The 121,896-nt window shown below is 37.1% G+C and overlaps 1 protein-coding gene across 2 annotated transcripts; it reads right to left on the reverse strand.

Moving 5' to 3' along the window:
* Positions 1-32,623: 32,623 nt before the first annotated feature.
* On the reverse strand, positions 32,624-118,656 carry PTH2R (parathyroid hormone 2 receptor). Of its 2 annotated transcripts, XM_059168991.1 has the most exons (13): positions 118,481-118,656; positions 90,825-90,927; positions 84,063-84,173; positions 83,828-83,949; positions 74,930-75,027; positions 71,542-71,731; positions 70,208-70,361; positions 63,079-63,139; positions 49,133-49,199; positions 43,031-43,125; positions 36,599-36,737; positions 34,592-34,633; positions 32,624-33,192 (listed from the first exon to the last, which is right to left on the reverse strand). In XM_059168991.1, the coding sequence occupies exons 1-13, from the start codon at positions 118,553-118,555 to the stop codon at positions 32,797-32,799; spliced, it is 1,653 nt and encodes a 550-aa protein (XP_059024974.1). In that variant the 5' UTR covers positions 118,556-118,656; the 3' UTR covers positions 32,624-32,796. The 2 variants fall into 2 exon arrangements, with proteins under 2 accessions (XP_059024974.1, XP_059024975.1); XM_059168992.1 differs by lacking the exons at positions 34,592-34,633; positions 36,599-36,737; positions 43,031-43,125; ... (1 more) ...; positions 90,825-90,927; positions 118,481-118,656 and having other exon boundaries at positions 83,828-83,905.
* Between the last annotated feature and the right edge of the window lie 3,240 nt (positions 118,657-121,896).

Here is a 121,896-nt window from a genome sequence, read left to right on the forward strand (position 1 = left end):
TAAATTCCAGAAACATAAAAACTACCAAAACTGAAACATGAAGAAATAGAAAATTTGAACAGATCCATAACCAGCAAAAAATTAAATCAGTAATCAAAAATCTCCCCCCAAAACAAAAGTACAGGGCCAGATGTTTTCCTAAGCAAATTCCACCAAACATTTAAAGAAAAGTAAATATCTATTCTTAAACTGTGTGGAAAGTCTTCAGGGAACAAAAGCCACATGGAGCAAACCAGAGTAAATTACTTAGCCTGCCCCCTGGAAAGGACAGAGTAATCCTGCCCAGGGCAAAGACACTTGAGAATCAAAGCAACACATCCCTCCCTACAGAAGATCAGAAAGAACATTCAGCCAAGACCAGGTTTACCAATCAATGAGAACTGCAAAACTCCAGCGGTAGGTAATACAGCACATAGAATTCATGGCTTTTTTCCCCCCGTGATTCTTCAGTCCTTCAATTTTAATGTTTTAAATTTTTCTCTTTCCTTTTTCAACCAATTTATTTTATCAACTCTTTTAAATCTTTTATATTTTCATTTTTACATTTATATTCTATCTCCTCATTGTATTTAATTTTATTTACATGTATATATATACATATGTATACATATATACATGTATATATACATACACATATATACATACATATGCATATATATGCATATATTTGTGTATATGTATATATGTATACATATACAACAACTGGGCAATATACATATACACAAATATATATTTGTGTATATATTTTTGTATATATTTGTGTACATATGTATATACATATACACAAATATACATATTTATGTATACATATACACAAATACATATATACATATACACAAATATTATGCATATATATGCATAGATACATATATACTTTTGTGTGTGTGTGTAAATAAACAAAAACTTACATATATATGTAAGTTTTTCTCTCCTTACAATTTTGGGATGTATTTTCTCCTAACAGACCAATGTATACCCAAAATCTACTGTATGGCTTTGAATACCTGTATAATCATATTCTCTTTTTCCTTTTTCTTCTCCGTTTTTCTGTTTTGTTGTTGTTTTTGTTGTTGTTTCTTTGTTTTGTTAAAGTCTTTTTAATTTTCATCTTTACAGTTACATGCTTTCCTTTCAATGTATTTAATTTTATATTTGTATATATAAGTTTTTCTTTCTTTACAATTTTGAGGTGTAGTTCCTTCTCATCAACCAAAACACACACAAGATACAGTGTATTACTCTGTTCTGGTCACCTGTCTGTGTATACCCCTTCCTTTTTTGTTGTTTTCTCTTTTGATTTTTTCTTATCTTTTAATTTTTACTTTTGCAGTTACATTCTATTCTATCATTGTATTTAATTTTATTTTATTTTTGTACATATGTAAGTTTTCTTTCTTTACAATATTGGGATCTAGTTTTCTAACAAACAGACCAAAATACACACAGGATCTGGTGTACTGCTCTTTTCTGTTCACTTATCTGATTACAGTCTCTCTTCTTTTCTTTTCTTTTCTTTTCTTTTATTTTCTTTTCTGTTCCATTCTTTTCTTTTCTTTTCTTTAACTGCTTTTTATTTTTCCTTTCCTCCCTACACCCATATCAGGTTTCTTCTGATTTGTTTAGTGTATATTTCCCTGGGGTCATTTTTGCTATTTTAATATTTTGTTCTCTCATTCATCTATTCTTCTTGGAATAGAATGACAAGATGGAAAAATTCAGCTCAAAAAAGAGAAGAAACATTACTGATTGCCAGAGACCTAATAAGTATGGACATAGGTAAGATGTTGGAACTAGAGTTCAGAACAAAGATCATAAAGATACCAGCTAAGCTTGAAAAAAGCATAGAAGACCCTAGCGAATCCCATTATGGAGAAATAAAGGGACCAAAATCTATCCAAGTCAAAATTTAAAAATCCTATTAATGAGATGCAATAAAAAATGGAGACCCTAACTGATAGGATAAGTGAGGCAGAAGAGAGAATTCATGATAAAGAAGACAAAATGATGGAGAATAAAGAAGCTGAGAAAAAGAGAGTTAAACAACTACTGGATCACGAGGGAGAATGCAAGTGAAAAGTGATACCATAAAGCAAACAATATTAGAATAATTGGGATCCCAGAAGAAGAAGAAAGAGAAAATAGGGTAGAAGGTATACTGAAGCAGATTATAGTGGAGAACTTCCCTAACCTGGGAGAAAACAGGCATCCAAGTCCAGGAGGCACAGAGAACCCACCTCAAAATCAATAAAAATAGGACAACACCTTGACATATAATAGTGAAACTTGTAAATCTCAGAAACAGGGAAAATCCTGAAAGCAACTCAGGACAAGAGGTCTATAACTACAAGGGTAGAAACATTAGATTGGCAGAAGACCTATCCACAGAGATCTGGCAAGCCAGAAATGACTGGAATGATATATTCAGGGTGCTAAATGAGAAAAAGATGCAGCCAACAATGCTTTATCCAGCTAGGATGTCATTCAAAATGGAAGGAGAGATAAAAAAGCTTCCAGGACAAACAGAAACTTAAAGAAATTGTGACCATCAAACCAGTCCTACAAGAAATATTAAAAGGGATCCTTTAAGCAAAGAGAAACCCCAAAAGTAAAATATACCAGGAAGGAACAAAGACAGACAATATACAGAAACAGTCACTTTGCAGGCAATACAATGGCACTAATTTTTATCTTTCAATAGTTACTCTGAATGTAGATGGGCTAACTGCCCCCAATCAAAAGACATAGGGTATCAGATTAGATTTTTTAAAAAGGCAAGACCCACCAATATGCAGTCTGCAAGAGACTCATTATAGACCCAAAGCCACCTCCAGTTTGAAAATGAAGGGGTGGGAAAAAAATTATAATGTTAATGAACATCAAAAGAATCTGGGATGGTAATTCTTATATCAGACAAATCAGATTTCAAACCAACGCCTGTAATAAGATATGAGGAAGGACACTGTATCATAATTAAAAGTTCTATCCAACAAGATGATCTAACAATTGTAAATATTTATGCCCTTAACATAGGAGCAGCCAATTATATAAGCCAACTAATAACAAAATTAAAGAAATTCATTGATAATAATGGAATAATAGTAGGGGATTTTAACACCCCATTCACTGCAATAGACAGATCATCAAAGCAGAAGATCAGCAAGGAAAAAGGGGCTTTGGATGTAAACTGGACCAGATGGACTTCATGGTATATTCAGAACATTCCATCCTAAGGCAACAGAATATGCATTCTTCCTGAATGCACGTGAAACATTCTCCAGAATAGATCACATACTGGGTCACAAGTCAGATCTCAACAAGTACCAAAATATTGGGATCATTCCATGCATATTCTCAGACCATGATGCTTTGAAATTGGAACTCTGTCACAAGAGAAAATTTGTAAAGAATTCAAATACCTGGAGGCTAAGAGCATCTTACTAAAGAATGAATGGGTCAACCATGAAATTAAAGAAGAATTTGAAAAATTCATGGAAACAAATGAAATGAAAACACAACTGTTCAAAACCTTTGTGATGCAGCAAAGTTGGTCCTAAGAAAAAGGATATAGCAATACAAGGCTTTCTCAAGAAACAAAGTCTTTTTTCTTAAGATTTTATTTATTTTTTTGATAGATAGAGACCATAAGTAGGCAGAGAGGCAGGGAGAGAGAGAGAGAGGTGGAAGCAGGCTCCCCACTGAACAGAAGGCCTGATGCGGAGCTCAATCCCAAAACCCCAAGATCATAAAAGAGAATGAAATCTTGCCATTTGCAATGACATGGATAGAAATAGAGTGTATTATGCTAATCAAAGGAAGTCAATCAGAAAAAAAAATAGCATATGATTTCATTCATATGTTGAATTTAAGAAACAAAACAGATGAACCTACAGGAAATTAAAAGAAAGAGAGAGAGAGGGAAGCAAACCATAAGGGACTCTTAACTATAGGGAACAAACTGAGGGTTTGGGTGGGAGGGAGGTGTGGGAGAGAAGGACTAAGTGGAGAATGGGTATTAGGGAGGTCATTTGTGATAAGCACTGGGTGTTATGTGTAGGTGATGAATCCCTAAATTCTATCTGAAACCAATATTAAAACATTAGCTAATTAGAATTTAAATAAAAATTTGACATGATAAATAAATAAATAAGAAATAAGTGACACTGAGACACTGAGGGGATAAATAATATAAAAGTTCACTACCTGTGCCCATAACTCTCCTACGAACTTCATTCCAAAGCATACAAATACAGACACAAACACATGCACACACGTGCACACACACGTGCGTGCATGCACACACACACACACACACACACACAAAACCCACATTAAAAATAAGAAAGAGGGAAATTGGTGTATGCCTATTTCCTTTGTATCTGAGTTTAGCTCTTCCTTATTTAGAGTCATAGCTTTTTCGCATTACTGTAATGATTATGCGTGCTTTTTATATTACTAATGAATAAATACATAGACTTTGAATATGAAGTAACACTAGATTTAGAGAATAAAGTAATGCTCCCTGACATTTCCTCAAGCTTCTTAATCACCCAGGTTCCTGATATTGAAATCACCATTCACTTTTAGTATGTGAGGTACCTAGTATAATACAAATTCTACATCCTCTGGAGATGAATATTTATCAATGTCCATCCTCAAATTTTAAATACACCAGTACAAAATTCAATTCTTCACTTTAATATAGCTCAAGACACCTTCCAACTCAGTATTAATCAATCACTGTGACAGTATATTTGAAGGAAAAAAAAAAAAACTGTGTCTTATCTTGCCTATTACCCCGAAGTAAAAGTTATAAAGAGATTAGTAGACAAACCATGTTATATTTCCTTGAATTGCAATTCCATGCCTCACTATATCCAATCCTCTCAGACTACTTTTCCTTTAGATGTTTTAAAGAGATATTTTGTTAGTTACATCGTTATTTTTGCTACTTTCTTTTGGGTGGGGGAGGGAATTGTGCTTTTAAAAAGGTTACCATGGTTACACAAGGGTCAGGAGCCAGCTTGTTGTTGTTTTTCTTCATTTGCTATAAACCGAAGAGCAATTGGAAGTTACAAATGCATGGATCTTTACATCTTATAATTTTCAGGCAATGGATGTTTCTCTAAAAAATGCATGTAAGTGCTTGCTGCTTATCTAACTATTCCTACGCTACTATGCCTACCTTAAGTCCTACTTCTTTCAGAAAGTGTCCTCCCTCTTTGGAATTTTTTTGGTCCATTATCTCTCAAAATGTGAACCACTGATCAGTCTTCTTATGAAGCACTTGGAATGATTGCTAAGGAGGCCAATTCCTAGATTTCATGCTAGGCCTTATCAATCAAACTCTCTGCTGTGGAGCATAGTAATCTAAATATTGAATAAATCCAGAAAATGTGCACAGCAAGGTTTAAAAATGTTTTTATCATTTTATACTTTATGAGGCAAAATTCTACATATGAAATAAATGTCATAATGTATTGTTTTTTGCGTTATGCAGTAAAATATGTTTTTTAAGAAATCTTATATATACAATTTTAGGTTGGTCTGCCATGTTGGTGTCTTTAACCACAGCCCATCGGCACCCTGCCTCCTTAAGCATGGCAATCCACACAGGCTTGCTTCCTGCTCTGGTTTCAGCCCCACACCGCAATTTTAACAAATATATACACCTGTATATACCTTGTCATGAACTAAAACATTTCCATTTCTCCAGAAAAATTCTCTCATATTTATTTCCTGTCAACCTCCCCTCCCCAGAGCCCTGCTTTGGTTCTGGATTTTTACAACATATTTTATGTGGCTTATCTTAATGCATATGCCACCTGAGTCTCTTACTGATGCATGACATAAAGGCCACTCACAGTTTCCAAGCATATGGCTCTAGCTTTTCCCCGGCTGGAGGAAAAACTGTTTCCACTCAAAATAAAAATTTAATTAAGGACTGAACCATTTTTAGCAGCTGTGATGGATTTGGATACAAATTGAGTAAGACCATACTGCTCTTCAAAAATTCAACCACACCTGCTTCCTTAAACATTTCCAGATGAAAATAACATGGATTATTAATTAATACATGGTTGTAACTTACAGTTAAATTATGTCCTGTGAGAGCTCCAACACTCTCATCAAAAGGTGTTAATAATATATGCCTCAAAGACTAATATTACAATATTCTATGCCTAATCATACAGATGTTGATATAACCCCATATTCATTATAATTAACTCTTAGCATAGCAGAATTTACATTGTTTTCAAGTAGATGTAGAATATTAGCAAAAATAAGCTAGATAATGTTTCATAAAAATAAGTCAATAAATTCAAAATGATGGAAGTAATCCCACACATGAAATTAAATTAGAAATACATAACAAATATATTTGAAAAGTCTTATAAATATTTGTAAATTAAATAGCAAGGTATTGATCAAACAAGGAACTACAAAAAAAAAGGAACTACAGAGAAATTAGAGAATATTTTTGTCCTTTTTTTTATCATGAAAATTATATTCTTCAATTCCCATCACCCATTTCAGCCATACCCCTGCCCACCTTCCCTCTGGTAACCATCATTTTATTCTCTATAGTTAAAAGCCTTTTTCTTGATATCTCTCTCTCTCTCAATATCTCTCTCTCTTTATCTTTATCTTCTTTATCCTTTCATCTGTCAATGGACATTTGGGCTGCTTACATAGTTTGGCTATGGTTGATAATGCTGCTATAAACATCCAGGTGCATGTGCCTCCTTGAATCTGTACTTTTGTATCCTTTGGGTAAATACCTGCTAGTGCTATTTCTGGATCATAAAGTAGCTGCATTCTTAGATTTTTGAAAGCCTCTGTACTGTTTTCCAGAAAGGCTGCACCAGTTTGCATTCCTACCAATAGTAGAAGGTTCCCCTTTCTCTGTATCCTTGCCAACACTTGTTTCATGTGTGTGTGTGTGTGTGTGTGTGTGTGTGTGTGTGTTTTAGCCATTCTGACAGGTGTGAGAGGATACCTCCTCATAGTTTTGATTTGCATTTTCTAATGATCAGTGTTGAATATCTTTTCATGTGTCTGTTGGACATCTGCAGGAGACTTCTCTGGAGAAATGTCTATTCATGTCTTCTGCCCTTTTCCTAATTGGGTTATTTGTTTTGTGGGTGTTGAGTTTGATAAATTCTTTATAGAATTTTGGATACTGACTCTTTATCAGATATGTCATTTGCAAATATCTTCTCCCACTCTGTGGGTTGCCTTTAGATTTGTTGATTGCTTCCTTTGTTGTACAGAAGTTTTTATTTTGATGAAGTCTCAATAGTTTATTTTTTCTCTTGTTTCCCTTTTCTCAGGAGACACATCTAGAAAAATGTTGCTACAACCAATGTCAGAGAAATTACTATCTGTGCTCTCTTCAAGATTTTTATGGTTTCAGGTTTCCCATTAAAGTCTTTAATCCATTTGGAGCTTATTTTTGTGTAAGGTGTAAGATGGTTTACTTCTGTTCTTTTGCATGTATCTGTCCAGTTTAGAAAATATTTTTAAAAGAGTAAACTCATTCTAAAAGGTCAGCAACACCTCAATAACAAACCAGACAAAGATGTGGGAAAAGAACACTGCAAAACAATATCTCTCATGAATGTAGATGCAATAAAATTCAACAAAAATATCAGCAAATTGATCCAACAATATATACAATATATATGTAAGACAACCAAGTAGAATTAATCTCAGATATTCACAGCTATCTCAACACTGGAAAATTGATTAATGTACTCTGTCACACCTATGGGCTAAAGACAAGAAAAAATCATGATAAATGCAGATAAAGCATTTACAAAAATCCAACACTCATTTTTGATTAAAAAAAATCAATAAATGCAGATAAAGCATTTACAAAAATCCAACACTCATTTATGATTAAAAAAAAAGAAAACTTTCATTAAACTAGGACTATAAGGGAGCTTCCTCCACCTGTAATAAAAAAACTCACAGATAACATATTTAATGGTTAGAAATTAGAAACTTTCCCACTAAGATGAGGAAAAAGACAAGGATATTCACCCTCATCACTCTATGTGAATCTCATATTGAAGATCCTAGTTAATGCTATAGGACAACTGATTGGGACAGAGAACATAAAACTGCCTTTGTTCACAGATAAATTGGTTATCTATTTAAAAATCTGAATTAGCAAAAAAAAAAAAAATAACACTCCTTGAACTAATAAGCATTTATAGCAAGGTTGTAGAATATAAAGTTAATATACAAAAGTCACTTTCCCATATCCAGCAACAAACAAGTGAAATTTGAAATTGAAATCACATTGTTATTTGCCGTAGCACCCCCAAAAATGATTTTTTTGGTATAACTCTAACAAAATATGTATGCAGTATAAATAAAGAAAAGTATGAAACTATAAAAGAAATCAAACTAAATAAATGGAGAAATGTTCTATGTTCATGGATAGAAAGACTCAATAATGTCAAGATGTCAGTTCTTCCCAACTTGATCTTCAAATTCTTCACAATCTGAATCAAAATTCCAGCAAGTTATTTTTAGATATTGCCAAATTGATTCTAAAGTTTACATGAAGAAGCAAAAGACCCAGAATAGCGAACACAATACTGAAGGAGAAGAAAAAAGTTGGATGACTGATGTTACTACCGACTTGAAGACTTACAATAAAGTGACAGTAATCATAAGATAATATGATACTGATGAAAGAATAGATGAATGGACCAAAGGAACAGAATAGAGATCCCACAAATAGACTCACTTACTATAGTCAACTGATCTTAGACAAAGGAGAAAAGGCAATACTGTGGAACAGAGATAGTCTTTTCAAAAAGTGGTGCTGGAATAACTTGATATTCACATGCAAGAAATGAATCTAAACATGGTTTAAATGTAAAATGCAAAACAATAAAACTTCTGAAAGACAACAAAGGCAAAAATTTACATGACCTTGGTTTTGACAATAAGTTTTTAGATACAACAGCAAAGGCAAAATCCATGAAAGAAATAATTAATAAGCTAGACTTGACTAAAATTAGAAATTTCTGTCTATAAAAGATACTGTCAAGAGAACCAGAAGACAAGCCATAGGCAAGGAGTAAATATTTGCAAAAGACATATTCAGCTCGGGTCATGGTCTCAGGGTCCTGGGACCGAGCCCTGCTTCAGTCTCTCTGCTCAGGAGAGAGCCTGCTTCCCTTCCTCTCTCTCTCTCTGCCTGCCTCTCTGCCTACTTGTGATCTCTGTCTGTCAAATAAATAAATAAAATCTTAAAAAAAAAAGAAAGGAAATGTTATCCAAAATACACAGTGAATTCTTAAAACTCAAGAAAACAATCCAACATCAAAACTGAATCAAAAACTGTTAAGGTTTTTGTCTGTTAAGGACCCTTCACCAAAGAAGACATCCAGATAGCATATAAGTATATCAAAAATGCTCCTTATCGTGTGTCATCAGAGACATGAAAATTGAAACAATGAGAAAAAATAAAATAAAACAACAATAAAATAACACTATACATCTTTTAGAATGACCAAAATCCAGAACAGGGACAATACCAAATGCTGGTGAGTATACTAGTAGGAAGGCAAAACAGTTCAGCCACTTTGAAAAACAATTTGGTGATTTCTTACAAAACTAAACATCCTCTTGCCATAGAATGCAACAATAGGGCTCCTTGGTATTTGCCCAAAGGAGTTGAACACTTAAATCTACACAAAACCTACACACAGACGTTTATAGCAGTTTTATCCATAATTGTCAAATATTGAAAGCAACCAAAATGTCCTTCAGTAGGTAAATGGATAAATAAACCACTGTATCCAGACAATGAAATATTATTCAGTGCTAAAAAGTAATGAGTTAGCAAACCATGAAAAGACATGGAAGACTTTAAATATATATTAATAGGAAAAAAGAAGTCAATATGAAAAGGCTACATATTATATGATTCCAATGATAGGACATTCTGGAAATGGCAAAATATGGAGACAATGAAAAGATCAGTGATTGCCAGAATCTGGGCAGTGGAGGGCGGTATGCATTAGCAGAGGATATTTAAGGTAGTGAAATTACTTTGTATCATACTGTGAGGGTAGAAACATTTCATTATACATGCCCAAAGCCATAAAATATATAAAACACAAAGAATGAACCCTACTGTAAACTATGAATTTTAGGTAGTAATGTTATGTCAGTATATGTTCATCAGTTGTAACAAATGTACCACTCTGGTGGGGGATGTTGATAATGAGGGAGGCTATGCATGTGTAGGGGCAGGGGAGATATAGGATGTCTCTGTATCTTCCTCTCAATTTTACTGTGAACATAAAATTACTCTAGAAGTTAATTTTTTTAAAAAAGACATAAAAATAAAACACAAAAAATATATGTGGTGCTATTAAGCAGTGCCTAAAAAGAAACTATGACCTTAATTGCTTATTTAGAAAAGGAGAAAGTTCTAAAATGAGCAAGTTTCTATTTTATGAAGCTATAAAATTAAGAGCAAATTAATCCCAAAATAGAAAGAAGAAAATAGGAGCAGAATTCAATGAAATAAAAATGGTGAAAAATAGAGAAAAATCAAGGAAATTAAAAAGTGTTTCTTTGAAAAGCTTGAAATTTTTTACAAACATCTAGCTGAACTAGGAAATAAAGGGAGAAATGCAAACAAGCAGTACAAGGAATGAATAGAGGGGGGACAAACTGCATAACTACAGACCTTGAGTATAATTAAGGAAATATTATTAATAAAGTTGTGCCAAACAAATTTGACATCTTAGATAAAGTAATAAACACCTTAATAGACACAAATGGTCAAATTGAATCAAAGTAGAAAAGCCAGATCAAGGAGCAAGATGACAGAGAAGTAGGAGACCTAGGTATCATCAGGTTCCAGGAGTTTGGCTAGATAGTTATTAAACCATTCTGAAGACCTACAAACTCAACAGGAGATCAAAAAGAAGAAGAGCAGCAATTCTAGGAACAGAAAAGCAACCACTTTCTGGAAGGTAGGATGTGCAGAGAAGTGAATCTGAAGTGATATACAGGAAGAGAGACCACAGGGGGAGGAGCCAGCTCCTCCTCCTGTGGTAAAATAGCAGAGTACAAAATCGGAACTTTAAGAAGTCTACCCCACTGAGGGACATTGCTTCAGAGTCCAAGCAGTGGGTGGAGCTCTCATGGAAGCAGTGTGACCTCAGGACCCACAGAGTCACAAAAAAAAACCAGGGGTGCCTGACTATGTCAAAGCTCCCAGGTATCAGAGTGTGGAAGCTGGCTACAGAGACGGAGCTGAGCAATGGGCTCTCATCTCACGGTTATCTTAAATTATGATCCAAGGCAGAATCAGACCACTGCTTTTTGGGCAGGGACTCCACATGTGGCAAATCCAGGGAGACTACCCCCTTCCTCCTCTGGGAGGAGTGGCACAAGAGCACACTTCAGGAATCTGTTGGATTTGAAGACTCCAAATGGGCCATGCACCAGAAATAGAAATGCTCAGTCACAGGCTGGGTGAGCTCGGAGTGTAGCACGAAACCAGGGAGATGGAAGGGATTGACTGCTTTTCTCTGAGGCCACACTGAGGGGTGGACCCCAAACACTTGGCTTCCCCAGGCATGAGACTAGAAGGCTGCCATTTTCACTCCTGTCCTCCAAAGCTGTATGGAAAACATTCAGGGAAAAAACACTACTCAGAGTGAACCCAAGCAGATTGCTTAGCCTGTCCTCTGGCAAGGGCAGAGCAATTCTGCCTCAGGAAAAGACATTTCAGACTCGGTGCAAAAGGCCCCTCCACCAGAATATCAACAAGAACATCCAGCCAAGACCAAGTTCACTACTCAATGAGAATTGTGGAACCCCAGAGCTAGGGGAAAGCATCACATAGAATTCATGGCTTTTTTCCCATGATTCTTTAATCTTTCAAAGTTAAATTTTTTCAATTTTATTTCTTTCTTATTCGATTTTTAAAAATTTTCCTCCTTCCTATTTAACATTTTTAACTATTTTATCTTATCAATACCTTTTTAAAAACCTTTTACTTTTCACTGTTATAGTCATATTCTATCCATTTGTTCTATTTAACCTTAGTTATTGTATACATACAGGTTTTTCTTTATTTAAAATTGTGAGATACAGTTTCTTCTAATAGATCAAAATATACCCTCAATCTAGCACATGGCTTAGTTCTAGTTTCCAGCCTGATCACATTCTTTCCTCTTTTTCTTTCTTTTTTTTTAAATCAACTTCTTATCTTATAAATTCTTTTTTTTAGAATCTTTTTAAATTTTCATCTTTGCAGTCATATTCCATCCCTTCATTGTGTTTATCCTTATTTTGTGTATATATACATAAGTTTTTCTTTCTGTAAAGGTTTGGGAGGTACTATCTTCTAAGAGACCAGAATAAAGCCAAAATCAAGTGGGTGGCTCTGTTCTATTTACCAGTCTAATATAGTTTATTACTTTTCTTAATTCAATTTATTTTTTATTTTCAGCATAACAGTAGTCATTATTTTTGTACCACATCCAGTGCTCCATGCAATCCGTGCCCTCTATAATACCCACCACCTGGTACCCCAACCTCCCACCCCCCGCCCCTTCAAAACCCTCAGATTGTTTTTCAGAGTCCATAGTCTCTCATGGTTCACCGGTTCACCTCCCCTTCCAATTCCCCCAACTCCCTTCTCCTCTCTAACTCCCCATGTCCTCCATGCTATTTGTTATGCAAAGTGAAACCATATGATAATTGACTCTCTCTGCTTGACTGATTTCACTCAGCATAATCTCTTCCAATCCCATCCATGTTGCTACAAAATTTGGGTATTCATCCTTTCTGATGGAGGCATAATACTCCATAGTGTATATGGACCACATCTTCCTTATCCATTCATCCGTTCAAGGGCATCTTGGTTCTTTCCACAGTTTGGCGGCTGTGGCAATTGCTGCTATAAACATTGGGGTACAGATGGCCCTTCTTTTCACTACATCTGTATCTTTGGGGTAAATACCCAGGAGTGCAATGGCAGGGTCATAGGGAAGTTCTATCTCACCACTCTTATTCAACATGGTATTAGAAGTCCTAGCAACAGCAATCAGACAACAAAGAGAAATAAAAGGTATCCAAATTGGTAATGAAGAAGTCAAACTCCCTCTTTGCAGATGACATGATTCTTTATATGGAAAACCCAAAAGACTCCACCTCTAAACTACTAGAACTCATACAACAATTCAGCAACATGGCAGGATACAAAGTCAACGTACAGAAATCAGTGGCTTTCTTATACACTAATAATGAAAATACAGAAAGGGAAATTAGAGAATCAATTCCATTTACTATACCACCAAGAACCATAAGATACCTGGGAATAAACCTAACTAAAGAGGTAAAGGATCTGTACTCGAAGAACTACAGAACACTCATGAAAGAAATCGAAGAAGACACAAAAAGATGGAAGACCATTCCATGCTCTTGGATCGGAAGAATAAACATTGTTAAAATGTCTATACTACCTAGCACAATCTATACTTTTAATGCTATTCTGATCAAAATCCCACCGGTATTCTTCAAAGACCTGGAGCAAATAATCCAAAAATTTGTATGGAATCAGAAGAGACCCCGAATCACTAAGGAAATGTTGAAAAACAAAAATAAAACTGGGGGCATCACGTTATCTGATTTCAAACTTTACTACAAAGCTGTGATCACCAAGACAGCATGGTACTGGCATAAAAACAGACACCATATACCAGTGGAACAGAGTAGAGAGCCCAGATATGGACCCTCAACTCTATGGTCAAATAATCTTCAACAAAACAGGAAAAAATCTACAGTGGAATAAAGACAGTCTCTTCAATAAATGGTGCTGGGAAAACTGGGCAGCTATATGTAGAAGAATGAAACTCGACCATTCTCTTACACCGTACACAAAGATAAACTCAAAATGGATAAAAGACCTCAATGTGAGACAGGAATCCATCAGAATCCTAGAGGGGAACATAGGCAGTAATCTCTTCACTATCAGCCACAGCAACTTCTTTCAAGATATGTCTCCAAAGGCAAAGGAAACAAAAGCAAAAATGAACTTTTGGGACTTCACCAAAATCAAAAGCTTCTGCACAGCCAAGGAAACAGTCAACAAAACAAAGAGGCGACCCACAGAATGGGAGAAGATATTTGCAAATGACAGTACAGACAAAACGTTGATATTCAGGATCTATAATGAACTCCTCAAACTCAACACACACAAAACAGACAATCATATCAAAAAATGGGCAGAAGATATGGACAGACACTTCTCCAATAAACACATACAAATGGCTATGAGACACATGAAAAAATGTTCATCATCACTAGCCATCAGAGAGATTCAAATTAAAACTACATTGAGATATCACCTTACACCAGTTAGAATGGCCAAAATTAGCAAGACAGGAAACAACATGTGCTCAGAGGATGTGGAGAAAGGGGAACCCTCTTCCACTGTTGGTGGGAATGCAAGTTGGTGCAGCCTCTTTGGAGAACAGTGTGGATATTCCTCAAGAAATTAAAAATATAGTCTATTACTTTTTTATTTTTTATTTTTCCCCTTTTATTCTCGCCCCAGTTTCGGGTCACTTCTGATTTGGATAGTATATATTTTTCTGGGGTCTTTACCACCTTTTTAGTATTTTGTTCTCTTATTCATCTATTCTTATCTGGATAAAATGACAAGGCAGAAAAACTCACCACAAAAAAAAAAAAAAAAGAAGAAGAAGAAAAAGAAGAAGAAGAGGTGATAACTGACAGCTAGGGACCAAATCACTATGGACATTAGAAATATGTCAGAACTAGAGCTCAGAATGACAATAATCAAGGTTCTAGCTAGGCTTGAAAAAAGCATTGAAGATATTAGGGAATCACTAAAGGAGAAATAAAATACCTTTCTGGAGAAATAAAAGAACAAATATCTAACCAAGTTGAAATTTTTAAAAGCTACTAATGAGGCTCAATAAAAAAAAATGGAGGTTCTTACTGCTAGGATAGAAGAAGAGAATTACTGATATAGAAAACCAAATGACAGGGAATAAAGAAGCTGAGCAAAAGAGAGACAAACAGGGGCGCCTGGGTGGCTCAGTGGTTTAAGCCGCTGCCTTCAGCTCAGGTCATGATCTCAGGGTCCTGGGATCAAGTCCCGCATCGGGCTCTCTGCTCAGTAGGGAGCCTGCTTCCTCCTCTCTCTCTCTGCCTGCATCTTTGCCTATTTGCGATCTCTCTCTGTCAAATAAATAAATAAAATCTTTTAAAAAAAAAAAGAGAGAGAGAGACAAACAACTACTGGACCATGAGGGGAGAATTCGAGAGATAAGTTATACCATAAGACAAAACAATATTAGAATAATTGAGACTCAGGAGAAGAAAGAGAGAGGGGGGCAGAAGTTATATTGGAATGAGTTATATTAGAGAATTTCCCTAATATGGCAAAGGGAACAAGCATCAAAATCCAGGAGGCACAGAGAAACCCCCTCAAAATAAATAAAAAGAGGTCCACACCCCATCATCTAATAGTAAAAATTGCAAGTCTCAGTGACAAAGAGAAGATCCTGAAAGCAGCTCAGGACAAGAAGTCTGTAACTTACAATATTAGATTGGCAACAGACTTATCTACAGAGACCTTGAAGTCCAGAAAAACTGGCATGATACATTCATAAATGAGAAAAATATGCAGCCAAGAATACTATATCCAGCTAGGCTGTCATTGAAAGTAGAAGGAGAGATAAAAAGCTTCTAGGACAAACAAAAGCTAAAAGAATTTGAAAACACCAAAACAGCTCTACAGGAAATATTGAAAAGGGGTCCTCTAAGCGAAGAGAGAAACTAAAAGTAATAGAACAGAAAGGAACAGAGACAATATACAGTAACAGTCACCTTACAGGCAATATAATGGCACTAAATTCATATCTTTCAATAGATACCCTGAATGTAAATGAGCTAAATGCCTCAAAAGACACAAAGTATCAGAATGGATTATAAAAAAAAAAAAAGACCAATCGATATGCTGTCTATAAGAAACTTATTTTAGACCTGAAGTCACCTCCAAATTTAAAGTGAGGGGGTGGATGGGGCGCGTGGGTGGCTCAGTGGGTTAAGCCGCTGCCTTCAGCTCAGGTCAGGATCTCAGGGTCCTGGGATCGAGTCCCGCATCGGGCTCTCTGCTCAGCAGGGAGCCTGCTTCCTCCTCTCTCTCTGCCTGACTCTCCATCTACTTGTGATTTCTCTCTGTCAAATAAATTAATAAAATCTTTAAAAAAAAAATAAATAAATAAAGTGAGGGGGTGGAAAACAATTTACCATGCTAATGGACATCAAAAGAAAGCTGGGGTGGCAATCCTTATATCAGATAAATTCGATTTTAAGCCAAAGACTATACTAAGAGATGAGGAAGGACATTATACCATACTCAAAGGGTCTGTCCCACAAGAAGATCTAACAATTTTAAATATCTTTGCCCCTAACATGGGAGCAGCCAACTATATAAACCAATTAATAACAAAATCAAAGAAACACATCAACAATAATACAATAATAGTAGAGATTCTAACACCCCCTTCTCTGAAATAGGCATATCATCTAAGCAAAAAATCAACAAGGAAATAAAGGCTTTAAATGACACATTAGACCAGATGGACATTGCATATATATTCAGAACATTCCATCCCAAAGCAACAAAATACACACTCTTCTCTAGGGCACATGGAACATTCTCCAGAACAGATCACATCCTGAGTCACAAATCAGGTCTCAATCAGGACTAGTAGAATGAGATCATTCCCTGCATATTTTCAGACCACAATGCATTGAAACTAGAACTCAATCACAAGAGGAAAATTGGAAAAACTTAAATACATGGAGGCTGAAGAGCATCCTACTAAAGAATGAATGGGTCAACCAGGAAATTAAAGATAAATTGAAAAAATTCATGGAAGCAAATGATAATGAAAACACAACTGTTCAAAATCTTTGGGACACAGCAAAGGCAGTCCTGAGAGGAAAGTATATAGCAATACAAGCCTTTCTCAAGAAACAAGAAAGGTCTCAAGTATACAACCTAACCCTTCACCTAAAGGAGCTGGAGAAAAACAGCAAAGAAAGCCTAAACCCAGCAGTAGAAGAGACATAATGAGGATTAGAGTAGAAATCAATGAAATAGAAACTTAAAGAACAGTAGAACAGAACAACGAAACTAGGAGCTGGTTCTTTGAAAGAATTAATAAGATTGATAAACCCCTAGCCAGAATCAAAAAGAAAAGAGAAAGGACTCAAATTAATAAAATCATGAATAAAATAGGAGAGATAACAATCAACAGCAAAGTAATACAAACAATTATAAGAACATATTAAGAGCAACTGTATGCAGCAAATTTGACAATCTGGAACAAATGGATGCATTCCTAGAGACATATAAACTACCAAAACTGAACCAGGAAGAAATAGAAAACCTGAACAGACCCATAACTAGTAAGGAGATTGAAACAGTCATCAAAAATCTCCCAATAAACAAGAGCCCAGGGCCAGACAGCTTCCCAGGGTAATTCTACCAAACATTTGAAGAAGAATTAATAACTATTCTCCTGAAACTGTTCCAAAAAATAGAAATGGAAGGGAAACTTCCAAACTCATTTAATGAGGCCAACATTACCTTAATCCCAAAACCAAAGACCCCACCAAAAAGAGAATTACAGACCAATATCCTTGATGAACACAGATGCAAATTCTCACCAAAATACTAGCCAATAGGATCTAACAGTGCTTTAAAAGGATTATTCACCATGATCAAGTGGGACTTATTCCTGGGATGGAAGGTTGGTGCAACATCTGCAAATCAATAATTACATTAATAAAAGAAAGAACAAGAACCATATTGATACTCTCAATAGATGCTGAAAAAACATTTGATAAAGTACAGCATCCTGTCTTGATCAAAACTCTTCACAGTGTAGGGACAGAGGGTACATACCTCAATATCATTAAAACCATCAGTGAAAAACCCACAGCAAGTATCATTCTCAATGGGGAAAAACTGAGAGCTTTTCCCCTAAGGTCTGGAACACAGCAGGGATGTCCACTATCACCACTGTTATTCAACTTAGTACTAGAAGTCCTAGCCTCAGCAGTCAGACAATGAAAAGAAATAAATTGCATCCGAATTAGCAAGGAAGAAGTCAAGGTCTCACTCTTTGCAGATGATATGATACTTTAAGTGGAAAACCCAAAAGACACCACTCTAAAAATACTAGAGCTCATACAGGAATTCAGTAAAGTGTCAGGATATAAAATCAATACTCAGAAATCAGTTACATTTCTATACACCAACAACAAGACAGAAGAAAGAGAAATTAAAGAATCAATCCCATTTACAATTGCACCCAAAGCCATAAGATACCTAGGAATAAATCTAACCAAAGAGGCTAAGAATCTGTACTCAGAAAACTATAAAGTACTCATGAAAGAAATTGAGGAAGACACAAAGAAATGGAAAAACATTCCATGCCCATGGATTGGAAGAACAAATATTGTGAAAACATCTATGTTACCTAAAGCAATCTACACATTTAATGCAATCCCTATCAAAATACTGCCCATTTTTTTTCAAAGAAACAGAACAAATAATCCTAAAATGTATATGGAAAAGAAAATACCCCAAATAGCCAGAGGAATTTTGAAGAAGGAAGCCAAAGTTGGTGGCATCACAATTCTAGACATCAAGCTCTATTACAAAGCTGTCATCAAGGCAGTATGGTAGTGGCACAAAAACAGACACATAGATCAGTGGAACAGAATAGAGAGCCCAGAGATAGGCCCTCAACTCTAAGGCCAACTAACCTTTGACAAAGCAGGAAAGAATGTCCAATGGAAAAAAGAAAGTCTCTTCAACAAACGGTGTTGGGAAAATTGGACAGCTACTTGCAGAAGAATGAAACTGGACCATTTCCTTACACCGCACACAAAAATTGACTCAAAATGGATGAAAGACCTCAATGTGAAACAGGAATCCATCAAAATCCTTGAGGACAACACAGGCAGAAACCTCTTTGACCTCAGTCCCAGCAACTTCTTCCCAAAGGGAAGGAAAAGCAAGGGCAAAAATGAACTATTGGAACTTTATCAAGATCAAAAGCTTTTGCACAGCAAAGGAAACAGGCAACTGACAGAATGGGAGAAGATATTTTCAAATGACCTATCAGATAAAGAGCTAGTATGCAAAATCTAGAAAGAACTTATCAAACTCAACACCCAAAGAACAAACAATCCAATCAAGAAAAGGGCAAAAGACATGAACAGACATTTCTACAAAGAAGACATCCAGATGGTCAAGAGACACATGAAAAAGTGCTCCACATCACTCAGCATCAGGGAAATACAAATCAAAACCACAATGAGATACCACCAATCAGAATGACTAAAATTAACAAGTCAGAAAACAACAGATGTTGGCGAGGATGCAGAGAAAGGGGAATCCTCCTGCACTGTTGGTGAGAATGTGAGCTGGAGGGGTCACTCTGGAAAACAGCATGGAGTTTCCTCAAAAAGTTGAAAATAGAGCTACCCTACAACCCAGCAATCACACTACTGGGTATTTACCCTAAAGACACAAAAGTAGTGATCCAAAGGGGCACATGCACCCAAATGTTTTTAGCAGCAATGTCCACAATAGCCAAACTATGGAAAGAACCTAGATGTCCATCAACAGATGAGTGGATAAAGAAGATTTGATATACATATGTATGTGTATATATATATACATACATATTTATATATATAATGAGTGTATTATATACAATGAATATATGTATACATATACAATGAAATACTATGCAAAGTTCAAAAAAAAAAAAAGAAATCTTGCCATTTGCAAAGACATGGATGGAACTAAAGGGTATTATGCTAAGGCGAAATAAGTCAATCAGAGAAAGACAATTATCATATGATCTCTCTGATATGAGGAATTTGAGAGGCAGGTTGAGGGGTCATGGGGGGCAGGGAGGGAAAAAATGAAACAAGATGGGGTTGGGAGTGAGACAAACCATAAAAATCTCTTAATCTGGGGAAACAAATTGAAGTTTGCTGGGGGGTAGAGCGGGAGGGATAGGGTGGCTAGGTTATGGACACTGCGGAGGGTATGTGTAATGGTGAGTGCTGTGAATTGTGTAAGACTGATGATTCACAGATCTGTACCCCTGAAGTAAATAATACATTATATGTTAATTTTAAAAAAGTAAAAATAAAAATAAAGTAGAAAAGCCAAATTTCCCTATATCAAACTTTAAAATAATTGAATTCATAATTTAAAACATTTCCAGAAAGAGAAGTCCACATGCAGAGACTTTATTAGTAAATTCTACCAGACATTTAAGGAAAAAATAATGCCAAGCCTACACAAATTATTTCCAAAAATTGGAGAAAGAAGAAAGATTTCTTAACTAATTTAGCAAAACCAATATTGACCTGATTCCAAAACTAGACAAAAATAGTACAATAAAATAAAATAGGACAATAGTCCTCAAATTAATCTAGTTGCAAATATCCTTAAGAGCAAACTATAAAAATAATAATATATCATGACCAAAAACGTTTTTTCTCAGGAATGAAATATTGGTTTAACATTAGGTAATCTATTAACATAATTGAGTGCATTGAAAAATAATGTTATACATCTCATTTGAAATATTAAAAAAATTGACAAAATTTAATACTCTTTCATAATAAAAAGTCTCAGCAACCTAGAAGGAAACTTCCTCATCCTGACAAAGGACATCTATGAAAAACCTATAGTTTACACCATGCTCAATGATTAAAGAATGATCACTTTCCTTTTAAGATGAGGAACAATGCAGGGATGCCAGCTCTCACCACACTTATTCAACATTGCTCTTGAAGTCCTCACTACTACAATTAAGGGAGTAAAGGAAATAAAAGGAAAAAAATATTAAAAAGAATGAAGTAAAACTATCAGGATTCACAGCTCAAACGCTTGTGTAGAGACAATCCTTAAGAGTGTATAAAACAGCTAAACTCTTAAACATATATAATAATGTTGCAGGATACTAAGTTAATATTCAAACTGAGAATAAAATCCCTTTCTACAAGAAGTCTACCAATTTCCATTTGGAAATTTAAATTTTTTAATAGCCATTTACAATTACATTAAAGTATGAATGCTTAAGGATTAATTTAACAACATATATGTAAGAAACATATATACAAAACTATAAAAGATTAATGAGTAAAATCAAAGGTGATATAAATTTTTAAAAAGTTGATGTAAATAAATGTAGGCATATAACACATTGGTGAGTCAGAAGACAACCCTGTTAAGGTGTTAGTGCTACTCAAATTCATGTATACATTTAATCTCGGTCAAAATTTAAGCAGGCCTTTTTACATTAATTGAAAGCTGATCCTGAAATTTATATAACAGTGTAAAGGAATTAAAATAGCTGAAACAATTTTGGAAAAGAATAAAATTGGAGGATTAATATTCCCTGGTTTTCAGACTTATTATAAAGCTCAGAGTAAAACTTATTATTGTCAAAAGAGTAGACAGATTATAGATTGATTGAACAGAATACAGAGTACAGAAATAGACCCATACTTAAATGGTCAATTGATTTTATTTTATAAGAGTAAGCTCCATAACCAACATGGGGTTCAAATTCATGACCCTGAAATCATGAGTCTCGTGTTCTACCGACTGAGCCAGCCAGGCACCCCTAGTCAATTGATTTTAGACAATTGTGACAATGCAACTTCAATCAGGAATAGGATTTTGTTTTTCAGTAAATGGTGCTGTAACAGCTACATGTTTACATGGAGAAGAAAATAAACCCTGGATGTTTCCTCATCTCATACACAAATATGCACTTAGAATGGATCATAATTATCACACACCCTAACACATCTAGAAGAAAGAATAGGGAGAAAATCCCAGTGACCTTGCAGTAGGCAAAAAATTCTTAAGGCCACAAACCCCATTAAATCATTAAAAATATATATTTGACAAATTGCATTTCATCAAAATTGAAAACATCTACTCTTCTAAAGATATCATTTAAGAAATGCAAAGGCAAGCACTGACAGAGAAAATATTCACAAAACCACAAATCTTTTATCTAGTAATGAGTTGTATACAGAATATATTAAGAACTCTTACAACTTGACAATTCAAAGACAAATAGCCTAATAAAAATGAGAAATAATATATGAACAGTTACTTCATAAAAGAAGATGTATGAATGGCCAATAAATATGAGAAAACATGGTCAGCATCACTCATCTTCATGAAAATGTTAATGAAAACTCCAGTGAGATAGTACTCTGTTTCCATTACAATGGCCCAAGTTAGAGTCTTTCATATATGCCTAGTGTGAGTATAAAATAATACAACAAAATTTGGAACACAGTTGAAGTTTCTTATAAATTTAAACATACACTTCACATACAACTAGAATTCCATTCCTAGGTACTTACCTAAGAGAAATAATACATGATCACACAAAGACTTATTTACATATGTAAATATCAGTTTCATTGGTAGTAGCTAAGAACTGGGATGTCTATCATGTCCATCAACAGATGAACTAATAAAAACAATGTATTACACATCCTTGTGATGGAATAGTACTCAGCAAGCTACTTCCACAACATGGATGAATGTCCAAAGCATTGTGCTGAATGAAAGAAATCAGCATGGTTTGTGATTACATGTATGTAAAACACCAGAAAGGCAAATCTAGTCTGTGGTGACTAAAAGATTAATGGTTGTCTGGTCCCATGAGGGACAGGGTATTGAGTGGGAATGGCCACAAATTAAACCAGGTGATGAAAACATTCCTGAGTGTGGTGGTAGTACACAAGCATACGCTTTTGTCAAAACTCATTCTGCAGCATACCTAAAACATACATTTCATTCTAGATTAACACAACAAAGTCCTTTTTAAGGAAATAGAGTCACTAGGAAACAATGTGAGAAATGTGAATTCACATTTTGAAAAAGTCTGCTTTTGTTTACAGTCAGATGCAGACAGATGCTTTTACATAAAATGTTACAGGGCACATGGCTGACTCAGTTGGTGAAACTTATGACTCCTGATCTTGGGATTTTGAGTTTGAGCCCCACATTGGATGGAGAGATTACTTAAAAATAAAATATTTTACAAAAATAAAAATAAAATGTTGTTACCATCACAAGAGTATCATGTGGTGATAGTAACAATTTGGTCAGAAGGAAAAATAGGTTGTGGCAGTTCACTGGTAGTGCAGGAGGGGGTCAAGCTGACAGCCCAGCTTCCCCCACCACCAAGTCAAGACACAAGCAGAATCAGATGATACTAGCCACTCGGTCCTCTTACCTGGATTACTGTTGATAGGTCTTCCTAGGAAATGGCATATCTGTGTTTATCTTCATGTTTTCTATCTTAGGACACAGTTTTGATGCTTCCACAAACTCAACATCTATCAAACTTTAGCTTGTGTTTCACAGTTTACATAGTTGAATTTATAGGCTCTATTTCATGCTCAATTGCCTTTTGGAAAGTTACATATTATTTCTTTTGAACATCACAATTTTTCATTATAATGTTCATGATGTGCCATTCATTTTCTCATGCTTTCTACTAGAAACAAGAATAAAGGAGGTAGCATTTAGATAACAGGCCTGTTCATTAAATACATCATTTACATGAATATAACATTCCCAGTTATATAGCTGTATGCATACTACTTCCTTAAGACTTTTTTTTAAGAAACCTAAGGAAAGTTACATAATAAACAAGGGCAAGTAAGTTGAACTTAATTAAATTCACATTCATTTTGTGAATGTGAAACTAACTGAGTCGTTCTGTCTGTTAAGCATCTGCCTTTAGCTTAGGTCATGATCGCAGGGTCCTGAAACCAGGCCCCACATCAGGCTCCTTGCTCAGCAGGGAGTCTGCATCTCCCTCTCCTTTTCCCTCTCCTCCTGCTCCCCCTGCTTGTGCTCTCTTTCTCTTTCTCTCTCTGTTAAATAAATAAAATCTTTTTTTAAATAAATGAATGAATGAATGAATGAATGAATGAATTTCTATTCCTTTTTCCACTTGGGCAATGGCTAGCTTGGCGTGACAGACTTGTCTCGGCATTCTGAATGATGACATGAAATGAGATGCGGTATGTCAGAGACTTCAGACCTTTCTAATGTTTGGAGCTGCCTCATGATTCTTCATCAGTTTGCCTTCAAATGTTATTTTCAAAATTACAAAATTATGCTGATTGAATGGCCCATGTCAATTAATCTTGCTTCAGTGTTTTATGTAAAGTAACAACTGATTAATATTTACCAGTGGAAGTAATCCTGTTTGCCTTTACCATTGCTTTTCTAATATTCTCTCTGATATTAATATATAAAGCATCTTCTAGTGGACTTCTGAAAAGGTAAACCTACTTTTTCTGAGTCTCTTCAATATGTCAGATTTATGTGTGAATGCAAATTTCTCTAGTTATTTTTCATAATCTATCAGTATGCCTTTAAGTTTCCTTAAAAAATTTCTAGAATATCTTATAAACATATAATCTTCATGAGTACCATTAGAATAGTTTTAGATTCTTTACAGAATTCCTGGATTGATTGTTACAAACTTAAGGCAACCTTTTAAAAAGATATACATGTAAAACATTACATGGAGGGCGCCTGGGTGGCTCAGTGGATTAAGCTGCTGCCTTCGGCTCAGGTCATGATCTCAGGGTTCTGGGATCGAGTTCCGCATCGGGCTCTCTGCTCAGCGGGGAGCCTGCTTCCCTCCCTCTCTCTCTCTCTGTCTACTTGTGATTTCTCTCTGTCAAATAAATAAATCTTTTAAAAAAAATTACATGGGTAAGCACGCATCACTAAGACCACCAGCAACAAATGATATGCCATATTTGATGCTCTTTGTACTATCTGATAGCACATAAATCTTCACATTAGAAAACTGCTTATGAGCCAGAGAGTGGGGATCTCAACTGCAAGGGAAGAGGTTTAGGTCTGAGAAGGTCACACAGAAGAGGTAATGGGATGTGGAGCAGGCACTACAGTGCTTGGTAAAGCCAGTGATGGATATGAGGAGACAGACCTCAAGTTTCAAATACTGAGCTGTTACTACAGAACAGAAAAGTGCATGAGATTCTAAGGCTCTGGGTGAAAAGAACTTTCAAACACTGTGAAGTCCTCTGAAACAGGAATTCTGAGTTACTCATCCCTTTATTTTTTGTATCTCCCACAGAACTTGGTACATAAAAGTCATGAGTATTAGTCAAATGCATGACTTATGAATGAAGTGGAAGTCCATCTGAGTTAAAAATAGGGGGTACTATTTATTCATGAGAGAGAGGTACACCAGGCTCAGCCCTCCAGTCACATCTCTCTTGCTCATTATCTTCAAATAATACTTTTTCATCATATCTTTAGAACACTCAGAGCTCTTCCTTGCTGAAGAATTTTGCCCTTGCTATGTGCCATCTCCCTCGAACATATTTCCATAGCTGGCTTTTTTGTCTCAACTCGGAAGCTACATCCTCAGATAAAGGCCTTCTATGACCTACTGTATCTTAAGCATCTCCCCCAACATTACTCTCTATCACATCACCCTATTCCTGTTCTTCTTAACAGCTAATTCAATCTGGAATTATCTTATCTGTGCAAGACTTCATTTATTTACAGACTATGCTATCTTTTCCCAAAGAATACAATTTTCTTGAGAATAAAGATCCTGTCTATCTGTTCACTGCTTCACTCCCAGGTCTTCGGACACAACCTAGCACATGATAAATATTTGCTGAATGAATAAAATAAGCTTCTAAATAAAATGTGACTTTTTATATCAACATAACTCTGAGTTGAAAATGGCAGAAAAACCTCAACTTGAGGCAAAAAATAAATAAAATAAGGCATTGATTGGTTTCATCATTTAAGCGATCCCATACAAGGTAGAGGAATTGCTACCTAAAACAATGTCATCAGATGTACACATCAGCTTTATTTGCCTCTTCAGGGTTGGCTTTGTTTTTTCGTTGTCAAATTCTGCTTCAGGCACACATCTTAACAATCAGTCCAGGGAAGGAGAGAGCTTCTTTTTCCTGGGACCCCAGCATATTTCTGCCTGGTTATACCCTCATCACCAACCCAATAACTAGCCAGAGGAAAGAAATAAATTGCTTGATTGCAGCCTAACGGGTCCTACCTAAGACTTATAAGTGAGGTCAATCCCACCCAAATCACAAGACTGAGAATGAAGGAGGGGTGATTTCCTAAAGGAAACTTGGCATCTCATTACTAGAAAGAAAGAGAGCAGATGCTGGGCATCAAACACAAGATGCCTTCTACAGTATCATTCTTCTAATCCCTTAATTGGAATTAGTCACAGCTTGATTCAAACTTATCCCTTTTGTTTGGATGTTATTTAGTTTTACACAGTTCTGCTATTTCTGATCAGAATAAGGAAGACAGAAAGGAGTACAGAGGCTATGTTACTCAGTATTCCTTTGGTTGTTCATGAATATTTCTATAGCTTCTAATAGCTGGTTGCTACTCTGCCTGAATGCCCCATGGCTCTTTTCTTTGAGCTAGAAGCTGATAGATAATACTTGGGGGAAAATAAGTAAATTAAAATCTTAAAAAATTTTAAAAATACTTAGGGAAGTCTTGGTGGTATAGCCAGCAAAACTCTGGAAAATGCTTGCTCAGCAGGCAGGGAGGTAAACTTTTGCAGTTGGGAGGTGCTGGGGGGAGACAGAGAGTAATGTCTCCGCATTAGACTTCTGCTTCCATCCTCTGGCTACCTTGACTTACAGCGCTCTTGAATTCAGCACACCCAACTCTGGGATTGCAATACAACTCCAGGAGTTCAGCTGCTTTCCAACTCTCTTCAATGTAACAGAAATTCAACTAGAATAAAGATAGCATTCAAAAGACCAGGGCAGGGGGTTGGGGTTGGGAGAGAGAGAGACAGATCTCTGTTAACATGCTCTGGGGAAGTCAAGGTGAGAAGACTTCGGAAATGTCTTTGGTCAGCAAGAATCTGCTCTATGCCCTAGAGATGTGAAAAAAAGTTACACAAACTCATAGCTTCATATATTAAATGTGTTTTCCTACTCAGCCATTTAAATCTTGAATCAAAAGAACCCATAAGCTCCCAAAATGAAATGTGGTGTTGGAAAAGACTAGGGATCTAAGTAGGAGCTGACTCTTATTTTTTAAGTGCTAACACATTAAACTAACAGTCAGTGAGTGAAAAGGACATTTACCTTTTTCTTGGCTTCTGCACCATTTATAGATACTTCCACTGAGCAGTTTTTATAATAGTGAATAAGTGAAAACCCACATAAAATTTATCTTTAAATGCCATAAAGATGAGTAATCTAAAGTGTTCAAAGTCATCTTTGCAACAATACGTGGGCAAATTTTCCATGGTCTCATGAGGCAGCTTAAGAAGGAGTTAGATCACTATATCTCTAGCTATAGATTCCATCTAGAATTAAAAGAAGAGTTGAGAAGAAAATAATTTAAAAGTTATTTTTTCCTTTTGTTTAGATTTTATTTATTTATTTGACAGAGAGACACAGCAAGACAGGAAACACAGCAGGGGGAGTGGGAGAGGCAGAAGCAGGCTTCCAGCTAAACAGGGAGTCAGTCCAATGCGGGACTCGATCCTAGGACCCTGGAATCATGACCTACTACTTTTAAGGATTTGGGGACTATGCAGGACCTACCCAGATAATCCACTGATTTTAAATTCAACTGATTAGCAATACTTAATTCCCTGTACAACCTAATTCCTCTTTGCCAGGTAACCCCACATAGTCACAGGTTCTGGGAATTAGTAGGCAAATATCTTTGGGGGAGGAAGGGTGGGCATTATTCTGCCTACGATAATCTGTAAGAAAGATCACCTGAATCACATACTATTACTCTCTGGCTGTAAATAATATGCTGCAACTCACACATACCTTATTCATTCTCTTCCAACAATTCAAAAACAGTGAAGTTCTTTCAGCAACTTTAGCTAAAGTGTTTCTAATTGGTTTAACAAGAGCAGAAAGAGACAATGTTCTGACAATACGAGTTATGTGACCAAGATCATTCCTGTTTATACCAGACAGTGGAATTCTATTTTCTCTGATATCAGGGTTTCTTTGGCTATAGGAAAAATAAAGTATCAAAATTCATACCCATGTCAACAAACCCTATATGGCTGTCTTCACACACCCCGTAACCTACCATACAATTCTGTCCTTTTTGCATCTAGAACTTGCTGTATCTCCAAAGAGAAAAATATCTGTTGTGTTAGCAATAAGTCAGAGTGATGACTTGGAAAGTGAAGCATAGTGTGGTTGAGATCTGAAAGCACAGAAGCTATGGGATGAATTTTTTTCTTAATAAACTCATCTGAACAGAATATTTGTGATTTCAAGCCTAAATATCACTACACATAAAAATAGTGGGTTGCAAAAAAAAAAATGAAAAATAAAAAATAAATTCTTGATTGCTTAACTTTATTAGAAAAATTAAAATTATATAGAATGTCACTCCACAAGAACATTTTATAAAACTATTGTTAAAGTTTTATATAAGTGCATTGTCTAGATCAAGAGATGTAAATTAAAGGGGCCTGGAGCCAAAGCAGGTAACAGAAATTAAGTGGATGAGGCCAATGGGCACTGGGTTTACTCGCACCTTTGTCGTCCCATCTGAAAAGGTCAGCCATCGTTCAGCTCTAACAGCTGATTTTTGGTTCATAAGATTGTCTGACATTTTTTAAATTGAGAAAAAATATAATTTTTATGTGGAAAACATTCATATTTTCAAGGCTGGCAACTTAACAATATGCTGCAATCTCTTGATAGAGCAATAAAACCCAGCCATGGACCAAATTTAGCTAATCACCCAGTAGTTTGCACTTCTGAATCTAGATCAGCCAATCCTTAATAACTACCTGATATTTTACTTGATAAAATTAAGAGTAGTATAACTTATTATTTAACTGGATGCAACCGTCAAAACCTGGAAGAAAAATTGCGTACACAGATGAGGTAAAAAACCTAAGCATGCACCTAAGGGGTTCTTTGTTCCTTACTGGGAATCAATTAATGCCTTATGTTTCGTTATGGCCCTAGGGCATAGTGTAGTATCTGTCAAATGACAGGTTTTAAGTAAATATTTGTTTAATTAATGAATAACTGAACTTTTGGAGCACCTAAGTTGCTCGGTGGGTTAAGCCTCTGCCTTCAGCTCAGGTCATGATCTCAGGGTCCTGGGATCGAGCCCCACATTGGGCTCTTTGCTCAGCAGGGACCCTACTTCCCCCCTCTCTCTGCCTGTCTCTCTGCCTACTCATGATCTCTCTCTGTGTCAAATAAATAAATAAAATATTTTTTTAAAAAATAAATAACTGAACTTTTAAATTTTGATTACTCTAAAGATTATACTCATACTTGTTAACATAAAGAATTAGTAACCTAACCTTAAAATATGAGGTTGGCTTAGAAAGCAAGAACACTTGGGGTGCCTGGGTGTCTCAGTCAGTTGGTCATTGGCCTCTTGATTTCAACTCAGATTATGATCTTGGGGTCATGAGATTAAGCCCCATGTTGTGTTCTATGATCAGCATGGAGCCTGCTTAGGATTTCCTCTCTCCCTCTCCCTCTGCCCTTTCCCCCACCTTACGTGTGTGCACATACACATGCATGATCTCTCCAGAAAAAAGAAATAAAAGTAAGAACCCTTAATATTTTCCATATTATCAAAAGATATATATTCTAACAGTTGTTGTATTGTACTGACCAATAAGGTCTTATTTTTTTTTCCAGTGTTCCAAGATTCATTGTTTATGCACCACACCCAGTGCTCCATGCAATACGTGCCCTCCTTAATACCCACCATCAGGCTCACCTAACCCCTCACCCCTATCCCCTCCAAAACCCTCAGTTTGTTTCTCAGAGTCCACAGTCTCTCATGGTTTGTCTCCCCCTCCAATTTCCCCCAATTCACTTTTCCTTTCCTTCTCCTAATGTCCTTCATGTTATTCCTTATGCTTCACAAGTGAAATCATATGACAATTGACTATCTCTGCTTGACTTATTTCACTCAGCATAATCTCTTCTAGTCCCATCCATGTTGATACAAAAGTTGGTATTCATTCTTTCTGATGGAAGCATAATATTCCATTGTATATATGGACCATATCTTCTTTATCCATTTGTCTGTTGAGGACATCTTGGCTCTTTCCACCATTTAGCAATTGTGGCCATTGCTGCTATGAACTTTGGGGTACATATGACCCTTCTTTTCACTACATCTGTATCTTTGGGGTAAATCCCCAGAAGTGCAATTGCAGGGTCATAGGGTAGCTCTATTTTTAATTTCTTAAGGAATCTCCACACTGTTTTCCAAAGTGGCTTCACCAACTTGCATACCCACCAACAGTGTAAGAGGGTTCCCCTTTCTCCACATCCTCTCCAACACTTGTTGTTTACTGTCTTGTTAATTTTGACCATTCTAACTGGTGTAAGGTGGTATCTCAATGTGGTTTTAATTTGAACCTCCCTGATGGCTAGTGATGATGAACATTTTTTCATGTGTCTATTATCCATTTATATGTCTTTGGAGAAGTGTCTGTTCATGTATTCTGCCCATTTTTTTTTTTTGACGTGATTATCTGTTTTTTGAGTGTTGAGTTTGGGGAGTTCTTTATAGAACCTGGATATCAACACTTTGTCTGTAGTGTAAGGTCTTTTATAACATAATGGAGAAAAGCCAGATTTTAACTCGAAACTGTAATGTAACAACAACCCAAATCAAGTATTTGTATGAAAATTTTATGTTACAAAGTGCTTTCCATATGTGACTTCTCTTATCACCAGAACATTTCTCTAAAGTAAACAGATATTATCTTCATTTTAAAGATAGAAAACTTGAACTACAAAGGAAGCTAAGTGATTTTATAAAGACTTGCAGAAAATTAGCTATAGAACTGAACTTAATCTTTCCACCCATGCTCTTTCTTTCCTGGTAAGGAGACAGCCTGCAGTGTGACAATAAAGCATAGAATCAAATTAATTAAATTTGTACAATGGCACCTTCCTAAACAGGATGGGAAGGAAATTACTTCTGTGTGGCACAGAGAAGGAAGGCAAGAATGAGCATGGAAGGAAAGTATAATATTTTTCAAGATGGTGTGTAGACATCAGGGTACCTTATTCATCACGACACCGGTTGCATGTTGGTTAAATCATTCAGCACAATGAGATTGATCAGCTTGACCTGTGTTGTTTCACTTAGAAACAGATTGCTCTGTAATATATTCATTTCATATATATATATATATATGTATATGTATATATATATATATATATATATATATATATATATATATATATATCTGTCTACCCCACTAGAGTGGAAACATCATGAAGGTCATAGTTAAAGAAATAATAAAAGTTCTTAAGCACTCTCTATGAGAAAAAACTAATTGAATATGTTCATTGGTTAATGAGAAATATATATATTGGTGATAGTGAAGCTAGTGGTTAAGAACACAGGACTTGAAGTCAGTAGATCTGTGTCACAAACCATGTTCCATCAAGGTCTAGCTGTGCAACTTTGGGCAAGTTACTCCACTTCTAGGAGTCACAACGCCATCTGTAAAGACAGTGACAGTGATAAAACTGAACCATAAGTCTGTAGTGAAAATTAAAGAAGTTAATGTTTGTAAGAAACCAGCAGGATGGTGGGTGTCTGATACGCACTCAATAAATGTTTCACTGCTACAACATACTGAAGGTTCAAATTCAGGAAAGTGCTACAGGTACATGCTGATCCCTGCAGTTTTAAAGAAGGAGCATTCGGTTGGTTCTCAAAAACAAAGTTAGATGCTGAGAGAAAATCTTTTAAAGTGACCCAAAATGTATTTTTAGAACAAACTTTTAATGTTAACATAATGGAGCAAAGCCAGATCCCACATGCCATTTGGAATATAATAATAGAACAAAGAAGAAAAAGGCACAGTGTGCCTATCACTACAAATTGATTACAAACAGAATCGGTTTGCAGACACAAGCTCACTGACAGAGAAAACCGGGTGGCATGTCAAGGTTTTCAGGAGCGAAGACCTGAGATTTGGCTGGTCACAGAGGAGACATTCAAAGGAAGGAATAGGTGCAATACTATCTTGATAATTTTCCTTGTTTCTAGAAATAAATATATTTCACCAATTTATTATCTTATCAAAGTCCAGCCTCCTTTTTATTTCCAGTGTGTACTTGTGCTTAGCTCTTTCATCGTTCAAGGTATGTCTTCAGATGCTAATTGCTCCTATGCACAAGCAATAGGAATGAAATTGTAGAAGTACATTAAAATGAGGAAAAGAGAATGTTGATTTCTTAAAAGGGAAAGGCCACAGATGGAATGATCTCTATCATACTTAAGTGATATTTTTATGAGAGAAAACTAGAGCCACGCAAGTGAAATGGTTTTCTACCCAAAAGTAGCAGGAAAAAATGAACAATCACAGAGCACGTACCACACCAACAATTTAGAAGAGGATTTAATGCCAAAATAAGGTAATACACTACTCCACTGACACCTCTCCTTCTGGGTCTTCACTATTTTTAGAATCCAATCCATGCAACCTGAAAACTTCGGGGAAGCCACACTTTGAACCCTGGATTTTCAGTTCTGCGGCTCAGGCAGAGCAAGGCCAACCAAACCAACACAACCAGAAGAATCGGCTCTTGGAAGCGGCAGGTGTTGACTCAGAGAACGTCCTCGGTTTCTCCTCTGCTTCCTTCTGGCTCTGGGTTCGATTCCAGCGGCCGGGGGGGCGCCGCCATCGGAATCTCCTCGCGCAGCCCCGCGTTCGCCTCCGGGGTCTCCTCAGGGATCAGGTGTGGCGGGCAGTCCTGCTCCGAGCTGCTCCAGACGTAGCCGGGTAACGTCACGTGGCAGTCGGGCTGGCGGCCGGCTGTCCGCGGGGGTTTGCCGGAGAGGAGCACCAGGCGAGCGCTGGCTGCCCCCTGCGACTGGCTGCTGGTGCTGTGGGTCAACGTGGTGAGCACCGAGCCGTACCTGTGGCCGCCGCAGGGGGGCGTCCTTTTCCAGTCGATGGAGAGGCTCCACCGGCTCCACAACTTCTTCACCTCAGACTGAACCTAGGTCGCAGGAAACACGGTGCGTCAGAAACCGTCAGGGAGACCCGGAGCCCTGGCACTTGACGTGGACGTTTGCCCGTCAGCGACGGTCACCACTGAGTTTCCACCCTGGGTGCCAGCGACTTGACGTACATAGTGTCTCTCGACTTTGAAAAACCTCGGAGATAGGTACGCGACCAGAGAGGAGCAAGCGCCGGCTTTGAGGAAGGTGAAGGGACTTAACCCAAGATCAGTATTTTAATAGAATTTCAAATGCAGCCCATAGAAGCGTCTGACTTGGGGAGCCTGCGTGGCTCGGGCAGGTAAGCGTCAGACTCTTGATTTCATTTCAGGTCATGATCTCAGGGTCCTGGGATAGAGCCCCCTGGCCTGGGCGCTCAGCGGGGGTCTGTTCAGGGATTCTCTCCTTCTCCCGCTGCCCCTACTCCACCCTACTTGATACTGGTCTCTCTCTCAAATTAATAAGAAAGAAAGAAAGAAAAGAAAAGAAAAGAAAAGAAAGAGAAGGGAAGGGAAGGGAAGGGAAGGGAAGGGAAGGGAAGGGAAGGGAAGGGAAAAGAAAAGAAGAAAAAAAGAAACAGAAAGACAAACATCTGACTTGTGGGAGAGGGAAAAGAGGCTTATGGGTTGGAAGAGAAGGAGAGAGACATCGTGCCAGCTGTGGCTGAAGAATGGCATGGAATTTACTCAACCTGAAATGTAATACTATCCCTTTTGCATAAGCATCCTGAAGGAGGAAAATATGGGGAAGAAACTTATACCATGAAAAGCAAGCACGCAAATGCATTGCTAATGGGGTGGGGTGCTTGCTTCCAACCTGTGGTTGAAGATTCTATTCTACTGCTATTGCCATTTACCAAAAAGGAGCTTATCTGGAAGTTCTGTGGAAAACAGTAGAAATCGGGTTAGCTGGTGTCACCTGAAAAAACAGTAGGGCTCCTTCTCCCCAGCCAACCCCTAAATGAACTAAAAGCGTCCGGTAACCATTGTATAGTTATAAATATATCAAAATATTCTTTCTTGTCTCAAGGAAACTTTTTTTGTTATTTCCTATTGAACTTGAAATTAAATATCAGTTTAAGTATTGACTGGAATACAAAATTCACTGTCCTTCCAAGTATCAGTTTACACTCTAACAAGTTGGTATTTTGCTATCAGTTTCCAACTGAATTGACATTGAAAAGTGCTAGAAGAGAAAGACTCTAGCTTATTTACATTAATTCTTACTTTCCTCAAAATCATTTATGATTGAAATATCTCCTTTCTCCCTATTCATTTTTTCCTGTAGCTCCTGGGAATCCTAAAGAGATTAGGTCACACTGTGATAGCCATTTCCAAGCTTACTTGGAGCTAGAGCTGTGGGATATGGGACGGGGGTGGGGGGGTCCTTCAAACCTACCTCTCCATTGCAGTAGCAGTAGATGATAGACACAAAGAATCCCTGGGGAACAGAAGAGAAGGTTAGCATGCTGACAACTCATGATGTCCACAGCACTCAGGCACCTTGGATCACAATACATACATTGAAAAACTGGGTTGTGTTTTGCTTCCTTCAGAAAATTTTATTAATCTTTAAGTTTACATTATATTTGTCTGAGATCCTTCCTTGGTGTCAGCTGAACCAAACAAAGTAACGGGATAAAACACTCTAAGACACACAAATAACTGATTTCTTGTTGGAGGCCAACAAGGTCCTAGTTTGGTCCTCGACTTGTGTCTCTTTTAAAGTCCAGATGCCTTGACAAGGGGTTAAGGATGGGAAAGTTAAGTAACACTGAGAAAGGGTCTGTGCTATGTGACGTGCGCTCGCCTATGTGACTTCCCACACACTCCCCCTACAGAAGGGAACAATGTGGTCAGGGTCATGAATTCCTAGTTGGTCCTTGTTGTTCCTGTGCTTCCCATAACCCACTCCCTGGTTGATTGTCTTGCATCAATAGTAGCTAATGGCATTAGCCGTGACTACGTGACTACCTGGCATCACGAGGTTTGCTTGTAGTTAATGTAAACTTGTTATAGAAACCTGCGGTCATCTGACTAGATACTGATGTATTACTCCTTCCATTGTGGTCTGCCTTATAAATGCTTGTAAGATGTGGAATAAAATCGGCCCTGTTGGACATCATCCTCAGTGCTCCTCCTGCCCCCATCTCTTTGTCTCTTAATTTCTTTTCACCATCCTCTTACCCTCACGGTCCTGGTCGATTTGTCGCGCCGGCCGCAACAACTTCTATTATATGAGCTTTATTTATGTTGTCACTCAAGGATTACAAAATATCCCCTGGTTGGTAAGAGATATTTATACACTGCGAATGCTGGAAACTACAGACATAGGCTATTATATGGTAAAAAGACAAAGAAACTTTTTGTTTCTCATTCAAAAATATTTATTGAGCTTCTACAGGGCAAACTGCTCAGCATGCCAGGAATAAATGAGTCAATCAAGACAGAGAAGGTCCCTGTTCCCTTAGAGCTACATTCTAAAAGGAAATATGGATGATGGATAAAATATAAACGACTAGCCACACTAGAAAAGTGTAAAATAATAAGAGCTATGCAGGCCAAACAAGTGGCGTGAAAGAGAATGGAAATGAATGGGGAACTAAATGAAGACCCGAGTTGAAGAGATGGCATTTAAGCTGGTTTGAGTGACAAGAAGAAGGCTTGTGAATATCAGCAGGGAGCACCTTCCAGACAGAGCAAACAGTAACTCTGAGCCCCTGAGACAGGAATGAGCTCAAGGAACAGAAAGTGTGGAAGTGCTAGTGGGGCTCAAACTTAGCCGGTGACTGGGAACATGACGGCACGCAACGTCACAGTTGGACAGGATCCCTGTCACAGAGGGCTGTGCATGGCAACAAATGGCATTTGGATCTTATTCTGAGTGCAGTGGGAATCTCTGGGTACTTCTGGTAGATAACGGACATGATCAAATTTACTTTTAAGATCCTTCAGACCCTTGTATGGAGACTAGATTAAAGGCAGCCATGGGAGGCAGCGAGTAGCCAGGAGGAGAAGAACGGTGTCCACAGAAAGCCATGTGAGAGATGATGGCAATCATATTTTCAAATGAGATAAAAGGGAAAGAAGCTACTTTTTAATTTTCTCTCCCTCTTCCCTGTCTGCTTTTTCATTGTCTTTCATTTACTTTCTATATACACATGCTACTCTGTACACATTACATAGTCTACAACAATACGATTTCTTGTTCACTGCCCAGGCGTGTTTGTGAGATGCAGCTCCTGCTCTGGTCAGAAGTTAAAAGCACAGACTCCAGAGAATAATGCCTTTTCATGGCCCTGTGGGGACAAGTCCCTGAAAGCCCAACAGAGGGGCAGAGAACAAAGTTGCAAAGGGGGAATAAAAGCAAAATGCAAGAACCACATTACTAGCTGGCACCCTCTACCTGAAAGGAGTTGAAGAAGAGCTCACAGTGCATCCGGACCTCCCAGCCCAGCCCCGTGAAGGAGTGGGGCAGGCACAGGAACACGATGTAGTGCACTCCAAAGACCAGCACAAGGACCAGGGTTGATTTGGCGAGTTTCCTGAAAGAGAATACCAAGCCCTTATATTCATCAACTTCCAGTGCCCGTCAATAGAGACAGCTTGCTGGGGAAAAAGCAAAGCTTACTAGAGCTAAGGGGGGCTGCATTTTTTCCATCTCTTTCGACCCCATGGCTTCTGCTCACCTTTATTCCCCTCCCTCCTCCTCCTGCCCTTTTATACTAAATCAAGTCACTTATTCTCATGTCCCAAGATTATTATCCCTTCAATCTTTCTAATCCCATTTCCACTCCTCTGGCATAGGATGCTAGTTTCATAAAGCCATGAAAAGCCCTTTTTCTCTGCCCTAAGTTTATTTTAACATCTATGTTTGGGACTTAAAACAAGTATTACCTCCATCCTTGTTAACTGTCTTTACCTTCATAGAGTACATTTCTTCATTTTAAAATTAACTACCCCCTAAATTCTTCTTACATTTGGATCTGCATTAATCATTTTGTATTTTCTTATAAGCTGCATGTAGTCAGTAGTTCCTACTTTTCTAAATATCCTCTGTCAAATATCCTACAAAATATCTACAGTTCTAGGTTTTGGACTCTTTTTTTTTTTTTTTTTTTTGCATGCTAAGCAATTTGACTTTATTTCCCATAACTACCTCTTCACATACATTTTCTTGTGTAACTGGAGGAACCCCAGGTTTCCAAGATGTTGGTTGATTCTAAAATGGCCCCCAATGATCCCTATCTGGTATTTACATTCTTGTTAGTCCTGTCTCCTTGAGTGTGGGCAAAGACCAGGAACTTGCTTCTAACTGATCAATTTCAGCCAAAATGATGAGCTGTCACTTCTGTGATTACATTTCATAAGAGTATAACTTTCATTTTGCTAGTAAAAATGAAAGTTTATTTTGCTAGTAAAAAAAAAAAAAGAGAGAGAGTTTACTAGCAAACTCTCTCCTTTGTTTGGTTCAAGGAAGCAAGTAACCATGTTGTGAGCTACTCTGCTGAATGGGAGAGATGGCAAGGAGAGGTGGCATCGGCCAACAGCCCACAAGAAACTGAATCCTGTCAAAATATACTTGGCTATGGATTCTTGGAAGTAGATTCTTCCCAGTCTTGGGATAAGACTGCAGTCCTGACAGCCGTCCTGACTGCCATATCAGCTGAGTCTTGTAAGAGATTCTGAAGCAGGAGACCCAGCCAAAGCATGTCCAGACTCCTGATCTAAAGAAACAGTCAAATAGCAAGTGTGTTGGTAAGCCACAGATATTTGCAGCAATCCATTTGCACAGCACACAACTGATACACCCAAGCACATCATGTGTTTCTGTTGTACTTTTTATCCAAGAAATAGCCAAATCTGGTCGATTCTTTATTTCTCAAATATTCCCTTCTTTACAAATCATTGATACCTCAGTAATCTCAAACAACTGCAACCTTCTCCCTCTCTCACTAGTCTTACCTCCAGCTACTTTTCTTCCTTCTTTCCTACCTCGCTGCCCTCCTTCCTTCCTTATGTACTTATAAACTTACTTAGTTCTCTTCTTGGAAATAACCAGTATGAGTGAAGCCAAACAGAACTGGATTCAGGTTCCAGATTTGCCATTAACTTCTTGAGTGACTGTAATTCAGCTTTCTTTTCTCTAAAATGAGGGAACAGGGCCCAGAAGTTTATAAGAGCTCCACAGTCTAATGCTTTCATAGGGAGGAACATCTTCCAGACACATCCATTTTCCTACTATAACCATCTTTCTAGGTCCTGCAGGAGCTGGGTATCCCACAGAATCATACTAAAATGCCTAAATTGGGCATTTGGAGTTGCACACCTGCCCCATCCCATTCTCCTCTGCCTCTTGTATCTCTCACTAGTGCCCAGGCCTTCTGCTCTTCTTGGCTCAGAGCTATCCGCTCTGCCTCACACCCAGTTTCCCTGGTGGTCTAGGGGCTTTCTCCTATGGTGCTCTAGTCCCACACTTCCTACCTTGACTCACCAATAGTCTACTTAATTTGAAAATTCTACCTAAAGTCTGTTTCATTCAAGGCAGCATCCCTGATAAGACAATGGATTTCTCTGACCTAACTCCTTCTCTCAACTTTCGGAGGCTCCTCCTAAACCCGCCTAGTGACTATCCTCTTCACATCACTGCCTATATGAGCAAGACACTGTGAGTATCTTTATGATGCTGTAATTCACTCTAATCAGATAAAGGGGAACATACTTGCAGAATTTTAGAAGTCTTGGTTAACATCAATCTGAAAAAACAAAAACAAACAAAAACCACCCTACACTTCTTCCTTTAAGATGAATGGATAAATCCCCCTGAAGACTATTCTCAAAATCAAGCTAACTTTAATTGCTACTATTGTGTGTGCCTAGGAGCCAAAAACTAGGCTAAAACAAAAAGAAAAACAACAACAACAACAAAAAGAAAGAAAGAAAGAAAAGAAAAGGGAGGGGACAGCGGGAGGGAAGAAGCAAGGGAGAAAGAAGTAAAACACATTGTGAAAAAATCACAAATGAAAAGTTTACGGAGAGTTTGGTTCAATGCAGAGTAAGAAAAAGCTGTCAGACTAAAATTTATTGGGAATCCTGCTAGCTCAGCCATCTGGGTTTTCTCTCTCCCTTTATCTGTAACTAGGCTCTTTTATAAAAACTCTGTAGAGATAAAAGTGAACTTGTAGAAAACCAAAATTGAATTCATTTTCTATTGCTATGAAACAAATCACCACAAATTTAGTGGCTTAAACCAATATCTATTTTGTCTCTCTCGGTTTCTAAGAGGTCCCCCAGATCTTAACCACAGACCTTCACAACATGTCAGATTACTTCTTCAAAGCCTGCAAGACAATCTCTCTCCAGGCTGCCAGTCACAGGAGTGACTACCCCATCACCTTTCCAATATAATGTAACCTAATCAAGGGAGAGATTATCCCATCATAGGTCTTGCTCAAGAAGGTGTGTGAAGGATGAGGATTATATAGGGCATATACACCAGAGGTAGTAATCTTCTGGGGGGCGTGGGTTCATCTTAGAAATCTGCCCTCCACAACAGTGCAAATAAGTTCTGTCCATAGAAATGCAATTTGTGTTCAATGCAATGCCACTAATTACAGCCCTGTGGGAGTTAATAATAATAATAATAAATTTATTATTTGCATCCATTTGTAAATTCATTTTAACATTCATAATTCTCTGTTAAACATGTGTAATGCCTTACCATTTCCCCCATTAATGAATAAAATAAAATCTTTGAGGTGTGTTCATTTATGATTACATCCTCTTTTAAAATTTATCCTTCAATGACAGTGAACAAGTTGGAAGCAGAGGCATGTGCCTGGCCAATGTATACATGGGTCATCTATCTGTCTGTTCATTTATAAAGATGGATTTTTCCACGGACATCAAATCAGGCAGCCATCCTAGGCACTGATTTGCTTGGTGTCCATTTGGCCATTCATGCACATTATACATCTTTGCAGCCTGGCTCTCTGAAAAGGTACAGCTGTCTAATGAAATGATCAGCGGTGCACCAGCTGAAGTAGCCTTCTGGCTTGCTGGAGACATGGTTGTGGCTCTGCAGCCAAGAGCAAAGCCATGGGAGGAATATAAAGGAATCAAACAGTGTGTAGGACTCAGCATCCTACTTAGAAAACAGATACCCAATTCTTGCACTTTCTCTCTCTCCAGGTGAAAAGTGCTGGAAATTTTCTACTATTCTATTAAGAGTCAACTTAGCTTTTTTTTTAAAAAAAAAAAAAAAACAGTACTTACCCTAAGCCTCTTTCAATCCCTCTTGAGCTTAATTAATCTTTCCCTTTTTTCTATACACATAACACTTTGGAAGTGCATTTCTACTAGCACTGTCCTCATTTTAATTAAATCAATATCTATCTCTCTCTCTCTCAAATTTTTTTCACAGGCAGAAACCATGTCTTCTTAACTTTGAATCTCTTGCATGGCACAAGAGCGGTACTCGGTCAATGAAGCCGTTGGCTATCACGCTCCTGTCATTTCCTGTACTGGTTGCCTTCTTTTATTCTGCCAACCATGTGAGAGAGCCATTATTCTCCTATGTCCAGATAAGGATAGAGGCTCAGAAAAGGAAAGTATTCACCCGAAGTTAGACAATGAGTAGAGGATTCAACCTTAAAATCTGTCCTCTTCACTATCATATTGCATAATAAACAATGATTGCATTTATTCCAAAAATAATAAATACGATTTTTGTCTAATGTTGAATAGAAAGTCAAATTTGCCAAAATATTCAAGTGTTCTTTTCCACTGAATTTTGCATTTTTCATATCTCATGTTCTTCCAGTCCTGGCAATCTTCTCTTAAGGGGATTGAGTTGTAATATAAAAAAGAATGAAATGCATTAGCCCTATTGTTAAATCTGATAGATTATTTAATTTTCTACACAATTTGAAAAATCCTTCTTGTTTTAAAATAACTAATTTGAACTACAGATACGTAGAATGTCACTTTTGAGGGAAACTGGGTAAAAGATATATGTTATATATTACATACATATATATATTATTTTTACAACTCTGTATTACTTGTATGTTTTATTTTACCTCTGTATTACTTTTATAACTGCATATAATTCTGCAGTTATCTCAAAATAAACAGTTTCTTAAAAGCTGACTGTATTATTTCATTTCAGTATTTTTGTTAAGATTTTATTTATTTGAGAGAAAGAGAGCAAGAGACAGAAGGAACAGTGGGAGATCTAAAACTCAGAAACTAAATACTGAATTCTCAAATCACTGCCAAGTAAGTAACCACATGTTTCTCTCGAAAAAGAAATATGAAGTCATTCCTCACCATCTTATCTGTAACTTTGAAGATTATTAAGAATTTAAATATGTTTCAGCTACTTTAAAAAAATGTATTTGGCAGGAAAATACTTTCCTTAACTACTCTTAGCCTAGACCCTGTTCAAATAAATGGCTCCAAAATTTAAAAATTTCCAGGCCCCAATTATTTAAAATTTATCCTGAATTTATCCTGAATTCTAAATAGTAAATTATTTTAATCTTTGATAAATGTTTCTCTTCCGTTATTTTGAGAAATAATCTCCTATGAGTGAACTCAAAGTATTGTCTATTCTATTTTTTACAATAATTCACCCTTTGTTCTCTCCAGAGTTTCTCAAATCTCTTGGGAAACTTTTAACTGAAAGTACAAGTTCACATCATTCAGAACTAGAGAAATAGGAGCTTTTATTCAGGGCTAGAAAAATAAACAACTTTCAGAAACCTTTGTACTGTTCCACTTTACGGAAAAGAATGGAAAGCTATTTACGTTTTCCATTGTTCTATCATCCCTTGGCCTTTGTCTTCATCAATGGGATGTGACATGAGACATGCTAGGAGTATAGCAAAGGGCCATCACTGGAAACTCTCAGGCACAATTTATAACGCTACCGCTAACAGCACATTACAAACGGCTGAAGTCTACAGCTGCTGGTTTGTTCATACTCTACAGCCTATTCCAGACTCCAGTCCACACCCAGCATCTTCTCTTCCTGACAGTGAATGTTACCTAAACAGTAGAGGGAAATGACTCAACAAAGGGCTTTGAGAACATTTGTGACACAGGACCAAAATGCTGACTATGGTTTCTTCCTTTCTGTGTCTCAGATAGCATTTCCTAACAAACCAAGACAAAAAGAAATAGATATTTATGAAGATCAATTCCACCAGAAGATCAAATTTACCAGACTACTGGATGTGTATATCTAGTTGGGTAGAGGCTGCTGTTATTCAGAACTCCCAAAATGATCATTGGAAAAAGTTGACACACCCTTAAGATGGTTCAATAATGATTATAAACACTCAATTTTCCCCTTTCTTCTTGAAAGACTGAAAAACAGACCTCACTCAATCAGTACATTTGAAAGTTCTTAAAATTACATTCAGTAGAGGCCACTCTGATGGACCGATTGGGATCAATACAGCAAACCCAATTTCTTGATATTTTCAGTTATGATATATTATTTTAAGAACACAGATAAAATTGCCTACAAAGATCATCAACAAGAGATTTTCTAGGAAGTTACACAGTTTATGGGAAAATTCCAATATGCTAAGAACAGATTAAAAATTTATATTAATTAATACTTAAAACTTAAACACATTAGGAAGGTTTTAGGTTATTTAAATTTTCCTAAAATACATATACTCTCCTGATAAATTGCACAATTAAACCAAATGAAAATTAATATGCATAAATTTATCTCTCAGAGACATTTCAGATCAATCAATATCTGTTCTTTACTCTAAATGGAAACACAAATATTTCTTCTGGTGCGTACCTGTCCTGCAATTACCTGTATTGTTTTCTTGTGTCATGCCCAATTGCATTGGTCTCCCAGATTTTGGTAGCCAGAACTCTAACAGTATTCAGAAACAGAATAAAATTGAGCTGAAAGAGAAGGTAATATTGAAAATCATTATTAAGGGAGTCTTCAAGATTATAAAAATCTTCAAGATTATAAAAATTTACATAAATTAAACTTCTTTGTATTCAAAAACTGAAAATTACCTATTCCACAAATGTGAATGAGGGACCCTGAGATAAGATATCAGACAGTTAGTGATTCATGAGTTGCCCTCCTGAAAACATAGAGATAAAAAGTCTCAATAGCACTGAATGGAAATACCAGACGACGATCTGCCAGAATGAATAGGGAACTTCCAAACCAAAGTTAGGATAAAGTCCTGTGGCAGCCTGGCAGGATAAAGGATAACAGTTATTATGTAAATATAACTAACTGACCTTTTTGAAGTTAATTTCCCAGCTTCTGTGTCTATTTTAGGGAGAGGAATAGTAGAGTTGTTTGGGGGATGGTGTCCCTCTTGGAACATGAGAAGTATAGGGTGTTGCCTTAAAAGATCAGTTAATAAAATATACCCATGTACACACACACTGATAGCTCCTACACCAGTTGGGTAAAATTCCGAATAATTACTCTGAATAATTTAGGGAAGTAGAGAATAAAGGTGAATTAGGAACTAAGTTAGGAACTAAGTTATCAACTACTTATTTACTATTCTAAGTGTATGAGGTGAATTGACTCTTAGTCATCACAACAGTTCCATGAGATAGGCACCTCATTGTCCCCATTTTGTGGGTAAAGAACCTGAGTAACAGCTTCCACAAATTATCCCTGATCACACAGCCAGCAAGCAGCAGTGCCCTGAAGCCTGTGCGACCTGGAAAATGGAGAGTGGGGACTCCACCATAACACCATGCTGCCCATAGAACAGAGTTGAGTTATAGCAGATTGAGATGAAGACAGAAATTTCTTAAAGAGCAGGATGGATTAAGAAAAGATTGTAAAGACTCTAAAATAAATCAAGTTTTAAAATCAATATCAGAAACAGCAAACAGTAGATCTAACAAAGCAGAAGAACACATTGAGCCATGTAGAAGACCACTGAAGACTCTTCCCAAATGGGGGGATAAAGAACAAAGACCCATATGACAAGGGAAGAGATGTTTACACGTATGACATGGAATTAAGAGTCATCGTGCAGATTTATTTCTCTCTCTGTAGAAAAGATTATGATAAATTGAAGGAATCAATAAAAATATGAGAGGAAAATTCCTTTGCTAAAGGAAGATCTGAGTCTATAAATGACCTTACACACTGGGCAAATGGAATGAAAAAAACAAGACCAAGTGGAAACTTCTGGTGAGATTGTTAAATTTCATTTTAAAAGGTGTAGAAATAATGCTAGAGAAAATTATTTAGAGAGTCCTTGTATCTCTCATGTGCACTTCCTCTAAAATTTTGCTTAAAGGTCTACTTCAGGCAAAGTACAGATAAAACAAAGATATAGGAAACTGAGAAGGTGAAGAAAGTGACCCCTCCCTAAGCATGAAAACTAGTCACACATTGAATAAATTTTATGCAAATATGGTTTTTAAATAATGCACACATAAACATGAGATTCTTTCTCAATTAAAAATTTAAAGATGCAATCAAAGTGAACCACAAATGAATCAAAACAAAGAACTCAAAATTTAAGTTTTGAAACCTCTGGCCCTTCAGGCTATCTCAGAGACTTTGTTCCTGGAGTCTCCTTTGCATGGATCATTCTTCTACTCCCTCTGCTCTCCTTTCCTTACTAGGTTAGCTCACTCAGGTTTCAGGCTGAATGTCAGCTTTTCTCAGAAGCTGTTCCAGCCCTACCACAGCACTTGTCATATTTAAATCTTCACCTCACCGACTCTGCTTAACCTTCATGAGAATTGGTGTCTTTTTTTTCTCAGTCAGATTTTATTCCCAGATACACAAATGCCAATTAATAGAATTACTTCTATTCTAATATTCAAAGCCAGAATTCAGTGAGGGATCCAACTTCTATTTTAAAGTTTTGGTGGAATGCCTAGGAAGCGCAGTTGGTAACTGTCCAGCTCTTAGTTTTGGTTGAGGTCATGATCTCAGGGTCGTGAGAAAGAGCCCTGTATTGGGCTCCATGCTCAGCAGGGAATCTGCTTGAGATTCTCTCTGTTGCTCTCCCTCTGCCCTTCCCTCCTACACTCATGCTTGTTTGTGTGCTCTCTCTCTGTCAAATAAATAAATCTTCAAAAAATAAAATTAAATAAATAAAATTATTGACAAATAATTTTTGATAGCATATATGGAGCATATTTATTTATATAAAACCATGCTACATATAATGCAAGTGTGAAAAGCAAATATTTTATCCAGACTTGATATATAAAATACTATAAACATTACCTTAAAAATGGAAAAAAATTTTTTCCCATGGAGCGCAAGTGAAAACAACATGGTGAAAAAATGTAGTTATAGGGGCACCTGGGTGGCTCAGTGGGTTAAGCCGCTGCCTTCGGCTCAGGTCATGATCTCAGGGTCCTGGGATCGAGCCCCACATCGGGCTCTCTGCTCAGCAGGGAGCCTGCTTCCCTTCCTCTCTCTCTGCCTGCCTCTCTGCCTACTTGTGATCTCTCGCTGTCAAATGGATAAATAAAATCTTTAAAAAAAAAATGTAGTTATAATCTTGTTTTGTCACACTAGCTATGTGACCTTTATCTGAGTAGGCTTTAGTTTCCTTCTCTAGAAATGAAAAGCTTCCATGAAATGGACTCAAAGGTTCTGTAATCATACCTAACCTTGCTTTGGGCTCTTATTTAACCTCTTTCCTCTTACCAGTTCTCCAGGGCATCTACTTTGTATGCCAGCTTTATTTCTCCAACAAGTATTTATTGAGTGATCACTAAGGGTCAGGAAGCTTGCTAGGTACTAGAAATACAGGCATTTAGGAAAATATGGTCCTATGGCTTAGTGTACAAGATGGACTTTCAACTCTCAGAAGTTTTATACATTGTGATGATCTAGAGAACAACCTCACCTTGCTCTTTGGGTTATAACAGGTGACCTAATTTAGACTGGAGGCATCAAGAAGGCCACAATGAACTGTTGCATTTAAAGGGAGGGATAGTAGGAAGCACATTGCAGGATTCTAAGAATGCAGCACAGAACATGGAGGAGACAGAGGTGGACAGGTTCAAGGAACTGAAAGGAAAAAATGTGGATGAGGCATGACACGTAAAGGGTGCAAACACAAGTGACAGGGTCTTCCCTAGTCTACTGGGGATGTTGGCTTTTTCTGTAAGTGCAGGGAGCTCATTGGGTAGGGACACTGACCCTGAAGTTAGAATCCCACTCTACCATTCACTAACTGTGTGATTGGGAAGTTTCTCTACTTAAAAGATCAGATAAATCTATGTAAATAAAGCACTAAGAACAGTGGCCACTGCATGGCACTATGCAGTGTCTGTTGTTATTATTTGCATCATTCTTTCTAGCTTCAGGACACTGAACAGCTGAGAGGAAGGGACACCTCACTCAAAACACTAGGATGGAGTTCAGGGCACATCTCTTCCCTTACAGACTGGTTCTACAATAAAATGAGGGAATCTTAAAAGGGAACAGTGATAATTGAATTATAATACTAAAACAAAAAGGTAATTCAGTGAACAGAAAGGTGCTCTTGAATCTTTGATTTTTTAAAAAGATTTTAGTTATTTCTTTATTTCAGAAAGAGAGGGTGCATACATCGGGGGAGAGGGAGAGGGAGAGAGAGAAGGAGAGTATCTCAAGCAGGGCTCAATCTCACAACCCTGAGATCGTGACTATGATTTTTAAGATTAAATGGATATTGTGATACTGGAAAAATACTAAAGAATTCTTGCTTTGAAGGTGTCATCATTTAATCAAGATGGTTAAAATGGATTTCATCTAAGTTTTCTTTAAAATGCATATGCAGGGTGCCTGGGTGGTTGGGCGACTGCCTTCAGCTCAGGTCATGATCCTGGAGTCCCAGAATCGAGTCCCGCATCAGGCTCCCTGCTTGGTGGGATGACTGCTTCTCCATCTGATCTGCCCTCTTCTCATGCTCTCTCTCGCTATCATCCTCTCTCTCAAATAAATAAATAAATAAAATCTTTAAAAAAATAAAATAAAATGCAGATGCATTGAGCATACCATCATTTCTAGCTCCCTTTCCCCAATGGGAATTTTCTAGAACCTCTATAATCACCTAATTTTATTGTTTCTCTTTGCAATGTAGAAATCCCAGCAAATAAACTTCTCATGCATGTTGACAATGTGAGTAAGTAAGATCTGCAAACAAAAACCAAAGCTTTGGTTAAAAATCAAGTGTTTCAATGGAGGATGTCTCATGATGTATTTTTGTCCACTGTTCTTTGCTTCGATTCTTAATTTGGTAAGGATTTCTTGGAGTTTTAATATATCTTTTCTTTTTGTCAAATGAAAACTCATACTTAATGTTCTTAAATTTGCCCACGTTTTCATATAATATTTAATTATCTCGTTTCACAATTCCCATACAAGGCACTGAGGACACAAAAAAGTAATAAGGCCTAAGTTATCTCCTTAAAAAGAGGATGGTAAGCGATGGACGAACAAACACAGTGGAGGAGGAACTAGGAAGAAAGAAGATGAAAGACTAGCAAGCACAGATGAGGACAGAATATCCGTGGATGAAAGGGACATAAGAGCAGTAAAGGCGAGACACTACTTTATAAAGTTAATTTGTATCTTTAAGTTCACTAATGTTCCCTAGGGATGCAGTTTATCAGTAGATGATTGGATGGGATAGCTCATCACTAGACTAAGATAGCAGTACTTCATTAAAATTAAATGATAACAGTTTATAAATTTAAGTCATTCATTCATTTATCCACAGTCTGTTCCCAGCTTCTCCTAGGACATTGAAATGGGATCTAATTTGCTAAAGGGATGTTTTAGCAAGGATACAAACTGGCTTCTCTAAAAGTCTTCTATATTTTCTTTCTCCCTATAAACATTTACTCAATGGCTTTTTGAAATGATGAGTCCTTTTCAAGCTTCTCTCTTTCTATATCTGCATTTTTCCTATGAGATAAATAAGCTTTTCTCTGATTCTGGATAGATCCTACAAAACCTCAGTCCCATTAATAGTTGTCCCTCTGCTATCAAACATGGCAATATAATGATAAACCTGGTGATGCATTATGTTACAGGAAACAAAATGAGAAATGTGAGAAATTGGAGATCAAAGACAAAAAAAATTTAGTTAAAAATTAGGCTGCTGCATTACTTTCAAGTTAATATGGGAACATAAGTCCTCTTTTTAAGATGTTTATAATCTTGAATTAATACAAGTATAATTTCTTCATCAAACCATGGAGAAGCTAATGAGATAAAATCTTCAAGGGAAATTAAGAATAAACATTTTGGGGACTTGTATTAGACACAAAGAAGTACAAATTTGTTTTCTTTTACAACACACATGTAATAATATATAGGTGAAATACAACAGACAGAAAAGGTCCATGCAATATGCATTGTTTTCTCCAGTCTTTTCCTCATGACCTATCCGACAGGGTTTTGTGGGCTATGTTTCCATACAGAATCATCTTAACTCCTTGGGGATAGCGTGCCAAGGAAGAGCTTTAGTCAATGCTTTATAATGAATCATACTATCATTTTTCTCTCTCTCAGTAATTCCTCCATTCTCTGGTTATTTGCCTCCTTCTTCTGACCTACTACCAAGTGATCAGAACGTTAAAGTGGAGCTCTAATATTATGTATGCAAAGGGGGAAAAGTTTTAGACCTTCCAGCTCCTTGAACATGTAAATGTTCACAGATATTTTGAATCCCCAGAATTGAATCTATGTGCTAGCTGATTAAAGGGAGGGTGTGTGCTTTATGTATGGATCTCAGTGTCACCTGTGAATATTAGTATGATCCCCAGTCCAGACTCTCCCAACAGCTATTGCTGTAAGGCAAGTCTCCTAAACCTTTGTAGAACAAAGTAAGGTCTTGGTTTTAGCAGCAGTTTAATTATACATCCTTTTTTCTTTCTTTCCACAACATAAGCTTTTAACACTTACCCCAATAGCTGCTAAGATTGGGGCTTGGTAAATCCACTTGATGTTTCCAGCACTAAGTTCCCAGCATCTGAGACATGAAAAAGAACTTTCATGAATAAATTGGCAAACCAAATAGGCAGTGAGAATTAAGTAGCATTTAAGTTTTACTGAACATTCCAGTCCCAAGCTTTTGATTAAAAAGTAAGTAGACAAAAAGAAATCTCGTAAAAACCCAAACCAGTAAAAAATGTGTACTAAATGTGTTACTAAAACCAGTAAAAAAAAATGTATAATAGGACCTAGTTTCTATACTATTAGCTATAGAAGATTATAAATATTCTTTTCAGAGCCACAAAAAGTTATTGTTTTTTAAATATGATGCACTGGTCCCTGAATTTATCTGGATATCTATTAGACCATTCTGAACACCCACTAAATCAGTCTGTGATGTAAGAAGATATATCTGAATCTCTACAAACAATATCTCAGGGAGTTGGTCTTGAGGTATGAAGCAGGGAGCGGTGATTCAGTGGGCAGCTATTGGAAGATAAATGGAAGGGGGAGAGAGCATCTGGAATCCTGTACCTCTGGAACACAAAAGCCTCCCTCGCTGGGGACCAGGCACAGACTTGCAGACTGGTAGGTAGCAGACTGGTAGGTAGGTAGCAGGAAAAGGACTTTAGGGAAGCCCCCCAGACTGAAACCTGGAGGTGCCGGGGGGTGGGGGTCCTGCGGAGGGGCACATGGGAACTGGAGGCAACTGGCAGTTTTAAAAGCACAAAGGGCAGAGATGTGCCTGGACCTGGAAGCAAGGGCTGGGAGTGCTGCTGTGGGATGTACAACCCAGGATGTGGGTTTTGGCAGCACAGACAGAAGTGGGGAAGGTGTGGTCTGGAGAGCTCACCAAACAGACAGATTTCTCTGTTGAGACAAAGGTTTGGATACAGTCACTTCTGCTCTGACTCTTGGTGGGGATGCAGAAAGCTGCCAGAGAAAGTTGCCAGAGAACAAAATCCCCCCAAAAGCAGTTTTCACTGAGCCCATTCCCTCCCAAAGGGGGTAGGGCAACTCCACCCAAATCGGGTTGCCTGAGTAAGAGCATGGCAGTCCCCTCCCCCAGAAGACATTCTCAAAGAACAAGAGACTGACAACCCTAAGGTCCCTATAAAACAGGTGTATCCTGCTTGGGTTGTGGTCAATAATTTGGACTCTGTACATTCCCTCAATGACCCCTCAACAGAATGCCTAAGAGGAGGAACTCCCAATATAGGAAAAACTCAGAGACCGTGATCTCTGCCGCAGAACTAATGGATATGGATTTAAGCAAGATGTCAGAAATAGACTTCAGGGTAACAGTTATGCAGATAATAGCTAGGATGGAGAAAACAATTAATGACAACATAGATTCTCTAAGGGCAGACATGAGAGCTGATCTGGCAGGACTCAAAAATGTTATCAATGAGACCCAATCCAATCTAGACACTCTAACAGCTAGGGCAAGCTAAGCAGAAAAACGAATTAGTGATCTAGAAGACAAACTGATAGAAAAGAAGGAACAGGCTTGTTTAAGCCTGGAACAAATAGCTTAAAATCCATGAAACAGAATAAGAGAAATAAATGATGCCATAAAATATTCCAATGTCAGAATTATTGGGATCCCTGAGGGGCTGGCGAGAGAGGACCAGAAGTTATATTTGAGCAAACTGTAGCCAAGAACATCCTTAATCTGGGGAATGATACAAGAATTTGTGTCCTAGAGGCAGAGAGGACTTCTCCCAAGATCAAGGAAAACAGACCAATGCCCCATTATGTAACAGTAAAACGTGCAAATCTTAGAACGAAGGAAACCACCTCAAGGGCAGTTAGAAGGAAGATATTCATTACATACAGAGGGACGAACATGAGAATAATGTCAGACCTGTCCACAGAGACCTGGCAAGCTAAAAAGGGCTGGAAAGACATAGTCAGAGTAGTAAATGAGAAGGACATGCAGCCAAGAATTCTTTATCCAGCAAGGCTATCATTAAGAATGGATGGAGAGATAAGGAGCTTCCAGGACTGACAGAAACTGAAAGAATATGTGACCACTAAGCTGGCCCTGCAAGAAATATTAAGGGTGGGGGGTCTATAAAAGGAGAAATACTCCAAGAATGACATAGAACTGAAATATACAGAGACAATTCATAGATACAAGGACTTCACAGGCAACATGATGACAATAAAATCATATCTGCCAATAATCACTCTCAATGTGAACAGCCTAAGTGCTCCCATAAAATGGCACAGGATTGCAGATTGGATAAAAAGACAGGACCCATCCATATGCTGTCCACAAGAGACTCATTTTGAACCTAAAGACACATCCAGACTGAAAGCGAAGGGATGGAGAGCCATGTCTCATGCCAATGGACCTCAAAAGAAAGCTGGGGTAGCAATTCTCATTAGAATTTAAACCAAAGATTGTAGTTAGAGATACAGAAGGACACTATATCATTAAAGGGTCTATCCAACAAGAAGATCTAATAATTGTACATATCTATGCCCCCAACATAGGAGCAGCCAACTACATAAGCCAACTATTAACCAAAATAAAGAGACATATTGATAATAATACGTTAATAGTAGGAGACCTGAACACTCCAATTTCAGCAATAGACAGATGATCTAAGCAGAAAATCAACAAAGAAACGAGAGCTTTGAAGGACATGCTGGACCAGATGGACCTCAGACATATATACAGAACCTTCCACCCTAAAACAACAGAATACACATTCCTCTCAAGCATACATATAACTTTCTCCAGGACAGACCACATACTAGATCACAAATCAGGTCTCAACTGATACCAAAAGATTGAGACTATTCCCTGCATATTCTCAGCCCATAATAACTTGAAACTGGAATTCAATCTCAAGAAAAAGTTTGGAAGAAATTCAAATACTTGGAAGTTACAGACCATCCTGCTCAAGAATGTTTGGGTCAACCAGGAAGTCAAAGAAGAACTTAAACAATTCCTGGAAACCAGTGAGAATGAAAACACATTGGTCCAAGACCTATAGGATATGGCAAAGGCGGTCCTAAGGAGGAAATACATAGCCATCCAAGCCTCCCTCAAAAAAAAAAAAAAAAAGAGTCACTTATGGTTTGTCTCCCTCCATAAGTGACTCTTAATCTCACAAAACAAACTGAGGGTTGCTGGGGGGAGGGGCTTTGGGAGAAGGGGGTGGGATTATGGACATTGGGGAGGGTATGTGCTTTGGTGAGTGCTGTGAAGTGTGTAAACCTGGTGATTCACAGACCTGTACCCCTGGGGATAAAAATATATGTTTATAAAAAATAAAAAATTTAAAAAAAATTTAAAAAATAAAATAAAATAGAAAAAAATAGAAAAGTCCTGAATACACAAACTATCAACCACAAATTAAGCCTAACGCATGCATAAGAAAGAAAATAATTAAGATTAGAGCAGAGATCAATGAATTAGAAATCAAAAATACAGTAGAACAAATCAATGAAACTAGAAGCTGATCCTTTGGAAGAATTAATAAGATTGATAAACCACTGGCCAAACTTATCCAAAAGAAAAGAGAAAGGACCCAAATTAGTAAAATTATGAATGAAAGGGGAGAGATCATGACTAATACCAAGGAAATAGAAACAAACATTAAAAATTATTACTAATAGCTACATGGCAATAAATTAAGCAATCTGGAGGAAATGAATGCATTCCTGGAAAGCTATAAACTACCAAGACTGAAATAGGAAGAAATTGACAACCTGAATAGACCAATAACCAGTAATGAGATTGAAGCAATGATCAAAACCTCCCAAAATACAAGATTCTACAACCTGATGGAGTCCCTGGGGAATTCTACCAAGCAATCAAAGAAGAAATAATTCCTAATACCCAGAAATTGTTTCAAAATATAGAAACAGGAGGAAAACTACCAGATTTATTCCATGAGGTCAGCATTACCTTGATTCCCAAACCAGCAAAGACCCCCTCAAAAGGAAGAATTTCAGACCAATATCCCTGATGAATATGGATGCCAAAATTCTCAACAAAATCCTAGCTAATAGGAACCAATAATACATTAAAAGGATTAGCCACCACAACCAGGTAGGATTTATCCTTTGGATGCAAGGGTGGTTCATTATTCACAAATCAATCAATGTGATGGAACATATTAATAAAAGAAGAGAGAAGAACCACATGGTTCTCTCAGCTGATGCAGAAAAAGCATTTGACAAAATACAACATCCATTCCTGATTAAAACTCTTCAAAGTATAGGGATAGAGGGAACATTCCTCAACTTCATAAAATCTATCTACGAAAAACCCACAGCAAATATCATTTCCAATGAGGAGAAACATACAGCCTTTCCATTGAGATCAGGAACACAACAGGGATGCCCACTCTCGCCACTATTGTTCAACATAGTACTAGAAGTCCTAGCAACAGCAATCAGAAAACAAAAAGAAATAAGAGGCATTCAAATTGACAAAGAAGAAATCAAACTCTCTCTCTTCACAGATGACATGACACGTAATGTGGAAAACTGAAAAGACTCCACCCCAAAAGTACTAAAACTCATACAGCAATTCAGTAATGTGGTAGGATATAAAACCAATGCACAGAAATCAGATGCTTTTCTATACACTAACAATATAACTGTAGAAAGAGAAATTAAAGAATCAATTCCATTTACAATAGCACCAAAACTCACAAGATACCTTGGAATAAACCTAACAAAAAAGGTAAGGATCTATACTCTAGGAACTACAGAACACTAATGAAAGAAATCAAAGAAGACACAAAAAGATGGAAAAACACTCCATGCTCATGGAATGGAAGAATAAATAATGTTAAAATGTCTATCCTGTCCAGAGCAATCTACATTTTCAATGCCATCTCAATCAAAATACCAATAACATTTTTCAAATTGCTGGAACAAACAATCCTAAAATTTGTATGGAACTAGTAAAGACCCCAAATGGTCAAGAAAAAGAAAAACAAAGGTGGGGGCATCGCATTGTCTGACTTCAAGCTATATTACAGAGCTATGATCACCAAGACAGCATGGTACTGGCACAAAAACAAATACATAGACCAATGGAACAGACTGGAGAGCCCAGGTATGGACCCTCAACTCTATGGTCAAATAATCTCCAAAAGAAGAAGGAAAAAATATACAATGGAAAAAAGATAGTCTCTTCAGTAAATGGTGCTGGGAAAATTAGACAGCCATATACAGAAGAATGAAACTGGACCATTCTCTTACACCATACACAAAGATAAACTCAAAATGGATGAAAGACCTGAATGGGAAAGGAATCCATCAAAATCCTAGAGAAGAATGTAGGCAGTAACCTCTTCGACATTGGCCACAGCAACTTCTTTCAAGACATGTCTCCAAAGGCAAGGGAAACAAAAGCAAAAATGAACTTTTGGGACTTCATCAAGACAAAAGTCTTCTGCACAGCAAAGGAAACAGTCAACAAAACAAAGAGGCAACCCACAGAACAGGAGAAGATATTTGCAAAAGACACTACAGACAAGAGGCTGGTATCCAAGGTCTGGAAAGAATTCTCATACTCACCCAAAAAACTAATAATCAAGTCAAAAAATGGGCAGAAGACATGTAGAGATAGTATTCAAAAGAAGACACATGAAAAAAGTTTCATTATCATTAGCCATCAGGTAAATTCATATCAAAATCACATTGAGATACCACCTTATACCAGTTAGAATAGCAAAAATTGACAAATCAAAAAATGACAAATGTTAGAGAGGTTGTGGAGAAAGGGAAACCCTCTTATACTGTTGGTGGGAATGAAAGTTGGTACATCCACTTTGGAAAACAGTGTGGAGGTTCCTCAAAAAATTAAAAATAGAGCTACCTATGACCCAGCAATTGCACTACTGGATATTTACCCCAAAGACACAGATGTAGTGAAAAGAAGACCCATATGCATCCCAATGTTCATAGCAATGTTCACAATAGCCAAACTGTGGAAAGATCTGAGATCCCCTTCAATAGACAAATAGATAAAGAAGATGTGGTTCATAATACAATGGAATATTACTCAGACATCAGGATGGATGAATATCCAACTTTTACATCAATATAGATGGGACTGGAGGAGATTATTCTAGGTGAAATAAGTCCCAGAGAAAGTCAGTTATCATATGGTTTCACTTATTTGTGGAATGTAAGGAACAGCATGGAAGACGTTAGGAGAAGGAAGGGAAAAATGAGGCAGGGAAATCGGAGCGGGGGAAGCAAACCATGAGAGACCCTAAGAAACAAATTGAAGGGAGGAGAGTGGAGGGATGGGTTAGCTAGTGGTGGGTATTAAGGAGGGCACATATTGCATGGAGCACTGGGTGTTATATGCAAACAATCATGGAACACTACATCAAAAATGAATGATGGTGACTAACATAATAAAAATAAATAAATACATAAATACATAAATGTGGTGCACATGGAGGCACCTGAGTGCCTCAGTTGGTTGAAAGTCCAACTCTTGGTTTGGGCTCAGGTCATGATCTTGGGGTTGTGGGATAGATCCCCATGTCAGGCTCCATGACCAGTAAAGAGTCTTCTTCCCCGCTTCCTCTCCCTCCGCCCTTCCCTCCCCATTCTCTCTCTCTCTCTCTGAAATAATCTTAAATAAATAAGTAAGTAAATAAATGGGGTGCACCTGATACTTCATTTTTCTTATCACAGGGAAGATAAAGTCCTCTTACTTCCAGAAGCTCCACCAATTTTATGCTATACTTCCACATGCTATAGAATACTGACAATAATGCAAATCATTCTTACCATCAAAATGCAATAAAAAGCTGACAGTAATGCAAATGATTCTTGTTGGTAGAAATGCAACAGAAAACTAGATGCAAATGATTTTTGTGCTTAGAAATGAAAACTAGTTGTGTTCAATGAAATGTGACTGATCGTTGCCTTATAAATGCCTTATGAATTGTTGCAAGTATTTATAAATTTATTTCAGGGTTCATTTTGCTAAACACATGCATGTGATTTCTTTATTTCTTCTCTGAACAAGTTATAACATCTGGTTCCTTCAATAATTAGGGAGTTTAAAAAAAAATCTTTGACAAGTGCTCATTTTATATCTGCATAAAATCCATGATTTTATCTTTAACTTTAAAAGTTCATTTTTAGCATTACTTAATAAAAACACTATGTAATTTACCTATTTGTTATGTTTATCTTCTGCTTCACTCCCACCCCAGCTAGAATTTAGTTTCCGCATGAACAAGGATCATTGTTCTTATTTTCTGATGTATTTTAAGTGCCTAAAATAATACGAAGCATATAGATAATCAAAAATATTTGTTAGATTGAACTGAATTCAAGGTAAGTTTGACTCAATCTCACTCAACCTGGTTTATTATGTCGTTTTTACACTGAAATAAATGCAACAGTACTGAGAAAAATTAGTTCCACTTGAAACTGTAATGTAGCTTTAAACTTTGAAGATACATAATACTTTGAAGATATATAAATAAAATCCTCCATTTCTTTCTCCTTAGACAAAATCTAGCATTGATTGTGGGGATAATAAATGAAATTTTATAAAGAAACTTTAGGGATATAATTGTAATTTTTTAATTCTAGATGATAAACTTATCAAGAAGTTACTTTTAAATTAATGAATAAATTCTGGATAACAGAAAGCTATTTCAATTATTCCTTGAAGGTAAAACACTTTCAGGACATAGATAATGACTACGTGTTTTTACATTTTAATATTTTCATATAGAATATTTAATATTCTCATTTCAAAAATCAAACTGTATAAAAAGACAGCCATGGAGACATCTCAGTCCTTCCCATGTTCCTATCTTCCTCGGCCCTGTGTCTCTTTGTATAGGTGATGTTACGTAACATCTTTTATTACTTTATTTTACATGCTTCTAGTGTTTTCTTATGGATATACAGATAAAAATATTATCATCTTATTTTCCCCTACCCTACAAAAAAATGCAATGTATACTCCATTCAGCAACTGGCTCTTTCCTTTTCATAGTATATTTTTTATTTCTTTCCATATCAGTACCAAGACAGCTCAGTAGGACAGCATTCCATTGGAAGGATGTCTCACAGTGGAATCAACTAGACCTCAAAACCAAAATGTAATTCAGGTCCCACCACATTGAAATCTGCAAAGTCAATGGACTTGAAGTTGGCATAACATGGAAATATCAAAGACAGGGAAATTTTGCATTTGCATGTTATTAAACATTTCCTAGCATTCTTTGCACGCATCTATGCTTCACATTATTCAACCAGACAAGGATAAAAGAGTGTTCCTGAGTAGTGCAGCACGTCTATCACATTATCCTAAAAATATTCTCTACTATATAGAAAGTGGCATATCTGAAAATAAATAAATTGAAAAAATTTTTAAAAAAAAAGAAAAAAAGAAAGTGGCATATATGATTGTATTAATATAAGTTGAATACCGATTCAATTCTAGCTATGAGACTCCTAGATTCTGTAAACTTTCTTTTTGCTTTGGCATTTGGTAATATCTTCACAATCCTCTTTCTTTCCCTCAGTAACATTTCATCATTGTGTCTCCTAAAACATTACGACTCAATTGCACAATTCCAGGTTGGCGAAATACTTATATTTGGAAATAGGCCAAAACCAGCTACCTCTAAAAACAGAAAAAACTTGACTTTAATAGTTTTCAATGTCCAAGCTTCAAATTTGCCCTTTGATATGAAAGGCAACTGAGATTTCAGAATTTTTTTTTAAAGGAAAACACTATCAATCCTTGTTTTTCATTAACTCTTTCCTATCCCAGCTCACACTGTGTTTGTTAACCCAGCTCAGAAACTACCCTCTATTCAGACTTTGTAGATGTAATTTTAACGCTCTAGAAAATGCAGAAATGAATGTCAGTAAAAATGCAGTTCTGAAAGGTAAGGATGAGGCACCCAGTTCTGCCTAGAAAGTAGAAACTCTCTAAAGCCAAGATTGGGAATAGGAAATGCATGTTCTGCAGGAGGAATCCAGTGAAATGAACACTGCATTGTGTCCATAACTCACATTCTGAGAAGAGGAAGTACAGAAGCTCTGAGACCCATGCAGATTTCCTAGAAATGATAGAGGTTATCTTGTCTTGGTCCTTTGCATTACAGGACCCGCCTTTCCTGCCATCATTCCATTTCCTTTGCATGAGCAGGGAAAAGGTAATGAGGTATCATATAGGGTGTTTCACTTTGGCAAGTAAAAGGAGAAACAAAAATACTCACTTTATAAGCTCATTTGTCCAATCAAAACTTTTCAACTTTCTTACCCTACCTAAGTCAAATAACTTTTGATAGAATTTCAGAACTGTAAGACTTCAATGTCACCTAGAATGTCTTCAAAACTGGATCTGATTTGCTTACCTCTAAATGGCCAGGATGCAGAGAAAATCAGAGTTCTAGCTTTGAAAGTCCAGATCAGAAAAAGAAGGATCTCAAGTGTAAGAGATAGGAGCAGAGACCCCACCTGTCCTTTGGAGATGCTCCAAGCTCGAACTTTGTGACAGAGGACTATATGTAGGTCAGATTACTTGCAAGAAAGCCCTCAAAAACTCTCTATCTAGAGAGAAGATGAATTCTAAGAAAAATCAAATTAAGGCAATTTTGAAATCATGCTATGTATATGATAATACAGTTTTATTTTATATGCAAAATAAATATAAAATGACCCCTTAACCCAATTATCCTGCTCAGATCAGGGCACTATAGAATTCAAGATTTTATTCTGAGTTGGTATGAATAAATGTTTTGCACAGAGGAGTCAACATGATCTAACACCTTTAATTTTTTTACATTAACTCAACTGTTTTAAAGAAATATTCAATATCAGTTGCATTTTTTAAATATTATGTAGCTCAAAAATAAACTTTTTTCCTTAAAAAATAATAATTTTTCCTTGAAAATACATGACTATTAATGGTTTATTATTTAGTTCATAATTTTCAAGAAATAATACAACATAACTAAGAAAACTAATTATCTAATTCAATATAAAGTGCGTTTGTGAATATACTTGCTTGCATTCTGTGCTCAAGGCTTGGAATATCTGTTGAATGGATGAATGAGTCAAAACTGCTACAGGCTGTGAAAATGCAACCTGATATCTCTGGGTCTCATTTTATTCATCTGGCAAATGAGGGATTAAACCAAAAAATGCCTTAGGATTTACTTTCTCTAAAACGTCAAATGTAAGTTTTATGGTTCCACATCTCAGGTAAAAGTATTTAGCATTATCTAGTACCTCTTTACTGACACAACCCACCCCCCAAGAAATCAAATATCAGACACTCTAAGTTTTCTTTGACATTTCCAGTATCATTGTACACATATAGCAATGATGATACTGTTGATAATATTAACCCTCAACTATTAACCTAATGTTTGTATAGAAGCTGGAGTTTACAAAGTCTTTTCATCAATGGGCTTTCATTGGATTTTCAAATCTACCCCCAGCAGACTCAATCTTACTCACAGCCACGAATATTCCCATTTTACAAATGGGAAGGCCTTGACTGAGAGAAACTGCCACAATTAACGAATGGACGAGAAAACACATTTCCTAGTGACTCACAACTTGCATGAGTCAAACTTTATCTTTGCTCAATAGACACTTAGCAAATGGAGGAAAGTGGCAAAATAGATCCGTAAGAACTAATCGGCAAGTTTTGGACAGTTCTCTATTGTAAAACAGAGAATTTTACTCCAGCCCATTTGTAACTCATAATTTTTTAATCTGACAGTTATAGATGAACATCAAGAGAAATAAGATAGTATGTAAGAAAGAGATTAATTATAGAATCTACATACAAAATGCTAAGGAATTTGATGAAGATTTTACATGGGGAAATAGCACCTTTGAAACACACTGAAGTGGTAGAGTACTTGTAGCTATGGCTTTCCCTTCTGAACACCATGAAAGGTGGATATAATTTTATCATGTGAATGAGAAAAACATGTGCCAGTAGACAATGCTGTATGCTTACATGCAGTACAAATACACAAGCTTGAACTCATACCTAAGTAAAAACTGTGAACTACTGAAAAGTCCAAGACAGGTGATGGACTATTTCTTATCAAGAGAGTAGGAAGAACTACAAGGGGTAGAAGGACAAAGAGTAGATAAAATGAAGGTAAGAAAAACTGTCCAGTGTACAATGGGCGTTGTCCACCATGCACTCCTCATTATCAGGGGTGTTTGAGCAACTGAAGGGTGAACAGCTGTCAGTGATACTGTAAAAGGAATCCCTCTTCAACACTCCTCCTCCACAGAAAATAAATACCAGTGATCTTAATAGAAACCTCTAGTCTTCCCATAGTAGTTATTGAGTGCCTCTGGAGCCTAACTGTCTAGAAAATTCCTTCTCTACTATTTGTGGCTATGCAATACGAGGTACAGTTTTTCTGGCCTCAGTCTCATAGGGTTGGTAGGAAGTGCAAATAAGTTAATATTTGCAGAACCCTTTAAAGTGTGTGGAATGTGGGTATCATTCAAAAATGTTAGCTTCATCTTTATTATGACTTTTCTCCAATTTTCCCTCAGTGTCCTGGCAATGATCTTTATACAATGCAAATTTGTTGTCATGATCACTGAAAAAAAAAAAAATGCCGAAAATCCTAGTATGACCTATGAAGGTCTGGAAGATCTGGCCCCCATCTCTTCTCCAGCTTCATTTATAAGCTCTAATTTTAGCAGAATCAAGGCTCCATGGACTTGATAGGATAAATATCATCAGTTAAGATTAATGAAAAAATAAGTCCTGCTTTCTAATGGAATAACAATAAACAAAAAACATTATTTTTTATCAAACATTATGCATAGGTATAAATTAATGAAATAATTAAAGGAATAATACTTGTTAATAAGTATTTAGTATTTATTATTCCAACCCCTATAGTATTTTATGTACAATATCTCATTCAATTTACAACACTCTTGTGAAGTGAATATTCATTTTATCTGTATTTGATCAATGAAAAAACCAAGGCTCAGAGAGGTCAGGTAGGGTATCTGTTGTCAGAGAACCAAGAAGTAGCAGAAAAGGCCAGTGAGTTACTTGCACCTGAACCCTTTCTCATCATGTTCCCGTTTAGTGCCTACTAGCTGCCAAGCTCTGTGCTGTGTTTTGTCTATTTTAATGTAATTCATACATTATTATCTCTGCTTTAAACTAAGAAATGGGCATACAAAAAGATCATGTGTGTTTCCCGTGGTCTTAAAACTAATAGCTGGACCAAGATTTGAACTCAGGTCTGCCTTAGTCTAAAAAAGCATCTTTAACTATCATCCAGCATCACTACCCTATACTTTAAAATGCTGCTTTAGGGGTGCCCGGGTGGCTCAGCTGGAAAAGTGTCTGCCTTGGGCTCAGATTGTGATGCCAGGGTCCTGGGATTGTCATGTTGGGCTCCCTGCTCAGCGGTGAGCCTGCTTCTCCCTTTCCTCCTCGCTTGTGCCCTCTCTCACTGTCTCTGTTTCTCTCTATCCCAAATAAATAAATAAATAAAATCTTTAAAAATAAAATGCTTCTTTAAATGAACCCCAGTCTACTTGAAAACCTATTAAATCACGAGGCTGGATTCCAGTTCTAACGTGCATTTGTTTTCTTTTTTGAAAACATTTAATTGTGCTATAGAAGACCAAAAAAAAAAAAAAAAAAAAAAAAAATGGGATGGATAAAACCCATAGTTTGCATCAAATTCAACTAAATAGGTAATAAGTGGACCCCATGCATGTTAAACGTAAGTACAACTAGACACTAAATATTCATGATACACCTGGGGCACCTGGGTGGCCCAATCAGTTAAGCCTCTGATTCTTGGGACACCTGGGTGGCTCAGTTGGTTAAGCAGCTGCCTTCGGCTCAGGTCATGATCCCAGCGTCCTGGGATCGAGTCCCACATCGGGCTCCTTGCTCCGCAGGGAGCCTGCTTCTCCCTCTGCCTCTGCCTTCCACTCTGTCTGCCTGTGCTCGCTCTCCCTCTCTCTCTCTCTGACAAATAAATAAATAAAATCTTTAAAAAAAAAAAAAAGCCTCTGATTCTTGGTTTCAGCTCATGTCACAACCTCAAGGCAGTGAGATCAAGCCCAGCATTGGGCTCCATGCTAACTACAGTCAGCTTAAGATTCTCTCCCCTTCTCTCTCTGCCTCTCCCCCCAACTGCATCTCTATCTTTCTAAAATAAATAAATAAAATCTTAATAAATAAATAAACACTCATGATACACCAAATATATGAGGCACAAAATATTCCCTGATACACAGGAAGTGCTCAATATTCTTAACATCTTAATTCAGCCACTGATTGGTGAAACCCATCCCACATACCCTTTGCCCAAGACACACAAATAAAACCCAAATTTGTTTAGCAGGCTAACTAGCAAGCTACAGCTACAACCAGGCATAGTTGCTTCTCAAAATATGAAAAAGCAAATGTGTATCCTTGGCCCAAGGCACCTTCTGTCTGTGGGTCTCCTTGCTGCAATCTCATCTCTGGGCTTCATACCCACACCATGAAGTGGGGAAGGCTGATGTAGAACAGATCTGAAAATTGCCCATCCTGGGACCCAGGTGGTGTGGTCCTTCCACATGCTTACATCATATCCTGTGATAACTTAACCATCCCCTTCCCCTGCTTCTCACAATATATTTTTAAATGCTATTATACACCGAAGAGGTCAAGCATCCTAAGCTGGTCTGTGAGTCCTTCTGTCCCATGACCTCTGGGATTGGCTAGCTTACTGGTAATGTATCAAAGGCTACAATCACATCAAGGTATTTCCTACGTGACATCCCTGGGAGGACGTGTGATCAACAACAGCAGCCAAGTGTCAGTTCCAGGCAGGAAAACTGAGTCTTGAGAAAATCGGAGGTGCTCTCTTTACCTCTCGTTTTTCACTCACCTTGCATCAGCCAGAGTTGCTCGTGCCACAGCCCAGGCCACAGCAAATGCTGCTGGGAACCCTGCAATCAAAAAAGGATTCAGAGACCATATTTAAGATGAAGGAAATTTTTTAATCTCATACTCAACACAAATAAGAATATACTATTACAAGTTGAAAGAGAGGGGCGCCTGGGTGGCTCAATGGGTTAAGCCTCTGCCTTCTGCTCAGATCATGTACTCAGGGTCCTGGGTTCAAGCTCCACATCAGGCTATCTGCTCAGCAGGGAGCCTGCTTCCCCATCTCTCTCTACCTGTCTCTCTGCCTACTTGTGATCTCTCTCTCTCTCTGTCAAATAAGTAAATAAAATCTTTAAAAATAATTAACTAAAAATTTAGAAAGTTGAGAGAGAAAAACAGATATGAAAAATGTTGATATATCAACAAGAAATTCCACTTAATTATCATCTTGCCCATTCAAAAAAATGAGCAGGTACATTGCTGTCATTTGTTCCTAAAAGTCTAAAGATTGAAGGTTGACCCAATTTTCTCTTGAGGGATATATCCCTCAAGCTATACTGGGAGGGGACAAAAGTTACTGGGGCCAGAAGCAGGCAGCAGTTTGAGCACTGGACTTGACTCTTGCCACCCTGACAGCTACAGGCTTTCAAGGAGGAGTGAAGAAACATGACAGACTTCATGAGAAGCAGCAGGGAAGCTGTCGTTTTAAAAAATTAGAACTTAGCCATTCTAAAAGTGCAAGCCATTGAGAAGTTACAAAATTGAGAAGTTTTGATCAGTTTAGCCTCTTCTTTTTGAGGGGTTCATATTGGCTGAAGACAAACATTTGCATGCATTTAGACTAAGGGGTGCCCGCTATATGGTTCTGGTGATTTCAGTGTGAGATATGTATTCCTCATAAATGTTAAATACCTTGTGAGCCTGTAACATCAGATCTATTACACTGACTTTCCACAAGCCTGAAAAGGCCACCTATGGTAAAGGCTGACTGTTCAGTTCATGTTATCGTTGATAAGACTCTGACAGCACACACACAAAAAAAATCAAAAAATCATAGCTTCTGTGGAACACAACAAAATAGGACTAAAGGATTTAATGGGCAACTTCTCATTCTGTGGAATTTATGAAAGTGGTTAAAAGAAAGGAAAGAGAGAGCATCATGGAAACATTGCAAAAGTTAAGAAGCACCTTAAAAGAGAGAGAAAATTTTTAATCTAACTTAGAACATTTTTTACTAAACACCATATTAAATTTTCCTTTTAAAAACACACTTTCAATTTTTCAAATAATCTTTTTTTAGCAAAAAGTAAAAAAGAATAGATTCAGATGTAGGAAAATGCTATTAAAAGTGAAAATAAGATGATACCCTGCAATAGAAAATTTTTTGGCCTCCTCAGTGATCATCTAATTGAATTTAACCTCAGCCTGCCTGTGTGGCTATTAGATTTTATGATTCCATGTTCAAATTTTATTTGTTTGCTAGAACATCTGAATTTCAAACACCATTTGAAAAATGTTCAAATTCCATGAGAATTGGAAATTGTTTTTGTCAAAATAGATCTACTTAGGGATGCCGGGGTATGTCCAGTTGGTTAAGTGTCTGCCTTCAGCTCAGGTCATGGTCCTAGAGTCCTAGAATTGAGTCTCACATCAGGATTCATTGCTCAATGGGGAGCCTGTTTCTCCCCTGGCTGCTGCTCCCTGCTTGTGCTCATTCTCTCTCTTTCTCTCTATGACAAGTAAATAAATAAAATATTTTAAAAAATAGATATACCCAATTCTATTTATTCCTTAAGTTCAGTTCACATATTTTATCTATCTTTCTATCCATCTCTGTATCTATCCACCTACCTATCTGTCCATCCTTCCATCTATCCCATAACCATTTATTAAGTGCCTATGTATGTGTCAAGGATTGCTCTACTTTCAGAAGATAAAACAATAAACCAGCAATATCCCTATTTTTCTGAAGCATATGCTGGAAGGAGATGCAAAACTAATAACATAACTTTGGTTATCAATCAGCATTATGAAGAAAAAGCAAGAATGATGTTGTATAATGCAGTAGAGTTCCTTCCGATATAGTGGTTCAAAAAGTCCTGATGCATCTCCCTTTACTCTTCTGCTGCTTCGACTATCTTTAGTCTTGATCAGAATTTTCACATTTTCTCATTTATAGGTCTTTATCTTTTGCTTCCTTTACAATCTCCCAATCAAGCAATTTCCTGCGTGGTGTTCTATACACATTGATCAATAGTCCTTGAGTTGGAATTCTGTTTTAGATGATAATCATAACAAATACCTTATATCAGATACCATGTCTTAATGAAATTACTTTTCTCATCATCTTGGAAGACTTCCACTCACAAAACTAGCACAGAGGCAACCATGGATAAAAAAGAACTGAAACCACTCTGGGATTTAAAGATTTTTTTTTAAGATTTTATTTATTCATTTGACAGAGACACACAGCAAAAGAGGAAATACAAGCAGGGGGAGTGGAAGAGGGAGAAGCAGGCTTCCCACTAAGCAGGGAGCCCCATGTGGGGCTCAATCCCAGGACCCTGGGATCATGATCTGAACCAAAGGCAGACACTTATTGACTGAGCCACCCAGGTATCCCTTAAGGATTTTTGATCACCAATATTAGTATCATATTATTAAATAATTGAGAACACATAAATATTTGAAGTTTAGATGTTATTTTTAATTTAAATATTAATTTGAGTAAATTTAATATAAATTTGAATGTTACTCAATAAATGCATTTACCTTGAGAACTCAGTTATCTTCATAAAATGTCAGTATAAATAAGTGACTCTGAGAGGGATGCAATCTTTAGACTAAAAATAAACAGATGTGGGTTCTAGTGTGGTTCCATTACTACTCTTCTTTAAAATGAAATTTTGGACTAACTAATAGTAGCTAAAATGTGTTAGCAATTAAACCCTTCCTTCACATAAAAACTTAGCAGCAGCCAACTGCATAAAACAGAAATGCTCTGAAGTCAAAAATTATAAATGGGATCTTCTCACCTTGGTTTATGTAGTTTCGTCTTGTTTTGGATATTTCAGAAGCTTCAAAGAACCATACCTTAGCCTTACCCTCTTCCTGTGGTCCTACTGTAGTATTGTAAAATCATAAAGTGTAAAGTTAGACCTAAAAAGTAGACACCCATCATAACATAGGATGCCTAGCTTTGCTAAACACATACAGGATCTTACCAACCAGAAACCTTGATTCCCCTAGGAATCCATCTGTATTGACTGCTCAGACACGAAACTCTAGGTTATGCTTCCAGTTCCCTCACTACTCATCATAGAATGCTGGAGTCAATACCCATCACCTATGTTTCATCCTTTAAGGAACCCAGAAGTAACTCTATATGATTTTGGCAGTATTGTTCTCAACTCTCTAAGCTAATACTGAAGGAGTATATCTCTCTTTCAGGAAAATTGCAAAGTCTTTGAAAGTCTTTCATTGCTACAAACAAGAGGGTCTATTTATGAAACTTTAGAAGAGCTACCTCCTCCTGAGATGGAATTGCTACAGGAAACAAAAGGAAATTTAAATATGTACCTAATTTATAATCCAAAATAAATGCTCTAGAAGAATAGAGTAAGGCATTGTGGGAAAGGACCAGTCTAAAACAGAAGAGCTACAATAAAAAAGAAAATGTTTACTGAATTAAATATGGCCAGTGGGCAGAAACTATGAAAGACCAAATTGATGGAGATGAAGTGAAATCTTGAAACCAGGTGAACTCAGTGAGATAAATCTACATAACTGCTAAAAATACAAATCTAAATGTGACTATAATTTGTTTTATTTTAAAGAGGTAATAATTTATATAATCTTAAATGGTTAGGAATAAAACCCCAAAACACATCTAAAAAGTTTGGGGAAAAATGATAAGCAGAGAGATTCAAATTCTGTATCTTTCATAAAAGTAGGGCTAAAATATCGATCTTTTATTGACTCTAATTGTTATTGACTCGAATTTTATTGACTGTAATTGACTCTAATTGTTTATTGACTCTACCTTCAGTAAAACTAGTAATGGCATTAAAAATCATAAGGGAAGAGAGAAATAGCTTTCCTAAGTTTTTAAATTTGCTTGAAGCCAATGGAAGATTTTTAATTGTATAAGGGTATTATATTGACTATCCTAAATAATTTTTTGAAGAACAGATCTTATAAATCAAATATTTTGAATATAATATGGATGATCAGAATAGGCAAACACAAAACAAAATAACCTACTGGGTCAGACTGCATGCTTATTGTGTGCAGAGACTTCAACACATATCTCTGTGTTTCAATTACATTACTGCCAACTGGATAATCAAAAAATAGTTGCTGAATTGAGATCACCTGATACAGAGATAATGAAACTGGACATGTAGCATCTCCTGATTATCTTCAGAGACTACAGCATATGAAAATATTCTATAGGAAAACTTGGCAACAGAGACATGACTACACAGTATAATCAGGGTAGGTGATCTTATATGATAATACATACATTCTGGCATCTTATCTGAGAGCTGAAAATTAAGAATGGTTGTTAATATAGAGGCAAATTACCACATTAAGGATAAAGAAATAAGACTGATACCTTTCAAATATTAAATTAAATATATGGAAAAAATAATGCATGCTTGGAACCAAGCAATCAAGTGCCTTATTTATGAGAAGTGAGGCAAGAAGAGGGAAAAGTAACATGGTTGATTGAAAGAAAAACAGAGTCATCATTAGAATTGGTCTTTACTCCTCCATACATTTGTTTTGTGATGAAGATGCGTAAAAAGTTATTTTAAACATTTGCCTTCAATTTACTAATGCTCAGATATGCCATCTTCTCCTCTTTAGATTGTAATTTCCTTCCATCCAATTTATTCTTAAGAATCAGCAAAATCAATGTAAATATTATAGCTTCACATCACTATAATGGGAATAATAAAGCTCTATTTATTTAGCTGAAGAGAGTTTAACGTTATCATGATTGGGTCCAATGAGTAACAAAGGAATCCAAGCAAGGTCTCTTCTCTAGGATCATGACCTGAGCCAAAGGCAAAGGCTTAACCCACTAAGCCACCCAGGCACCTCCCACCCCCATCCTATAAGTCTTATTTAGCATATGAAAATCCTTTTGGAAACTTCCTTTGTCTTTACTTCCCCCACCTCCAAAGTATAGAATCAATTGCACTTCACAATCACAAAACAGTTCTTTCTGCCCATTGGTCCTCTTCTGGAGTTTTCATAAAAGCATCCTTTTGCACCTAATAATGTCTCAAGAATTCTTTCTTGACCATTCACTCGGGAACTTCACTTCAAATCACATCAATAGAGACCAAGTAAGAGTTCCGGGGGAGTTGGCTATCAAATCAGTAAGGACATAGAGGAAAAAAAGGAATTTATTATGTATGACCAGTGGTGAAGAAATCTCCAAAGTACCTAAAAAGTAAAATATCCTTTTCATTTTTATTTTTTTTTTAGCAACTGCTAGTCAAAGGGAAAGCTTTAAAAAAGACAACCCGCCTTCAGAAATAAAGTTTTATTCACAATAATCATTTCATAATAAATGAAATGTCATAGGAAATAGACCCTTTGTTTTCTTAAAAATAGACTTGCTAGTTATTCATTAACTAGCAGGAAATTCAATATTCCCTACTTCACATTTTCAAATGTTAAAAAAAAATATTAAAGCCAAACAAGCAAGGAAATCTTACTTTGGAGGAGAAAAAAAAGTCCTTCAAATTTAATCTTGAGCTGCTCAGTTAATTCTTTTACTATGCTGAGCACCTTATAATGTGGGTATTAAAATAACAATAGAGATCTGCAATTGTCCATCATGAGGCTTCTTAATTGTAACTACATGTGAGTTTCAATTTCTTTTAAATTTGAACAAGCAACATCCTTTTCCCCATGTCCTGTTGAGTTAGTGCCTAGTCCAGTGTAGTGCTGAGAAGGCATTTTTGGAATGTGAGATAAATATCCTCTTTTTTTTAAAGTACTTTTGCAGAAAGTAATTTGCATTGTTTCCTTCCAAAAGACATGATAAGTCTGCATAATTAGTTGGTAATTTGTATCTTTAAATGCAGTCAAGATGATCTTATAAATTCCTTTATGGAATTTCATATAATCTAAAAATGCAAATCAACATTCATTACTATAGCTTAGAAATTTAAATATCAAAACATTTAAGATGAAATTATTGCCAAATCAGGACATTGACATAAGAAATGAGCATAGCAGTTCTAAATGTGTATGGTGAACAATGTGTTCTTTTATATTTCCACCCAAGAATTCTCTCAAGAATCTGACCTAAGAACACTAACCATAAGTTAAAGATGGTAAGTTTGTTACTATTGGGAGAATTTGAGACTTGATCTTAATAATCTTGCCCAATGAACAGTGGAAGAGAAAGAAGATATAAAGGTAAGATGGAGAGATTTCAGGAAAATGGCTGAAAGTATGTTAAGGATACATGATACAGGAAAATGCTGAGTATTCAGAACAAAGTCAAGAAAGAATTCTTGAGTTGTGTTTGGTACAAAAGGTGGTTTTACTAAAGCAAGGGGACAGGACCGTGGGCAGAAAGAGTGGCACTTGGGTTGTGATGGGCATGTGACTGTATACTTTCAAGTTGGGAGGGGGTTAATGCCATCATAAGTCCCTAAGGAATTTTGGAAACAAGGTTTCCAGGACCCTGTGGGAGCTAGCTATTGTTAAGAAAAGGTCGCTTTTTACCATATAGTAAAAGCTCAGTTCTGTGACACTTCAGATGTGTGTCAGTGGGCCATATGCTAGGAGGATGATTGCTAACATGTACCTGATGGGTAGAGATAAAGGAAGTTTCCAAAGGAATTTTTATATGTTAAAGAAGACTTACTGGATCTTGGAGGTCAGCATAATGTTAAGCTAAGATTGCCTTTTGCCCTTAGCAAAGTGTCAACATTGAGGCACCTGAGATCCTAGAGGAATGTCACTCTTCTTTCCAGTGCTTGTCAATGGGCTGTACGTAGTAAGGACATTTAATTTTTTCTTTTCTTTTTGTCTCTCACATCAGTAGGTTTAAGATAAATCAATAATACAGTTTAAAGAGAAAAGGGATATAAATACCTTACCCCAGCCTATCAAGATGAAGCCCCACAGGTATTTGGTGTCCGAAAAGAATGCCACAAAGATTAGACTATGCAGGTAGAGACCTTCCACCAAGATCCAATAGTAATTTGTAGCCAAGAAGTAAATGAACATAATAACAGCAATCTTGCACCCAATCTGTTACAAGTAAACCAGAATTGCATCATATTAGAACTCAATTATACTACATAAAACATCAGACCATGAAAAAGTAGTTCTGTATTTCTTTTTTATGATCTGTTTCCTGTATGTAGGCAAGCCAAGACTGTTGAATGAGACCAGAACAAAGTTATTTTAAGACAGCATCTCTAAAACTATCAACTCAATTCTATTTTTAAAATAAGTTTTCCTTTAGAAGTTATCAAAAAATCACTTTTCCTTGATTTTTTCCTGTTTATGAAAATAATACTTGATCGCCAGAGAAAATTAGGAAAGTACAGAAAAGCATAAAGAAGAAATACTAACCATTATTCTACCATAACTATTTTATTCTCATCTTTTTTCTGCCCCAAAAGTCCATGGCTAAAATAATAAGCATTTACTACATCTTATGAACCCATGCATTGGCTAGGTGACTCTGTTGATCTAGGCCAGCCTCTGCTAATCTTGAGCGCTCACTCCCAGAGCTCTACCCCTCACTGCCACACTATCACTCCCACTTCTATTCTATTGGATAAAACAAGTCACAAAAACCAGCCCAGAATCAGAATCAGCAGGGACTACAAAGTTACAGGGCAAAAGCCAAAGCCACAGAAAGGGCATTAATTCAAACCATCAAAACATATAATCTATTACACTTAATTCCCAGATATGTGCGTCAGTGATTTAATTAACTGAATTATTCAGTGATTCTATTTACTAAGTTACACCAGGACATTTCAGAGCAGAATCAAGTACCCCGGAATCTTATATTAGAACAAGCGTGAATCTACAATAAAGTAAATGTCATGGGCTTTTAAACAACACACTTCTGGTTTTGCAAGTGGGCTTTTTACTTCTGAACAAGGCAAGCCATGACAGCTAGTTATGAGCCATACATCAAATGCACTCCGGTCATATGATTTTTGAAGTTTCCATTCCAGAATGTTCTTACAGAAAGAGCTCAAGACTTTTAATAGTCTAGGATGATGAGTAATTAAGTGTAAAGCTTAAGGATAGAATTGAGGTAGTAAATATCATTATATAAATTAGTCATCTAGCTTGGTTAATTCAGAGATTGCATAAGCCAAAACAAGTTAATATTTAGTGGACTGTAAAATTTCACTTGTCCATAATGTTACAGGAATCAATCATGAGAGAAAGTGGTGAAAACACTTACATATTGTGACTTGTCCACAGAAGGCATTTCTATGGAACTTTGTAGGTCATCCTGCATCAACAGGGACTGCAGCTCCTTGACTCCTATGTGAGCATGGACCACTTTATCCTTGACAAAGATGCTTACAGCTCTCAGCATGAAAGACACAAACAAGTGCATGTGGATATAGTTCCTTGTGCAATGTAATCGTCTATGGAAAGAAAATATTCAGTACTTAGATTTGGGTGAAATTAGACATAGGGAAAGAAAATACATACAAGTCCATACTCAATACAAAACAAGTCCATACTCTCCTCCAAAAAAGAAGAAAATATGGTAAGCCTGAACAAAGACAGAAACCCATTACTATCTACTTCCAGTTGAAACAACTGGGATCAAGAACTAAAATGTAACTTTTTGAGAAATAATTTCAAATTTAACTTGATCTACTACGATGTTTATCTTGATTTTGCAGAGTTAACTATTATGCTATATTATACTAAAGCATTATACTAAAATATATATTACAGTAATAAATGACTAATGGAGAATCATTTTGAAAAGGGATAAACATTATTAAAAACGGAGCTTTCAGGGATGCCTGGGTAAGTCAGTCAGTTAAGTGTCTACCTACTGCTCAGGTCATGATCCCAGGGTCCTAGATGGAGTCCCACATTGGACTCCCTGCCCAGTGGGGAGTCTGCCCTCTCCCCCTGCTTATGCACTCTCAATCTCTCTCTCTCCCTCACTCTCTCTCAAATAAATAAATAAAATCTTTTTTAAAAAATGGAGCTTTCACATTTTCAACACATATGCTACAAGAAAAACTAAAATATTTTGATAACATTACACAACTTTATGTCCTAGTAATGTTAAAGAGTAAACAAGCTTACTTTAACACAAAAGCTTTAACAAAAAGTTTTGCGTTTATAAAAGAATCTTAGACACAAGTTAAGTCATAACATACACAGAAGAAGATATAGCATTACTAATTTCCTGTACAAAAATTTAACTCCAGAAGAGATCTTTTCTTCAGTTTAATGGGAAAATACACTAAGAAAAGGTTGCAGAATCTAGCCCAGCTCTACCATTGCTTGACTGCAAGACAATACAACTTTCCTGTACAAAGATCACTCTATTACTACTCTTCCAGAAAGGACAAAGTGCACAAGTATAAGAAAGTAAGAAAAAAATTTTAATCCAATAATACATCTTTACATTTCATAATATAGTAGGGATAAGCCAACTGAGAATGAGCTAAATTTAGACATTTCAGAAATATTTTGTTTGTATGTTAGGGACACGCATGCATGTCCATTGTACTCAGACAGTCCTCCTCATTGGTCAATTCCTTCTGGGGAGTGTGTTCACAAATGAGCAGGATTTGACCAGATAGGTTATCAGGTATCTGTGGAAATTATTGACCACGAATAGTGCCATCACAGTATACAAGTGGGTATTGACTTTTAGAAGACTCAACACTCTCTACTATTCTAATAAAAAAGCATTTTGTTGTGTAAAACAGAAGAGTATCTGAAATTTTTGTGTAATGTTATGCTGTACAGTTTAGTAATTACATAAAAGTATTATATAGAAAGAATTTGTTAAATAGAGTGATAAATTACTATGTAAATTGAAGAATTACTACGTAGTGATTTGTATCCTCCTGAAATTTTATGTAAAAATTTTTTTCTCATAAATATTCATCTATTATTCTGAACAACCAGAGCTACATTTAGTATAATGGAATGAACTCTGGATCGGAATTAGAAGATGAGGTTCTGTTTCCAGCTGTACTACCTATGACCTTGTGACCTTGGACACTGAACTTTAGGTTCTTAGGTCTGTAAAATGAGATAATACTGCCAAGCCAATTTCATGAAACTGTTTTGAGGAACCCCAACATAATCCACAAATCTGTGTTTCCCTTCTACTTTAAAAACTTCATTAGCTCCCTATTCTCTACCCTTACAAGATAAAATTCAAAGCCTTTGACAAAGACCTGCAAAACACAGTGCTGCAAAATCTAGTTTCTTCCTAGTCATCCCTCTATGGCCACTCCACCCTATGCTCCAAATGTTGCATTCTCATGGGATTCTTCAATGTTCCCAGAGTCTACCCTGCTCCTTTCTGCCTCTGAGTTTTGCACATTCTGTTCCCATCATCTGGAATATACTAAATTCCTTCTCATCATTGAAATATCAGTTCACATGTCAATGTGTTCTAGGAAGTCTCCCTCTCTTACCTAGTCAGTTTTAGCCTCTTTGGTCATCTAGCCTCATTCTTTTTCCCTGAAGTTTAACCCTGAAGTCTTAAAATGTTCTTGCCTTAATTACTATAGCTCAAGACCTTCCATTTCTATCCAATCCTCAATCCACTGCCCCTGGTCAGGCCACCATCTTCCTTTCCTGAGTTACTCTAACAGCCTCTTCCAAATGGGCTTCCTATCATGCTTCCCACCAACTTACACTCCACCTCACAAGTGACCTTTCATGTCTTGCTTCTGCTTAAACTCCTTCAGTGGTTCTTCATCACTCTTAGGGTAAAGTTCAGATTTCTTCATATAACCCACAATCTCACTGCCCATCTCTCATATGCACCAAAACTCTGAATTCTCAAATATTCCATGCTTTGATCTAAACTTGGGTTTGGAATTCTGTCCCCTGGTATTCTCTTTGAGATATATCTTATTTATAGTCATGCATCTTTTGAAATTTCACTTCATCCCCTTACTCTGCCTTCCCAATTACCATACACCACCTGAATCATACCATTTCTCACACTATATACTAATTGTTTTCTTAGTTATGTGTATCACAAACCAGGTGCAAGCATCATGAGTATACATTTCCCATACATGTTATGTACTGCTTTATCTCCATATTGGTGCTCAAAATTTTGTCCTGATTTATACCAAATTGAATTGGGCAAAAGTTTCAGTGGATAAAAAATAAACCATAACAGAAGCAATAAATATGACTTCTTTAGGTATAATATCAGATCATTTGGGGGATTATTTAAAATGAATTTCTGTCCAATGGCACCAAACTCATTTGGGAAAAATGAAGTCTTTGCAATATGAATGAAAATTTTTGCAGCTCATTCTGCTCTACCCAGTAACACTTTGCAGACAAACAGACTGTAGTGCAGATCTATAGGCTTAATGGTTTCATAGTGCTTTGATGTTTTTAAAGATTTTTCTTTTAGCTTTTAAACACCAACAATAAAAACCCTGAATTTCCTCATGAAAAATAAATTTTCAAAGCCAAATAATATTATAACACTAGGCTGAATTCAAAAACTTGTGCTGGGAAAAGTATCTGGGCCAAAAATTGTGAGACCTCACATCTTCTATGCATAGGACACAGAACCTGTCCCTTCATGGAGAAAGGGATTAGGAATCACTCACCTGAAGTAGCCAATGATGACAATAGCCACAGCCAAGGAACTGAAGGAGACAGAATATCCAATTGTGTACATGACATAGAGGCGTTCAAAGAATTCTTGCTGAAGGGGAACATATTTAATTAGAAAAATAACTTTAAACAAGTAGATGTGAATAAACTTAAAAATCATGCTTCTTCCCGTTTAGACAGGCAGTGTGTTAGCACATTTATATAACATAGATTGTTAATCTAGCCTTTCTTTCATTTCCTATGTTCAAGTGAGAGATTTTTTTGTTTTTTTGTTTGTTTGTTTTTCTAATATTTTATTTATTTATTTGAGAGAATGAGAGAGAGAGAGGGCATGAGCAGAGGAAGGGCACGGGAAGTAGCAGGCTCCCCACCGAGCAGGGAGCCCCCAACACAGGGCTCCACTCCAGGACCCTGAGATCATAACCTTGAGTTGAAGGCAGAGGCTTAACCAAATGAGTCAACTAGGCACCGCTCAAATGAGAGTTAAAGATGTAATAATAATAACATGTGGCATTTCTTGCTTTAGTGAGGTCAAATCAAATGTTGCAATATTTACTTAGTGAATTTTTGTGCTGTCCATTTTAGTTATTTGGAATTATATATCTAAAATGATAGCTGAAGTGAACAAAACATGTGTTATAGGGCTATTCTAAGAGGAAACTAGTAAAAAAAACTTTCATTTTTGGAATATTATTTCTAGTTTTCCTTAAGCTTTTTACTGAGCTGTAATTTACATGAAATAAAATGTACAGATGTTAAGTTAGCACTTTGATGGGCTTTGATAAGCCACGTCTGCAGCCAAAAAACTATCCACCATTCACTTCCAGGTAACTACTGTTCCAATTTCTGTCAACACAAATTGGCATCAACCGTTCATGTACTCTGTGTACTTTTTGACTATTCTTAGCCTTCTTAGAATTAGAGAACATATACATAGTATATACTCTTTCTGTCAATATACTGCGCAATAGTTCTGTATCTCAAATGTAACGCCAGTCACAAAAGTTTACATATGTGATAAAATGACAGAACTATAACACACAAATGGCACCATGTCAGATTTCTCCCTCCGATATTTTAGTATAATTATGTTAGGATGTAACCATTGGAGAATATCAGGTGAAGGATAAATGGGACTTTTTTTTACTATCTTTTCCAGTTCTTGTGAATTTATAATTATTTTTAAAAATTACAAAGGAATGGACCATTGATTCATGCAACAATATTGGTGAATGTCAAAAATAGATGACGTCTTAAAATTGTACTGCCTTAATTACTATACCTCAAGATGTCCCATTTTTATCCAGTCCTCAAGCTATTGCCCTTGGCCAGGCCACCATCTTCCTGTCCTGAGTTACTCTAACAGCCTCTTCCAAATGGGCTTCCTATCATGCTTCCCACCAACTCACACTCCACCTCACCAGTGACCTTTCATGTCACTCTTCTGCTTAAAATCCTTCAATGGCTCCTCATCACTTTTAGGGTAAAGTTCAGATTTCTTCATATAACCCACAAGTCTCAAAACATTCTCCCTTCACCATTGTACACTTGAAGGCCTTGAAGACCTGCCTTGTGCTGTCCTTTAAAGTCACCCATAGACCCCTCTTCCCCAGCTTCCCTGACACCTAGCAACCATTAATCTGTTTTCTACCTCTGTAATTTTGTCATTTCATAAATGTTATAGAAATGGAATCCTCCAGTATGTAATCTTTTGAGATTGGCTTTTTTCACTCACAATAATGACCTCAAGATCCATTCAAGCTGTTGTATAGGTCAAGTTTGTTCCTTTATAATGCTGAATATTATTGCATTGTATGTATGTAACCTAGGTATATCAGTATATATAAAATGTTTCAAACTTTGTAGACAGCATATATTTGGGTCATATTTTTTAATAGATTCTTTCAATCTCTGTTTACTGGCATAATTAGATCATTTTTAAATATAATATTGCTATGTTAAGGCTAAGTCCATCACCTTATATTTTTATTTTCTGTTATTCTATTTTTCATTTCTCTGTTTTATTTTTCCTGCCACCCTGTGGGTTACTTGAACATTTTGCAGAATTCTATTCTGATGTTCCTTTTCAAACACTTTTAGTGGTTGTTCTAGGTATTACATTGTACAGCTTAATGTGGAGACTTTGATTACTGAATGCTTACCTTTCTTCTTTCCTAATTAAGCTATAATTAAGCCTATAATTGAGCTATAATATAATTAAACAAATAATAAGCTATAAATCTTCTAAAGTCTGCTTTTGTAGTTTCTCCCACTTTTTTGATATATTCAGCTTTCATAAGTATTCAGTTCAAACTTTTGCCTTGGGTCACACACATATTTTCCAACAATTTGTAAATTGTCCACGTATTTTTATTTTTTTTAAAGATTTTATTTATTTATTTGACAGATAGAGATCACAAGTAGGCAGACAGGCAGGCAGAGAGAGAGAAGGAAGCAGGCTCCCTGCGGAGCTGAGAGCCCGATGCGGGGCTTGATCCCAGGACCCTGGGATCATGACCTGAGCCGAAAGCAGAGGCTTTAACCCACCGAGCCACCCAGGTGCCCCAATCTTGAGATTTATTGACACTTCTTTATAGTCCAGCATATGTCCAATCTTAAAGAAATTTTGATGTGTAATTTCAAAGAATGTGAATTTTGTTGTGTTTGGTGATTGTATTCTATAAATGGCATTTTCATCAAATTGTGTGAAAGATATCCTATGGGTGTTTTTGTCTAATTGTTTTACCAATTACTGAGAGAATGGTATTTTCATAAATTGCAACATGGTGGGACCTGATCATGTCTCTTTGCTTTGACAATTTTTGCTTTATGCAATATGAAGTCCCTAAAAGCGTGCATATTTAGGATCATTACTTCTTGCTGGTAAATGGATTCTTTAACCATTCTGACATGGCCTTCCACCTCAGTAATACTCTGCCTTGAAGTCCACTTAGCAATACCAACCTTTTTGATGCTGAGGGCATGCACTGCATTAACTCATCCACCCTTTTAATTTCGACACATCTGTTACCTTCACATTTATCTGTATTTTTATAGAGTACATTTCTTACAGACATTATATACCTAAGTCATACATTTATTACCCATTCTACCTTAAGTGATTGGTAAGTTCATTTACACTGAGCACAATCATTGCTATGGTCAGGCTTAAAAATAACACATTGGTACTGGCATTCTAGATGCCCTATCTTTATTCCTCTGTACCTACTTCCTTACCTTCTATTTGGGAGGTGTTGTCAATCAAGTATTTCTTAATATTTCGCTTGTGTTATTTTTTAGCAATTACGCACCCTGAACTTATCAGAGCCTCCATTTAAGTAATATTGAACTATTTCACAAATGACCTAAAACGTATAAAAATGTATACTCAGTTTTGCTCCCTAGCCTTTGCCCTTTTAGATTTTGTCTACATAGTGCTTGCTTTGGCAGCACATACAAAATAAATTTTGCCTATGTAATTTATAAACCTTTGTGAGACTATTATGATTGCTTTAAGCAGTCAGTAGACTTTTAAATGAATTATATAGATATAAAGAAAGATATAAGTACAGTAATAAATAAGGATAAGAATATAGTTTTGTTTACTGTTGTAGTCTGTCACTTTTATCCATATATCTATGTACATATACCCATTCTGGTCCTCTTCATTCCTTCCTACCAATCTCTGTTCTCGTCTGGCATATTTCTCTTTGACTTAGAGAACTTTCTTGAGTATTTCCTAGACTGAAGGTATGATGAAGATGAATCCTCTCATATATTTTCTGTCTGAAAAGTCTCATTATTTTACCTTTATCTTTTTGCATATTATCACCTTAAGGATGTCATCCCATTATATTCCAGCCTCTTTTAGGTATCTTTTTTATTACCGTTCCCAATGTGCCCTTATACTCTGCCTTTAAGTTTTCTTTTTACTGTGATTTATAGCAGTTTAACTATGATGTATCTCAGTATGATTTTATTTTATCCTGCCTTGCATTTGCTAAATTTCTGAAATATATGGGTTAATTTATTTCACCCATTTAGAAAATTCTTGGCCATTGTCTCCTCAAATATTTATTTTGTCCAATTCTCTCTAGTTACCTCTAATTTCACATTGTTAGACAATTATATGTTGTCTCACAAGTTTCAGATGCTTCCAGTTTTAATTTATTTTTTTCTCCTGATGCTTCTGTAGGAAAATTTCTATTGACTTTTCTTAAAAGGCATTACTCTTTTATCATGCTGTATCCAGTATGCTGTTGAGAAAATCAAGTGAATTCTTCATTTTTGGATTGAATATTTCAATTTTTAGAATTTCCATTTTGGTTTTGTTTTGGGTTTTTTTGAAGTTTCTATTTCTTTGATTTTTCCCATCTATTTTACATACCTTCTCACCAAATCATCTAAAATATTTAAAATAGTTATTATTAAGTATTTATCTGAAAATTCTAACATCTGGATCATCTGGTTTTCTCTGCTCTTATTTTTACTCCAGATTTTGGGGCCCTGCCTTGTAATTTTGTATCACACTCTGGGCCCTGTAAGTAAAAGAATGATAGATACTGAAGTATTTGATGTCTACTGCCTGAAAAGGCAGGCCTCTTCCTCTATCCCGCTTCTTGAGTAGGGAAGCTGGATTACTCTGTTGTTAACTAAGTTGAGCTTTGTTGTAGTTTTTGTTTTATGTTTTTTGTGATCCTTCTATCCTGGTTTATTTAGGTTTTGAGCCCAGAATCAAGACTCCTTCAGCGGACCTCGAGATCTTAGCGCTAGCAGCCTCTAGCGGCCATTTTATGGATTTTAGTTCACCTGACATTTTCCAAGCCATAGAACTTTTGATGCTCTTTGAACCATCGTCAGATTTTTGAGTTGCTAGGGATTTTACTTTGCTCTCCTGACCTTCCCTGGTGTGCAGTCTGTAGCAGTGATGCTCCATGTATCTTTTGTCCCATGCCTTTGGCTAACTGCTGCATTTCACTCTGAGTACTTCGCAACTCTCCCAGAATTTCTCTTACCCTACCTGTGCTGTCCCCAGCCTTTGGCACATGGCCTCCACTCCCATGGGTAAAAACTGGCTGGTGGGTGATAGCGCACTGTGAATGGGCTCACTTCTTGAGATTCTAAGCCTATATGCCAATGCTTATCTATTAAAAGTTGATTTAAGGGGCACTTAGGTGGCAGTTGGTTAAGTGGCAGACTGTTGGTTTCAGCTGAAGTCATGATCCCAGGTCTTGGGGTCAAGACCTATGTCCAGGTCCAAGTCCTTCACCGAGTCTGGCTCAGCAGTCTGTTTCAGGATTCTTTCTCTCCTTCTGCACCTGCCCCAAGCTCACTTGTTTTCTCTCTCTCTCCCTCTAAGATAAATAAATCTTTAAAAAAAAAAAACAAAAACAAAACAAAAAAAAAAAAAAAAAAACAACTGTTGTTTTAAGAGCCTGGCTCTTTTCTTTCCATCTCTTTCTATGACCTGGTTGTTCCTCTTCTGCTACAGACCCAGGGATAGATAGCAGTCATGGGTCTCTTCTCTTATAGGAAGGGCCTGCCCCCTTCTAGAAGTGGGATCATTTAGACTTCTTGGCATCCTCAGCTCACTGATGAATTATTACAAATTACTGACTTTGCATCTTACTTAATCTGTTCCTACTGTCACAACTTCCAGCATCCTAATTGAAAGCAAAAGATTTTGCCTTTTGTTCCTTTTTAAAAAAAGGTTTACTACATATTATTATCAGTCAATAAAATACAAAACATTTTATAGAAAATATTTGGGAATGTCTGGGTAGCTCAGTTAAGCGTCAGTCTGTTGGTTTCAGCTCAGGTCTTGATCTCAGGGTCATGAGTTCAAGCCCCACGTTGGGCTCCATGCTGGGTGTGGAGGACTACTTAGGAAGGAAGGAAGGAAGGAAAAAAAGAATATATTTGGATAATGTGTGAAACACAAAAGAGGGAGGAACCTCCCAAATTCCTACCAGCCAAAAAGAAACACTTCATGTATTTCTTTTTATTCTATCCCTATGCAGCATTTTCTGTTGTTTTGAGCATCTACATTCCCAATTTATATACAACTTTATTACCTTATTTTTTTTTTCTGTTAACTGTATAACAAAGGAAATTTCTAGGGCCACAAACTCTTTACAAAAAACATTTATGTGAGTTTATTTAAACTTCTCTGGAAGGTTCTTCACTGGAAACTTAAATTCTTTAGAATATTCACTACAAAAATTAATAGTTCAATGAACATTCTGTCCACTCAATTCCCCACACTCCAAATTCTTATACTTGACTCTTAGAAGAAACTTTATAAGATCAAAAGATATGACTGCTTTGAAGTTATTTTAATACACATTGTTAAATTGTTTTCCAGAAGTTCATTTAACCTTTAAATGTGAGATGGATTATATGGTAATTTTTGCAGTAAGCTGTTGTTTTAAATATAATTCTCTAATGAATTTAATAAACCTAGGTCCTATCAGAAGAGTTCTTTCCCATCTTTTTACTAAAAGAAACTATCTCTTATAAAGAACTTATCCAACTCAACACCTATAGAACAAATAATCCAATCAAGAAATAGAAGACATGAATGGACATTTCTCCAAAGACCTCCAAATGGCCAAGAGACACATGAAAAGGTCCTCAGCATCACTTGACATCAGGGAAATACAAATCAAAAACACAATGAGATACCACACCAGTCAAAATGACTAAAATTAACAAGTCAGGAAATGACAGATGTTGACAAGGGTGTAGAAAAGTTAAGCCCTCCTACACTGTTGGTGGGAATGCAAGCTGGTGCAGCCATTCTGGAAAACAGTATGGAGGCTTCTCAAAAAGTTGAAAATAGAGCTAACCTATGACCTAGCAGTTGCACTACTAGGTATTTACCCAAAAGATACAAATGTAGTGATCTGAAGGGGCACATGTACCCTAGTGTTTATAGCAGCAACGTCTACAATAGCCAAACTATGGAAGAGCCCAGATGTCCACTGACAGATGAATGGATAAAGGAGAAGTGGTACACACACACATACACACACACACACACACACACATATACACACAGAGGAATATTACTCAGCCATCAAAAAGAATGAAACCTTGACATTTGCGGTGACATAGATGGTATTAGAAGGTATTATGCTAAGCAAAATAAGTCTGTCAGAGAAAGACAATTATATGATCCCACTGATTTGTGGAATTTAAGAAACAAGGCAGAGGATCATATAGGAAGAGAGGAAAAAATGAAACAAGATGAAACCAGAGAGGGAGACAAACCATAAGAGACTCTTAATCCTAGGAAACAAACTGAGGGTTGTTGGAGGGGTGAGGGGTGGGGGGATGGTATAACTGGTTGATGAACACTGGGAAGGGTGTGTGTTATAACGAGTGCTGTGTATTATATGACTGATGAATCACAGACCTGTAACTCCTCAAACAAACAATACACTCTAAGTTATTTTGAAAAATAATAAAATATGAAAGCTAATAAATAAGTAAATAAATAAATAAAAGTAAGCGCCTCATTTTGTCAAGCCAACAATAAGGAAATTATTTTAGGAAGAAGACAATAGATGTTTTAAAAATCTTAGTCATATTTCCCTCCAATAAAGATGTTTATTCTCAATGCACACCTTTTTGTTTTTTAATTTATTGTTCCTTCTATAAAACTCTCATTCCTGGGCACCTGAGTGGCTCAGTCACTAAAGCATCCTCCTTTGGCTCAGGTCATGATCCTGGAGTCCTGGGATTGAGGCCCACACTTGGGGTGGGGGGATTCCCTGCTCAGCAGAGAATCTGCTCCTCCTTCTGCCCCTCCCTCTGCTCCTGCTCTCTCTCTCTTTTTCAAATAAATAAATTTTAAAAATCTTTTTTTAAAAAAGGAAGTCCTGACTATTAGTGCAAAATCAAAGAAATCTTCAACTCACTGTTTCCCTTACTATTCTCCCTATTCCCAACCCCCAGCCAAAAAAAAAAAAAAAAATCAAGCATAAAGAAAAATGTCTAATGCTGGTACAGTTTATGTATGATAGACTGTTCTCAGGATCCCCATAAAAGCCATTTATACATCCATGAATCTTATTAACTCCTAACATCATATGCATATATCACCATGCATTTTACTCACAAGGTCTGAGTGATAGGAATTTAAGCATGACTTAAAGCAACACGTATCAGTTAAATTGACTATCTAGGGTTTCCAACGTTTTCATATGATTGTTACATTGCAAATAGCACTGATCAGGTATTTGGAGATCAGGATTCAGCTGTAGATCCTGTCATCAGTGAGCTGAGTCTCTCTAATACCTAATCTCTGGTTCTGAGTTTACTCATGTGTAAAATTAAGGTGTCACCTGGAAGACCTATGGGATGCCACTTGCTTCTCCTTAATTCTACAATCTAATCTTTCATATACTAATAATATCACCTACAGGCCAATCTTACAAAAGGACAAATACATCTTTAAAATACAAATCTTCTTCAGGAATACAGAGTGAAATGAGATGTAGCCATTCATAGGTAACAAAAAAGAAATCATAAATCATGTTGCTGACTACCTATTTTGATTTTGAAGTAAAATATAATGCAATATAGCATAATGTAATATAATGTAAATATAATGTACTATAACATAATACACACAAACACATATTTATAAGTATAGATGCATGTATCTTAGCCAGATAACTCTAACCTAAAGAAAATACCGGAATGTTTCAGGTCCTACACCATTCCTTAACCAGATAGCTAAAAAGATTCCAAACTTGCTTTTTATCTTTTAGAACATTTATGTTCTAGAATAAAGGGGTTTTTATATATAATAGTTGGCAATCAAGAAATGCATAAAAATATTCCATTTTCCCTGTGTGGTTCACAAATACAAAAATTATCATTACCTTTCCTATGCTGATATCTGGCTGCATAAAGCGAAGGCAGTCTGAATAATTAGCCCATGTTTTATTTAAACTGTACATAAAATCCCACGTTCCATTGGGGTTACAGTGTCTAAAAGCAACTCCTGTAAAGACATGAAGGAAAACATCGAGATTGCTCAATGCTCTTGGCTTTCACTAGGAAAAAAAAAAAAGTGTCTTTCTATTCCAAATTAATCATTTCAGAAAAATTCAATACCTTTATGATTGAAGTCATAAATATAAGGAGGGCATGGGACAGCCAGTATTTTCCCCACTGTTCCTCTGGGCCAGCAAATGAGTCCATCCCATTCTGGGAAACAATTTCCCTCTAATAAAAAAAATTAAAAAACAAATAAACAAAAATGCAATTTGAACCAGACAGTAAGTAAATTCAAAATACAAAATCTCAGGTCTCTACCTGCAGCAAAACATAAAACAAACTGGTAGTTATGGAAACTAGAATGGAGTAGATATAATGCAAATGTCCTAATCTCTCTCCACCTTGCCTCATTAAAGATCCATTAATAGAAACATTTGATTTGCAGAAATTAAAAATATTTTAGTGATTCCACTCTATGTGAATTATAGCAATTAATATATAAGAAACATTGGAATTCATTGTGAACAACCATAGTAAAATTCTATCACAGTTCTAGCTACATTTTTTACCCTAGATTTTTTAAAATTGCTATTAAAAAATATGATATGTGAAACAGATTGAGCTTCCCAGTAAGCTCCAAGATTTGAGTTTGCCTTTTTACCAATAATTCTTTTTTTTCTTTTCACCAGTTACTCTAGTAATTTGTTTGAGCCTAACTCTCATCTCAAACAAAATTCTCACAAGCTCTACTCTCCTTAAGAATCAAGTATAAAGATTTGGAGCGGGAGGTACTGAACGGACAAAATGCATCCAGAACCCAAGTAGTTCTCATAATCTCCATTGCCACATCCATGGTCAAAACTCATCATACCAATGATATTCACACAGAAAAATCTAGAATTTGGAAACTTCAACTTTGTCTCTTTTCAGTTCTATAACTGAACTGATATTATAATGTAACCATAACACAGAGAAACCAAACATTGTGAAGTTGAACCGGGATGAATAATATTTTGAGTTTTGCTTTCAACTACTTGAATCATTTTATAACTAGGTATTTGCATGAACATTCTGTTTTCTTTCATAGACATGAGAAAAATTTTTATTACAAAAATTTTTTCAGGGGAGCCTGTGTGGCTCAGTTGTTAAGCATCTGCCTTCAGCTCAGGTCTTGATCCCAGAGTCCTGGGATCGAGCCCTGCATTGGGCTCCCTGATTGGCAGGAAACCTGCTTCTCCCTCTCCCACTCCCCTTGCTTGTGGTTCCTGCTATCATGGTGTCTCTGTGTCAAAAATTATTTCATAAATAAAGCAATATAATCTGTACACACACACACACACACACACACGCATACCCCTCACCTAGAATTGACACTTGCTTATATTTTTATCATATTTATTTCAACTATTTTTGCTGTGGTATTTTAAAGTAAATTGCAGACAGCATAACAGATCACTCTTAAATATTTTGATACCTATCTCTCAACTTTAAGGGAATTTCAAAGTGGAAATTTCTTAAATTAGCTAATGAATTCAAAATGCTATTCTAGTTTTTTACACATAAATTGAAGAAATTTCTTTTTTTTTAATTTTATTTATTTATTTGACAGAGAGAGAGATCACAAGTAGGCAGAGAGGCAGGCAGAGAGAGAGAGAGAGGAGGAAGCAGGCTCCCTGCCTAGCAGAGAGCCCGATGTGGGACTTGATCCCAGAACCCTGAGATCATGACCTGAGCCAAAGGCAGCGGCTTAATCCACTGAGCCACCCAGGCGCCCAAAATGAGATTACTTTTAATGCGTGTTGTATCCATGTTTCTATTGCTACCATAACAAACTACCACAAATGTAATGGCTTCAAATAACCCAAACTTATTATCACACTATTTCTTTAATTCATAAGTCCAGTGAGTTCAGCTAGGACTGAGTTCCCCATTTCCTTGAAGGTGATCAACTTCTAGAAACCACTTATATTCTTTGGTTTATGACTCCTTTCCTCCATCTTCAAAGTCAGCGAGGCAAGCTGACACTTCTTATCATGTCTCTCTTCCACTCTCCTTTTCCCCTCCTGATTCATCCACCACGCACACCACATTGGACCCATCCAGATAATCCAGGATAATCTCCCCACTTTAAGGTCCATAACTATAATCTCAGCTGCAATGTCCTTGCACCATTTAACATAGCATATACACAGGCATAACACCAAGTATTGGGGTATGGACATCTTTGGGGACCCTTATTCTGCTACCATTATAGCTCCCTTATTTTTTAGTTACCAATTACACTACGGTAGCTGAGTAATTTTGTTCTAGCTGATGTTCATGATGTCGAGTTGTTTGTTCAGTTTTGAATAGTCATGCAAACCCTGATCTGTAAAGAAAAGAATTCAGCATAAACCTGAAATTAATTTCTTATTGTCCTCCATATCACATGGAAACATATAACCTGATTTGCTTTGGGGATTGCTGAAGCAATACGAAAAAGGAAACGCCTTCCCTTACCCACACTGTTCTTATAGAAGAGAGCATTTTCTTGGAAATAGCCTCACTTTGCCCACACAATAAAAGACTGTGCTTTACATATTAAAGCAACCCAGGAACCCATTATACTGGCTCTTGCTTCTGGTGCAGGGCTTCACCAGCTTCTTTCCGCCATTACCTGTGTTTTGTTTTTCTTTCTTGTTCAAACAGAGTGCAATGAATCAACCTCTTCCACCAACTTTACCCTAGACATTCTTCTGTATCTTGCTACCATTCCATATGGCTTCACAGACATTCACTTTGTCTTTAACAAGACATGCATCCTCAATGACCTGTACTGTCCAATCTTTTACCAGAGAGCTATTGTACAATCTACCAAAATTGGACCTGGACACACATTCTTGAGTTCCAAAAACTAGCTATCCCTCTAAAATGTATGCTGCAGGGGTGCCTGGCTGACTCAGTAAGTTGGCACCCAACTCTTGATCTTGGCCCAGGTCATGACCTCAGGGTTGTGAAATCAAGCCCAGCATAGGGCTCTGCACTGAGCACAGCGCCAGCCTGGGAATCTCTCTCTCCCTCTTCCTCCGTCCCTCCCCACTACTTGCATTCTCTCTCTCTCTCTCTCTAAAACAGATACATAGATAAATAAAATGTATACTGCAATATCCTGATACTTTCTGGCAAGAGTTAGTTAACATGATGGAATAAGGTCTTCGTACAAGTTTAAAACCCAATGACCATTTATTTTATAACTATGTAGTTTTAAACTACTATGGAGATAAATCTGCTGATATTTTCCTCATGCTCTAAAGGGGACAATTTTTCTAGTTCCCTACAAGATACCCCACACACATACACATACACTCCCCAAAATTCAGAAAACCAACATTCCTCAAAAATAATGTTTCTGTAGATTGTGTTCATCTCTCTGGTGGCTCTTTGACAAAAAGTATAATAAATATCCACAAACGGGGCGCCTGGGTGGCTCAGTGGGTTAAGCCTCTGCCTTTGGCTCAGGTCATGATCTCAGGGTCCTGGAATCGAGGCCCGCATCGGGCTCTCTGCTCAGCGGGGAGCCTGCTTTCTCCTCTATGCCTGCCTCTGCCTCTCTGCATACTTGTGATCTCTCTCTCTCTCTCTGTTTCAAATAAATAAAAATAAAATCTTAAAAAAAAAAATCCACAAACGTTGAAAGGATTGAGGAAGCCATGGCCTCACACAGCTAATACAGAGATCTTAATTAACATCTACTCTTTGATCATCATTTCACATCCTATGTGAGCAAATACTTTCACCAGTTACCCAGAAACTAATTAATTGCCTGGTGATTCACCAATCTCTCTTTATAAATTAACACCATTAATTATATTCCTTGTCATCTTTTGTGTATGCCAGAACAAATTACTTATTAGTGATGCTTGTCAAACCATGATCTTTACACAGAACAGTCTAAAATTTGGAAACTCCAACTTTGTCTCTTTTCCTTCTATTGTTACCCATACTACAGTGTAGCCATACATTTGTGAAGTCAAAGTAGGATCAACAATATTTTGGGTTTTGTTTTTAACTACTTGAATCATTTGATAGCTAGGTATTTGCATTTATACTTCCTCCACTTCCACAGACATGATGAAAAATGGTATTTTCTTTTTACTACAATTTTTTTCATAAATAAAAGAATATTTTATATATACAGCACCTGGAATTGACACTTGATAATATTTTGCCATATTTATTTCATCTAATTTATTTTATGAAGACACAAAGGGTCAGTGTTCCAGATGGAAAGACTAGGAAAATGGGAGAGAACAAAGTTTCAGAGACAAAATAGCAAACCATTCCCATGAATGACTGAAAGACATAGATCCTCAGACCTCAGAAATTAAATGAATCCATACCTAGATACAGAATAAAACTGCAGAACATCAAATACAAAGAAAAGCTCTTAAAAGGAGCCAGAGAAAAAAAACTAATCATCAACAAAGACTGAAAACTGATTTGTCACCAATAACAACAGAAGCTAGAGTAAAAATGAAATAATATTCAGGTGCTAAAAATAAATAATTCTCAACCAGGAATCACACATCCAGAAAAAGTATCTTTGACAATTGAGACTGAAATAAACATTTTTTCTGACAAACACTGAGAGCATTCACTGCAAGCAAGTTCACAAAAAGACATATTTCATCTTGAAGAAAAATTGTAATATATAATTAAGATAAAACTATATGACTTTATTAATATAAAATTATATGACAATAGCATATAATTTGGAAGTAATTAAAGTATTTCAAATTGCTTATATTATTTAAGAGGAAGAAGTTATAAATTTTAAATGTTCTTAAATTAAGTATTTGGAAATTAGAATGAAAGATCAAACCAGATATTTCACTATAGGGCATAGCTTTTTTTTTCCTTTTTAAGAGAGGGAGAGGTGGGGGGAGGGGCAGAGGGTAAAGAAGAGAGAGAATTTTAAGCAGGCTCCACATTCAGTGCAGAGCTCAATCTCACAACCCTGAGTTTAACTAACGGAGCTACCCAAACATCCCCAGGGCATAGCTTTTATTTATTTATTTATTTTATTTAAACTCGATTTAGCTAACATATACTGTATTATTAGTTTCAGGGGTAGAATTTAGTGATTCATCAGTTGCATATAACACTCAGTGCTTATTACATCAAGTACCCTCTCTAATGTCCAGCATCCAATTACCTCATCCCCACAATGACCTCCCCTCGAGCAACCCTCAGTTTATTGCCTAGAGTTAAGAGTCCCTTATGGTTTGCCTCTCCCACAGATTTCATCTTATTTTATTTTTCCTTCCCTTCCCCTATGTTCATCTGTTTCATTTCTTAAATTCCACATATAAGCAAAATCATATGGTATCTGTCTTTCTCTGACTTATTTCTTTTAGTACAACACTTTCTTGTTCCATCCATGTCACTGCAAACAGCAAGATTTCATTCTTTTTGATGGCTGCATAATATTTCATTATAGAAATATATACACACATCTTCTTTATCTGTTCATCTGTCCATGAAAATTTGGGCTCTTCCCACAGTTTGACCATTGTGGACACTGTTGCCAGAAACACTGGGCTGCAGGTGCCCCTTCGGATCACTATGTTTGTATCCTTTGGATAAATACTTAGTAGCCCAATTGGTGGGCTGTAGGGTATCTCTATTTTTAACATCTATTTTTAACACCTCCATACTGTTTTCCAGAGTGGTTGTATCAGATTGCGTTCCCACCAACAGTGAAGGGGGTTCCCCTTTCTCCACATTCTCACCAACATCTGTTGTTTTCCGACTTGTGAATTTTAGTACAGCATAGCTTTAGAGACATCTGCTGCATTCAGATTGTTGAGAATTTAGGGAAGCTCAGTAAATAGCACCTCCCTTTAAAAAAAAATTCCTAAATTATACTCAACTATCAAGGCAAGGCATTTTCCCATATAAAACATTATAATTTACCTAATACTCCAAAGATTCCAATAAATAGTTTTTCTCAATGGTCCCAATAAGAACTATGAGTCATCACCAGGCCCTAAGGAGAACAAGCCACAGGTTCCTGTGCAGTTATAACAGCAGAGTAACCCCAAGAGCACCAAAGCCACCACAAGCTCACCTGTAGTATTGTTTTGCTTTTCTAGTTCCCCACTTGAAGGTGGAACTAGTTGAGAAATTACACAGAGAGTCAGGCATATGGAAATTAAATAACCATTTTACTAAAAAGAAAAAATATTTTGAGAACAGGGCCTAGGTACATATAAAGGGGTCGCTTATTTGTTCTTCTAATATTTATATATACTACCAAACTGCAAGCAAGACACACAAGAACAGAGTCTGTCTCTCCAAGCTTACTACCTGGTTGAGGGCAAACCAGGATGCATGCTGTCTGCAAGCAAAGAGATCCCAAAAAGAGGCCTGAGAAACAGACTGTTGTGCATGTGCCCAGCTGCTATTCTGAAACTCTAAAGTCAGGCAAGTCATTCTGTCCATAGGGAAGGAAGAGCTTGTGGTTAAAGAAAGGAAAAGAGGACACCTGGGTGGCTCAGTGGGTTAAAGCCTCTGCCTTCAGCTCAGGTCATGATCCCAGAGTTCTGGGATCAAGCCCCTGCTCAGCGTGGAGCCTGCTTCCTCCTCTCTATCTGCCTGCCTCTCTGCCTACTTGTGAACTCTATCAAATAAATAAATAAAATATTTTTAAAAATTTAAAAATAAAATAATTTTTTATAAAAGAAATGAAAAGAGCATGGTTCTGCTACATGATCCTTCACATGGAAACATGGAATGAGTGATGATGAGGAATACCCAACTACTACTTAAAAGGGGAATTTGGGTCTTTTTGAGGACTGGGGCCAGGACACAAGAAGACATGATTTTTAGCACCTTTACCTCCTTCCTGAAGCTGAGCTGTGATGTTGAGCTCACACTGTACTTTAGCTTTCAGCACAAGGACAATCTGCTCCTCTATCGTAATAGTGCCATCAGAATCCAGCTGTGGAAATGAAAAAAATACAAACAAAAACATTCCCATTACCTCTTTTTTAAACTATGATATAATATTTCATTGTCTACCTTCTAATACTGTTGAAAATTAAAGTTTTGATATCCTCCTATCTGGAATAGTCTTTTATCTGAGTCAAACTTTCTACGAGGTATCTTTCATTACCACCCTGGAACATGCACCTAACATACAAGTGAATAATGAATTCTAATTGAATGGGTTCACCTATTTTTGGCTTGTGTTAACACCACCAGCAATGGACAGGAAATTCTACTTTGGAAAAACTTTCATTTCAATGAAATATATTTTATCTTAAATATGACAAAACATTCATAAGTGTTTGTTCAAAGTATGGTGCTTGGACAGCCTGAATCTGATTCACATACAACGTGTAGATCCTTAAGCTAGCATCAGATTCAGTGAATCCGAATTTATTTCTGGAGACAGCAACTGGTAATCCCCATGTTTCACAGGAACCCTTTATGGTTCTGGCACTAACTTTAATGAGTTTAAAAACCAGCATATGTGAAGGTACAAGATAATGGTAAATATCATTATATTAGTCAAGCTTCAATCAGAGAAGCAGAACTATTAAGAGATTAAGATAAATTACAAAGAAATACAGGTACAGATAGAGATAGAAAAAGTACTTGTTACAGGGATTTGACAATTTGACTGAAGTATTGTGGAAGTTAGTTAAACATCTCCAGAGGCTTTTTTTTTTTTTTTTTTTTTTTTTTTTTTTTAAGTCTGACGCAGGAGCTAGAAATCTGCAGGTCAGGAAATCAAAAAGAGAAGATAAATGTAAAGGGAGGGAGAATAAGAACAAACTGGAACCATGAGCATGAGCTAGAAACCATAAGGACACACTAAAATACATGTGAATTCTTAGTGCCTCCAACCTTCATGTTGCTGGTGTCCTGAAAAACCTGGCATTTTTTATCATGGACCTAAACACACACTTAGCCCAAGAATCAGAGAGTTAAAGGAGGACCCAGGAAAAGATGAAACAGCTGCAAGCCTGGCTACTGTCCCTCCCCAGTGAGATGAGCCCAAATATAAGCAACAATGTGTGTGAGATATGAAAGTACCTGCCTTGACCATCTGAGTGTAAAAAGACAAAATGGCTGCTGCTTCACTTCTGTCCACCAGTGCTCATGAAAAAATGTCTTGTGTGTCACCCTAACCAGAAACATAAAGGGAATGGGAATTCTGGGGTATACATTTTAACATAACCAAACTGACATATTACAAAGTCATCAAAATCCACCTCTGCTGACTTGGTACCCACACACATCTCTTCAAACCACAACGAACTTCCAGAAAACTCAATAACAAAGTCATGCTTCATCTATCACGGTACAATCTACTTGGTACAAAGCGTGATTCCAAAAGAACAGAATTTTAAGGAGACAATGTCTGTATTCATCATCTCTATCTATGTAACAAATTAACCCAAAGCACTTTGGCTTAAAACAACAAACATTAATTATCTCATAATTGAGAGAAGCTTAGCTGGGTGGTTCTGGGCTCAGTCTCTTAAGAGATTTCAGTTAAGACTTCAACTATAGATGTTGTCACTATAGATGTTGACTGGGACTAGAGAATCCACTTCCAAGATGGTGCCCTCACACAGCTATTGGCAGAGGACTTCAGTTTCTCAGTGGCTGATTAGAAGAAATGTTAGTTCCTCACCATACAGTTCTATTCATATGGGTGCCTGAGTGTCTTTACAACATGACAACTGGCTTCCCACAGATGAGTGATTCTAGAAAGAAAGCAAGGGAAACCCACTATGTCTTTTATGATCTAATCTCAGATGTCACTCATGGTCATTCCCATCATATTCCATTAGCTAAAAGCAAGCCACCAAGTCTCACTTAAGAGGAAAGGAATTAATCTCTATCTTTTAAAGAAAGATATCAAAAAATTTATAAATACATCTTTAAACAACCACAAATTTCTATAAGTGGTCCATAGAAAGAGAATACTGAGTATTATGGGTTTTGTAGATTTATTAATAATCATAGGGTCCAGGGGAACATGGGGGGCTCAGTTGGTTAAATGTCTGCCTTTAGCCCAGGTCATGATCCCAGGGTCCTGAGATCCAGCCCCATGTTAGGCTCCCTGTTCAGCAGGGAGTCTGCTTCTCCTTCTCCCTCTTCCTCTGCCCCTCCCCTGCTCATGCTCACTGTCTCTCTCTCTCAAATAAATAAATAAAATATTTAAAATAATAATTATTAATAATGATGATAATGATAGAGTCTAAAGCTTTGCATTTCTGCCTTTCTGTAGGTGACTTAGAAATTCTTAAATCAAATGAGAAGATAAAATTCATCAATTTACCTCAGTAACCAAGTCCCAATAATACAACACTTTGCAAACCCTAAATCTTTAATTTCAAACTGCAAATACTTATTCTCTAGAACCATTCATTAAGGAACATGGGAAAACAACCCTTTTAATGTTTTGCAGTAAGACATTATGGATTAAAAAATAGAAATAGAAAGATGTTTATATTATTAGCCATAAAAACCCAGAGATTATGACAATTATGATTTTAAATAACATAAAATGACAACCTCGCAGGTTAACTTCAAATGGAGAATATGGAAAAAATACCTATCATAAGAACTAGTTTCAGAATAAAAAAAGTCCTATTCCTGAAAATTATAAGTTTATTTCCCAATATATTTATAATATAAAGAACAGTTCAGTGAATAGTCTGGTATATAGTTTTAGAGACTTCTGAATAATATTCATAGTTCAATGTTCACATTTAATGATATTTATGGAAGGAGACAATAAACAAAAACTAATTTTTTGGATTGGAATACACACTGTAATTTAGTCATCAGGAAAACACAATGCAGATCCTGACTTAAAAGTAACTACACTAAAAATGAGCTAGAAAAAGCTCACTTACCCAGAAAGGAGAATGAAATGTGGGCCTAATGAACCATCTGGGTGAGCATGGTAGTGAAACTGACTTCTTCTCATTCATTATCCAGAAACAGCCAAGCACCATTCATTTTTTGTTTTGCTCTGTTTTCTGGCTGGTTTTTTCTTTGTTTGTTTTTTTCAGTTCAATAGCTATTTTATTTTACTTCAATCCTAGAAAAACGCTGGGTAAGCTGTGACCAAGTTTCAGAACTCTAAATTTGATTCAGAGAACTGTGACTTCAGTTATCAAACATGAACACTGCAAATCATCCCTTGCTCATTTTTACTTGAATTAATACATTTTTTGTTTTCTTTTGTGCAGATTTAGCCTTTCTATCAGGATAACATTTTCAGGAACATAAGCATCATATATACTATAGCTTCTACAGATATTTTGCTCTATACAATGTGGCCAGTTTAACTAGGAGCAAATTTGATTAGAATGTGCTAATCCATGATTTTTAGATTGCTCTTCAGTCATCAAGTGAGAATATGGAAAATGTTTAACATCTTTTATATTGCTTTCTCTTCCTCCTCAGTTACAAGTGTTCTTCACCATAGAGGGGCAGTAAAATCATAGTGTACTTAAAACAGAAGAGGAGTTTTCATGGTCAATGGCTGTTACTCCAAAGGCAACAACTGCATCCAAAATAAAATGGCACATTTAGTTAAAAAAACAAACAAAACATTTTTTTCTGGGTAAGTGATCATTTACAATACAATTTGAAATAAAAATATTGTATTTTACTGAAAGTACTTAAAGTTGTTGTTATAGGTACTGATTAATTAAAGTCAGAACATGCAAATTCTTATAATTTCAATATTCACATTTATTCCATTTTTAAGTTAACTTGAACCCATAAATTAGATGTTCTTAAAAAGAAGCATTCTGGAACTTCCACTTCTGCACAATGGAGTAAGTGTATTTTTTGCTACTTCTCCCAGTGAGTACAACTAAAAACTCTGGATATTATATATAAAATGAATATGAGATGATTCTGAAAGGCAAAAAGCAGAAAGCAGACCAGCTAGGGACCTCAGATCCCAAAGAACAACACAGTGGTAAATTCTCTCAGTTTTCTTTTTGCTTTATGTATTTGGGACTTGGAGTTGAGAAGCTGGCAACAACAGATACTGACTCAAAAAAAAAAAAAAAAAAAAGCCTCAAGAAAACCACATCTCCGCAGCAAGGAAGGAGAGGAACCACCTGACTAGACAGAAAACTTTTACATAATAACAGCTCAACCTAAAAATTGGGCAGAAGATATGAACAGACACTTCTCCAATGAAGACATACACATGGCTATCAGATACATGAAAAAATGTTCATCATCACTAGCCATCAGGGAGATTCAAATTAAAACCACATTGAGATATCACCTTACACCAGTTAGAATGGCCAAAATTAACAAGACAGGAAACAACATGTGTTGGAAGGGCTCCCCTTTCTCCAGAGAAAGGGGAACCCTCTTACACTGTTGGTGGGAATGCAAGTTGGTGCAGCCACTTTGGAGAACAGTGTGGAGATTCCTCAAGAAAATAAAAATAGAGCTTCCCTATAGCCCTGCAATTGTACTACTGGGCATTTACTCCAAAGACACAGATGTAGTGAAAAGAAGGGCCATCTGTACCCCAATGTTTATAGCAGCAATGGCCACGGTTGCCAAACTGTGGAAAGAGCCAAGATGCCCTTCAGCGGACGAATGGATGAGGAAGATGTGGTCCAAATACACTATGGAGTATTATGCCTCCATCAGAAAGGATGAATACCCCACTTTACAAAAGTTGCTACAAGCAGCATGAACAGGACTGAACTGGATGCCCTTTGGCGGACGAATGAATGAGGAAGATGTGGTCCAAATACACTATGGAGTATTGTGGTCCAAATACACTATGGAGTATTATGCCTCCATCAGAAAGGACGAATACCCAACTTTACAAAAGTTGCTACAAGCAACACGGACAGGACTGGAAGAGATTATGCTGAGTGAAATAAGTCAAGCAGAGAGAGTCAATTATCATATGGTTTCACTTATTTGAGGAGCATAACAAATAGCATGGAGGACAAGGGGAGATGGAGAGGAGAAGGGAGTTGAGGGAAACTGGAAGGGGAGGTGAACCATGAGAGACTATGGACTCTGAAAAACAATCTGAGGGGTTTGAAGGGGCGGGGGTGGGAGGTTGGGGGAACCAGGTGGTGGGTATTAGAGAGGGCATGGACTGCATGCAGCACTGGGTGTGGTGCAAAAACAATGAATACTGTCATGTTGAAAATTAAATAAATAAATAAATAAATAAATAAATAAATAAAATTTTAAAATAAAATAACAGCTCGACCTAAGCCAAACATCACACAAAAACACTGCAGTTCTAACCCAATTGACACCAGCAAAGGACAAGTGGAGATCCACCCTTAGTAGGTTGAAAGGAGGTAACACTACAGTCTCTGCAGAGCAGTTTCAGAATGAAGTAGAGAGCCAGGATGTCCACCACGCTGGTCTGTAACATGCCCCTTCACACCTCAGGTATCAGTAAAGACCACGTGGAGAGCCTGGACTTCCCTCTCCTGCTGGCAGTTAAAGGGTAGCCCTCCTTGGGGTGTTGTCAGAAAAGACCAAGTAGGGAGTCAGCCTAGCAATGAGGCCAACCCTCTGTGGTGTCAGTGGAGACCACGTGGCAGGGGGGGTTGAACTCATATCCCCACCCATCAGCAACAAAGAGCTCTCCACTTTGGATGTCAACAGCAGCTGCTTGGGAACCTAAACTTCTACTGACACCCTTACTTCCCCAATTATGTTAATATCAGATAAAGTAGACTTCAGAGCAAACAAAACTACCAGAGACCAAGAGGGACATTACCTAAGATAAAAGACATAGCTATCTTAAAAGTATATGGGCACCTGGGTGGCTCAGTGGGTTAAGCCTCTGCCTTCCGCTCAGGTCATGATCTCAGGGTCCTGGGATCAAGCCCTGCATCAGGCTCTCTGCTCGGCAGGGAACCTGCTTCTCCCTCTCTCTCTCTGCCTGCCTCTCTGCCTACTTGTGATCTCTGTCTGTCAAATAAATAAATAAAATCTTTTAATAAAGAAAGAAAGAAAGAAAGAAAGAAAAAAAGTATATGCAACAAAAAGTAATAGGGGTGCCCGCACCTTGGTGGCTCAGTCAGTGAAGCAACTGACTCTTGGTATTGGCTCAGGTCAGATCTCAGGGTCATGAGATGGAAGCCCTCTACACTCAGTGGGGAGTCTGCCTGAGATTCTCTCTCTTCTCCCTCTGGCCCCACACTCTCACTCTCTCTCTAAAATAAATAAATAAATATTTAAAAAAAAAAACAGAAAAATATGTGAAGCAAACATTGATAGAATTTAAAGAGGAAATAGGCTAGTCCACAATTAAAGCTGGAAACTTCAGTACTCCTTGCTCAACTGATAAAACAAAGAGACAGAAAAGCAACAAAGATATAGAAGAACTCAACAATGCCATCAACCAAGAGGACCTAATGGGCATTTAGGCATTTCACTCAACAAGGCAAAGTACAAATTCTTTCCAAATGCCTACAGAATATATATCAAGGCAGACCATGTCCTGGGCCATAAAACAGATCTCAACAAGTTTAGAACTGAAATCATACAGACTAGGTTCTCAGATACAATGGGCTCAAACTAGAAATCAAAAACAGAAAAACAGGAAAGTCTTCACACACTTGGAAACTAAACAACATACTTCTAAATAACCCATGCAGCAAAAAGAAAGTCTCAGGGGAAATCAAAACAATACACTGAACTGAATGAAAATGAAGATACAAAATATCAAAATGTGTAAGGTACAACTAAAGCGATGCCAAGAGAAATTTATAGCACTAAAACCTACATTGGAAAAGAAGAAGAGTCTCATGTCAATAACATAATGTCTTACCTCAAAAACCTAGAAAAAGAAGAGAAAACTAAATCCAAAGCAAATAGAAAGAAGGACATAATAAAGATAAAAAAGGAAATCCATAATATTTTTTTAAAAATAGAGAATATCAATGAAACAAAGAGTTAGGTCTCTGAAAAGACAATAAAATTGAAAAATTTCTAGCAAGTGAACAAAGGGGGAAAAAAAAGAGTGAAAACACACAGTAAATTATAGAAATAGAGAACAGATTAATCGTTGCCCTGGGGTTGAGGTGGAGGAGATGTGAGTGCATCCATAGAATGGCAACAGAAGGGGAATATTTTGGAAATAGTAAAGTTCTGTATCTTGACTACATCAATGTCAATAAACTGGTCATGATATTGTACTATACTTTTTGTAAAATATTACCACTGGGAGAAGCTGGGTAGAGGATACGGGGCTCTCTCTGTATTATTTCTTACAATTACATATGAATCTACAATTTTTTAAGTTTTTTCAAAAGAATCAATCTGTCCTAACTTGAAAAAACACAATATATATAAAAATATTACCTCATTTTAGTATATGATGATTTGCCACAAGATGCTTGTAAAAAAACAAATGTTTTGTGATAATTTGCCACAAGGTGGTTGTAAAAACCAAATGTTTTAAATAAGAAATGTCAGGGCACCTGGGTGGCTCAATGGGTTAAAGCCTATGCCTTCGGCTCAGGTCATGATCCCAGGGTCCTGGGATCGAGCCCCGCATTAGGCTCTCTGCTCAGTGGGGAGCCTGTTTCCCCCTCTCTCTGTCTCTGCCTGCCTCTCAGCCCACTTGTGATCTCTGTCTACCAAATAAATAAATAAAATCTTAAAAAAATTTTTTTTTAATAAGAAATGTTAAAATATGACTATTTTGTAATTTTGCAAAAATGTCTCCTTTATAAAGCGAAATTTCTTTAATGCATATAATGCTTTCTTAGGAAGTTATTGTAATATTCATATACCAAATTTGACTCTAATTTGGAAAGGATTGAAAGACTATGTTTAAAGAGAATGAATTTCTTTGGACATTCTACTTTCCACAGTCCAAGAGAAAGGTGAGCTGGTCTATAATAAGGTATTTTGTTTGGAATTCAGGATTGGTCATGCAGTCTAGTATTAATGAGCTAACCAGTCTTATTAACTTTTTACTTCATGTTTTCACACAGGCCTCAAAAGAGTTCATACAAACATATTAATATTTTTTTGTTTAAATACTAATTTCATTCCCAAGAATATGATTTCATTGAGAGTAGCCAAAGATTTTATATTGTGGAGAAGGAAACATGTTTCTGTTTTTTTGGTTTTTTTAAAAATAATCTTTCAGAAAGCCCTTCCCTTTTTTTAAAAAGATTTTATTTATTTATTTGACAGACAGAGATCACAAGTAGGCAGAGAGGCAGGCAGAGAGAGAGAGGGGGAAGCAGGCTCCCTGCTGAGCAGAGAACCCAATGCGGGGCTCGATCCCAGAACCCCAGGATCATGACCCAAGCCGAAGGCAGAGGCTTTAACCCCCTGAGCCACACAGGCGCCCTGAAACATGTTTTTAATCATTCAGAATTTATTTTCTATACTACTGGGTTCGAATAGAGAAAAGGATTCTGTTATAATAAACTGATAGCTTTGGGGAAAATATTGAACCATCCACTTTTAATTAAAACTGCAACTATAAAAGTGTTTCCCCATTTGTCCTTTTTTAATTCAAAGTAAAACAAGTTATATGGATAAAACACACAGCAAAAATGCACGCGCGCGCACACACACACACACACACAACCCAAATAAGTAAACGCTGTTGGAAAATGGTGGGAAAATGGTGGGAAAATGGTGGAAACGCTGTTGGAAAACTTCTCAAGTTTTTTAATCCTTTCACAAATTGACCTCTAAGTCAAAACTAAATCTAAAGACCAGTCCATTTTGCACATTAGGCAATAAACCATGAAACTACCATGACCCTGTTCATGCAGAAAGCAAATGGAATTTAAGAATACAATGGACCTATCCGTGGCCTCATTCAAAATCAGTTAGGATTTCAGCATTAGGAGAGTGATCACAAAGAATCGTCACCATTCACACCTATCATCCACACTTTCTCTTTCATCTTAACCACACGAATTTATTAATATTTGTAGAACTCCAATTACTATTTAGAAACCAAGCATAGTTAATTATTCAAGTCGTCTAATGATTATAGAGATGGAGAACAGATGAGTGGTTTGGCAGGTACTAGAGAGAGCAAGGGACAAGGTAGAAGGAAGAGGCTGCGGCTATGTAAAGGTAGCAGGAGGGATTCCTGTGTAGAAACTGTTCTGCATTTTGACTGTGGTGGTGGTCAAGGGCATTTATGCATGTAATAAAACTGCATAAAACTGAATGCACACACATATCAACGAATGCATATAAGACCAGTGAGAGCTGAATTAAGTAGGTGGATTATATCAAAATGAATTTCCTGCTTGGGCTATTGTTTTATAGTTATGAAAGATGACACCAAGGGAGCACTAGGGTAAAAGGTACACAGAATTCCTGTATTATTTCTTATAGTACATGTGAACCTACAATTTTCTCAAAGTACTTTCTTTATTCATTTATTCATTATTATTTCTTTATTCATTTATTCATTCTTTATTCATTTATTTTAGTGAATTGTATTTCTTTTAATGATGATAACCATGACAGAGAAAGACCAACTAAACTTTAAATTAAATACAATATAATCTATTAATTTGAGCTAAATTAAGTGCAAATATATTAAGACTATTTGGCAAAGAATTTTAGTGCAAAAGAAATCATGCAATAGTTAGCCCCACATAATTTATAGGCTTCTATAAATATGAAAATTCTCTATCTTCTCAAACAAAACCAATTAGAACTGACAATTTTAAATTCCTACCTATTACCAAATCTCCCAAGCAAGAGTTAAGTGTCAACAATTAATCACCAACTAATTTAAAATAACCCCTTAGAAATTCAGTGAAGTAATTATATCTTCCTCAAAAGTAATTTACTTATTTTATGGAAGTTGCCATCAAAACACAAATTCTGAATTAGCCAAGTTAAGAACTAGGCCCATAGGATCAAGCAGGTGTGTGCAACATTCAATCCTCAAGTCAAAAGCTCCATTTCCAAATCTCAGCAAAACTGACCCAAGAACTTTAGTTACTTAAAAACCTAACTAGCTAGTACATCTAAAAAAATGACTTTTTAAGTCATTCCACACTAAGAATTTGGGAATTTTCTATGAACATAGAAAAGCTGAAAATTTGCTTTGAGTGGGGTCCCTGTAATTATGGGGAAATACAGGACTTCAAAAAACCAGCATACCTCATTTAATTGCACTTTGGCTTTATTGCCCTTCACTGATGCTGTTTTATGTTTTGTCTTTTTTTTTTATTCAAATTGAAAAGTTATGGCAACCCTGCATGGAATGAGGCAATCCACACCATTTTCCAACAGCATTTACTTATTTCATGTCTCTGTGTCACATTTTGGTAATTCCTGCAATATTTCAAACTCTTTCATGTTTCACCATATTTCTTATGGTGATCTGTAATCAGTGATCATGATATATTGAAATCTTGAGTGAACGTTAGCATCTGTTCAGCAACAAAGTATTTTTAATTAAGATACGTACATTTTTTCAGACATAATGTTATGATACACTTAACAGAATACAATATAGTATAAATAAAATTTTTATGTTCACTGGGAAACCCAGTAATTTATTTGACTCATTTTCTTGAAATATTAATTTATTATTAAACCAAACCTGTAGTATCTCCATGGTAAGCCCGTGGATCATAAGTGTTCTCACCATACACACACACACACACACACACACACACACACACACACACACAGTGAGGTGATGGATGTGTTGATTAACTTGATAATGATAACCATTTCACAGCATGTATATATATGTGCTAAATTATTGCGTTGTACACCTTTAAAAGAATCACATTACACAACCAAAAAAAAGAAAGAAAGAAAGAAAGAAATGCAATACAAAATAAAAAATCTACCTCCACCATAACAAACAGTGTTGGCCTGTTTGGGGATACGAAAAATCATCAAGAAGATGATTATTTCCTTCAGGCAATTGGCAACCAGAATTTGAAATACAGAAAATCAGGCTGCTGACCAAATTGCAGTGAAAACATTTCATCCATTTGTATCCATACTATCACCACCCCAGGCAACACATCTGTCACACAGCATTGCTGTGGGATCCTGAGAAAGAGTTGTGGCAGGGAAAAATAACATGGTTGATATACAATGAGAATGAGAAGGCTAATTTTGAGCAAAAGCAATGAGGTAAAATTACTATTAATAATAAGGTCTAGAGGTCCAGAGAGGAGGACTAGCAGACTGATAGGACATTAGGTCCCAGGAGTTCAGCTGGGTAGTTATCAAACCACTCTGAACACCTACAAACTCAACAGGAGATAGAAGAGAAGAACAGCAGCAATTCTAGGAACAGAAAATCAACCAGTTTCTGAAAGGTAGGACATGCAGAGAAGTGAATCCCAAGTGACAGGAAGATAAACCACGGGGGGAGGTGCCTGCTCCCAGCAAGCAATGGAGCAGCAGAGCGCAAAATCATAACTTTTAGAAGTCTGCTTCATTGACGGACATCACTCCAGAGGCTAAGCAAAGGTAGAACCCTTGTGTGGACAGTGTGGTCTCAGGTCCCACAGGGTCACAGAAAGATCGGGGGTGTCTGAGTGTGGCAAAACTCCCAGGTATCAGAGCGGGAAAGCCAACTACATAGTCAGAGCCAAGGAGTGAGCTCTCACTCCTTGTTGAAGTAACAAGGTTGCCTTCAACTGTGATCCAACACACAGTCAGACCACTGCTCTTCAAGAAGGGACCCCTCAAGTGGCAGATCTGGAGAGACTCACCTTCCTCCTCCAGGAGTAGCAGCGCACCAGGAATCAGCTGGGTTTGGAGACTCCAAATACGGCTGTGCACCAGAGACAGAAATGCTTGGTCACAGGCAGCATGAGCTCAGAGCACAGCCATAGACTAGGGAGATGGGAGTGATTGACTGCTTTTTTCTGAAGGCACACTAAGGAGTCGGGCCCCAAGCTCTCAGCTCCTCTGGGCCAGAGATTGGGAGGCTGCCATTTTCATTCCCATCCTCCAGAATTCTACAGAAAGCATTCAGGGAACAAAAACTCCTGAGAGCAAACCCAAGGAGATTACTTAGCTTGGCCCCTGGCAAGGTTGGTGCAATTCCATCTTGGACAAAGACATTTGAGACTCACTGCAATATGCCCCTCACCCAGAAGATCAGCAAGAACATCCAGCGAAGACCCAGCTCACCAATGAAGAATGGCAGAACTCCAGAGCTAGGGGACAGCAACGCATAGAATTCATGGCTTCTTCCCCATGATCCTTAAGTCTTGCAAAGTTTAATTTTTTTTAATTTTATGTTTTTCTTATTCTACTTTTTTTAACTTTTCCTCTTTCCTCTTTTAACATTTTTTAACTAGTTGATCTTAACAATACCATTCTTTAAAAAAATCTTTTTAAACCTTCTTTATAGTCATATTTTATCCCTTCGTTGTATATAATGTTATTTTTTGTACACATATAGGTTTTATTTTCTAAAAAATTTTGGGATACAATTTCTTCTAATAGATCAAAATATACCCTAAATCTAGCATATGGCTTTGTTCTAATCTCCAGCCTGAGCACATTCTCTTCTCTTTTTTTTTTTTTCCTTCTTCCAACCAACTTATTAATTCCTTTTTTTAGAATTTTTTTTAATTTTCATCTTTATAGTTATACTCCATCCATTCATCATCTTTACCTTTATTTTTATATATATATGTTTTACTTTCTTTAAAATTTTGGGAAGTAGTTTCTTCTAAGAGACCAAAATACACCCAAAATCAAGTTCACCAGTCTAATATTAATTTATTAATTTATTCATTTATTCATTTACTTATTTTAATTTTTATTTTTTCCCCATTCTTTCTCCCCTGGGTTTTGGGTCTCCTCTGATTTGGTTGGCCTACATTTTTGAGGTTTTTACCACCTTTTAGACCTTATTTTCTTGTTCACATATTCTTATCCGGATAAAATAACAAGGTGGAAAATCTCACAAAAACAAAAACAAAAAAACAAGAGGAAGTACCAATGGCTACGGACCTAATCAGTACACACATTGGTAATATGTCAAAACTAAAGTTCAGAATGACGATTCCCAAGGTGCTAGCTAGGCCAATAAAAGACATGAGAGATATTAAAGAAACCCTTTCTGGAGAAATAAAATCCCATTCTGCAGAAATAAAGGAACTAAAATCAAAGAAGTTGAAATCAAAAAAGCTATTAATGAGGTGCAATAAAAAATGGAGACTTTTACTGCTAGGATAAATGAGGCAGAAGAGATAATTGGTGATATAGAAGACCAAATGATGGAGAATAAAGAAGCTGAGCAAAAGAGAGACAAACAACTGCTGGACCACAAGGGGAGAATTTGAGAGATAAGTGATACCATAAGATGAAACAATATTAGAATAATGGGGATTCCAGAAGAAGAAGAAGAGGGGGCAGAATGTATATTGGAGAGAATTATAGTAGAGAATTTCCCTAATATGGCAAAAACAACAAGGATCAAAATCCAGGAGACACAAAGACCCCCCACAAAATCAATAAAAATATGTCCACACCCTGACATTTAAAAGTAAAACTTACAAGTCTCAGTGACAAAGAGAAAATCCTGAAAGCAGCTAGAAGTCAGTAAGAAGTAAGTAAGAAGTCAGTAACATACAATGGTAGAAATATTAGATTAGCAGTAGACTTATCCACAAGGACATGGCAGGCCAGAAAGAACTGGCATGATAAATTCAGAACACTAAATGAGAAAAATATGCAACCAAGAATACTATATCCAGCTAGGCTGTCACTGAAAATAGAAGGAGGGATAAAAACCTTCCAGGACAAACAAAAACTAAAAGAATTTGCAAACACTAACCCAGCCCTCTAGGAAATATTGCAAGGGGTCTTCTAAGCACAGAGAGAGCCTAAAAGTAGTAGACCAGAAAGGAACACAGACAATACAATGGAACTAAATTCATATTTTTCAATAATAACCCTAAATATAAATGGGCTAAATGCCCCAATCAAAAGACACATGGTATCAGAATGGGGGTAGAAAGCAATTTATCACGCTAATGGACATCAAAAGAAAGCTGGGGTGGCAATCCTTATATCAGATAAATTAGATTTTAAGCCAAAGAATGCTAAGAGATGAGGAAGGACATTGTATCATATTCAAAGGGTCTGTCCCACAAGAAGATCTAACAATTTTAAATATCTCTGCCCCTAACATGGGAGCAGCCAGCTATATAAACCAATTAATAACAAAATCAGAAACACATCAACAATAATACAATAATAATAGGGGACTTTAACACCCCCCTCACTGAAATGGACAGATCATCCAAGCAAACGATCAACAAGGAAATAAAGGCCTTAAATGACACACTGAACTAGATGGACATCACAGATATATTCAGAACATTCCATACCAAAGAAACAGAATACATGTGCTTCTCTAGGGCACATGGAACATCCTCCAGACTAAATCACATCCTGGGTCACAAATCAGGTCAAAACTGGTATCAAAAGATTGGGATCATTCCCTGCATATTTTCAGACTACAATGCTCTGAAGCTAGAACTCAATCACAAGAGGAAAGCTGGAAAAAATTCAAATACATGGAGGCTAAAGAGCATCCCACTAAAAAAATGAATGGATCAACCAGGAAATTAAAGAAGAATTGAAAAAAAATTCAGGAAAACAAATGAAAATGAAAATACAACTGTTCAAAATCCTTGGAACAGCATTGGTGGTATAGTGGTGAGCATAGCTGCCTTCCAAAATCCTTGGAACACAGCAAAGTCTGTCCTGAGAGAAAAGTATATAGCAATATAAGCCTTTCTCAAGAAACAAGAAAGGTCTCAAGTACATAACCTAACCCTACACCTAAAGGAACTGGAGAAAGAACAGCAAAGAAAGCCTAAACCCAGCAGGAGAAGAGACATAATAAAGATCAGGGCAGAAATCAATGAAATAGAAAACAAAGAACAGTAGAACAGATCAACAAAACTAGGAGCTGGTTCTTTGAAAGGATTAATAAGATTGATAAACCCCTGGCCAAACTTATCAAAAAGAAAAGAAAAAGGACCCAAATAAATAAAATCATGAATGAAAGAGGAGCAATCACAACCAACATTAAAGAAATACAAACAATTATAAGAATATATTATCAGCAACTATATGCCAGCAAATTTGACAATCTGGAAGAAATGAATGCATTCTTAGGGACATATAAACTACCAAAACTGGTAGTTTGGAAGAAATAGAAAACCTGAAAGGAGTAAGGAGATTGAAGTAACCAAAACCAGTAAGGAGATTGAAGAAGTCATCAAAAATCTCCCAACAAACAAGAGCCCAGGGCCAGAGAGCTTCCCAGGGGAATTCTACCAAACATTTAAAGAAGAATTAATACCTATTCTCTTGAAACTGTTACAAAATATAGAAATGGAAGGAAAACTTCCAAACTCATTTCACGAGGCCAGCATTACCTTGATCCCAAAACCAGACAAAGACCCCACCAAAAAGGAGAATTACAGACCAATATCCTTGATGAACACAGATGTGAAAATTCTCACCAAAATACCAGCCAATAGGATCCAACAGTATGTTAAAAGGATTATTAACCATGGCCAAGTGGGATTTACTCCTGGGCTGCAAGGCTGGTTCAATATCCACAAATCAATCAATGTGATACAATACATTTATAAAAGAAAGAACAAGAACCATATGATACTCTCAATAGATGCTGAAAAAGCATTTGATGAAGTACAGCATCCTTTCTTGATCAAAACTCTTCACAGTGTAGGGACAGAGGGTACATAGGTCAATATCATCAAAGCCATCTATGGAAAAACCCACAGCGAGTATTATTTTCAATGGGGAAAAACTGAGAGCTTTTCCCCTAAGATCAGGAACACAGCAGGGATGTCCGCTATCACCACTGCTATTCAACATAGTACTAGAATTCCTAGCCTCAGCAGTCAGACAACAAAAAGAAATTAAAGGCATCTGAATTAGCAAAGAAGAAGTCAAACTCTCACTATTTGCAGATGATATGATACTTTATGTGGAAAACCCAAAAGACTCCACTCCAAAATTACTAGAACTTGTACAGGAATTCAGTAAAGTGTGAGGATATAATATCAATACACAGAAATCAGTTGCATTTCTATACACCAATAATAAGACAGAAGAAAAAGAAATCAAGGAGTGCATCCCATTTACCATTGCACCCAAAGCCATAAGATACCTAGGAAGAAACCTCACCAAAGAGGCAAAGATTCTGTACTCAGAAAACTATAAAGTACTCATGTAAGAAATTGAGGAAGACCCAAAGAAATGGAAAAACATTCTATGCTCATGGATTGGAAGAACGAATATTGTGAAAATGTCCATGTTACCTAAAGCAATCTATACATTTAATGCAATCCTTATCAAAATACCATCCATTTTTTTCAAAGGAATGGAACAAATAATCCTAAAATTTATATGGAACCAGAAAGAAACCCTAATAGCCAGAGGAATGTTGAAGAAGAAAGCCAAAGTTGGTGGCCCCACAATTCCAGACTTCAAGCTCTTTTACAAAGCTGTGATCATCAAGACAGTATAGTACTGGCACAAAAACAAACACATAGATCAATGGAACAGAATAGAGAGCCCAGAAATAAACTCTCAACTCTATGCCAACTAATCTCCAAGAAAGCAGGAAAGAATATCCAATGGAAAAAAGTCTCTTCAACAAATGATATTGGGGAAAATTGGACAGCCACATGCAGAAAAATGAAACTGGACCATTTCCTTACACCACACACAAAAATAGACTCAAAATGGATGAAAGACCTCAATGTGAGACAGGAATCCATCAAAAACCTTAAGGAGAACACAGGCAGCAACCTCTTTGTCCTCAGCCACAGTTACTTCTTGGTAGACACATCCCCAAAGGCAAGGGAACCAAGGGCAAAAATGAACTACTGGGACTTTACCAAGATCAAAAGCTTTTGCACAGCAAAGGAAACAGTCAACAAAACCAAAAGACAACTGACAGAATGGGAGAAGATATTCACAAATGACTTATCGGATAAAGGGCTACCATCCAAAATCTATAATGAACTTATCAAACTCAACTCCCAAAGAACAAATAATCCAATCAAGAAATGGGTAGAAAATATGAATACACATTTCTGCAAAGAAGACATCCATATGGCCAACAGACACATGAAAAAGTGCTCCACATCACTCGGCATCAGGGAAATACAAATCAAAATCACAATAAGATACCACTTCATACCAGTCAGAATGGCTAATATTAACAAGTCAGGAAACGACAGATGTGGGAGAGCATGCGGAGAAAGCAGAACCCTCCTATGCTGTTGGTGGGAATGCAAGCTGGCACAGCCACTCTGGAAAACAGCATGGAGGTTCCTCAAAAAGTTGGAAACAGAACTATCCTAAAACCCAGCAATCGCACTACTGAATATTTAACCTAAAGATACAAATGTAGTGATCCAAAGAGGCATTTGCACCCAAATGTTTATAGCAGCAATGTTCACAATACCAAAACTATGGAAAGAACCTAGATATCCATCAACAGATGAATGGATAAAGAAGATGTAGTGTGTATACACACACACACACACACACACACACACACACTCACACAATGGAATACTATGCAGCCATCAAAAGAAATGAAATCTTGTCATTTGCAATGACGTGACTGGAACTAGAGGGTATTATGCCTAGCCAAATAGGTCAATCAGAGAAAGACAATTATCATTATGATCTCCCTGATATGAGGAATTTGAGAGGCAGTGTGGGGGGCTTAGGGGGTTAGGAAGGAATAAATGAAACAAGATAGGATCAGGAGGGAGACATACCATAAGAGAGTCTTATTCTCAGAAAACAAGATGAGGGTTGCTGGGCGGAGGGGGTTATGGAATGGGTGACTGCGTTATGGACATTAGGGAGGGTATGTGATGTGAGTGCTGTGAAGAATGTAAGGCTTATGATTCAGAAACCTGTACCCCTGGGGTAAATAATACATTATATGTTAATAAAAATAATTTTTATAAACAATAATAATAAGGTCAAGAAACTATAAAGTAAGTTTCACATGGTAGAAACTGTGCACTCATTAGCTATAACAATTATGAATGTATATTAAGAGAATAAAGGAAAATTACTATGAGAACTTGTAAATTAAACCATTTTCTATGACCTCTCAAAAAAGGGTTGAATGTTGAAATGAAATTTTGGTTTCCCTAATTCCTGACTAAGGATGTGATTGCCTATCACACAACTGCTAGCTTTATGGATGAAAGAGAGGAGGTTGAGGTGTGACTATTTTTAGATAGTTGAATGAATAATGGTGTCTGGGGAGTAGGAAAAGGTAACATGGAATAAGGAATTTAGTCAATAGATTTGGGATTAATAAAGGGTTCTAAATCAGTAAGAAGTGGGAGTCCACATGGTCTTACCAAAGGTAAAATAAAATAACCCAGAGAGCCAAGGGTGCGGAGAATAGAAAGGGCTATATTTGACAAGACTGTGTGAGATCAGTATAGTCTAAGGCACAAACTTTTAGACAGATGTGGGGAGAGACATAAGAGCCAGCCACCCAACAATATTGTGTCTTATCATGTTGACTTCCTTCCCAAATGAATCAACATCACTCAAAGGTTGTATTAAACATTAATTCAAATGTCAAAACCGTTCTGAGAATACTGAACATGATCTGTTTGAAAAGGTGGGCATGTGTTGACCGTGTTTCTATTTCCAGTGATTATCACAGTGTCCAGCACATGTGAGACCCTCTAAGAACTTGCTGAACTGAACTGTCATGAATAGAAGGTTATGGGTTTTTTATTGTGTTTTAACTGAACTATAATTGATGTGTAACATGTTGTATTATTTCCAGCTATACTGATTTGATATTCATATATATCATGAAATAATAACCACAATAAGTCCACTTAACATCTGCTACCATACATTTACAAAATATTTTTCCCAGGATGAGAAGTGTTAAAATCTACTCTCTTAGCAACTTTCAAATAACGCAATACAACGTGATAACTATGGTCAACATGCTGTAGGTTAAACCCTTACGACTTACTTATTTTAAAACTGGAAGTTTGTACCAGTGACCACCTTGCCCATTTGGCCCTGTTTGGAGATTTTTTTGTTGTTGTTTATTAGATAAGGTGGTATTTTTTTTAACAGCTTTATTAAAATACAAACAACTAGTGGCTCCTGGGTGGCTCAGTCAGTTAGAACGTCCAACTCTTGTTTCCGCTCAGGGTCATGAGATCAAGCCCCACATCAGGCTCCATGCTCAGTCTAGAGTCTGCTTGTCCCTCTCCCTCTGCTCCACCCCCCAGGTGGCAAGTGCATGCATGCACACACATGCTCTCTCTCTCTCTTTCTCAAATAAATAAGTAAAATCTAAAAAAAGAAAGAAAGAAAGAAATACAAAGAACTATATATATTTGATGGGTACAGTTTGGTGGATTCAGACACATGCAAACACTTAAGATGCCATCACCAAAATCAAGGTAATAGATGTAGTCAACAACTTCCTCTTACACAATTAGCACGAGGGGTAAAAAAATGTGATAAACTCACAGACAAAATGCCATTCCAAATATATTACCAATCTGGTGGGAAATAGAAGCATACTGTGTCTTTTGGGTTGATATTAAGAGGCATTTTTAAGACTGCAGGAAACCCCCACGTGTCTACTTATGGTTTCTTCTAGTTTTTTAGATATCTCTAAGTTCAATTAATCAATATGAAAATTGTGTTTAAGTTTTGCTTACACGACAAGCCAACAGCTTCTGGATGTTGTGCCTGACAGACTTTATGCATATAGGAAGTAAGAGACGTTGAGAGGAGAAGCTCCACTTTGGTGCTCACAATATGCATGAATGCCTTTCTGAAGGCAGAGTCTCCTGTGGTGTAGGCAGAAGAATATGCAAGCTTAGACATATCTCATGCCCACAGAATTGGTATAAATGTATTGTTAAACATAATCTTTGCTCTCATAAAGTGTAGTAAAAAAAATTACTGAAAATTTTTTTCTCATAGAAAACAGAACTAGCCTGATTATGTAAGTAAGGAAAGTGACAAGAAGTATAAATTATTCTCATTTAAGAAATTATAGCCAGTTTGCAATTTGATGTAAATGGTTTCATAAAGAAAAGGAAGAAGTTTACCTTAATTACACACAGAAGTCTGCTCTAATCTAGTCACATAAATATTTAGCCAAATAGGATTAAGCAACACTTTTGTTTGTTTGCTAGGTTTTTAAGTATGTTAATAATATGTATCTTGTTATTAACAAGAGTATTTGACTTATTTGCTAATTCAAGCAGCAATATGTAATAGGTCTTCTACCTATGATCATACAAACACTTACCAATATTTAATGAGCATCTACTAGGTACCCTGTACTATAGAAAAGTTATGAAGAATCAGTTCTTGCCCTCAAGTAGCCCACTACCTGTGGCAGAACATCAAAACAATTAATATGACATATTTTCAAAGAAAGAACATATCAGGGGTACTTGGATAGTGTACCAAATTGCAAACTGGCTATAATTTAACTAAGTCCAACTCTTGGTTTCAGCTCAGGTCATGATCACAGGGTCCTGGGATCGAGCCCCGTGTCAGGCTCCACATTCAGCATAGAATCTGCTTGAGATTCTATCTCTCCTCTCCCTCTGCCCCTCCCTCTCATGCTGTCTCTCTCACTCTAAAATAAATAAATGAAATCTTTTAAAAAAAGAAATGGCATATCATTTAGGACTTTAAAATAAAAATTATATATGATATAATTCAGAACTTTCTACACTTGCCTTCCATTTAACAGTTTAATAAAATTAACATGAACATGAGCAAATACCATACATGATAAATCTTTAGAAGCAGTGCCATCGAAGTAATAAACAAGATAGTATCCCTCTAGTAATTATTACCATCCAACACTATATTGGGCGCTCTAGTTAATGCAGTAAGATAAGACAAAAGATAAAAAGAAATAACAGTATTATTATTGGAGAAAATTGTTACTGTTTCAGAATAAACTTGGTAGGTATGAATCAGTAAATAAAAATAATCAATTCTCAGGGCACCTGGGGGCTCAAGTCACTAAGTGTCTGCCTTTGGCTCAGGTCATGATCCCTGGGTCCTGGGATTGAGCCCTGCATCAGGCTCCCTGCTCAGCAAGAAGCCTTCTTCTCCTTCTCCCACTCCCCCTACTTGTGTTTCCTCTCTCACTGTGTCTCTCCCTGTCAAATAAATAAATAAATTCTTTAAAAAAAAAAATCATCTCTCTATACCAGTAATAGCTAGTTAGAAAATATAACAGAAATGATGATGATGACGGCCACAATGATAGCAACAACAGTGATGGCTAAGAGTTAGAGTGAGCAAGCTCTCTGACAGGTGCTCCATTCAGTGTATTTCCTGAGATTTTCATGCTGTGCAATTCACACACCAACTTACTGAATTTGGCATTAGGTCATCCCCATTTTTCAAATGAAGAAACTGAGCTTTTGAGATGCTAGTAAGAGAGGGTAGGAAACGTAGATTCCAAATTCAGTGCTGATATCAAAGTCATAAGCTTAACCATTTTGTATACTTCCTTCCCCCTCCAGGAAGCTGTGATTTACTTTCTTTGAGATCTGTAAAATCCCACCAGCCAATGGAATAACTCTTAAGCTCAATACTGAGCCTGCTTTATCAGTTATTAGGACAAGAGAGCTTTGGAAACACCAAACTCTCCTAGAGACCAACAGCACTTTTCTCTCCATCTCCATGACCAGAGGCAGGTTCCATGATCTCTGCCCTTAGAACAGAATGACCTTTTTAATATTAAAACCAGAGTAAATGATTAGAGACTTCAGCTCCAAGTGTGATCAAAGAGGATGATTTTCTTGAAATGAAAAAATACAAATGAGCTTATTCAAACATTTATGCAGAACCTACTACCTAAAGATACCATGCTGATTGTCACAGGGTGTTCCAAACTGTTTATTAGTCCCTTTTCCCCTGTGAATTTATAATTTAGGAGTAATCATAAAGAAAACCTATATGTATACCCTCTTTTAAGCAAGTTAGCCAGTGCTTTCACTTCCATTATACCTTCATTGAGAAAATATCATTCACACATGTGGCTCCAGGTACTTCCTACAAAATGCTGATGCTAAATCCAGAGTTTTCTTAAGCTTTATAATCCAAAATCCAACCAGCTCCTAAATATCTCAGGCATCTCATGCTCAGCTTATCTAAAAATTTCACTCATCATATCTGCCCCAATGCACTCTTCCTTCAGCTGAATGTACCTTCTGTCTCTTGAATCCATCTGCCTTCTTACATCTCCAATTCTACAAGGACACACTGGTTGGAACAGCTGCCATGGCCTTCTGAGCAGTTGCTCTATCTTCAGAATGACTTCTTTAGAAGGGGAGACAGATATTTAGCAAGTAGTCAGATCAACAAATGTAAAATTATAACAGCTATCAGTACTATGAATAAAATATCCAATTGCTGTCAGAATGCAACTGGATCCTGAAGGAGAAACTGTAAGGAATAGAAGGAACAGTATTGGAGGCAGAGACAATAACCTCGCAAAATACACACGCACACACACACACACACACACACACACACACACAGAAAAGAAGTGGCGGGCGCCTGCGTGACTCAATTTGTTAAGCAACTGCCTTTGGCTCGGGTCACGATTCTGGAGTCCCGGGACTGAGTCAGGCATCTGGCTCCCTGCTTGGCAGGGAATCTGCTTCTCGCACTGACCTCTCTCCTCTCATCCTCTTTCTCTCTCTCAAATAAATAAAATTTTTAAAAAAGAAAGAGAGAAAGAAAGAAAGGAAGGAAGGAAGGAAGGAAGGAAGGAAGGAAGGAAGGAGCTGGCATTTTTATTATCCAACACCTTAAGGCTTTTGAGAGCCTGCATACTTTTCAACTCAATATTCCCATATCCCATGAGATAGTCATGGTGTCTTCATCACTGTCACTTTAGATTGGAGGAAATGGAGGCTCAGAAGGTACACTGGGCTGTCTAAACTCACATTGCCATTAAAAGATTTAAAGAATAACTCAGGGAGAAGGCAGAGGGGAAAGAACAAACATGGATTCTAGCGGATGACAAATCCAACAGAAGCTCAAAACAGGAAAATAAGTGGAATGTGTGACTGTTAGTTGAAAATGTTCTATTTTTGTTCACGAAGAACTGAGGAAGTTCCAAGGAAATGAAACCTCTCTGTGCGTGGCCAGGAAGAGGCAACGCTTAGCTCTCTTCTATCTTGCAGCTTCTGGGCTGCCGACGCTGAGGGTTCTACCTGCAATTAGCGCAGCCACAGAAGACAAGGCTTCCCCATGCCTGGAAGACCAATGAAAACCGTCCTGGCTGTCAACAGGAAGGAAGGAGAACAAACCAACCATTCCTCTTTAACTACAGTAGTGTTTATGGAAAGAGGCATGGTGCAGACGTTATCAGCAAGCAAGTTTCAGTTTGATTTCGCTAAGAGTAGTCCTTCGGCTGACCATCTTAGAGAAGCTGATGAAGACACCATGGCTATCTCATGGGACGAATATCCTAATTATGTCCTCATTCTTAAATCTACCGATGATGGCTTGTTGCTAGTTCCATCTGCTATCACCATGATCTCCAACTGACACAGAAATTGAGATACGGCTGTAGGCTTACTTACTTATTTCTTTAAATCAATCTATCATCTATCTCCCCTTTTCTCTCTATATCCTACTCCTACTTCTCTACCTCTCCATATGCAACTACTTATGTGAAACTTATATACATATCCCTCTTAATCTAGATCTTCACACAATATTTGTTGCTGCTTTATGTGCATGTATTTAAATGTATGTAAATGAGATTGTGTCATATATCTCATTGTTTATATGCTATAGCTTATCCTGTTTGAAAGATCTCATACCCGCTATTTTGTGTACATTGAATCTACTGCTTTTTACTGCTGCCTAGTATACCCCGTGATGAGCACCCGGGTTGATCCCAACACACAGAATTTTTGCAATAACCATTATGAACTTGTCTAAGAAATTCCTTGAGATATATCCACAGAGATGGATATTGTTGGGACAGAAGGCTGAATAGACATAATTAAGCTAAGCAATGCCTAACTGATCTCCACAATAAGGACACCAATCCGAGGGGTGGGTCCCAGGGTAGAAGCCAGGGTGTGGATCATGACTACTCTACTTGTTAGTTGTGTGACCTGAGAAAATTACGTAACATCTCTAAGCCCCATTTTCTTCCTTATGAAATGAATAATTATGGTGCCTATCTCATAAAGTTACTATGAGAACTAAATGAGATAACAATAAAGTGCTTAGCACAGTATTTGGTACTTAGTAGGTAAATAAATATTATCACTGATTATCACCCTTCTCCACAAATATAAGACTTCTGATTCTCCAATAGACTCTGAATTTTCATACTGGAAGGTCAGTAGAGCTAATCTTTCTCACTGAACCAAATAAGAGCAGAGCTATCAAGTTTCATGCCCAAGGAGGCCGCATGTTTTTGGAGGAGGAAATGGAATGTGGCTTTGGGGTTCCCAAGCTACTGCTCCTTTCCCCACATCAGAATGTGCTGTGTTGTTATGTTGATATTCCACTCAGGCAAAAAATGGATGATTACTGAAAAACAAAATCTGCCCATGAGTACCCGCTCATACCTAGTACTGTATGGAAGTTACACACTTCCGCTGAATATGTCATATTCTTCTGAGAATTTTCTCCAGTCATTATAATGCATTTGTGCTTACTTCCGGGCACATACACTGTTGCAGCCACACTGATCTGCAGCTCTGGAGCCTGCAGAAGGTGACTGAATCACGTGGGGTCAGCCCATTCTTGAGCCCAGCAAAACCTGTGTGGTCCCTTGGTAATTTTGTAAGGAAGGCAGACACAGAGGTGCGCCACTAACATAGTCCTTCAAGAAACAACCAACTATTTGTCTGTAAGAATTGTGGTTGCCTGACAGCCTCCAGCTGTGGTTACTTTCAAATATCTGTCTCAGCTTTGGAGCCAAGTGCACAGTGACATCAAGAATCCTGAGCTAATGAGTAAACCACAGGCAGAGTACTAGGACCTGGCAATTTTATCACCACATGGGACTCCTCTGATGGGCACCCTTTACTCCTGAGCTCTCCACGAAGTTGGCCAAGGCTTTGCTGGATTCCCATCCTGGTCTGAAGCTCTCCCTGTCCAATTCTACTTTCTCGCTTTTCTCTCTTTCACAGGCATTCTTCCCCAGTAAACCTACTGTACCACTAATTCCATCTCAGAGTCTGTGTCCAGAAGGACCCACTGACACAGCAAACAAAATACTACACATATTTATACAATGCTCCCAATTTCCATAAGATAATCTGACATCAAGAAATGTATTGCTGGGCACTGTAATGATATTTGATACACAAATACTTGAGTTTTGAACTGTGCATCTTCACCAACCAAAAACGACAGGGATCTTTAAGAACAAGTGATAGGTACGAGTCTGTATTATCTATTTTGTGATGTGATCCAATGCTTATTAAATAATAAACATTTGTTCTTCATAAGCTTTCTGCTTTGATGTTCTATCAATATATTTTCTAAATTTAATATACATATTAGCTGGGAATGAACATGAGCAGACTGACGATCAGAGAAGTTGTGAACGTGTCAGTGTAAATCACTTTAAACTTCACATTTTGTTTAAAGGGCCAAAAGCTATCATTTCATTTCATACATTCTTAATTTATAAACATAAACGGAAGTCAATTTAAAGCAATGTATCTCAACTGGGGCTGATTTTGCCTCCCAAGAGACATTTGGCAACATCTAGAGACATATTTTGGTTGCAACAACTTGGGGGGTGGAGTTGGGGGCGGGGTGGGGGGAGGTGACGCTACTGGCCTCTAGTGGACAGGATAGGAATATTGCTAAATATCCTACAGTATACAAGACGGTACCCACAACAAAGAACGTCAATAATGTCAAGGTTGAGAAACCTTGGTTTAAAATTATAGAAAAAGTGTCCAATGTCCTGAGTGTTTTATTGAAAGCTAAAAGTAAAAGAAATGTTCTACCTACAATCTCATAGTGATATTTTGTTGTTGTGCTAATCAGTATCTCCCCATTCTCCTAAAAAAAAAAGGTAATCTCAAACACTGAATAAAATAAATGATTACAATCATTTGCCCCTTATACAAGGAAGCAATGCTTTTAAGCAAATTATTCAAATATCTTAATGAGACAGAAATGCAGGACATACATTAGAGATCACCAGAGTTCCATAACTGTCACCAAATCCTTAGGGTTTCTTTTTTTTTTTTCCATTTGCTCATATTCTTTCTGTTACCTTGGTGGAATTTTTCAGGTTTGAGCATACCCTGCTTTTAACACCCCTTGTTCATATTATTTGTTAACATATAACACACATATTATTTGATTTTTTTAACATAGCAAGTATACATTAAACATCCTGGTCATGCTAGACAAAGCCCAGGATGTAGCAGGGAAGGGCATTTTTTCCTTTAACGCATGTGGCTATGTGGTTAATAATAATAATAATAATAATAAATTTCTTTAAATTGTGCTTTTAGGATAATTGACATTTAAACTGATCATCTGAAAGCCAAGAACACAGTATTAAGTTTAGATAGTATTAGTACATAAATCAATGCTTTAATTTTTCTCATGGTTAAAGAATTTAAAAAAAAAAAAAAACCCACAAAATCTGGGGCTCCATTTGATGGTCAAGGTGCGCCCTCTGCTGAGCAGAAAACAGAAATAACCTTGATACAGTTTAAATTCACAGGGTTCTTGCACTACACGTATCTCCATTTAGCTCATCTGAAAAGTTGAGTGTAAACCCCACATTTTATTTAACTCAAGAAAATGTTAGGTTGAATTGTGACTTGCATATTATAAAGGACTTATGCTAAAAGAAAAATCTCTAAACACTATTAGCCGCATGAAATAACTAACACTCAACATTAACAATCTGAGCTTTACTTAACCCTGTATTTTTGCTCTGTCAAGTCTCTTCGCTTTAATGGTATGCAACTATCAGGGAGAGCCAGCTATCCTTTCAGTCAGTAGTTACTATCAGTCCTAGAAGTTTAAGTTCTCAAAAGTGACAGTAAATGACCAGCAGACAAAAATAATTCGGATTAATTAAACGGGAACCAAGGAGTCTAAGGGCAAGAAAAGTTCGTGCACCTCCGTCTCGCCTCCTGATCCAGAACCGGTTGTAAATTAAATACCCCCTTACTTTGCAGATGCCAAAACGCCCACCCAGGACACTCCCCTAAGATCTATCTTCGTGGCTCCACGAAATGCCTGTCAGACCCTGAGGGATGCGTGTGTGCGTGTGTGTGTGTGTGTGTGTGTGTGTGTGTGTGTGCGCGCGCGCGCGCGCCCCTGGATGTGTTCGCATGAGCCCCCGCACGCCTCGGTCTCCGTCTCCCTAACGCCCCGGGTCGCGAGCCTCCGGGAAGCAGGTGTCACGGGGCACCTGCGCTTACCTGGGCTCCGGCGAGAAGGCAGCCGCCGAGCATCAGCCACCCCCAGACGTGGGGCGATGCTCCCGGCCTGGCCATGCCGGGACCAGCCCGAGCGAGAAGCACAAACGCTGTCCCGGAGCCCGGAGAGGCTCCCCGCTCTCAACTTGGCCGGCGCGGGGCAAACTTGTGGCCGGGAGCGCGGCACCGCTGGGGCGGCTCGGAGCGCGCGTCGGATCTCGGTCCTGCGCGGTGAGGCCCGCGCCTTGGTCGGGTCGGCGGGGGAGAGCGGCCCCTCGAGGCCCGCGTGGGAGGAGGGGGCAGGCGGACCCTGCGGATCTCCGGTTGCAGGAGGGGCGGGAGGAGCTCCGGCTCCCGCTCAGAGTCACTGAGTCCCGCAGCCCAGGGGACCCGAGGGCACCGATCTCGAGCTCTGCTGCCGTCGCCCCCAGCTCGCGCCGTCTCTACTTCCGTGCGTTCTGCACCGGGTTCCAACCCCCTGTCTCGAAGGGTGGCCTAAGTCCTCAAGGAGTGCTCTAAAGCTCCCTGCTGTCCGGTGCGCGCTGACCACCCGTCACGGGAGGCACCGGCTAGTGCGGCTGAAGGCTTCGGAGGCCAGGCGGGTGCTGCACCTGCGGTATGAGGAGCCGTCTCTACGATGGTCTCCACGACCCTCCCAAATTCTCTTCCCTTTCTTCTAACCACTGTGAATAGTGTGTGCGCACCTGTGTGAGAGAGAGAGAGAGAGACTGAGAGCGAAGGAAAGAGGGAGGGAGATTCTACTTCCCAGAGATTCTAAATCTCTGGGTTGAAATTTCTTTGTATCATTTTCTAAGTACTGGATGCAAGCTTCGTAGAAAGACACCTAATATTCATTTATAGGGGTGGGTGGGTGGGTGGGTGGGTGTGTGCGCACGTGTGTAAATATCTTTATTTGGGATAAAGCCCGTTCCTTTATTTTTCTTATAGGCATAATCATCAAGATGCCAGAAACCTTCCTTCAGAGACATTGAGTCCGGAAATAGTCTCCCAGGATCTGATCCAACAGGGAATGATTCCCATAGACAAAACACAAGAGTTCTCTCTCCTCTTGACAATGGGGATCTGAGATTCGTCGCCATCAGCTTTCATATGAGTGCCAAAGTGAAAACTGGGTTTGCTCTTAAAACTTCTAAATTATTAATGGCTGGCCACCCTAACACTTTACTAAAAAGAGATCATTTCTATTTCTACATGTCTGAAATGTTCACTCCTATTTCTATTTTAATAGCATTGTTTATAGTACATATATGTATTGTGAACAACCTCATGTTTTTTGGAAGTAGCAAAATCTAAATTATACAACATACGCACAGGTACATACCAGTAAAATTACCAAGTAAAGTTCACTTTCTACTTATTCTATCAAAGATTTCTAGCACTCTCTGTGGTGATTATTATCTAAAGCCTTCAGTTTGATTAAATTATTTAGAACTAGTACCTGTTACATTATCCTACTCAAGCAAGAAAATAGTGGTAATAGTTTAAGACCTATATAGTAGATATCTCTCTATCAGTATAAAGCATTAAGTGCTTTATTACAGTTCAGTTAGTCTTCTAAGTACTTTACATAAAATTAACTAATCTTTCCATTAACCCTGTGAGATAGGCATTATTATTATCCATATTGATAAATAAGGAAACAGATAGTAGTTGAGTACTATCTGTTTAGTTTAGTTTAACAGATAGCAACAGATACTTTCCCAAAGTCAAGATATTCTATCATTGTGACGTAACTAATCATGTGTTCTCCTATTTGTACAAAAATATTATTACAGATTCTTTTCCATATTCCTTGGGCCTCACAAAAGCAGAAACACTTTTCCAACCAGTTCTTATTTTCATTTCTTTGTTGTTCTTCCTCCCTTAGCCAGAGAATTATTTACTGTACATTATTGTAGTCGTTCCAAGCCTGGGACAGTTTTATCCCCCAAGGGACATCTGGCAATGTCTAGAGACATTTTTGGTTGTGTCATATTTTTGGTGCGTCACAGAACACATTACGAGCATGTAGGGGATAGAGGTCAGTGATGCTACTAAACACCCTACAATTTGCAGAACAGTTTCTCATGACAGAAATATCTCCCAAAATGTCAGTACTGACAAGGCTGAGAAACTCTGCATTACAGCAAAAAGGGTACCCAAATTGTTAAATAAGATAGGCCTGTACATTGGAACTTGCAATTTGCATGAAACGTATGCTATTCAAAAGGTTCATTCATTAAAAAGGTAAAAATCAACAGGCTCTAGACTAGAATATTCGAAGTTTTGAAGATATTAAATTATGCTAAATGAAAACGTTATGTAAAATAAAAAACACACAAATGGCTGTGATATTATCAGGATATTTGTGGCTTTGCCATAGAATATATAATTGCTGATATTATGGGTAAACTTGGAATAATTAGATTAGTTGTAAACTGATAGCTTAAAAAAAGAAAAGAAAACCTTTAGGGTCACCTGGGTGGCTCAGTTAGTTAAATCTGACTCTTAAATTTGGCTCAGGTCATGATCTCAGGGTCATGAGATCAAGCCCTGCAAGGTCTCCCTATGTGCTTAGCAGGGAGTCTGCTTGAGATTCTCTTCCCCCACCCTCTCTCTGCCCCTCCCCCTGCTTGTTCTCACCCTCTCAAAGAAATAAATCTTAAAAAAAAAAAAAAGTAAAACATTTATACAAAGTTGATGAAGTAACTTATCTAACAATTCTCTTTGCAAATGACATCGTGTCAATCCTTAAAATCAATGAGAGTCCATGGCAGTTCTGATTATCCCCATTCACAAATGAAAAACAGGATCTTGATCATTAAGGGACTCAACCCCAAGAAAATCCTAGCCCCAAGGAAATCATGTGATTTCTAACAGTTTCATTTTGTTTTGTTTTTTTCTATCATTTATTTATTTGTTCATTGCTATCCTTTGTCATTCTACTATGTCACATACCGACCTGTTATCAGGATTAGCTGGCATGCTTGTTAAAAATGCACATTTATGGGCGCCTGGGTGGCTCAGTGGGTTAAGCCGCTGCCTTCAGCTCAGGTCATGATCTCAGGGTCCTGGGATCGAGTCCCGCATCGGGCTCTCTGCTCAGCAGGGAGTCTGCTTCCCTCTCTCTCTCTCTGCCTGCCTGCTTGTGATTTCTCTCTGTCAAATAAATAAATGAAATCTTAAAAAAAAAAAAAAATGCACATTCTTGAGCTTTACCTGAGACCTACTGAACCCCAATCTCCAGGGCTGGGGTTTGGAAATCTACATTTTTTACAAGCTCCTGGATGATTTTCATACAAGCTAAAAATTTCAGCATCACTGTCTAGACTGATTGGTACATGCCGCTGTGAAGTCTACACAGGCCTGGTGAGATCTTAAAGCCCAATACTTCTCTTCTGTGAAAAGTGTACTCAGGG

The sequence above is a fragment of the Mustela lutreola genome, chromosome 3 (assembly GCF_030435805.1).
Source record: "Mustela lutreola isolate mMusLut2 chromosome 3, mMusLut2.pri, whole genome shotgun sequence".
NCBI lineage: Eukaryota > Metazoa > Chordata > Mammalia > Carnivora > Mustelidae > Mustela > Mustela lutreola.

Coding starts and splice junctions, on each gene's coding strand:
- PTH2R (XM_059168991.1), bottom strand. CDS start 118,555: ATGGCCAGGCCGGGAGCATCGCCCCACGTCTGGGGGTGGCTGATGCTC. Junction 63,140..70,207: donor CTTCATCTTGATAGGCTGGG/GTAAGGTATTTA, acceptor TTTTGATTGCAG/GGTTCCCAGCAGCATTTGCT. Junction 36,738..43,030: donor GACACAAGAAAACAATACAG/GTAATTGCAGGA, acceptor ATTCTCTTTCAG/GAAACTCGCCAAATCAACCC.